The 129100-nt window shown below is 45.0% G+C and overlaps 7 protein-coding genes across 12 annotated transcripts; 2 read left to right on the top strand and 5 right to left on the bottom strand.

The window, feature by feature from the left end:
* Nucleotides 1-3153: 3153 nt before the first annotated feature.
* On the top strand, nt 3154-14222 carry LOC308377915 (polyhomeotic homolog 3). 4 transcript variants are annotated; one of them, XM_080854692.1, is made up of 16 exons: nt 3154-3184; nt 3340-3466; nt 6196-6531; nt 6773-6958; nt 7321-7407; nt 7783-7938; nt 8376-8453; nt 8647-8899; nt 9106-10019; nt 10166-10316; nt 10429-10679; nt 10822-10975; nt 11412-11526; nt 12179-12275; nt 12635-12902; nt 13142-14222. In XM_080854692.1, exons 2-16 carry the CDS (start codon nt 3350-3352, stop codon nt 13294-13296), a joined length of 3318 nt encoding a protein of 1105 aa, XP_080710818.1. In that variant the 5' UTR covers nt 3154-3184; nt 3340-3349; the 3' UTR covers nt 13297-14222. The 4 variants fall into 4 exon arrangements, with proteins under 4 accessions (XP_080710818.1, XP_080710819.1, XP_080710817.1 ...); XM_080854693.1 differs by lacking the exon at nt 3154-3184 and having other exon boundaries at nt 3214-3466; nt 8379-8453; XM_080854691.1 differs by lacking the exon at nt 3154-3184 and having other exon boundaries at nt 3214-3466.
* Nucleotides 14223-15242: 1020 nt separating this feature from the next.
* cldn11b (claudin 11b) lies at nt 15243-16774 on the top strand (the record flags this gene model as incomplete). Its single annotated transcript, XM_080854697.1, has 3 exons — nt 15243-15468; nt 15700-15864; nt 16515-16774. 3 exons carry the CDS (start codon nt 15243-15245, stop codon nt 16772-16774), a joined length of 651 nt encoding a protein of 216 aa, XP_080710823.1.
* Nucleotides 16775-18980: 2206 nt separating this feature from the next.
* Nucleotides 18981-23716, bottom strand: slc7a14b (solute carrier family 7 member 14b; the record flags this gene model as incomplete). Its single annotated transcript, XM_080855512.1, has 7 exons — nt 18981-19366; nt 19592-20457; nt 20749-20957; nt 21804-21950; nt 22139-22356; nt 22719-22955; nt 23419-23716. The coding sequence occupies 7 exons, from the start codon at nt 23714-23716 to the stop codon at nt 18981-18983; spliced, it is 2361 nt and encodes a 786-aa protein (XP_080711638.1).
* A 15730-nt stretch (nt 23717-39446) lies between these two features.
* rpl22l1 (ribosomal protein L22-like 1) lies at nt 39447-40925 on the bottom strand. The gene is made up of 4 exons (XM_080854991.1): nt 40908-40925; nt 40346-40456; nt 39883-40004; nt 39447-39720 (listed from the first exon to the last, which is right to left on the bottom strand). The coding sequence occupies exons 1-4, from the start codon at nt 40914-40916 to the stop codon at nt 39576-39578; spliced, it is 387 nt and encodes a 128-aa protein (XP_080711117.1). The 5' UTR covers nt 40917-40925; the 3' UTR covers nt 39447-39575.
* Nucleotides 40926-41968: 1043 nt separating this feature from the next.
* eif5a (eukaryotic translation initiation factor 5A) lies at nt 41969-44854 on the bottom strand. The gene is made up of 4 exons (XM_080854796.1): nt 44641-44854; nt 44416-44520; nt 44003-44134; nt 41969-43011 (listed from the first exon to the last, which is right to left on the bottom strand). The coding sequence occupies exons 1-4, from the start codon at nt 44806-44808 to the stop codon at nt 42949-42951; spliced, it is 468 nt and encodes a 155-aa protein (XP_080710922.1). The 5' UTR covers nt 44809-44854; the 3' UTR covers nt 41969-42948.
* Nucleotides 44855-50395: 5541 nt separating this feature from the next.
* Nucleotides 50396-102322, bottom strand: tnikb (TRAF2 and NCK interacting kinase b). 3 transcript variants are annotated; one of them, XM_080854769.1, is made up of 33 exons: nt 102038-102322; nt 92562-92627; nt 78491-78547; nt 78009-78134; nt 76654-76764; nt 76417-76507; nt 75356-75486; nt 75084-75138; nt 74722-74800; nt 73404-73579; nt 72860-72923; nt 72225-72423; nt 69833-69949; nt 66945-67031; nt 65983-66174; nt 65382-65675; nt 62956-63120; nt 62406-62648; nt 61000-61139; nt 60466-60593; nt 59843-59940; nt 57681-57862; nt 57303-57420; nt 56604-56771; nt 55949-56051; nt 55457-55639; nt 55140-55283; nt 54815-54949; nt 54626-54726; nt 54226-54375; nt 53171-53330; nt 50788-50927; nt 50396-50667 (listed from the first exon to the last, which is right to left on the bottom strand). In XM_080854769.1, the coding sequence occupies exons 1-33, from the start codon at nt 102092-102094 to the stop codon at nt 50584-50586; spliced, it is 4344 nt and encodes a 1447-aa protein (XP_080710895.1). In that variant the 5' UTR covers nt 102095-102322; the 3' UTR covers nt 50396-50583. The 3 variants fall into 3 exon arrangements, with proteins under 3 accessions (XP_080710895.1, XP_080710896.1, XP_080710897.1); XM_080854770.1 differs by lacking the exon at nt 65382-65675 and adding an exon at nt 59329-59352 and having other exon boundaries at nt 61000-61109; XM_080854771.1 differs by lacking the exon at nt 65382-65675 and having other exon boundaries at nt 61000-61109.
* A 7686-nt stretch (nt 102323-110008) lies between these two features.
* On the bottom strand, nt 110009-125535 carry pld1b (phospholipase D1b). The gene is made up of 25 exons (XM_080854672.1): nt 125383-125535; nt 125028-125194; nt 124589-124731; nt 124221-124332; nt 124053-124118; nt 123913-123971; nt 123639-123731; nt 123088-123240; nt 122683-122832; nt 122129-122212; nt 120977-121058; nt 120727-120837; nt 119848-120033; nt 118934-119123; nt 116412-116540; nt 116165-116283; nt 115830-115943; nt 115337-115447; nt 115088-115176; nt 114354-114467; nt 113896-113945; nt 112649-112783; nt 111626-111779; nt 110499-110616; nt 110009-110270 (listed from the first exon to the last, which is right to left on the bottom strand). Exons 1-25 carry the CDS (start codon nt 125525-125527, stop codon nt 110046-110048), a joined length of 3099 nt encoding a protein of 1032 aa, XP_080710798.1. The 5' UTR covers nt 125528-125535; the 3' UTR covers nt 110009-110045.
* Nucleotides 125536-129100: the final 3565 nt, after the last annotated feature.

Raw genomic sequence — 129100 nt, 5'->3', positions numbered from 1 at the left:
TGACATCTTGAATGTTTCCTCATCTTTCTTAGCATTACAGAGAAGCTCCTAAACTACAATACTATGTACCTTAATGGTATTTAACAGCAGTCAATCAATCACATCCAGGTATTAAAGGCTTGGCCACTGTTTTTTAAATTGTTTTATAACATACTGTAAACCAAAGTTCTGCTTTATGACTACATCTACATCTAGATGTACAGTCTTTCAATCTACACAGTATATATACATTTATCGGTGGTCAATATTTTTAAAAGTATTTTAACAGCCATTTTACAACATTTGCTTTAGATTTCCGCCTTGGTGGCAAGAACTTTACTCGATGACACTTGGGTATCATATTGTTTCACCTACAGGTGAAGGAACATAAGATATAGTTTTGTTAAAGATGAATAATCTGTTTTGTTACTGTTTTGCTCATGCTCACATGGTATAGTATTATATCCTGCTAACTTTGTTTGTACTCTACCACCTGTCTTGGCTTCCTTCTTGTTTGCATTTCTTGCTGTTGTTTGTTTCTAACTTCCTCCAGGGTTAAACAGCCACCTAAACGAATATAAGGAGGGTGGGGAGGGATACAAATAACTGTTGATAATAACATGAATGTTGTATTTTAGACACAGGAACTATCATACGGGTCAAAATGCATGAGAAAATGGGTGCTAAGGGGCTGATGGGGCTAAGTGGGGCATCATTTAAAAAAATTAGGAGGTCAAATAAGGCATTTTGTACACATGTGTTTTATCCAACACTGAAGCGCCCTCCTGTGTTCAATGTCTATACTACAACATACATTTTAAAGCGTAAAGTATTTGTAATGTAAAACTGTAAATGTATGTTAATGTATCAAATTGATGTAGTGTGTAGAATTGGTTGCTTAGTCTTTAAATATCTGCTCCATGGTTAACAACTTTTAAAAACAAAATATAATCTGACTTGATATGTGACCTACATCAGTCATCTGTCGAATTAACATGTGTCTATATGTTACACAAACATGCACAGCCATCCTTTAGTCTGCTCAGGGACTCACCCACAGAGCTGGGGGCCAAGGATATGTAGCCCATGGCCCGACTCAACCGTAGATCCTCCAGAGCAGCCAGCTCTGCTTCAGCCTCTGACAGACACAATATAAACAGGCTTTGCTGTCAAACAGTAGCTCAAAATGAACGGCTCTATTGACAGTTGACAGAATCAAGGGTTAGGGTTTCTTAAACATGTTTTCATATAGAATGTAATTACAATGTCACATTAAGTCTTTTGTGCAATATGTAAGCACATTTTTGCTAAATCTACAGATCTCCCCCCAGGTATATTGCAAGAAGAGAAGGTCCTTTGCTCCTTGTGCATTTTATAATGCTTTTTTCTTGATCAAGTTCATTTTTGTGTGTAGCTACTTACATCTATGTGACCCACAAAATGTTAATACCTGCAAAAAAAAATCTTGCAACATAGTAACAACATCCATAGGTGCCAATATTTACAACCCATGTTTTCCACTGCAACAACTGCTTTTATTTTCATCAAAAAACTATTGACCATTTGAATGGGTGAGTGACTTAATGCACCAAACAACATAGACTTACGTTTCTGGATTTCAATTCTCCTCTTTGGGTTTGGTGGGATGACTGTGAAGGCTTTGTGACTAATAATAACAGAGAACAAGCACAATCTTGTTATGGAAATGATTTTCAGCCACCAACTCTATAATAATATCTAATCAGTAGGCTAGGCTGTAGTTGCCAAACTGTAAATTGTGAGAAGATATGGCCATCCGTCTAAGAGAATGTGCCTAGTGGTTCTTGAAGGATTACAGTAAAGCAGACCTACCATATGGTTGCAGGCAGCTTTAAGATGTTATAGACAAAATTCTCATATAGTCCTACCTACCTGTGAATTTCATGTATCACTCTGTGCTCGGGTTGTGTGGTTGTCCGTTCATCTTTTTGTCCAATAGGTGTGTTTTGGGGTTTAGAGGAAATGGCACACGTTTTCCCCTTCTTTTCGCACTTAAAAACAAGGGCATTCGTCGTCGGAGGTTTGGTAGACTCGGTCTTGTGGGGGTTGAAGGAAGCATTATATCTTGTGCAACTTGATGCCCTCTTCTTCTGAATAATTTTAGTGCGTCTGGCGGGTGGGCTTTCAACAGTTTTGGACCTGACGTTAATGTCAACGATTTTCGGCTTAATCTCAACTGTTTTCGGTTTAATAACTCGGGTGTTGGGCATTGTTATAGGCTTTACAGGCTGACCGACTATAAAACGCTTTAAAACTACATGAACCCCTATCTGCAAAGTATCAAATCCTCCTAGGTCTCACCTGCATTTGCATTTTCGTTGACCTTCTGTCTTTTTTTCAAATTCTCATGAACAGTTCGAAGATTAAGTGGCCATATGGGCATTTCACATGGCCAACTAAACCGCTGTTCACTTCTGCCCTCTGGATTACAAAGGTTGTCACCATGGTAATCCAATTAATGGCATATTAAACACAGCAAAGAACACTGGGAGTTGTAGTAGCCTACTACAGACAGACAGAGGCCCTGATATTTCAACAGGAGGCAAATTCATTGTAGCACAACCTACTTGAATTAATAGTATTTAAACTATGGTCTCTGGTATAAAAGAACTGGGTACTTTGAAAGATAATGGTTCAAATAGTAAAACACATAACGACGGCTACGTCCAAGTATTTGTCTGGAAAAGGCACAAAAGTAGGCTAATGCTTGATAGAAAATGCTAGGCTCACAACTTCCACCATGGCAAAATGACTCAATTAAGCCTAATATCCAAGCAAACAGAATAAAATTGCGAAAGAACCACATATGCCATTAATTTGCCCGACATGTAACCAGAATAAACTATTACGTGCATGTTTGGCTTTAAATGGCTGCTTGACAAATTAATTTATAAGCAATGTAAATTAATTTATAAGCAATTCATTTATAAGCAAACTAAACATTAAAACGCATGCTGCGAGAGGTCTACTGTTACTGTATATTTGTTACTGTATGAGGTCCTCCTACACTCCAAGTGGTGCTGTATCGCTTTTATGATTCTGCCTGTGCACGGCTTATCACCACTCTCTACTGTTACCTTTGACGCATTAGGACATGACGGGATTGTAACGCTCGCCAGAAACGGTCACTCTGTGATGAATGATCTCTCTTATTGACTTCGGGCAGGTAGGAGCAATAAGCTTCCAGTTAAGACTAGTGGGATTTGTAAGGATCTTCTTGACACGGCGTTTATTTTTTTTTTCGTTTGATCGAAATATAGAGCATGCGTGCATATTTGTTTCAGATAAAGCATTTCTCCTCTCATGACTTTCATTTTGTAGCCTTTACCCAATGTCCGGTAAAGTTGAGGTGATTTACCATCTCGCCGATTTTGCGAGTTTGATGGCAATTGGACATGATGAAAAAAGAACCACCGTCTCGATTTCGACAGTCCTAGAATTCAAGGAAGTATGACATGCAAATTGTACACATCAGTTCTGTCATTGCGCATACACACGCCCATTTTTCAGCTTGTAAATCTCGAATTTGGGGATAATACAAGTGCAGTGACGATGGTAAAATAATAGGCCTCCATGGCGCTATTCTAATTTCAGAGAAATGCTGCATATAAAAGTGTAAGATGCAGGTGACAGGTTACTGTCATGGGTACAGTATGCTACAGTCTGTAGCCATATTTCGCCTAGTGCTTCTTTATGGTAACTTGTCAAGGCTATGTCAAATTCTATTTCGCGTTTAAATAATCCAAGCCTATTTATGATATTTTAAGATGTTACGTATCTGCATGTTTTGAATCATATTGTCCCTGTTTGGCATACCCTTTGATTAAAAATATATATAAAAATGACATACGATATTACCTACTCGTCTGAAAAGGTGCATGCAGAAAATGATCTCTGACGTTTTTAAGACTCGACATTAATTCATCGTATCGTTGTGGTGAAGCTTTAGCTTTATAGCGATTCGTTTTGCGTGTTGTGGCCTACAACTTCCTGATGGATAGTTATCTCAGGCACAGTATGAACTGGAATGTTCAGTTGACACAGTTAATGGCATAGCTACTTAACCTACTTGTTAATGCAACAGGATAAATATGACATATTTAGGATGTAGACTGTCGGCTTATCAAAGCAGAATGGGTCGTTGGGAAGCCATATTTGTCAACAGTAGGTTATTCATTTTACCAATTGTAGCCGGTTTCTTGCATTTTGTTTTTGTATTGTACCTTTTTTGCAGGCTGATTAAAGGCCATGCGTGAACACTTTTTGATAGATCCATAGTCACTCTTTAGGTGGATCGTCTAGCAATCCCATAATTTAATCACTCAGATATCCTAATAGAGTCTTTATTTGTTAGTCATTTAAATGCCATACAGTTAGTTACCTTTGCCGTGTTAAAATCTGGTCAATAAGTTGAGGGGCTCTAGCCATTGACTGGCATTAGCTATTGATGTGTTGGCTGCATTATATAGTAGATATAAAAGGCTAGTCTACACTGTGATATGCCGATAATAAGCCGGTAATGAACCACGTATAGTCTAAATGTTTCTAATTTCAGGCTACTAGATTTCAGTGTAAAAGGCCGTAAGCGTTTTCGAATGTAGCCTACATATAAATTAAGTTTGTTCTGCAAAGGTGTTATTTATTGACGAGAATCACAGAAGATGGTTTCTTCTTCTTTTTTAACGCAAAGCGCTGAGTAGCCCACAGCAAAACTACTGCTGGATTCGTTTGCAAATAAACTCTTTTGCGCTCCATGCACCTTTACCTTGTCTTTATATAACCCCACTACCTAGGCCTACTGGTGTAGCTATTCAGTCTTTTCACACAGCCTACCTTGTGCTTCAATCCTGTAACAAGGATTGCTGTACAAGGATGCTTTGGCCCGGTGTGATTTTCAGTCTTTTCACACAGCCTACTTTGTGCTTCAATCCTGTAACAAGGATTGCTGTACAAGGATACTTTGGCCCGGTGTGATTTTTGTGTCACTTCCTGGGCCGAGTTGGAGGAATTCTTGAATGCAGTTTATTGTTTATTGAACACCACAGAGATAACAGGCTCATATATCCTATTTCAGAGAGTTAAATTCAAAGTCTCCCGTCGAGCATTCTCCCAAGACGTATTATAAACATTTAGCGATTATTTGGCCTTGTTGAAAGGGAACAGATGACAGTGGCAATCCAAATGATTTCTACAAGTTTTACGCTGTACCTTACACTGGCTGTGTCATGGTGGCTCAAAGCCAGTTTCATTGACTGCAGCTGAAATGTTCTGTTGAAGGCAAAAAGAGATAATGGATTTTAGCTGTTCAATCTTACAGGAGTGAATGATACTTTAATTAGTTTGGCATTGGGGCTGATTCAGCGTGTTCTTCATTCTTTTTAGTTGTTTAAAATGATTGCTTAGGCCTACAGTACATCTTTGTGCCATAATGCAGTCTTTCAGACATTTCTTATTTAATGCGAGGCTCTCTTGAAATACTGGGTAACGATATAGATATATGGTTACAGTATGTATTATTGTATCGGGACTCCTAGTGAAACTTTGAAGTTAATAACGGATTGCGATGTAGAAGTACATATTGTTAAGCCATATGGGCTGGTCTCTCCAAACATTTTGATTATGGTCGCTTTCACTAGAGATATCTAAAGCAGCAGAATGCTCTTACCGTTTTTGCAGAGTATCACCAAATTACACCACTTACCAAGCTAGTGGGCTTTTATCAGTGCCAACTGGGCTGTCTGATGTTTTTTTTTTTAGCTAATACGATCTCTTGTTTACACAGCAACATAATGCCTCTTTAACAGACCTGCATGCAGTTGATCCATGCAGGATCCAGAGCAATTCAGTAATCATTCTGCACTAATTTGGTGGAAAGTTCATTTGAACAGCTCAGCAATTAGTATGTTTTTTGTGCTTTTATATAAGGAAGGAAACACACATTTGTAACTCATATTTGAATATTGGCACAATTAAGTTACACTTCCTTTGTATGACACCAGGATCCTCTTGTGAATTACTCTGGGAAGTGAAAAGATAAGGATAACAGGCTTAGATGCAGCATCAAAACAAATCCCTGCACATGGAGCTTCATAATTGAAAGCAGAGCATGTCAACTATTAGAACAAGGGCACTATGGTTTGTAAAACTCTTTGCTTTTGTACTCCTTTGTTTTTGCAGCCTCCTGTTACCAGACCCACAAGAGAGATGGACAGGGAGCCCAAGAGACTCTCTGAAACTGAAAACAGAGGGAGCCCAGCTGAGAGTCCAACTGTAAACCCCTCTAACCAGCCCAAAGTTAGCAACCTCCCCAAGCAGGCCAATGGCAGCAGTCTCTCCATTCAGGCCAAGACCAACAACCCTCCCAGCCTGACCAATGGGAACAACCTCCTCAGACAGCCCAGTGGTAAAATCCATCCCAGCCAGGCCAATGGCAACCAGAGCAGCACTTCAGATCACACACCCATCACCACCTTCCACACGACCCCCACTCCTACTGACCGGAAGGTTGTCCAGGTAACTGAGATCCGCCCATCTCCACTCACACATGCACTTTCCTTACAGTTCAAAGCACCTTTCACACCACTACTCGGTAGCTCTCCTAGTGGACCTCCACCTCCTATCAGTCAGTCTATCACAACCTCCATCCCCAATGTCTCACGTATTGCGTCTCACCTTCACTCTGACCCTTAGTCCCTGCTGTGGGTCGCCCCTTCTCTGTACTGTGAAATCTGCTGTGATACTTGGCCCCCGTTAGGTGATCCACCAGACCAGTCGTCAGCCAAGAGGGTCGGCTGCTCAGTTGCTGCATCAGATGTATACAGTCCAGCAGCAGCAGCAGAAACAGCAGCAGCAGCAACATGGCCTGCTTCATGCAGCCGCTCAACAACAACAACAACAGCAGCAGCAGAAACGGCAAAGCCATCTGCCAGCCGTGCAGCAGGTGCAGAATGCCAGGAAATCATTGAATCTGCCCCGTCCAATCAGTGCTGAGATGTGCAACTGTCCTGTATTCTGCATTTCCACCTTCCCATGTGTGATATCAGTGCCTGCATGTTGTAATTAACTGCTTCTTTTACTTCTGCTATTCTTTGGCTGCAAGAGTTGCAGGAAATGCTTCGCTGAGCATCACCTTGCATGCATTTGGGCTGCATGTTTTGGTGTCTTTGAGTTATTCCTTTGATCTGGCATGCTCACATCTACCTGAGTCTTGCCACAGTGTGAACCATGATCAAATATATTTTGTAGTGTGTCTACACTGAGTGTGTGCTTGCAATTTAACTTGTGAATGTCTTTCCATTTCAGGTCAGAATGTTCGGGGACAAAATGTCATCTTCGTCATCAACCAGCGAAGGAACACCGGTGCCTTCACCACAGCAGTCCTCCAAACCGGTATGGCTTTCCTCTAAAGAGTGGAACAAAGATGACACAAATGTTTGCTGGGATATCTGACACCAGTTACCTTAAACACATACACTTTCACATAGTGGTTTTGTAACTGAAAACAAGAAGTCCCTCCTCTTGATTTATAGCTTCAAATACCTTGGTCAGAAAATAGGGACATTTTACTATTGTAACCTTTAATAAATAGTTAGTAGCTTCTGCCACATGTGCTGTTGTATGCGAGTATTGTTTAGGCTATGCTCTGACAAGCATGATTAGATATTATTAGATTAGACATTAGATGTACATATTGTATGGGAATATCACAAGAACTGTCCTTACGTCTTCTCTCATTCTAACCTGCTCTATTTCTCTGATTTCTAGGTCATGTCATCCAGTTCTCCTGGGTCTACACACATGGTTCAAGCTTCCCAGAGTCCTATCCCGGTGACTGCTCACCAAAGGATATCCCAGCATGCTCTGCTACTGGGGAAGAGCCCCTGCACCAGTCAAGCCCAAATGCTCTTGAGGGCTCAAATGGTACAGGAACTCTACCAGTTCCTCTTCTGAGATATCATATTGTCATGTTCTTGCGCCATTGTGTGAGACCTTTGATACAGTCTCAGTTATGTCGATATTATTGGACAGAGCATAAAAGGCCGTTTACTTCCTTGTTTCAGTTCGTTTCCTCCCTCTCAGAGATCTTGCTTTTCTGTTTTAGTCACATGTCAACAGTGCAGTCAAAATGTTACAGAAACATTTAGAGGTGCTCCCAAGAAGCATTGTGAATAGTCATGTATCCCAGGAAGCCAGACCAAATGTTTTTCTTCACCTGATAATATCTTCCTCCTTTTGAGCAAATCAACCACATCTTCGTGGTTTGCTTGCATGCATCTTCTCTTTGCACACTTCACTCTATAACTTCACTCTGTCTTCTGTACCTGTCTGTTTCTGTGCTGCCATTCTCCTTGGGCTAGCAGCTGATCTTAACCTCTGCAGTGCGGCCTGAGCTGCCTGTCCTGTCCTCTTCCTCTTCTCGATTTTCCTCCTCACAGGTGAGCTGTTGGTGGAGTGTGTGTGATTTGACTGAGAATGTAGTTCGGCTTTGGGCAGGACTTAATAGTCAGGATGTGTTAGAGAGGAACTGTATTTAGGGATGTGCCATTCTGCACTGTACTCAAGGAGTATTCTGCTTAAAGAGCGACTCGGGTAGTGACGTCTGTCCCTTCCCCCTCTTGTTGTCTGTAGCTCCAGAGCCTGACCCTGCGTCCACCTCCGCCAGGAACCTTGACAATCCCGCCAAATCTCCCGCTGAAGGCCTCGGCCACAGTCCCGCCGTCAGCCGTGCCTCGCCTGAGGGCCCCTATCGTCCCCCTGAGGCTCAGCCAGACCCCTTCCTGTCATGGAAGAGAGGCATGTAAAGTTGGGGATAGCAGCCCTACCTCTCCCCAAGCAGGTGCAAAGACACCACCTGTGCGCCACCTCACCGTACCGCCTCCATGTACGTTACTGGACCTCTGCACACTTACGCCATTAATTATACGCTGTAAACATGGTTGATAATGTTTTATGTTAAAGACAAAGACATTTTCTCATTTGAATGTTAATAAATAAAGTGGTACCATGTATAGGTAGGATTTCGTTGTATAGTACAACATAAATATATCCATTTCGTTTTCACAATAATGCATTGCTTTCTCATTTCAGCCTTGTACAGCCCAATCCAATCCCACGCATTGGCCAAGCACAAAGCCAGCAGCCCCGGCAGCCTTAAACGCTCTCACAGTCTGATGACTTCCCAGCATCCAGCCAGTATCCAGAACCACACCCCACCAAGCAGTCCCCAGGGTCCCACACCAAAGAAGCCCTTACCAGAGTTACTGCGCTGCCCATCCACCCAGAGCCTGCTCACTCAAGCAGCGTCCTCCTTCTCCGCCTCCAGCCCTTATACCACCACAGAGAGAACCCAGACCACAAGCGCCACTCATGCCACCTCCCCGACTTTAGCCTTACCCCTGGGGAGCACAAACCCCACGTCAGAGCGCTCACTCTTAGCCTCAAAACAGCTATTGAAGATCGCTCTGTCCTCAGCCTCTGTTCAGCTGGCCAGCAGCCAGTCCAAGATGGCTGCCATCACGCCATCTCGAGATTACATCCAGTCCAAGCCACTATCCCCCATGTTTTCCCGACCGGTCAAACTAGACTGCCAAGGCCACTCACCGCAGAGAAGCTTGAGCCAACCACTCAACCAGCTTTCCCCCACGTCCACTCAGATCCCTTCAGTCTCAACAACCACACCAAAAATCCCTTCCCCACTCCCTTCACCTCAGAGACCCTGCCTGCCCTCCCCAATTCTCCCCCCTGGACTTCCCAGCCCCCTCCAGAAACCTCCCAAATCACCTGTGGCATTATGCAACCAAACACCTCCCATCGAGAGGGTGCCAAAGGAGCAAAAGAACGTGCCAGGGATGGAGGGGAAGGGAACACACACGGTAGAGGAGAGACTGACGCCTGTGGGCCAGCCTTTGAAGACAACCATACTAGACAAAGCTGCCACTTTGACAATGAACCCACAGACTCTGAGCTCTGCGCCCGCAGAAAAAGCTTTAGACTTCACTTTAGTAAGTTTAATCTTCCTGATGTTTGCTTAAATTATCATGGCTTGCTTCTATCTAGAAAATGTACTGTGTAATCAAGTTAGCTGGACATGTTCTTTTTTTATTTAATTTTTTATGTCTATTGACTGGTGTTTTGTCTGGTTTTGAAGTCTGAGGCACCTTGCTCAGGAGAATCCCAGGGCAAAGCACCTATAAAGAGTATACAGAAGACCCTTCCACCACCTACAGCATCACCTCCAGCACTTGTGCATCCTGGAGACCATTGCGAGGACCTCTCCACTCAATCAGACAATCACTCAGGTACATGCATTTCATATATTTTAGGCTTATGCACTTGCGTGTTTGCTCTTATGCACTAAAGTAAAGTCTATTTGCCTGGTCCTCAATGCAGTTCTCTCCACTGGGTTTGCAGCTGTCTCCAGTCTCTCGTCAGATTTGTCACCCATCCAGTCCTCTGTGGTCCCACCATCAGAAGACACCCTGGTACCCAGTGGCTCTCCCTCACCCTTCACACCCCTGCTTGGACAGAACCCCAGTCCTTCCCCCTTATCCAGCCCCACCACAGTACCAGAGAACCAGGAGAAACCAGGAGCCACAAAGCCGATCATTCTAACTCACCTGGTTGATGGCTTCATAATTCAAGAAGGACTCCAGCCTTTCCCGGTGTGGTTCCATTTAAAATAACGATTGATTCTCTGATTAAATACGTTTTCATAACCTTTTCTGAATGCATACAATCACTAAAGAGCCACCCCTATCCACTGGCTAGTCATATGTGACTGACCTCGGTTCTTCATCTCCTCAGGTGAATCGGTCATCCCTGATGGTCAAACAGTCGGAACAAGGGCCTGATAGTGCCACGAATGGACTGAAAGATCCAGAACCTTTCGACTGCACGGACTCAATGGAACCAGCAGAGAATTCCTCTGACACAGATGCAGATGTTTGGCCACATGACAGTGAGTAAAGTATAGGCAGATGAGTAGGCTAGTCTGGCTCGCTTGTATAAAATAAGTTTACAAGTATTAAAATCCTGACACAGAGGATTACAGTAGATGTTTATTCATCTCTGTCACAATCACACTGAAAATGAAAATATTTCTTATAAAGTATCACAGGTGTTATACAGTGTAGGTGCTAGATTCCAAACTCTAGTGTGAGCATAGCTAAAGTAAATGGTAATTGGTACCCTACCATTGTACCAGAAAAATTAAATGTAGTACACATCAGAAGAAAGGTGTGTTCTTGTGGGTTGTCCATGTCCATTTTAGGACTCCACCTTCGGATATTTTAGGGTGAGCATTTCCAGTAAAGCTGTCTTTTACGCTGTCTATCCCCCCTGCCTGCTCTTCTCCCCTCCTCCTTTTCTGTCTCTTGCCCCCCAACCCTCCATAGATGGGGTTGAAGAGGGCCAGCCGGTGATGATCCAGTGTGAGCTCTGCAAAAGAGATGGCCCCTCTCACTCGTTCGTCCGCTCCAAACGCTTCTGCTCCAGCTCCTGTGCCAGGCGGTAAGGCACACGCTAGAACCACTATGATGACAAGGACTTGTGCAATAGGCTTTGTGTGCTTTGGATTTGTACCTGTCGTGAGAGAACATAGCATTGTAAAGCCCCCCAATCTCACACCTGGGCTAATTACAGCCCTATGTTGAGTAAGGGCAGAATAGGACAGGGCTCAGTTGTGTCACAGGCATGTCTATGTAACAGCATCCATAAGTGAAAGCCACAGAGCAAGCTGCACTCAGACATGCACCCTAACGCATGCACTCATCTAGTGCACTTAAGTACATTTTAAGTGGCGTTCAAGTACATTTTGTGCACAGTAGAACATCAGAAAGAAAAGGAAATGGGTCAGCCAGCGACGTGATCTTCAAAGGGTATAGACTGTGGCACTGCTGTGGCGTGTGTGTCTAGGTGTCCTTTCCTTTTGTGCATGCATGCATGAACGCACACATTCACACAGTAACTAACAGGATGTGGTCAGAGATTCTCGACATCAGGGGCTCACCAGGTAGTGATCTCGGTGCCTCTTCATTCTTGAGCCTGTTCAAAAGGAGCACAACTGCATGTACAACCTAAAAGCCTCACAATAACTGTCAAATAGTAACAATCACACCTCTCCCCACCCTTTTCCTGTCTTTTTTGCTCTTGTTTTTCACAGGTTTAGTCAAAACAAGCGGTTCCGTCCTGTTAGGCGCAGTGGGAGTCAGGATGGTCAGCGCAGCCCGGGACTCAAAGCAGCAGAGTCCACCTATGAGGTCAGTCTTGGGTAACACTTTGGTCCTCTAATGTATTGGCATGTTATGGTTGTGATCATGAGCACGGAGCTAGAAAGGGCATCTATATATCTGAGAAAGTCTGTCTTGGATACTGACTTGTGCCCTGCATTCTCAGCTTTTCAGTTAAGTATACTCCATCAAACTGCTGTCCCCTAGTGTTTTTAGGATCATAGAGTAACCTGATCACATAGATCTAGATATGCATTATTGGTGTTTTGGTTTTAGCGTTTAGATTTGTGTTAAGTGTGTTTTAGAAAAGCTCTTAACAATCAGTTGGCAGCTCTACCATCCTCACAGCAGCCTTTTCTCCAGCGACTCCTCTGTGTCTCATTCCTTAGGGTCAGTCGGGCACTACTGAACAATGGAGAGTCCAGCCGCCCACAGGGGACGAGGAGGAGGCCGCTGCCCCCATGAAGACTCGCCTGCGCCGGCACACGGAGCTGGAGCGCGAGCGGGAGACCAAGACCAGGGACACGTCCGAGGAGGAGGCTATGAGAGACCCACTGTCTCCCGAGGACCCAGCCACCTCCCCAGACCAGTCCTCACGACCCAGGCCTGCAGAGTGGACCGTGGACCAAGTGTGGGAATTCATATCCAGTTTGCCAGGTGGGTTAGCGATCAGTGCAGCACTGAACCAGTTTGTCTCCCACCGCCCAGCTAATAAGCCAAACCAAACCAGTAAGAAACCAGTGGGAGCCTCAAATGGGTCGACACTTAAGCAGGCCTTGCAATGACCTACATGAACAAGAGATAGATAAGGATCTCGTATGAGCTACAGCACGTTGAGCCTGTTTGAGTTTGTCCACTCAGCATGTAAACATACACATTTCCTCATTTGTTCTTAGGCTGTCAGGAGATTGCGGAGTCCTTCCGAGCGCAGGAGATTGACGGGCAGGCCCTGCTCCTGCTGACAGAGGATCACCTGATGAGTGCAATGAACGTCAAGCTGGGGCCCGCGCTCAAGATCTGCGCCCGCATCAACTCACTGAAGGAGCACTGAGAGGCGGGGGGAGGAGGAGAGAAAGAGAGAGGGATGAAGCCAGGGGCAGAAAGGAGAGAAAAGATTAGGAGACAGATGTGAAATTTCATACAGCGAGAAAATCCCATATATCCCAGAGCACTTGCCAATAGAACAGAGCCATTTTGTACACTTTCAAATTGAGAGATTGAGTTGAATTCGTCAGAGACAAATTATTGTATGTGTGTTTACAAAAAAATCAACCGTTAGACGCAAAAATGAAATTACCTGTGTATTTAGCATCTGTGTGGAAGCATGATAGCAATACTTGGTCAGTATCTGTTCACATATACAAAATCTACACAGTCATAGTAGGAGGGATTTTTGTGTCTACTTTTTGTATGGGGTCTTATAAGGGTTGTTTTTTATATTTTGGACTGAGAAGAATGGACCATTCCCTGTGTTACATAGCAACAGCTGAGGTGAAAGGCAGTGGTTAGTTGAAAGCATGTCCCCTTTCGAGATCTTTTCTTATTGTACTGTATATATGTACATGTCATAACATTGCAGTGTTTTTTGTGTGTACAAAGTTCCAATTGTTTTAAGAAGGATTTGTAATATTTAATATATTTGTTTTTGAGGCTGTGGAAGGTACAACACATGCGTGTATATGGGTGTTTTACAGGGGAAAGATTAACAATACTGTGTTAAGATTAGACAAAATGAATTTTATTAATCATTTATACTGTGCAAACCAAGCCTAAGATGTTATTGGATTTTAAACACTTTTAAAGGCATATAAGCTTGAAAAGTTTTGTTTTCTGAAAACAGGGCACAGGCGATGGTGTCCCCTGAGACCTTAAAGCAGTCATTTTACCAACGCCTAACCGATGAGGCATTTTATAGTGTAGTATCATGTCAGAGGGTGTTTGTCATAGTCACATTACCTTTTCCGTGCCACTTTAAGTATTTAATTAAACAGACATTTTGTTACCTATGATCATACTGTGGGTATTTATGAGACATTTACTGTGTTCACCGTTTTTAGTTTGGTATTTATAGATTTCCCTAAATACTAACAGGGCATTCAACATGAGGTGTGTGCAGTGCGACATTATAGAAAAGGACATGTTTGGAAATGGTATTTCCAGTAGCCCTCGTTAGCATTCAATCTCTGGACTGAGTCATCAAGTTTATGGCCTGGCACCCTAATTCATACCACCCCTTATAAGATATTTTGCACAAGATTAAACGTGCATATAATACGTGTGACATCAGGAAAATCGTATTTACATGAGCCTTATTTGGTCGCATACATTATTATTATGGACGTTGCAGATTAGGTTTAGTGTGACTGACTGTGGACCACCAGATGGCAGTCGTGTACAAAACGTTTAACTTCGACGAATTCTTGTTTACTTTAGGGGAAATGTAAAATGTAATTACATACAATTAACGTATACTGTTCATGTATAAAGGGTGGGCAGTCTCCGATTGCTTTCTGTGAAATACAGTAACAGAATATTGTTTACGCGGCATTGTAATTCATTACAGTGTAGGTTACTTTTGAAAGTATATGGGGTTATAGGAAGGGGGGGCATTGACAAAATGTTTTAGATTATCTGCATTGTTCTGATAGGCTGAAACTTTGCTGGTTTGAGTCGTAAGCTTTTATGAACTACCCCTCCCCCTCCCCCTTACATGGGCTTTCATAATTCAGTCCAGAAGCTGACCATAACGCATTTGCCCTAGGCTAAAGGAGGTTCGAGGTCTATTTGAAAATATGAATACAAATTAGCCCGTGGTTGATCAGGTTGACATTTTTTAAAGAATTGGGAACTTTTTTTGATTTAGGCCTGAAGCCCTTATTCCCAGGATAAATATTTTTGTAAGAACTTAAAAAAAGAATTTCTTCAGCTTTTTTTTGAAGGATTGAGAAGCATTTTAAAGAATTCAAGGATTTATCCTTTGTGAAGCATTTCTACAGTATGTCTCAGAGCTGTCGGTTGTTCTGTGGATGTATGCTGAGTTTTATTGGTTGGATTGGACTTATAATTGCCACAGCCACTAACGATTGGGTCATAACCTGCAAGTATGGCATGCACACTTGCAAGAAGATGGATGAACTAGGTACCAAAGGGTTGTGGGCTGAATGTGTGGTTTCTACCGCCCTTTACCACTGCACAGCTTTGAACCAAATACTGGCCTTACCTGGTAAGATTACAGAACCTGATAAAACATTGCTTTCTGTAAAAGAAAATGTGAGCGAAGTATTTGAAAATGATGAACAATTCTTATAGGCTAATGATAGATTCATAAAAGATTATTTACTTAAATCTATTCGTATCTTGTCAAACTTAATAACTAATAGCATTGAATTGTAAAATGTTTTATGCCCAGTAAAATCCTTTGCTATATATTTTTAAAGTAACTTTGTTCTCTCAGGTTATATTCAGACGTCCCGAGCGCTAATGGTAGCAGCATGCATTGCGGGCTTCCCATCCTTGGCGCTGGTCATGATGGCCCTGCCGTGCGTCAAGCTGGCTAATGAGTCTGACGGTGCCAAGCATAAACGCGCAATTCTCGGAGGCATCTTAATTCTGTTAATGTGTGAGTCGCTCTCAGCCGTTGCCACACTTTTCCATTTTGAAATCCTGATGATAAAATGAAGATCAAGGTTAGATTTCAAAAAGACAGACTGGCCAAGTCATCTGTCACATAACAGACTTAGCGGTACTATTGGTCAGGATGCAGACGGCCCTTCTTTTTCCTATCAGAGGGTCTTTCAACGCTTAACCGCTGGCCTTAACTGGGGTTGTAGAAGGGGTAACACCCATCAGTTTTCCAGGACTTCCTACTTCCTGTCACAGTGAAAGAGTTCTCCCATTAATGACAACCTACAGCTGCAGAGTATTTCCTCCCAAAAAACATCTAAGGATAATAGAGTCAAGGATAATATCCTTGGGATGTTTTTGCGATGACATTTGGAAGAATTAAATGTGATTGGAATCCAACATCTCAGATCACGTTTTTTTTTAGTAGCCTATAATACGAATGTTACATCAGCATATCTGATAATCTCATTCCATCTTTTGTCAACAAAGATATAATATAGGCCTTTGAATGTACTAGGGATGCTTTTATGTGTAAAGTAATCACTGAACAATGCCCACAACACATCTATTGCCTGCTAATTCGTTCTTGTCTTGAAAACTTTGTGAGTATGATATGAGCTGATCGTTGTCTTCTGTGTCTCTCAGCCCTGTGTGGAATGGTGTCAACTGTGTGGTTCCCCATTGGGGCGCACCACGAGGAGCACCTCATGTCCTTCGGCCTCTCCCTGTACTCTGGCTGGGTGGGCTCAGCCCTCTGCTTCCTCGGCGGGGCGATGATGGCCTGCTGCTCCGGTGGAGGGGCCCAACCCCAGCAGCACCACAACCGCTTCTACTACTCCAAGCAGAGCGGCGCGGCCAACTCCATGCCACCGGCGGCCAACCACGCCAAGAATGCCCATGTGTGAGAAGGAGAAAAACAAAGAGAGAAGAAGGAGGGACGCCTCTTGGCATCGAAACAGAGCAGCATCTTACACCAGAGGAAAATCACACAACAAGCCAATTCTGACCTTCATCCAAAGAAGACGAGAGAGACGAGGGATGTTCACGAGTTTCCAGATCTCCACGGACATGACTTGTAAATATGGACTACTACATGGAGTTTATGTTTGTTAGTTTATGTTAGGTTAGTTTTTGACCTTTTATATTTCTACTCATATGAAAATACATTATTACTCTCTAGATTTGATGGTACCTGTATGATTTTGTGTTTTTTAGAGAAGCCTACATTTATGCATGAGCACCACACCCTTTCATGCTTTCAAATGGCTTGTCATACGGCTACACTGTCATGCAGGAAATGACTGGAACAAGGCAGGGACGCATCCCTGTCCCCCAGTAGAATTCAAAACTCTTCACCCAGTGTCGATCGGTGTGCAGATGAGTCGTACGTCAGAGAGACAGGAAACCACACACACACACACACACACACACACAAACGCGCACACACACACACACACACACGCACACACACACACACACACACACACACGCACACAAACACACGCAGACACACACACACACGCTGTCCAGGTGGCTCCTCCAGGGTTTTTTCCTGGGCAGCTCTGCACTCTTTCCTGCTCACAGTCCCTCAGGAAATCTGTATCTCACTTTGAAACACACACACACACACACACACACACACACACACACACACACACACACACACACACACACACACACACACACACACGAAAGCACAAACCACATGATTGCGTGAGTCACAGATATGCATTGCGCAGACAATAGTGCTTTCCTCCGCTGATTTCTCTTTGTAGTTTGGAGATCTGAGGAACCTGATACTGAACGTGCACGCTTCTCCTGACTGACGTGTCTCTCCCCCACAAGTGTCACGTAGTATGATTTTAAAAGGGATTACCGGAATTTAATGTATTGGAATTGTGTTTAATAAGCATGACTAATCTCCTGATCTAAGGGATTCATGACTACAATGCTGTCTGTAATCTCTCGTTTTGAAAACATCCAACAACCCTCAAATTACCAGTTTATGACAACATGTAATGGCTCCAAGACTAAAGTTTGTGTTTAATAAAATATACTCATTTTATTTATAATGCCATATATAGTACGAAACAGTTCACATACCTTTGAATATAATCGAGATACATTAAACAATATGCATTGTGTCAGTGATGAAATGTAAACAGTTTTGACAATGAAGAACAGAGAAGCACACAAGAACACTTATCAAACCCATCTTATCACATCATTTTGGACATTTTGAAAAGAATTCCATACTTGCCACAGAATCTACTTCTAAGGGTTTTTCTGTGAAATGACATGTAGCTGATCCAAAGATGGCTGTAGGTTTGCATTGTGGTGAGCTGTGAGGCTTCTTGTAACAGAAAACTTGACAAACAATCAATTCATCTTGAGATTGTATTTGAAAGCTATATTTCTGTATACATTTCCATACATTAGTTTACAGAAAACAAATAAAAACATTAATCTTTTTCACTGCTCTTCAGATTGATTTTGTTGCATTTTATGTATATTTTTGGCCACTATTACAAAAGTGGCTGTCCTTGGTTTCCGTAAAGGGAGGCTATGAATTTTGGTCAGAGTTGTTCAAAGTAGCTGAATGCTTCATGCTTTGCCTGAAATACTACTTCTATTAAAAATATGACCAAAACTTGCATGGCAAATGTTCTGCACATGGACTGTTGAATTTACTGTGAATAGGATTTCAATAATGTGGACATCTGCAAATAATCATAGCAGCACAAAGATACCAAATAACACATTTGACAAACATCTGGTCCTTAGAAGAGTTTACAATATTATATTTTATTTGTGAATGAAAAATGAGCCTTTAAATTACACAAAGAAAGGCACTGTTTCATAGTTCAGAGTTTTGTCCTTTCGTATGCTGTTTTAATATAATCTATAACTTGTAATTTGTAAATCTAATATCTTTAAGATTCCAGGGGAATAATAGATAATTCAGGGTGTAGTCAAATACAATAACAACACCCTTTCACTCTTTTTCAGCCATACACCACAAAACAAGCAGCATCAAAAGGAAAATAAAAAAACACATTGCAAACAGTAACTGCACACAGACAACAACAGACAACAACGGCCCCTTGTCACTCACTCAGGTAAATACTCCTCATCATCATCATCATCATCTACCAGCTCCTCAAAACCCTTCCTGGTCCGGCCTCTGCTTTTTGTCTTGCCAGTGGTCCTGTGGCCGTCTGCTCCAGGCTGTTGTTGGTACTGGTACTGATGCTGTTGCTGGTACTGATGCTCTTCCTGGTATTGGTTCTGGTCCTGATCGCCCTTATCCTCACCTCCCCAGCCCTGATACGGGCCCTCGTCTGTGTCACAGTGAGGCTGGGGCTCGTCCTCCACAGTGAAGCTGTCATCCACTCCAGCATCATAGCGCTGGTAGGTACTGGCATGGGCCTCTTCCTCCTGGGCAAACAGCTCCAGAGAGCTCTTCCACATTCCATAGCCAAAGTAGATCAGCAGACCTGTTAGGAAGCACTTAAGTTAAATATTCACCTAAAACTTCCAGAAACATTTAAATCTTGAAAATTGAAAAAAAACATTGCTGTCCTTGCAAGTCCTTGCTGGATGACTTTTGACTTTAAATGTAGTAAACTGAGGATATGTTTTGAATGCAGCAAAGCAATTTAAAGCAAATATAATTCCCGCCTGGAATATATATATTTGTAAAGCATATGAGAGCTGCATACCCAAAAAGCACCACACAGCGAACCGCACCCAGGTGATGCTGGAGAGTTTGAGCATCAGGTAGATGTTGACCAACATGGCAGCCAAAGGGACGAAGGGCACACATGGCGCCATGTACGGGAGCTTCTTGGGGCTCTCAGGCTGCCGAAGGATGATAACCACCAGGGCGACTATCTTAAAGACGATGACCACAACCAACGGCACTAGGGCCCAACGGGCACCACCAGTCTCCCGATCTAGGCCGTAAATGACAATGGACCAGAGAAGGAAAGTGAGGACGAAGAGCAGAAGGACGCAGCGGGTGACTGTGCGACCTGTGGCCGGCGTGGGCCTGTCGCTGGAGTCAGGCAGGCCCAGACGCATCCGAAGAGTATAGTAGTGGGGACCCAGCACCCTCTTCAGCAGGGTGGTGGGTGCACTATCCACCTGCTCCGCCTCTATGCTCTTCTCGCTCAGGCCGTAGCCCGAGCTGTCAGACTGGTACCCCAAGGGGTCGGAGCCATCAATCAGCCTCTCGTCATTTCCCTTGCCCGGCAGGATCTTATTTTCCGTGCTGTCGTGGTCCTGAGTGCCCTGGTATGCCTCCTGCTCGCACTCGGCCAGCACCCCCTCCTTCCTAATTTTGCCCACGCCATCGCCGTCCTCCCCTGAAAGGTAGCCCCCGTGGCCATCGAAGCCTGGCTCGGGCTGGTAGCGCAGCAGCAGCACACACACGGACACCAGGGTGTAGGCCAGCAGGGTGCCTATGGACATCATCTCTATCAGGTCCCTCAGGCTGACCAGCAGAGAGAGGAGCGCAGCCAGGGAGCCCGACACCACACACGCCACCACTGGGGTCTCTGTGTAGGGGCTCACGTGGGCCAGGAACCTGAGGGGGAAGAGCAGCAGGGAGTGGAGGGTGTGAAGTACCAGGCAGAGGACTGTTCTCAAATGGATAATGCTCATCTTTACATAAAGGGACGTGTGTGTATTAAGTTGTGAATTAATACATGATCTAGTACTCAAATTAAATATTCCATGAATACCGAATAGATAATAAAGATACAAATAGATACAAATACAAAGACACTCACACACACACACACACACACACACACGCACACACCACACACACTGCACATACATACATATCCCGCATATGTAAATAATCCATATTCACCTGAAGAGGAGGCCGTCCCCAGCCATGGCATAGATGACCCGTGGCATTGGGAACAAAGAGCCCAGAAGACTGACGGTGAGACCTGCGATGGCCCCTATGGCCACTACATACTTCCCTGCCATGAAGCCATGAATAGCAAACATCTCCATCAGAGGGGCGTCACCATCAATCAGGTTATAAGGCACCATTAGTGTCAGGATAACACTAACCTAAATAAACAACATTAAACATACCAGCGTCAGGATAACACTAAACCTAAATAAACAAAACATTAAACATACCAGCGTCAGGATAACACTAGACCTAAATAAACAACATTAAACATACCAGCGTCAGGATAACACTAAACCTAAATAAACAGAACATTAAACATACTGCATGTCACAGCATTTTTGACAGTGAGGACAACTACATGACAGAGTCTAAAAAATTGACATGTTTTATCAGACACGCTCTCACAGCCATTACTCATTTTAAAACTGTTACTTTGAGGGACCTGTCTTGCACTGGAAAATCAGATAGAAGAAAAAATGCTCCTTCAGTGGAAACATGCAGGTAGTATCAATATTTAAAGAGTCTACAGCTAGCGGAGCCTCAGGTCTCAACATTGAAACCTTAGAAACCGTAAACAACCGCCACATGAAAGGACGAGAACTATTGCTCCCGATTGGATGCCAAATAATTCACCAGCAGCTACTCACAAAACCAAGCTTTAGTTTCATAAAACATATACACATGTAGAGAATGTAAAAAACAATGTCAGACAGTGCTCTTTTACCATGTTGTATTCATAGCCAAGTAGACAGCAGAGTTCAAATCTATGTACAGAAACAGCTATGTATATGTATGTGTATGTGTATGTGTATGTGTATGTGTATGTGTATGTGTATGTGTATGTGTATGTGTATGTGTATGTGTATGTGTATGTGTATGTGTATGTGTATGTGTATGTGTATGTGTATGTGTATGTGTATAGGGATAAGGACATATTTCTGGCTGTTGCTTGTTGATGTAATCAGTAGTAGGTGACGGGGCAGGGAGTCATGGCCACTCACAGAGACGTAGGCAGTGAGGCAGGTGATGAGGGAGGCGGTAATGGCGTAGGGGATTGACGTGTTGGGACTCTTCGCCTCCTCCCCCGTGGTGGCGATGATGTCAAACCCAATAAATGCGTAGAAACAAGTGGCAGCTCCCTGCATGACCTGTTGTGACCCCGCAGTGAGTCAGCGGGGGGAAGAGAAGCGGGTAGAAGTGACATTAAACAAGCGACAAACATCTAAAGGTCTCAAGGCATTATGTAAGTGTCCTTTAGTCAGAGCCGTGATGTTCGAAATTTGACAAGCACACAGAGACATTTAAAGACATGTGGGCGTTGAGAACATTCTCTTACCCCTGACCAGCCGTAGGGTAAAAATCTGCCCCCTTCCCAATTCGCCCCACTGATGAAGAAGAGCCCCGCGATCACCATGAAGACCCACACCACCAGGTTGACCACGTTGAGCACGTTGTTCAAGGTCACAGAGTTCTTCACACCGAAAGACACAACCACCGTCACCAGCAGGGCGATGATTAGAGCCAGCAGGTCTGGATAGGACTCCTCTCCCTTACCTGTTTTTAACGAGAAAGTCATCAAGTCATTGTTTACTTTTTAGTTAGTTACATTACCATTTCATTGCGGTTGTGAATGTGTGCATATGTTTACTGGTCTGTACTAGTGAATCATCATATTGGCCTATTATTAATAATTAACAACCATTCAATGAATGTAACTGCCATACAACGATGTAAAGTTAACTGCTTTATTTAAACATGCCCCAAAATTCCATCAAAATCTTCAATGCTCAATATGAAAAATACCCCATGTAGTTCAAAAAGTGTGGCACTACTACAAACATTACAAAATCAGAAGTATAAGAGCAGCTCTTCAGCACAACATCAATACACCCTCAACAATCCATGTGAGCGCTCACCCAGGCCGTTGAGAGTGCCAAGGTGGTTGATCATGAAGCGACTGATGGTGTGATTGGCCAAGGAGTCAAACATGCTGCTGAGAGCACTAGCACCTGCTGCTGTGCCAATCAAGTATTCCAATATGAGGTTCCAGCCAATGAAGAAGGCCACAAACTCCCCCACAGTCACATAGCTGTAGGTGTAGGCAGAGCCTGTTGTCTTGGGCACGCGCACGCCAAACTCTGCATAGCACACCCCTATGTGGGAAAGCACCAGAAGAGAGAATTATAATGAGATCTTTCATTCAAATGAAATATTTCCTTTCTGAAGTACATTCAGTCCAAGTACATTTTTTTATATTAAAGACTATCTTTCAAAATAACACCTACTCTGAATCATCTTTAGTTAGATCAATGAAGAGGATCAGTGACATGAGTACAGTTGCCAGGAGACCCCCTGGGTGTCAATACAGTTGGGAACAATTTAGAGAGTTATAATATCTGTGCCTGTTTTTATAAGGTCACTAATATTTCAGATGACTTCAGAACTGACTCAGTGTGACAGTGTGATACATGAGCAACAATTACAAACTATGTTGGAATTATGAAAATATGAAAGGACAAATGTATGCAGTATGTTATGCAAATCCTTTCGTCCGTATGACTGAACATTCAGTGTTTGTGGCCATGTTTGAGAGCTGACCCTGTGGGAGGGTCTTACCGGACAGAATGGAAGCCACTGCAGCGATGATGAAAGACAAGATGACGCCAGGGCCGGCCATCTCCTTAGCAACAAGCCCCGCTACCACATACATGCCCGTGCCAACACAGCTGCCCACACCAAGCGACACCAGGTCCACTGTGGTGAGCACCCGGGCCAGCCTGGTGCCGTGCAGGTCTGCCGCACCCTCCTGCATGGACCCCACGGGCTTGGTGCGCAGCATGCGCGAGTGGAGGCCGTACCAGGAGGATTCCCACTCCACCTGCCGCGGGTCCAGCTTGGCAAACATTGCATTCATTGCATTCATCTTCCCGCTTCGGTTAGTTCAGGCTGGTGTTTGATTTGGACTTTAGTTCCTCTGGATTGGAGAAGTGGTTCAGGGAGCGATCCGGAACTCTGCCTCTGTTTCTGTTCTTCCTTTGGAAGCTGGGTTTGTTCTGTATCCAACCCCAAACCAGGCTCCCGTGGTCTCTCTCTCTCTCTCTCTCTCTCTCTCTCTCTCTCTCTCTCTCTCTCTCTCTCTCTCGATCTCTTTCTCTCTCTCTCTCTCTCTCTCTCTCTCACTCTCTCAGAGAGGGTCCATCAGTATTTCCTTCCACATGGCTCTACAGGTAAAGTGGGCGGCTCTGATATGCTGTAGAAGAAAAGACAAACAGTTGAGGAGGAAAGACAAAGCACAGATGCTCTTGCTAAATTACCCACTGCAAAAAAGCACATTCAGAATACTAAGATGATTTCTTCAATTGCCTATCAGACCTCTGGATTGCCTTATTTGCTTTGATTAGCACACAGTGGTGAAGTTAAAATATTATCCAACACGTGCACACAAGAATATGCATGATGGCATAACAATAAACAAAGGCAATTAAAAGGCTATTAATGCAGCAATTATGAATACAACGTGTTGCTATGGTGCGACGCCTCATTAGATTCACAGACGAGCAGATGGGCACTGCAAGCAGTGTGGTCCTTCATGAATGAAACGCCACACAGGAAAACCATCCACAGTGATGGAACCATGAAGACGCCAGTTTATGGATTTCAAAACAGTTCACAGGAAAGCTATTCTCTCCCGCACGTGCCCCTGCATACATATTATGCAGTTAGAAGTGACAAGCTACCTATGAGAGAAAAATTAGCTCAGTCACAACAACAGATTCTAAATGTCATCCAGAGTCTATAAACCCTCAGTGTCACAACCCTAAACCCTCAGTATGACAGCCAGCCTATCACAGCCCTAAACCCCCTAAGTATCACAGCCAGCCTATCACAACCCTTAACCCTCAGTATCACACCCAGCCTATCACAACCCTTAACCCTCAGTATCACACCCAGCCTATCACAACCCTTAACCCTCAGTATCACACCCAGCCTATCACAACCCTTAACCCTCAGTATCACAGCCAGCCTATCACAACCCTTAACCCTCAGTATCACACCCAGCCTATCACAACCCTTAACCCTCAGTGTCACAGCCAGCCTATCACAGCCCTTAACCCTCAGTATCACAGCCTTTCTGTTTCCTGCCTGTCTAGTGAGAAGAGTTTTTTTTCTTTTTTCTGCTTTCCATCTCCACCCATCACAGTCCAATCTTCCTCAATCTGCCCTTCATCAGCACAGCTCTGCACACCTCTCTCACTGTCAACCGGCTAACAGCATCAACCCATCTTTATCTTTTCCACTCCAGCACTCAAATGTGTTACTCTCTCCCACTCTCCCTCTCTTTCTCTTTCTCCCTCCCTCTCTTTCTCTCTCCAACCCTCCCTCTCTCTCGCTCTCTCCCTACCTCTCTCTCTCTCCCTCTCTCTCTCCCTCCCTCTCTCTCTCTCTCCCTCTCTCTCTCCCTCCCTACCACCCTCCCTCCCCCCTCTCTCTCACCCTCTCTCTCTCCCTCCCTTCCTCTCTCATTCTCTCTCTCTCTCCATCTCTCCCTCTCTCTCTCTCTCTCAAAACAGATCCAGTTGTTGACTGATCTCAGATGGAGGAGTGTGCTCAGGAGTGGAGCCACCATCATGGTCTGCAGTAACTCCCTCTGCTTCTGGTCTGTCTATGTTAGCAGGCTTTGACACAGGACAGGCCAGGCCCTCACTGTGGCCTCACTGGCATACTGGCATCAGTGCCCTGCACCTCACTGTGGCCTCACTGGCATACTGGCATCAGTGCCCTGCACCTCACTGTGGCCTCACTGGCATACTGGCATCAGTGCCCTGCATCTCACTGTGACCTTATTGTGGCCTCACTGGCATACTGGTTTCAGTGCCCTGCGCCTCACTGTGGCCTCACTGGCATACTGGCATCAGTGCCCTGCACCTCACTGTGACCTCACTGGCATACTGGCATCAGTGCCCTGCGCCTCACTGTGACCTTATTGTGGTCTCACTGGCATACTGGCATCAGTGCCCTGCGCCTCACTGTGGCCTCACTGGCATACTGGCATCAGTGCCCTGCACCTCACTGTGACCTCACTGGCATACTGGCATCAGTGCCCTGCATCTCACTGTGGCCTCACTGGCATACTGGTTTCAGTGCCCTGCACCTCACTGTGTCCTCACTGGTATACTGGCATCAGTGCCCTGCATCTCACTGTGGCCTCACTGGCATACTGGCATCAGTGCCCTGCGCCTCACTGTGACTTTATTGTGGTCTCACTGGCATACTGGCATCAGTGCCCTGCACCTCACTGTGGCCTCACTGGCATACTGGCATCAGTGCCCTGCACCTCACTGTGGCCTCACTGGCATACTGGCATCAGTGCCCTGCACCTCACTGTGGCCTCACTGGCATACTGGCATCAGTGCCCTGCACCTCACTGTGACCTTATTGTGGTCTCACTGGCATACTGGCATAAGTGCCCTGCACCTCACTGTGGCCTCACTGGCATACTGGTTTCAGTGCCCTGCACCTCACTGTGGCCTCACTGGCATACTGGTTTCAGTGCCCTGCACCTCACTGTGGCCTCACTGGCATACTGGCATCAGTGCCCTGCACCTCACTGTGGCCTCACTGGCATACTGGCATCAGTGCCCTGCATCTCACTGTGGCCTCACTGGCATACTGGCATCAGCGCCCTGCACCTCACTGTGGACTCACTGGCATACTGGCATCAGCGCCCTGCTGAGAGACTGCCGTGTTTTACTCAGTCACATGTGTGAGCAAAAGAGGGGGGCTGCATCCCCCACCATCGCTAACAGGAGAGGCAGAGAGAGAGGTGAAGTAGTCAGCGCTATAGTCAAGTGTCATTGCCACAGCAAGTCATTTTCTTCTTAGAGAAGTTGTAATTACAGTAATCAGCTCTCTCAGTCTCTGATTCGATGACCTGCCCATTTCTCAGCTCCTTGTGACTGAAGTTTCATGGTGCTGAGTGTCCAAAGGCTTTATTCACACGCATTCTAAAAGGCTTCTGTGTACAAAATTACATTTCAGAAAGATCTTAATTTGGACAAAGAATGGGGCCATCTTATACCCCATAGGTATCAGACACAGGCCTATTGTGTGGCAAAGACCCCCTGATTTTCATGACAATGGCGAGGATATTTAGTTGGAGGGAGGCTCTGTTCTGGGCATTGATACAGCTGATCTACTTGCTCACACGCGAGTTGTTTGTGGAGATGATTCATAAGGCCTTGGCTGATGAGGGGCTATTTGATTAGGTTTAGGTCTTTTATGCACGTACAAAGCTTTGACGTCACGGCCGGGGTCCACAGGGAGAGCGTGGGCGATGGAGGGCAGGGGAGGGGCGGCAGGAGGAGGTTTAGATCTTGCAGACAGCGGAGAGGAGGTGAGTCAACCGTCCCTCACCTCCAGCAGAGCACGCCTGCCTGCTGAAAAGCCCTCATGTCATCAGAGCTCACACACAACAAAAGGCAGCTGCTGCTGCTGAGCTTACAAGCCACCAAGGTCAGTATTACTGAACACACTGCTGTCAGCGCATAGTGTCTCTCCACTGCTTATGGCCAGTACAGAACCGAGGGGCGAAACATTAATTGGGACGGATGACATTTTCATTCAAAATGTTGCTGCATCTACAGTTTGGTAGTGGCAGTGAAGGTTATGGTCATGATCAAAATGACTGTGTTGAAGGTGAGCCTGGTAATGTTACGAGACACCTCTCGGCTCAGGTGACCCACACACAATGTGCCTTTATACGTATAGAACTGACTAACTGCCAGTACTGAAACCCAACCTTTCAAATGGAGTCAGCAAAACCACATTCTTAAGGTTTGGTACCTTTCAACACATAGTGAAAACAGAGCCATATATTTTGGACACAGTTCTGATTGCAGCCCAGATGTCTCCTGTGGTTGCGTGAAGCATTAGCTCTTAGAACTGATGGACGAACTGGAGCAATTCCAAAAGCAAAGAGCTCAGGGATCCTCGGTAATAAGCAGCACATATCCACTCCTCCCTCTCTCCTGTGAGCACCCAACGCCCCTCAGGACATCACAAGGTCATATGCTGCCTAAAGTTAGAAGGATGCGTCAGCATGAGTTCCATGCTGTAATCTAAGCGAGATCTCAGTGCTGAACGAACAGCAAGAGTAGCAAGTAACAGGTGAGAAGTCAATTATCCAAGCAGTTCACCAATACATCATATATGAAGCTGATCATTGCCATTAATCGAATCCACCGGCTCATGCACATAAATGTACACACACACACACACACATACACACACACACACACACACACATGCCAAACATCGATGTCTATGTAATAAATGTACATGCTTTACTGCACAGCCCATATCCTTGACGGATTCGAAGATGCATTACAGATTGTATAACATCTGATGGATTGCAGAGCTGTAAAGTGAACAGAAACATCCGATTTCAATTTTTCGGTGTTTGATTTATAAATGCAATGTGATGGAACAACAACAAGGGTAGCCTACAATGCACCAGTCCTTCTAAAGTATAAGCTACGTTTTGGTAGCCTTGTATATGTCTGCAAGCGAGCCACTCTCCACTTGCCACTTGTTTATTTCAGTACCGCGGTCAGCGACCGGACATCTACGTTTTTTTTTTTTTTTTTTTTTTTTACATGTAAGACAAATATCAGCAAGAGTAAAACATGGTCTAAAAGCTCAGTTTTCTAAATCATCGCGTGTTTACTGATGCATTGGAGGGACCATGTATGAAGTAATAGTTGTGGTGATGGGATTTCAAAGATAAAAAAAATTACAAACATACAACTTGTATAAAACAGAAAACGATCAAACGGACAGAATCGACTGGGTTTTGCCATAGCTATATCGGTACTGCGACATAATCAACATGTAATATTTATGAGAAAGATCCGTTTACATTCCCCGGGTGTTGAGATAAAGTATTTATTTGCAGATGAAATAAAAAACATAGCCTTTTTAACGCATTCAAAATAATTACAAAAGGAAACGCACTGGAATTGCGTGTCTCCAGGAGTTTATGAATCCTTAAATGCTAGGACACTGAAAAGTCTAACAAGTAGCCTAAACTTTTACAGTTCGGCACATAGTGCATTACTAGACTAGCGGAGTAGCCTACTGGCATATCGAACAGTCTTTTTTCACTTGCAGTTGATATGTTAAAGGTCAATGTAAATTCACTTTTGATTTCTTTTCTTCAACCTTTAATAGAAACGCCGAAAACTTACCAAGATGTTGCCATACAATCATGGTGCAATAGTTTAACGAAACTCCATTTCCAGCGGTGTCCAGGGAGCATCCGGGCAAAGCTACTGTGATGGGCTGAGGTGGAGAGATGCCGAGACTTCATGAATTATTCAGAGAACCTCCATGTGATCAGAGCAAAATCAATTATTTAGCCACACCATGTCCACATCCAGAAACTGCTTACGTCAATGACGCTTCAACAACGCACAGTGAAGCGTCTAGCTCGCTCATTGCATTTGTGGGACAATCCAGCGTAGCAATGCAAGCAGTAGATTGTGTTTGCGGGAAGACAATGTCTATGTCATGGTTTTCCGTCAAAAAAATGTGCGGCTGCTGCTGGACTTTAGCCTACGGTGGTCTATTTACTGCTTCGCTTCTGTGACCACTCCGATGCTATGGTAGGCACAGTCCAAAGGCAGACTTTCGCCCCTCCATAGCAGTCATGAAGTGAGGTATGCTGTCGCTGGCACAAACAGTCTACTGTTTGGGTGAATTTTAAAAGCTGCGCCCTTCGAATTTGGTCTAATTTACGTCATCGGCGTTTGCTGTTGTAGTTCAGCGCAGCTCATGGATGTATGGGCCATAACTGTCTTTTCCCTTCCTTGTAGGATATAGCAAGACGGCCTGAACTAGTTGCCATTCACTGAAACATTTCAACGAAATCTGCTTTAATCTCTGAATGTTGCTGGCGGTCTAATTCCTCTCTATTGCATTCATGTAGGTTTATTACTTAGGCTACTTGATAATGCAATTAAATATTGTCATTATAGAGTTTTTGCTTATAAACAGTTTCAAAGTTAACAAGAACAAGTGGATAGTGCAAATCCTTGAACAAGAAGTCAGACTAAACGTGTCACTGCAAACAACCCTAAATAAGGCAGCAATTGATTTTTATTGCAATTGATAAACTGAAATATTTCGAGTTAATTTTTAATTTACCCCCCACCACACACATCGCATCCCCGCGCTCTTGAAATTCAAGAGAATCTCAGGTTCTGCTCGGAACACAAAAGGTTGCTATGGTGATAGCGCATCTGAGTGTGCAGTGGGTGTCTGTAATGGGTTGCTCTGGTCAAGCTCTCTACGATGCATCAAAAAGAATGGATGCGTCCAGAACTAACAGATCCATCATTCACAGGTGGCAGTGATTTACTGTGAATCACAGGAATATCAGTTTTGAGAATACCCAGAGCCCAAAATTAAGCAATAAGCCCCAAGAGGCCGTGCTTTGCGCTGATTTTAGAACAGGTAAGGGAGTTGTTAGGCACGACGCGATATCTGTTACTACACATATTTGATATGGTTTCATAAATAAAGACAATTCAATTTAAGAAACAATAGTTTAATGATAAACCGTCATTCTTCCGCCACTAAAAATTATAGTTCCTAAATAAATCGTTGCCACGCAACCCTTGAAGCAACGCAACAGCCAGATGGAACACTGGGTATGAAATGCCATTCGCTGCGCAGTAATATGGAATGTAATCAGGTCAAATTGTAAGGTAATGCTGGATTCTAAACCTGATTGTTCAAATCCTTGATTGTGATTGGCTAAAAGCCGTTGTAAAATCCAGCATTACCTTACAATTTGACCTGATTACATTCCATATTACTGCGCAGCGAATGGCAAGGCATTCATATAGCGCATTTCATACCCAGTGTTCCATCTGGCTGTTGCGTTGCTTCAAGGGTTGCGTGGCAACGATTTATTTAGGAACTATAATTTTTAGTGGCGGAAGAATGACGGTTTATCATGAATCTATTGTTTCTTAAATTGAATTGTCTTTATTTATGAAACCATATCAATTATGTGTAGTAACAGGTTTAGAAAAGCAATAAGCCCCGCGAGTCCGTGCTTTGCGCTGATTTTAGAACAGGTAAGGGGGTTTAACGGCACTCCGCTTCGCGTCGTGCCTAACAACTCCCTTACCTGTTCTAAAATCAGCGCAAAGCACGGCCTCTTGGGGCTTATTGCTTAATTTTACAACGGCTTTTAGCCAATCACAATCAAGGATTTGAACAATCAGGTTTAGAAGTGTATTTTTTTCTCACAAGTGATTCACCAACTGTCCTTATGTTGATCTACATACTAACTGGATCTGGCCTTCTTGTGTGAAACAAACAGAGATTTCTGCAAAACCATTGTTTGCCTAATGATGCTGAGAACCTAAATAGATCCCCACCAGATTGTTTCTGGACATATCCCTGCTATCTAGCTCCTATCTGGGTCGTTCCTTCAGAGGATGTGAGTTACAACCATCCAATCATTCTCTAACCCCAGTCTTGTAAAGTGATATACAAGAGTTGTAATGTGATACCCACGTCTCTCGCAAGCCAGTATCGGGTAGATAGGCTATCATTTGAGGCTAGCTCCTTCTCAATTTTTCTTCATAAATATGATTCACTGTATGTAACTGTGATTCTCTTACAATTTACCTGTTGTGGAGTTCAACAAATCTTCTCTTACAATTTACCTGTTTTGGACAACAAATCAACAAATCTTCTCACTGAGGCAATTTGACAAATGAATTGAGTTTGATAAGATTTGCTAGCAAATAATGTCTTTCCAATTCTGCTCACGTTTCTGAATGAAGTAGAATGAGACAGAATGACGTAGAGATAAATATAGACAGAAATAAATAGACCATCCCAGATATGTCCATACTGAACTGAAATAAAAATAACGATCAAAAAAAAAAAAATAGACCAGAGAGTGAAAATAGCAAGGTCTGAACATCAGTTCATCTTATAGTTTTACAAAGTCCAGGCATTAACAGTTTATGCAGGAAAGCAATAATGGAATGATTTGAAATAATATGCATTTCACACATTTACACTTCAATCCATTCAATTTGTGGTTCTACCTATTCAATTCTGGTTGTTATTTATAGTTCACAGTAGGGTGTAGGGGGTTGCAAGCGTATTATTCATTTCCTGTCAAATGTTTTTTTTTCTGTGACGTCTGCTCTGCAGTCCCCCCCCCCTCCCCCCTTCACACAACCGTCTCTCATTAATTCTCTGCAGAAAAGATACCCACATCTAACGTCATCCATGACATGCAGACAAGGATCTGAAGCCATAGCAGTCTGCAGTAATCAACCTGCATGAGTAGGTGGGAATTCAAACACAGTGACTGACTGAGGACTAATATGAGGATGGTGCATCATAGGAGACATTTTCATAAACAAAGTATAACGGTATTCACTTAATAAAGCTGCTAATGAAATACATATCATCATTTTAGCTATGAAATGCCATTGCACAACTATACCAAGTACCCTACTGGCATAATAACAGAAATGATCAGTCATATTATTATTTAGGGCATTGTTCAGACTCAATCAAGATAATTGATTACATATAACAGAGACATTCACTGGCTGCCAAATAGAGAGGTGGGTGATGAATGAGTGGCTTGTGCTGTTCGAAGTAAGACTGGAAACAGTTCTCCTGAAGAAACAATTCAGACATGAAAAGCTTGTTTAACAAATAACTCCATATTCTTTTCAGGATGATTGGGGTTTCATAACACCCTCAGAATCACTCCTTGCAACACAAAGACTTTGGTTTGATTTAACATCCAGGCAACTAGTCTGACTTAGGATATGTTTTCATGAATTTCAACAGTAGCACCTACCACTTTGGACAGCCACCCTGACAGATATCTTTCAGGATAGTGTGTGTGTCATTATTATTATTTTGTTCAGGTATACATAATCCCATTTTTCCGCTCCTCTCTGCATACCTATAAGATTTTACTTTAGGCCTTAACATACACATGTGCATACTCAAATCCCCCTGTAGTTTCCTTCTTTACCTTAGGCCTTAACATGCACATGTGCATACTCAAATCCCCCTGTAGTTTCCTTCTTTACATTAGGCCTTAACATACACATGTGCATACTCAAATCCCCCTGTGTTTTCCTTCTTTACATTAGGCCTTAACATACACATGTGCATACTCAAATCCCCCTGTGTTTTCCTTCTTTACATTAGGCCTTAACATACACATGTGCATACTCAAATAGCCCTGTGTTTTCCTTAACATACACATGTGTGTACTGTGTACTTAAATCCACCCTCTTTGCAAAAACATCTGAAGTGCTGTGATGCCAAAGCACTGGCCTTTTAAGAGTTGGGGTTCGAGCCCAACTGACGTCTGTGGAAAAAATGTGAAGGGATGAGTTACTGTGTGCCTCCCAGACGTCTCTAAACCAGCAGAAGAGGTTCTGACAGCTGGCACAGAGCTTGTGGGCTCTTTGAAGTGAACATTTTATGAGGTCTGTCTCTGATAGTATAAGTGGGCAACTGATGAGACAATCTCAGACTGGGCTGGACACTCTCTAGAAGAGGGTTAAAACTGAAGAGATGTTTATCAGTATAAAATAATATGCCAGTCTACAAGATTCTGTGGATCAACTCCACAGATGTTATCAATAATTTAAGACAGAGTGGAAGGTGCTTTTCAGTTTCATGTTTTCAGGTTAATGACCATTCCCACATACGTTCAACACATATAGAACATTTAGAACATGAGTTTGAGGAGTTCCCACAACAAATACAGAACATGAGTTTGAGTTGGTCTAGGGATCTGTGATTGGCAGTAGTGAAATCTGTCTTCCCAAATGCACAGGGGTGCTCCCACAATGGCATGCACTCACTCAGTCACTCAGTCACACACTCACACAACACACACACACACACACACACACACACACACACACACACACACACACACACACACACACACACTCAAACACACACACACACACACACACACACACGTACCCGTATATGAAGTATGTATTGCGGAATTCGGTAGCTACCCTTATGAATACAAACATTTATATAATTCTTTCAGTATGAATATATCCAAGTCTAGATACTCTAGACTGCTTATTGACAATGCTTATTGCACTAAGTCACTGAAGAGAGTGCAAAATGTTGCATTCAGAAGTTACGTAACGCGAATTAGACTACAGTGTCCACAATTCAATAATGACTGTCAGAGAGGTATGTGTTTGAAGATTAAGTTTGTGTGTTCCTTGACTCAGTGCCCAAAAATACATTAAGGGACTACATGCTTCCCATTCAGTTTGAGAAAAACAGGAATTTTGGAATTTTGACAGGGAAACACAACCCCTTTTGGACCACTTTCTTGTATCACTGCTTATTTTGGAGAGGAGCATGACTCCCCATGGTTGCTAAGTTTCAGCTCCAAACATGAAAAAGGCACCCACAAAGGCAACCACCAGGTACCTTTCCTTCCTTAGGGCAAAATAAATAAAAGTCTCTTCTCCTTACATGTGAAATTGCTATTGTGAGTGGCAGTTTCTTCATGTGTGTTGAAGCCTTATAAAACCATATATTACCATGTAGAACACCTGTACATAAAAGGCTTTAGCTCAACTTTACACATTAAAAAACAGTTGTGAGACACAATTCTAGATTGTTTTAATGAGGTTCTATCTCGTCTGATGTGCCCTTATAGGTACATGTTTTAAAAAATGAAATGCCCAGACCTGTACAAGATAATTACAATAACGTCCAACAATCTGATTATTTCCAGCAAATTGATAATGACCTCTGATGACACCTGGTGGATGGAGAAGAATCTTCAGTAAAGTAGTTTTACAAGTCGACGTATGCTGACGGGGAATGCAAAAATGACACGTGTAAAAGTTAATATAAACCATCACAAACCCAATAACGCCTAAACCTTGACAAAGCGAATGTTAATGAACCAGCTTCTTAGAATTCTCACACATTAAGAGAGGTGGCATCCTACCGGTGTAAGTGATTTATCATTCATGTTGCAACAAAGGTTTACAGATTGTGTGTTAATTGACAGGAGGATTAGGTATGATTCTAGGAGTGACTGCAGGACTGTTAGTCGATATTTATTGTCGTTTCTTTTCTAGTGTTTGTGTCATTAAGGTAAATCTGCCAAGCGTCTTCTTAAATGCCCATCGGGATTTTCTCACACATTTAAGTGCCTGAAGAAAACTTTTAAATATAGAGCTGATCTTGAAAAGAGGAAGTGATTTCGTCAATAACCTAAGAAGAATGTGAAATAACTATATTATGCTTATGTTTAAGAACAACCAAGTGTTGACACAATACACAGGTCAGTACATTGTCGTTTTTCATTTATTTGTCGAAATTTTACAATTACATTTCTAAATTGTCATTTTATTATAAATATGCACACATTAAATACTTTTAAGGATACAGTGAAAATAAAATAACAATCCAACAGGAAAGATCGATTCATCCTTATCCAAGCACCACTGCAAGGGTGTTGAGAACCAAACCTATTGCTGGCCATTTGGTGTAATACTCTCAATCTGGCCAATTCCACTGATAGATCAGACAGTGGACCTTCTCCTGATGCACCCAGGAGAGAAAATGGCCGTTTGGGGTGATGGCTGCTCCCTCTGTTTGGCCACATCATGTGCCTCCCTTGATATCTTGCTGCCTGAGACACTGGCACATTCCTCATCAGAAGTGAAAGACAGCACTGCTGTGTCAGTATCCCCTCTGCCCTTAGTGACACCTTGACTCCTACTGACACACATGGTTCTCTTCAGACTCTTGAGGGCTCTAGGGGAAGTCACTGAGGTATAGTCCTGCGTAGTCTCCGTGTCTCCTCTCTTTTTACGCTTATTATCTGAAAGCTTTCCTTTGCCCATGGAGCATGTGCGGCGAAGGCTGGACGCTGGCTTGCACCTTGCTGGCCTTGGCAAGGACGGCTGATTTCTAAAATGCTGGTAGCTTTGTGCAAGCCTTGAGATAAAAGCCTCCAGCCGGTGCTTTTCACAGGAAACATGAGGAAGAATTTGACAAGTGTGCCCTATGGGTGGCACAGACATGCTGTTTGGTAAATAGGAGAACTCTGAGTTGACACCTACAATGTCAGTTTGTGAAGAGAGATAGACAGAGACTGGCCGCAACCCAGGCTTTACAGTACTATGTGGCCAGCTCCTGTTGTGGTGGATGGGACTCCGAGGAGCGTAGAGTGGACTCTGCAGGGCAACAGCGTGCAGTGGGCTGGGATAGCGGTAAACCTCAGGCCCCTGGTGTGAGCGCAAGTCAGAGCGGTACCTGGGCTCCAAAACAACTTGGGGTTGCAGTATTTCCGACACATCTGGCCAATGCGAGTCAGGGTATAGACTGGCCACAGAGAAGAAGCCGTCTTGTGGTATGACCTGACCCAAGTTGGCAGGGCTGTCATCTCTGGCCTCACTTTGCCCTTCAGACCTCTTCATCATAATTGGCGGACAGCTCCTCGGAGTTCCACTAGCCTCGGTGGCATTCTGAGTGGACAGAGAGACGAACGAGTTTGAGAGAAAGCTGATATCTGCTTCATCAGCGCACATCTCGCTCATGTCATCGTCACAGAACCCAGAGCTGGCCCTGGAGCTGGAGCTGTCATCCCAAACAACCTGTGACCTCGGCACCAGGCCTTCATCGCAATGGCCGGTGCTGTCTAGAAGAAGGTCCTCGGAGGAGTGCCTTGACCAACTCTGAACTATTCTGCTTCTCTCCAAGTCATCCTCCGAAACACTGCGAGTCAACCTCAGTCTAGATGAGTTCCCTTCCAACCAGTACTGGTAATTTCCTAGTTGAGTGTCCCGTTTGGCCCTGCTGCTGCTTCCCAGTGCCATCTCCACCATCTGCTTGTGCCTGGCTCTGAGGACCTCCAGTTCCAGGAGTCCAGCCAGGGTGGCCTGAAAGCGCTCTTTGACCCGCTCACTCAAGGTCCTGGGCCTGGTCCCCACCATGTCCTCTGCTTCTTTTCCAGCCGTTGCAAACATCTCTGTAGCCCCACGTTTGACTGCTTAGTAACCAGTGCCAGAGAGAGAACTGTATTTATACTCCAGTGACCCTCCTCTTGACCAACCATGACACCACACATTTGCATAGTCATAGGAGCAAACTTTTTGATAACCCTTTTGTCTTTGTCTACTGAGCTGTAGTTTCTACTGCTGATCAGATTGAACCTAACCTTTATCCTCAATCAGGTGATGGACATGATCAAAGGGGAAAAGAACAAAGGACAACCTAAATTGACATCGTTCAAGAGAGCAATGTTCGCCACCTCATGACCTGAGTCATCATCACTAATGACACCTCTGTCCTTAAGAAACATACACAGACTGCAGTTGAAATAAAGTAAATTACACCAAAACATACAAACATACATATCTTCTGAAGGAGCCTACAGCCAACTGGTGCACACTATATTTTGTGATAATTTTGCTATTGGTTTGAGGGAATTTTAGTTCACTATTATACTACATCACAGAAAAAAAGCTGTGACTTACTTCTGAAGCAGGATGTCTTCCGTTAGGATCCTGATACTTCACCAACATCTATGGGTTCAAATAATAATTGTAACAATAAAAGTAAGTGGGAGGTAATTACAACATCAAGACACCTTCATCAAAAGCTGGATGCATTGTAGTGTGGCTGCATTGCACTGTGCTCTCAGATTGGAAAAGCAATCAAACATTTTCCTTGCATATCTTTTTCTTGTGGAATACTAAAATAAGATACACACTTTCCTGTTTCAGCCTAGCTATTGCAGTTGGCAGGAGTTGATCCAATGTATTGAACCAATTTATACTTGTATGACTCCTGTGTTTTTGTCATGCCTTATCATTATGACAAGATAGTGTTATGTGGTTATACCGCTCTACCATGCTCAGGGGATTAGGAGGTTCACTCTACTGAGTACATTTTCTGTGGATGTATTAATTAATAGTTTAACTTTTTGTGACCGATATAGAGGAAAATAATGCTTAACATTCTCATGAAAGTGTGACAATCAAGGGGGTGTAATCTGGTTGTTTCTTAGAGGTCAGGGGCTTATCGGTGCCCACTCAGGGGGGCACTCCAGGACAATGATTGATATTGAACAGCATCATGGTTAGCTGTACATGGTTTACTGACTGTATACTTAGACCTACAAGATATTATGGCTGTGTACTGACACAGCCATCTTCACAACCTAACGATTCGATTCAATCCGATTTGGAATGAGATGTGAAATACTGTATAGCAGCTTTCTTTTCAAAGGTCAATTATGTTTCTATCAGTAGGCTACATTGTGTTTCAATAACTGTTTTAAGAAAAGAGAATATACGGGACAAAACATGATTTTTGCCAAAAGATCTGAGTAGGCTAAGTTAGAATCCTTAAAAAATACTGAAAGACTGGACTGTGGGGAAAACGGGACGAAAGCGCTCCCTACTCTAGCCGAACACGAATTTATAAATGCAGTCATTAGAAAAAAATTGTGAAAACCACAAAAAAAAAAAGCTTTTATACCAAATTCCTCTTATTATATACGAGACACGCATGGGGGTATATTCGTCATAACTACGGTGTGCATGCATGTATTTAATTCATATTTTAAATGTTGTTTATTCTTAAATACAAAATACTAGTTAGCCTACTTTCTGCACTTGTTGTATGTACAGAAGTGTTGAGTTCCCCTTATGTGGAATACAAACATAATTAAAAGGAGGCTCAAACACTAAATGATATGTAGTAGTTTAAAAAAAAAAAACTGTCACAGAGACAATAACTTGCATCTTCAGAAAGGTTTATATATGTAAACATGTGACCAGTCCATTTTGACTGTATAACAATGGGCATAAGGGTTTACGGTGAAAAAAGAATGTAACAACAGGTTTATGAGGTCTAATGGCTTTATTAGGTCTGGTGATATTTGATTTTTCTTTCCTGACAGGCTATTTAACTATGAACTTTGACAACTAGAAAAAAAAAAAAACAAGTTCGCCCAAAAATCTTAGATCGAGCTACATTTTCGCTCACTGTAACAGGTACACGCCAGCTCACAAAATAAATCTAAAGGTAGTTATGAGTGACAACCAGCTCTTCCTGTCAGTGTCAAGTCACAGTTCAGAAGGTTTTGATGAGTGCTCTATACATTTGCCTGTCAAACCTGACCAGCACATGTTGGAAATGTTTGGTCAGTTCCAATTTATTACAATTGTGATCTTTGTTTACACTCCATAGGCTATGCATGTTCAATTTAGGCGAAAAACGCAAAAAAGTACTATCATTAAACCACGTTCATGTGATTTTTGTTGAAAGAAAAAGCAGTTCCATTATTCACAAGTTTGTGTTGCGATGGTGTATTGGGTGTGCCGAATGCATTCAATACCTTCCATCGTTGAAGATGTACTATCTATTAGTTGGCACATTGGTATAAACGGCTATATGAGCTATGGCATCAAGGATGTCTCACATATGAACTGAATATTGCCTTCTAAAACCGTCTACCAGTCCACACTGGAGATTTTTCTTTATTCCTGCACACCAAAAGTAAACAAATACCATACCAACAATCAAGTACCAAGAGGGAGATCAGAGACATGTCCCGAGCCCATCTTTATTTACAATCAAACTTCAGGCTACATGGTCAACACAGGTCTCATGTGCAATCACTGCCTCCAAACTCCTGGCTGGTCAAAGCTTCAGTCTTCCGTCTCAGACTCGTCGTCATCCTGACTGATCTGGAAGTAGCGCAGTTCATAGGTCTCCTTGTCCGAAGCCACCACTCTCAGCCAATCACGCAGGTTGTTCTTCTTCAAGTACTTCTTGGTGAGATACTTCAGATACCTGAAAAGATGTAGACATATCTGTCACTTTTAACGGCAGGACGCATTCAAATTTGTAGTTTATTTGTGTTTATGTAGCTGGTCAATTAATGTGGACATATTATAAATACATGTGTTTGAACATATGAAACATCACAGCCCTTTGATCTATATAGAATCTCACCTCTTGGAGAACTGCTTTTCCGATGCAACACTGATCTTATTCTTCAGGCGTGCAATTTGGACAACATTTCCAAGATTGCCAGTTTTGCCATTGACTTTCACCCGCTCTTTCAGGAAGATCTCCTGTTAGTTACAAGACACAATGACCACACTAGGGAAGATAGCCCTAGGCTTTCAACTAGGGAAGGGAACCCTAGTCAGGAGACCAAGTTAGTCATGCATCAACATATCTTCAATCTAATTCAATTGTATTCATTTATATGAATACCCAAGGGGCGATGGGTGCAGGGAGAGGTTTCAAAAAAGGAGAAAAAGAAACCTACACAACCAACTACAATGTAAAGAGCCAATGATATGTCTTAAACAAATAATGTTTGGACTTTCCCATACAGTCAAAGTGTAGGCTAACCACTAAATGTACGATGACCATTTATAATATTCAACATTGAAATATAAAAACTCACAAAATTGGCTGAATCAAGGATCCCATCCTCCACTGGATGTGTGAGGTCAAGGGTGTACTTCCAAGAAGCTCCCTTCTTGCTTTTCTTGGTAGTCTTGATACTCTTCATTTTCTGATTAATTATAAGCATCATATCAGTCATCACAAGTAATTCACTGAGCTTATCATTACACTCGAAAGCAATCTTACAAGAATTTGATCATTCATTAATGTTTCAATCATTAATTCACAAAACGCTACGTTACGAACAATACATGCATCATTGTTGTATGTCCAAAAATATAAATTGTACTATTTACAGCTATAATTAAGTTGTATGGCAGGAATGAGTATCGCTAGCCTAGGAAGCTGGTTAGCAAGTTACACGTGTATCGTACTCTATGTCAGACGTGGACCGTCATGGTTACTCAGTGATATTCGCGTTAATTGATGGTTGTTTTCGGTACAATGTATATAGAAAGACATACACGACTACCGTATATATTGTTCATCTGTACTTAACAATGAGTATCACGTTTAAATGACGTTATTATCTATCCAAAAGTGGCACCAAAGAGCCTTACCGGCGCCATCTCGAAGAGGAAAGAGGAAAAGGAAATTGCGTCAGCAGGGGAGGTGCTTCAGTAGCGCTCCAAACAGGCTGTATCAGCTGGCGTAAACACTAGTTAAATTATTTAGTTATACAAATGTATGGAATGTATTATTATTATTTTTAAATATGGTGGGGATAAGAATCTATCGTTTTTCATTCTACAGGCCCAATGGACACAAAACCTGCCGTAAAGGTGTGTAGTTCCTATTGTTAAAAAAAACCTGATTTTGGAATTTTCCACCTTTTTTCAATTCGTCAACCTGAACAGATAGTCCGTAATATCAGGGAGATTTCAACATGCGTTCAGGACAGCAAAGAATGTACATGCATATACAAAGGTTTAAAGAATGCATATTGTAATTAAGCAGGCACTCCTGCTGTGTAGAAAGGGACTAGAGACCCATGACTCATTTTCACACCACTGTGTCGGCAAGTCTGAGTCAGGCAATGCAGGGTGGGGCACAAGTTGGCATTCAGGCTTCATCAGAGCTCTGAGCTGACACCACTGGATTGCGCCACAGCTGCTGAGCCCTGGTTTCTTCCCACTGAGCACTCCTCTCCACACACAGTATGGGAACTGGCAACTAATGGGTCACTGGGTGTTATGAGAATGACAGTTTTGATTACTGGGAAGATCAAGTGGAGTCATTTGTATATATACCAAATCAGATAGACCATTGAAATGCTGCATTTTTACTGTTCTAGTGCATTTTATGTACATTGCTTTTTTTGTCTAAGGTGTGTTCTATGCACCTCTATCCTTTTCGGGTATACTGCCATTTAACACACACTTACTATTTTATTAAACATGATCTTAACGATATTGTGATCATTGTGAATACTACCGCTAACGTTTGTCAACAGTCAATCCAAACAATCTGGTTGTCAAATCAGTCTGTCAATGTCATCCTAAGTAGTCAAGTCAATTTAGCAAGTCGTGACAAGAGCTTTTAAACATGCAAATGCATTGACCTTTCACAAAACACAAGGCTATCAACTAATTCTATACTACACAAATACAAGAGAATTGAATTATTTCTAGTTTCTTTATTTTTTTGCCATCTCCAGTCAGGTAACAAAGGCCTCGAGTGAACAAAATAAATTTGCAACTTAAACCACACCACCCCTCAGATCCGAGTCCCCTGAAAGAACCTTGCTGAAGTTGTTTGCGCAACATTCAGAGAAGCCTAACTATTATTGGAGACACATACAGGCTTCAACACTTTATTGTAGGTTGCCAATGACAGCCAAAACAAGTTGGCTGCTATTGTGGTACAGAGGTATTTGCGCATGGCCATCACATCCCTTCAACTTCTATACAACACAGACTGGCATTTAGAAGAGAAATCACTGAAGTTTCCTTTATTCTTTGTGTTTATTCTTTAGTAATCTGAAATGGTTCTGATGGTATTTCAAAGCCTATTCTTAAGTGCTAACTACCAACACCCCCACATGTCACTTTTGGAAAAGGCATTGATCTAGGGCAAATTACCTCAGTGCCTGTACGGCAAAGTCCATGTTAAGAAACAGTATGGCACCCAGAGAAGGACTATGAAATTTGGGCTGTCTCCTTTACTCCTTTCCAACTCCAAACTCATTTCCCCCAAAAGGCATATATTCTGCTTTCTCTTCATTCTAAGTAATATAAAAAAATAATCATACAAAAAACTGGATCCCATTATTTTCTGAACATTCAGGAATGTAAGTGGCAAGAACAACATCTCAAAGGCAAAACAAAGAGGAATGACCAAAGAAAATGTGAAAAATAAAACCAGAATAAAAAGAATAAAAATGAAACCTCAGTGATTCGGCAGAATGCCAACCAATCCAACAAGAGTTGTTAAAAAGTCCAGCACAGTATTGGAAGGAGAAGAAAAAAAGGAATAATCACAACAAAATGATTTGAGGTTGTTGGTGAAGGCCATAGCTTTGGTGACAATTAGAATAAAACCAATTCCGAGAGATTTGTTATAGTGGAGCATGTTGCAGCCTGAGCAGCGCAGTCCCTCTTCCTATTTGCTGATGGACTTGATGGCCACGGCAGCCTCCTCCCCCATGGCTGCCAGCACACTGACCTGTGGAGGAGAAGAACATGCATCAATTACTGGGTGGAATTCATTACACAAACAAAACTTCATCTGAATAAGAGCTTACTACTTTCACACTTGAGACAGAATATAATATTTACAGTCAATCCCCCCCCCCCCCCCCCCAACACACACACACACACACTTCTACGATTGCACTGGCTGTGACTTATGTTCTTAATCTGAGCGTCTATTATATGGAGCAAAACAACCTTAAATGTGGGTTTCTTGTCAGCACAAGTAAACACAGAAAGAGGGACCAATCCCTTGGCATGACCACTGTATAATCTAGCCAATCATCCTGTACAGCCTAAAATTCAAACGTATGGGCTGGTTGACTATGAAGGCCCACCTTCTATTAAGAAGTATAGAAAAGGGAAACACGACTCAGTTTATAGGCTAGATCAGAGCTGTACCTGGTGTTTTAAAGACCAAAATAAAGTAACTCATGTAGTGGCTTTCACAAAGTCTGCCTAGAGTTTATGCTATTGAAATTTTACTCTTCAGTTACGGGCACAATACAATTAGCACCACAACCTTGGACTACAATGAACCCCTGTCAACTGATGAAGAAAGAAAAGGACAGGCTGATGGGTCAGACTAAGATAAGTCTTTGCTCCCCTTTAGACATCGTAAAATTAGGAAATGCCAAAAAGGGGGAATTCAAAAACTATCCATATTCACAACACATGTTTACAGTGGCAAAGGAAGGAATTCCTAGTTTACCACCTGCACCAAAACAATTCAGCAGTAAAACCCAATTTGCTTTATAAAAATAGAGGTATTTAAAAACGTATCTGCATTATGACATGCAGGGACATACTTCAGCTCAACCTTATTTCTCATTTATGCAGACCCATTAGGACAGTTCAAATACGTTGACAAACCATGGTTAATATCAAGTCATTCGAAAGGGCAATTATCCATGTGACAAATTAGATAATGAACATGTAAAAGTAACCAAGGATGCAAAACTTACCAGAATGTCTTCACCAGCCTCGTATCTGGATTCAATTTCCTTGCCAATGTCACTATCAGGCAAGCGAAGGTCCTCACGCACCTCACCGTTATCCATCAGCAGAGACAGAAAACCATCTGTGATGTTGAGCAGCTGCAGGAGAGAAAGCGACTTATTGACTATTAAGAGATCGCATGGGCTTCTGAGATCTCAAAATTCCTTGGGCTTTGAAAGTTGTAGAGCAGGCTCACTGGCATTCTGAGTTAACAAAACCTTTTACTGTCTATGGGTTTAGTTTAAGATTCTACAGCAACTTCTTTTGATGGAAGCTGAAATTAAATGCATTTCCTACTTAACAGACAAAAGCAGAATACACCATCTTACACAACAGACCAGGAGTACATAAAACTTCAAAAAATGGCTACAGGACAAACCTGGTAGTCATTTCTCTTGATGTTGGGCACGTCCATGTTGTGAGTGGAAGGGCAAATATCTTCATATTTCTTGCCGTTGAAAATATCAATACCAACCATGTGAACCTGTTAAGACAGAAGACAAACCATCCATTTAAGAAGTTCTAATATGCAGTTAAAAAATTGATCAACAAAAGTTTCAACCTTCTCAAACTCATATCATCTCAGATATGAAGGGCATTTTACCTTTGCGTGACCATGCTTGCCAGTTTTGGAGGTGGACATCTCAACAATCTTGCATGGGCGTGCTTTTAGCACCACAAAGCCGTTTTTGCGCAGAGCACTGCACTGCTGGGGATAGGTGGAAGAGGCCCCGGCATCTCCAGTGGTGAAATCAAGATCAGGGTCTGACATTATGGAGTCGTTTAGAGGAACTGAAAGAGAAATGGGGAAACAAAATTATGGGAATGTTGTGAGGGAAAAGTGGGAGGAATGACCAGCACTTTCAACCGTTTGTAATAATTAATATTGCATTGGGCGAGCAGAAATGTAGTGCGAGTTGTATGGATATAAGGACATAGACCCAAAACGTTATCAGTCACCGATCAAATGCGAATACGCGTCTTGGTTAAGGGAATGTTATCAGTCATGTTAAGTTACCGATATGCCTCAAAGACAAAACGAAGTTCAGTGTGTGTCTCTTCGCCTAAGAAACAGTTAAACCCAAACTTGATCTAAAGTGCAAAGAAATGCCAATATATTTTAAAATCGCTGTATGCCTTGTCCACGTGTCCCTGTTTTGCCCAAGCTTTTGGGTTGGGAAGCGGAAACTCATTCCAGTCGCTAACCTGCGCACAAGCCTCAAATAGTCAGGAACCACACGCTTCACAACATATGTCAACACAAGCAATATCATCAACGCAGAAATCGAAGTCGGAGACGGACGATATGTTATCAGTGCTAGTGAAAACATAGTCACATTGTCCACTTCGCAAAAAGCTTTGCTATAGCACAACCCAACAGATTACATTAGGCAGGGACGCAAGGCCGAAGCCAAGAGTGGCTGTGGAAACGTTAGTCACTGATGAACTGACTTTACGGTTGGTCAATAAAAACAAACTCGTAAGCACAACTAGTCATATTAGGAGTAAGGATTGATGTACTGTATTAAGTAAATGTTTGTTAACAGAAAGTCCGACCATTTAAGAATCGTAATTGCTTGTAGCTAACCTACAGCTAAATGGCTTGCATTACACGGGGAAGCTGCTAGGTGGCTATCAATTCAAACAAGCTAGAGTTCGGATCTTTGCAAACACTGAAAGTCTAGCTTTATTTGGCTTTTCCACTTTCGTGGTTCAGTTAGTGTGACACAACATCGAACTACTTAACTTGCATCAAGTTTAAGTAATGTTTCGAAAAAATAATTTGACAGTTTGCCATTTGAGACAGACATGACAATTAAATGACTGTAGCTAGCACGGTAGGTAACTCAACCATCGTGACATGGTCTGCTAAGTGAAGCTAGCTAATATTAGCCAACTAGGCTAGCGTTAGTTATGGTGCTCGAACATGCGCTTCGCAAGGCTCCATGTAAACTACTTCATTTAACGTAGAACGAAATTAAGAATTCCTTATTTGTAGCGTGAAAATCACAAGCCTCAAGACCCATAAAGAGCGACAAAATGGCACAAGGGTTGGGTATAAAAAGTTACGTTACATCAACTAATAAAAGCAATAATTTGGTAACTAACATTAGGTACAACTCTAATTTACAAGCCAGCTAGCATGACAAGTCAGTACGGCTAGCGCGCGGAAGGCCTCGAGCCTGCTTTTCATCAATCGCAGAGGTAGCTCGCAACAGATATTAAAAATGGACCCACACCCAACCGCCTTCTGACCCGACAATGGTCAAATAAACATTTCAAAGTAAACTTCCACACATCTCATCTCTGGGAGAACGAAGTGGCACTATAGGTCATAGTTTACTCACAGTAAACGCACAAAGATTAGAAAGTATTTTTCAGATGAGAGAAGCATGCGCCATGCAACACTTACCCGCACAAGAGAAAAGGAGCGTAAATGCGCAAGCGCGACCAATTTTACTGCATCATCCGTGCGGTGGGAGGGCCAACTCCCTTTCAGTTTCCGCACTCAACTGAGGAGCTCCGATGTGCTTCAAAGTAAGCGTCGACATTAAACAAAGTATGAAACTCGTTGCTTCTTCGTGACTTCTGTATCAATAATACTTGCAACAATGAAATTCAAGTACTCCCCCCCAAAAATCAAATATGCCTAATGCCGACTACAGGACTGACCGGGAAATGTTCCGGTCAGCCTGTTTTTTCTAGACAAATCAAAAGTCACGGGCCTAGGTCTTGTGTCTATGGCCAAAGCCTCAGCAGCAGCCCAATATATTTTATTTAGAATGTAACAGCTACTTAAACAAATCTTTTGTGACATATTTGTAGGCCTACAGTTTTAAAAGTTGATCTAAATAAATCTTAATTCTGTCTCTCCATGCAATCCAAGAAGAAGGCAGATGGTCTTCTTTCAATCAACCTTTCAATTTCACAGTTTTAAATATTGATCTAAATAAATCTTAATTCTGTCTCTCCATGCAATCCAGGAAAAAGGTAGATAGGCTTTTTAAATTAGCCTTTCAATTTCAGTTTTAAATGTTGATCTAAATGAATCTAAATTCTGTCTCTCCATGCAATCCAGGAAGAAGGCAGATGGTCTTTTTTAAATCAACCTTTCAATTTCATAGTTTGAGCTACAGCAGATCCATATAAACCGCACAGAAGCAAAGCACAAACACGTAGCAAAATGGGTTAATTCAAATGTATTAATTTATTCAAAAACTTTTCTATGTCTTCTCAATTTCTTTTGAAAATAAAGTGTGAGAGGGAAAATATGAAGACAAGTGTTGAGATAATGGTGGAGCCACTACCAAAAAGCCGCTGCTTTGACTTCACCCAGGCTTTCCAGGTTAGACAATGATCCCTTAGATCAGATAAAGGGGAAATAATTGGAAGTGAAAACTTGCGTAAAACAGTTGTGCACTTTATTGCTAAATGATGTTTGATGCAGAGTTCACGCCAACCAGATTATGTCACTATCTGTTCTCCATTTATTATGAATGTCTTCCTCCCTCAAATATAAATATTAATCTTGTGCAAAATAAACCAAAGACCAAGGTAATATCACCACAAAAAGAAAAGGATGGTCAAATAAGTTCATTTTCCTATAACTCAGAAAAGCAGACATAAAAAGAGAATATGAAGAAAGCATTTTTACAGTACTGGTTGAAAACTTTGAAACTGGATAAATTGTCCTTACGTAAAGCACTGATATTTATTATCTCTGACATTCTAATAGAGATTTCATAGCACTTTCAGACACAATAACTATTCTCATAAAATTATAGAAAAGAACCTGTCTATAAAAGAAGTAACACTGTAGTTGTAGGGAAACAAATATTCCAGATAAGATGATGGATACTGAACAATAACTAAAATGGGAAAGCAAAACTTGACCAATATTCTACACAGTGGATCATATTCATGGAAATTTCTTACAACCAGTTTGAATGAATACAGACCAAAAAAAGGGGGAAAACTCAGTGTGTGAATTTTCCAATCACAAGTATATAGAGATTTGTACAGTGAGAGAGTGCGCTCAGTCAGCATGAGAGGTCTACACCCTGTTCACTGCGCTGACATTAAAACAAATAAGTAATATTGAAATGGAGAAGGTATGATTAAAAACATTTAATTTCCTTTCTAAAACAGCAAATGTGACTCAGTGAAAGAGTCTGTTTAATGCAGCTTTGGAGAAATGTCACAGGGTAAGAACAGCTCCTGCGGCAGGACTAAAATACTGACATAAGTTTTAAGTCTATGTCAAGTCTCTGGTGAAACACAATGCAAGTTTCTCAATGCTGACATAAGGCAGTACTCTAGTGCATGACAATATTTTTCCCATTCACATCATCCATCTTGTATGAACAGGTATAACTTCCTAAAAGCATATTTTAGTATGGTGCTATGTAAATAAACCACATAAATCAATTTAATAAGACCAAGTCTTCACGACTGTACACAATTATGTGCATTTTACAGTTAAAATCTGCCACTGATAAAAGATAGTCTAATTATTCAAATCATGAATATTTGGACTCTGACAATCTAGTCAGCCTAAACATACTGAACTTATTACAATCATTTACATTTGACATAGTTTGATTGATATTAGTCCAGATTTAATCAAAGTGAGAGCACACAAACTTATTATAAAACTCCATAGAAATGAGTGTACAAATACAGAATCCAAATTGCAGGCAGCGCATGAAAGAAAATGACAAATATCCTCATATCATAGATTTAGTAGACTTTTGTTAGGTCCCTGCGTTGGCAGGGAAACAGTGAACTCCTACCCATGCTTAAATTCGTCTGTGGACACACACACACACAGTTTGGTACCTACAGAAAAATAAATGCATTTTTACATAGGAAATGATTGAAATGATCAAAACATCGAATCCCTATAATATTCTGAGATGAAGAGGTGATAATTAACTGATAAATAATTTCTTTCTTTATTTTGTCTAACTCTCATTCTCAACGGCTACAGATCAGAATAACCTGTACCTTGTCAGGAAACATGACTGAAATTTCTTAGTAGAAAGTATTTTTTGCTCTTCATGAATGGAGCGTCATTTTTGGCACAGAGTTTTCCCTGGTCCACATGTTGTTCTCCCTTAGATACTTACTTTTTAAATCAAGCAATTCCTCTGGTCATAAATGGCCGCTTCTAACTAATTATTGTTAACTATACAAATCCAACTTTAGCCAAGGATTTTTTTTTTTCTGGAACAACTTTTGCATGATCTTTTGAATAGAAAGACAAAGCATGTTGTGACTTTACAAAGCTGTGGAGGAGCAGTCTTATGTAGCATTAAAGATAGGAAAAAAGAAATAAACAAACGAGGTAGGTTAGGAGGAAGCTCTACAAATGAACACTCCATTCTATGACTTTTTTTTTTTTCAAACCCACAGCTATTCTCAATACCAGTTCCCTTGGCACAGTCATTTGAGTATAAGCATTTCTCCCATTCAGTCACAGTTGCAGGGAAGATTCATTTTGGTAACAGTGTTCAACGCACAAATGATCACTGATCATGGCAGGATGTATGGGAGGGGACTGCGAAAGGGGGAGAGGATGAGTGCACCTACCAGAGAACTGATAATATTACCCACAATTCCAATCCATTACTCACTTTCTTGCTATTACTATGCATGGCTGTATGACATGATATATCCATTTCTTGACAGATCATTGTAGGATTATTGTACACCAGTAGGAAAAAATTTGTTTTGTTGAACAAAAGAAAGGGCAGAATCGGTGAATTACCATTTTCAACTATGATGAAAAATATATCTCAAATCGCCTGATTTCGGTATGTTTTTCTCTGCAAGAATCTTTGTTTTCCAGTGATGTGGCATCGCTTTTCTGATAAAAAAGCATCCATTCAAACACTCAAACATGCACATTCACAGACACACTCGAGAACAGCTACTGTGAAGGACTCCAGGAAAGCCTTACAACAAAATGGTGGTGGTGATGTGTTTCACATCAGACAAGGTTCAGACAGTTTGAAGTTTAATACACATACCACCCCTGTACACATATCCTTTCTATCATTCAGGTGTAAATGTACAACTCTACTGTAAAATACCACAGCTTTAAAAGTGTCTTATCTTATTTGCACTTAACAATTTCTTTAATGAAGACACTTTATTTGAAGCATAGGACATCATTCTCTTGCAAGTCCAAAGGAGCTGAAATAAATATTTGTTTTGAAAACACAACAGACGACCTCAGAGAGGACGAATTTGCTTTTTGGAGTTCCAGAGAAGGGTCTTTTCTTCTGTGACAGGTGGCATCTAAACATCTTGAATCTCCTTCAAACAGTTTTCCTGACCCATAATATGCCCTCCTGATGTGCTTTCTGTAAAGGTTATTTCACTCATTGTGGATTGCAGTGTCGTTTCGTGTTGTTCTTTATTGTTAGTTTTAAACCAATATTTCCTTTTCTTTTCTCATCTTTCCATTTTTCCTTCACGTTTTCCCAAACTGCCTCATGGCAACTGAACTGTTGATGGTGATGGGGTGATGGCTGACGACAATTTACCAGTTCATCATGGAGTTTCTGTTTAGGGTCATAAAGAAAACTTGGCTGCTGCCTCCTGAACGAACGGAAGCAAAGAAAACCTGAAGGAGAGAGGAAGAAAGAAGAAAGTGTTAGTGTGTAGTGTAACTGAACTAAGACATTGGAGCTGATTTCAGTTCATAGATCCGTAAATCCTCAAAAATGTAAAAGGGTGGACTTGCCTTGTCATTCCTCTCTGAAAGGAATTTCAGTCGCTGAGCTCGCTTGTGCATGAAAACTCCGTCGAGGTGTCCCGTCTCCACGGAGCGGATCTCAATGGCTTTCTCTCCCCAGCCCATGATCTGGTTGGAGTGGATGTAGGCTGTGGTGGACAACAGGAGGAGAGGGGAGAGGGTAGAGGGGAGAGGGGAGAGGGAGGACAAAAGAGAGGACATGACAGAAGAGTGCTGACTGTCACGAGAATAAGCGCCTGTCGCACGTCTGTCAACAACCCCCAGTTGGTTCGACGACTTCTGACTTGCCAACAGCGACCCCTGACCCCGGTGGCCCGCGTGCCCAATGCCAACGGACAGTTGCCCAAACCAAACCCACTCTATCAGGAGGCAATTATTGCAGCAGTTTCTGAGCCACGCACACAGTATGGGATTCACTCTTGGCTGATCCCTGTTTTCTTTATAAATGCTTTAGAGAAGGTGAATAGAATTGAAAGGGTCTAGGTGTCGTTTGATGTTACCTATGTAGCTATGGTAACGGGAACCTGTTTAGAGACATGAACACCAAATGGGTCCTCCTTGAAGAGAGATGCCCAGGTAGGAAGGCCTTGGGACCTTTGTGGAATGCCAGTTTTCAGAGCTACGAGGACAGTAACACTTAGCCTAGAGTTTTGCTACTGAGTACTACAGTACCATCTGGAGTCATTTGTTGATGACAGGTCTTTTTAATTGAATGTTTTGTATTACTTTTAGAGCTGAGAGTTGTCAACATATTCTGGCCAGCTGTAGAGTCTTAAATATGAATGGAATGAATTCTGATTTCTTTTTGTGGGGCAGGGGCATTGGAGGGCATGGCAGTTGTGTTCGAGGCAAAAAAATTGCCTACATTGCAAAGCCTCAAGATATTTGAAAAACAAAAAACATAAAACATATCCACATTTCTCAAAGGACAAAGATGGAAACAAATAAATATTAAATTTAGAACAGGCACTAGTGTTATGCAGAAAAGGTTAAGTTCAAATAAAAATAATGACTGTTCATGATTACATGTACAATTAGTGACTATAAGGGAAAAAATGTCAAAGGCTTAAGCGTCTACTTAGAACCTTAGAAGCAGAGAACTGCCATGAAGCTCCTGGTTTCAGAGACTCCTAAGTAGACTTTTAAGGGTTTTAGTCATGAACCTCTTTTTCCTAGAAGAATTCCATCAAATGAATTGGCATTTAAAGATGCAGTGTGTAGTTTTTGTGGTGAAATAATATTAGACTAACCGTAATGATGTGACTGCAAGGCATAATGAAAATAAATTGTTTCTAAACACTCCTGCACATTATCCTACAAAGCTTGTTTCTTCAGCCATTTTTGTTAACATTTGTTTACATTTTTGTGGTCTCTAAAAATGTAAATAAATGCATAACTCACCTAAATCAAAGAAACAAGGGGGATCCAACGCATAAAAACAACAAGAAATCCTGCCTTTTCATTATACCTTGAGATTGACATCATGTATTTATTACAGTATTTAACCACAAAATCTACACTCTGCATTCATTTGTTGATAATACCTGACCCTGACCCTGACAGGGGCCAGTCAGATTTTTGGAAAACTATCAATTTCAACCAGTGGATCAGTATCACATCTTTCTTCTCTGGTAGTTTTCTTATTGAAACCAAGGCTCATTTGGGGTTTGATGTCACTGAGACAGACAGAAATGATCACACAGACACCGGAGAAGACGTCATCACCTCAAAGAAACCCTGCAAATGAGCTTGGCTGTGCTACCCAAGGGTCACTTCCAAAATGCCTTGAGCTTAGCTTAGTTAATATGTGACATAAACAGTTTGCCTGTCAAATGATACCAATAAAGAACACAAATAACATAAAATGAGTGACACAGAGACAAGAACACTTTTGTGTGCGGAGTGTGTGTGAGGGTGTGGACACACTCTGCTCGAGGGGGAGTGAGGGAACACAAGCAGGAGGGCAGGGGAAGAGAAAAACTGAAGAGGAGGAGGAAGAGGAAGTGGTGCTAAGGGGCTGGGGAAGGGTTGAACAGGGCTAAGGTGAGGAGAACATGCATCTGTGTGTGTGTGTGTGAGTGTGTGTGTGTGTGTGTGTGTGTGTGTGTGTGTGTGTGTGCTTGTGTAGGGGACCGGGGTGAGTACAGTTGTTCAGCATGGCGCAGATTTCTTATATTGTTTAAGGGGATAAGGCTTTTTCTCTGCTTTGGATAGAGTGGGGGGTGGGGGGAGGGAGGTGAAGGGGTGGGGGTGCTGGGGTTAGGGTTGGGGGTGGGCGCACCTAACAACTCTGAGCATCAGGGTAGACTGAAAGGAGAGGGGGAACGTTTTCTTTTTTTGTGTCCACTGAAAGAAACAACCAAAAACCTACCAACAGAGGTGGGCATCTCTCCCCACTGTAGCACCACGTCTTTAGTGATTCTGCCGTAAGTGTTCACATAGACACCCTCATCTTCATAACACAGAAGCATCTCCATCCCGTCGGTCTTGGGGAGCACCACAATGGCGTGGGGGGTGACACTGCTCTGAATCTGGGGGAGGGAACATGGGGGGGAGGGAGGGGGGAGGTGGCAGATGAGCCTCGGGTTGTCAAGATCGAGCCGCAGTGCACAACACAATCCACCACCAGGTGCCACTGTTCCCTTGCAAGTGCAGTCATCTCTCTGTTTTTTTTGCTTTTGTCCCCCCCCACCTTGACCCCCCCCCCCCCCCACCCTTTGGGTTACTATCTCTTTCTTTTGTTTATTTCTTTCTTTTGCTCTCTTTTCAGTGATGACCAGCGCTTCTCCCTATGAGAAACTGCTGCAACAATATCATCTCCCACTTGTCCTCCGGCTAACGGCACTATGGCAAACCCACTCTGGGAAACCAGAGGAGGCATTGAGTGCCTGAGGGATTTCACCGCTCTGGCTGCTGTGGTTTAGAATGACATCTCATGCGCTTAGCTTTAGCGGTTTGTCAAAGGTCGTAGAGCGGGGAGATGAGTGTTGTTCAAATGTTAACAAAATTAATTTCTTAACTGTATACACACAGATACACTTAACATATAGACGTATGAACACATATCAATGACACTATGCATTCCATTGGTTATACACTGTAATACTCACTTATGCCAGTGTCAGAAATGACAATTATATGTATTTCCTACTGATGTGGCAAAATGTTTTGTCTTGGGACAGCTTGGGACAGCTCCTAAAGCAGTGCCACATTTCAAGACATCTCAAGGTTGTAATGATTACAACACATCTATTAACCACTTCTAAGGGGATTAATTCAAGCATCAATCTGTTTAGAGATGATGAAGAAATACATAAAAAAAGAAGCATGACAACCCCCCCTTTTTTGGTGAGGTCAGGATGGTAACCCTGGAGATGGGGGTGGGGGGGTGGGGGGCTAAGGGGTGACCCACTCCCCACCACTTACATGGGACGGGATGTAGATGTCATACGGGTTCCCGGAGTCCACGTCAATCACATGGAACCCCACGCTGGAACCATAGATGACCTTTAACCTCTGACCTTCCTCCACGGTCAGGTCCACCAACAGAGGCTTGTGCTGCAGATCTGTGAAAGACTTCAGGATGGAGACAGACAAACATTATATCTGACAGCCTAGAGTCCTTTGTCCTCTCTAAAGGTACATAATAAGTGCTTCATCACTAAATATCTGGAAATAGCTAGATGTTTCAGGCTAAGCACGGTCATTTTTTTCTGTACGTTTTAATTTCTTGAATTGAGTCCGTTGAACTGACACACATCCTACAAATGGGTCACAGTTTCCAGGACAACAGCTATCCTACATATCTAGAAGTTTTGTGTCTCACCTTGAAAGCCATGAACTTGTGGTATGGCTTTGGAGCCCAGGCGTATATCTCCACTGCGTTCTTCAAGGCGATCACCAGGAACTTGATCCTTTCATATTTCACTGATAAAGAAATGCAATTGAATAAATAGAGTATTGGGAAAGTAGTCATTCATTCTGGATGGGCCAGTAAACTTAAAAGCTGACTTGCCAACTTTGTAGTGGACACAACCCTCCAGCTCTCCAACAGTGATCCATCCCTGTTTCTTCTCCACCTCTGGGTCATTGTGAAGTATCCTATTCCTCAGCCATGACAGGTAGTATACCCTCAGCTTGTTCTTCTTGCCTATGCAGAGAGATACATAACACAATACACATAAAAACACAGTAACACAGTACTGTGTGAGCTTTCTACAAGAGGCTGGTTAAAACCAAACCTGTCAGAAAGAAAAGAGATTAGGCCTCTGAAAAAGGTTCAGACATTCTGTCAGCGGTCTTTCAGATGTGTACCTCAGTGGATGTCTCCTCCCACTCACCTGATATGGTGACCAGGACATTAAGGCCCTCCAGAACATCCATTTGTTGGAAGCGTCGGCGGTTGATAAGGTTGTACACCTTTCCCTGACCACTGCGGTCCAGAAGCATCAGGCCATTCTCTGTGCCCACCAGCAGGTTCACCCCTGATCAAAACACACACCTACTTCAGTCCTGAGTCACTTGCAATTGCACTGAAACACTGAAAATATTTTGATTAGCATATGTTTTGATTTGGGCCTTAAATATCAAAACAAAAAGAAGATCCAGTGACTTTCAGGCTACAGTTGGCTCCTATGAGAGGCCCCTGGTGTCTTACCCCACAGTGCCGCACACAGAATCTCGGAGTTAAAGCGCTTCTTGTATTTGCGGATCTCGGGAGTGTCGCTGTGGGGCCGAATGTTGGTGGGGTTGACATTGACCACTGAGATCTTGCGGGCCTCGTTGAGCCGAGCCAGCTCTTGCTCCTCCTGCTGCCGCATCAGCTCGTCCTCAAACAGGGCTGAGGACAGAACCCAGACAAGAAGACCGTCAAATATGGTGCCAATACAGACTAGACTAGTCAATCAGAATTACAGGGAGGTCTTGCACAGTTTTATAATTTTTTTTAGAAATGCCCCAACAATATGATTCTCCTCTACTCAGAATCTCTGTCATGAACATTGTCAGATATAATGTCTGAATACGAAATTTGAGCTAACTTATCTCCTCCTAAGTCTTTCACATTGCAATTGAGAATAACATGGGTGGCATCACACAGGCTTGTAAAGAGCTGCCCTAGAAATTCTGTACTGTAAAAAGGACCCTTCACCTGTGGCTGAGTTCTCGTCATTGTCATCAGTGGGGGACGTCCCGTACACCCGTGGGTCAACAAACGGAGTGAAGGAGGCCTTTGAGCCACTGCCCATCCCATACTGGCAATGTGACAAAGAAGAGTCAGATAGCTGAGCACAGTGACAAAGTTACAATGCCCTCTCAGATTAATCCAAGAAAGATTTTTCCTTAACCATGATTGCTATGTGTTACATTATCTAAAAAAAGGATTGCCTGGCAGGAGTATTTATGAGAGTTCAAGGTTAGGGGGTGCTGTTAACAAGAAAGTAGAGGAATCAACCAAGGTGTTACTTCATGCGTAGTGGAGAGGAAGAAAAACTAATACAAAAATGAGTGGAAGACATAAAGAGGCAAGTATGATAGACATCCCTAACGAAAACCAAGACATTTAAAAGTAACAACACGGGTGGAGAGGGAGAAAGAGAAGGAAAGTGAGAAGGGGAAAGAGAGGGAGAGAGGAGTCTGACACCAGGGGTGCAGGGTAAGAGTGGGAAGCCGCTGAACCATTGAGAGGACGTGACTGGAATGGTAGTGACTGGAGAGGTTTAGGGTTAGTGGTCGTGTTGGGTTAGAGCAAGGTCGAGGGTCAAAGTGGACAGAGGTGGCTCCCACAGGCTGACCCCATCACCTACTTCGGCCACCGAGTCCAGGTCTTGCGCAAGCAGACTGGGGCGCCGGCCCGACCCCTCACCTGGAGTGGCCAAGGGGGAGTGACTTTGCTGCACTAGATCAGGCAGATTGGCGTTACCAGGGAAACCGTTGCTCTCGGCGTGACCCGAGCGCTTTCTGTCCCCAAACGTCTGTAGAGAGGAACAGAGAGAGAAGGGGCTACTCTACTGCTGCCATGAGGGGGTTGGTCCTGTGTGGCACAGCAAACCCCCTCAACAAAGCCCCTCACCCCACACCACACCACACCACACCACACCACCCCGCCCGCCCACCACCCAGCCATGCACTGCTGCTCAATGGCCCGTGCGCCACCATGGGGGAAAGCAGGGAATTGCAGCCATGGGTGCGTCCGCGCTCGCTGGTTTAAACAACCAAGTGAGATCAACCAACCAGAGGTGGGCGCAGGTGATACCCCAAAGCCAAACAAAGTGTGTGTGTGTGTGTGTGAGAGAAGAGAGAGAGGGCATAAGAATAATGCCGTAAAACCAACACAAATAAAACAGACAAACTTAAGGACAGACAGAATGAAATTAAAAACCAAGATGGCACACAGGGTGATGACACACACAGGTGAGGCCGATGTAAGCCTGTGGAAGGAAAGCCTGCGGAGGGAAGCCTGGGTGGCAGGGTCCAGAGCCAGCAGGGGGACGTGCTGCTCTTACCTCTCTCATCATCAGCGTGCTGTCCTTGGAGTTGTTGCCGTAAGTATCGTTGCCATGGGAATCCTCCTGTTTGCCCGGGCCACCGAAGGGTTCATTACCAGCCGGGCCGACTGAAGGCCTATTCAAAGGAGCCACACTTAACCATGCACACAGCAACCACAGCAACCCAAACAGTTTAACAAGAAAAAATGCCTGTATAGTAATCCAGTCTTGAAAATCCTCTGTCTCACATATGTGATACAAACTGTTAATTGCATGTTGGGTGACTTTGGTATTCTCTGGGATTGCTGACAAGGAGAATACACTCTCTCTCACAAGTACGTGTGTGTGTGTGTGCAAACATGTGCCGCCGCTGAGAGACATTCAACAGAAACTCACATGATGCGCGGGACATCGCTGACATGCACAGTGCCATCGTGGGCTCCACCCTCGCCATCCTCGTCCTCGTCGCTCTCCGACTCCTCACTGGAGGACGAGTAGTCCGTCACCTTGACGGGCGGGCGGTGGGTGTCCTCATTGGACCGCAGCTCACGCAGCTCTTTGGCCAGAGCAGTCAGATCCTGTGACAGAGGGAGAGAGAGAGAGAGAGAGGAGGGGATAGAGAGAGCGGATGGGAGAGAAAGAGAAAATGGAGAAAGGCATGGAAGAGAGGAAAGGGGGAGTTTAGAAACCATCACGTCAAAACAATGAGATAGAAACCAAGGGGCTGCAACCTGGTAGAAGGAGCTAGTTATGTGGAGTTGCTGTTCAACCCAAATTAAAAAAAAAAAACAATTCAGAGAAATAATATGAAACATCCTCAGGCAAAAGTGATCAAATCACAACATAAACACAGCTGAAACAATCGCGTGCCACCAGGTTTACAAGGTAGAGCACAGCAAATTCCATAGCAAATCAAACAGACCTCGGAGAAAGAGCAACCTAAAGGGGCAGGAAACATAACTGATATTCCACACCAGGGGAGGTAGACAGAAGGAGAGCGGCCATCATTCCTGGGAATGATGCAGTTAAGAACAGAGCGTGCATTTCCAAAAAAAAGAAAAGAACCAAGAGAGCAAGATCGCACTCAGAACAGAAGAATGTGTTAGCTAAAAGACCTCCCTCGGGGCTGGGCTGTGGTAAACATGCGGGAGATATTAGTAGAGAAACAGCAGCTCCACTGGCTGATGCCCCGGCTTACCAGTTCCTCCTGCGTTCAGGGAAGCCGGACAGAGAGAGACGCCAGTAAGCAAATGTGCAAACAGACACCCTTACAGACACCCAGGCTAGGCCTCTTACATGCCCCCAGCTACCCACCCACTTAGCAAGCTAAGAGCACTCAAGGTAAGCACACAGAGAGAAGGGTGCTCTTATTTCAATCTGGGACAGAAATGAGGGGTGAAATGGAACAGGGTGAACTTGCATGTGTGCATTTTTTTGATCAGTGAAAATTAAAAGCAGTGAATTGCCAAGATGTTTAATTCAGGAGCTGTGCACATAAATCTTACACAACCCCCCCACCCCTCCCCTCCTCTGCTTTTCTTTTTCCAAATGAATACATTGTCACCATGGTAACAGAGCAGGACCCCAACCAACCCCATCCAAATTGAGGCACTGCGGAAGGTTAATGACAGGTGCCCGTTTCAAATGAGCATGCTGGGAAAGGCTCCAGACTAATTCAGGTGACTGACACCATGGCACTCGAACAACAGCCTGCTGGCCGGGGTTTCCACACCGATTTGCAAGAGCACAGAGCTGGGTCTGGAGGGGCTGAGAAGACTGAGTGGGTGAGTGAGTGAGAGAGTGGGTGAGAGAATGAAAGACATGATTGCATGTGGTCTGTCCAGGGGAGAGACGGAATGCATTTGACAGTAAAAAGAATGAACAAGTGATTTCATGTGGATAGAAACCTGAACAAGATTGAAAGAGAGAGTTCTTGAGACAAAGAAAAAGCGAGAGAGAAAGAGAGAGAGAGAGAGAGAGAGAGAGAGAGAGAGAGAGAGAGCGAGAGAGAGACAGAGAGAGGGATGAAGAGAGTGTCACTGACCTCATCTACAGCTCTCTTATAGCTCTGGTGGAGGAGAGAGAGCCGAGAGTGGAAGGGATGTAAGAAGAGAGGGAAGAGAAGGAAAAGGAAGAGGAGGATAGGGAGAAGTAAGAGAGAAGAGTGGATTACGGCAAATGTAAGGTGATATATGGTTAATTCAGCGCCAAGGGACAGAGTACAATCTTCACCATACAAAGGAAAAGACACTCATAGCAGAATCCATTCATGACCCATTTATTTTCTCGGATCTGTATTAGGTGGGCCTGAGTTGGTTTGGAGAGCTGTTCGAGAGGCTGCTCTAGTGGTATTACAGAAAGAACAAGAGCCAAAATGGAGGCTTCAGATAGGAGGGCATGTCATCTGTGAAGGGAGTCTGAATTATACGAAATTATATGAAAGTGGTAAGCTCTGTGGCTGGGTCAAAAGCCGGATCAGTGAATACGGCTGTTCAGGATAAGAACTGGGGAAAAAGGCTGCACAGAGCTGCACAGAGACCAGATCAACCTGCACTCACCGCGGGCCGGCTGGGTCGGGTCACCTCCCTGCCCTCCTCCTGTGTTTTGGGCTTGCTCTCCTGGGAGACGGCTGGAGATCCCTCAGGCTTAGAGGACCCTGGGTGATAAGGGCAACCACAGAGAAAGGCTCAGACTACACAAAGCCCCCGTAGACGATCAACAAACCACCAAATCAAAACAACTGGAACCAAAACACAGTAGGGAGAGTCGAAAACATGAACTCTGAGTGCCCAACAATGCAGCTGATGCACGTCTACTCACAGCTGACAGAGTTTAATAGAGACAACATGAAAATGACAGAGATAGAGAGAGAAAGAGAGAGGAGAGAAAGAGAGAGAAAGAGGGAAAGACAAAGAAAGAGGGAAAGAGAGAGAAAGAGGGAAAGAGAGAGAGAGAAAGAGAGAAAGAGAGAGAGAAAGAAATAGGGAAAGCACATTTACATGTTTAGTGTACATTACTTTGGCAGTAATTGTGAGAATGGTCAATCTAATAAAGCATATTTGCATTGAGAGAGAGGTGTGGGTAGTGGTGGGTGTAATAAGGTAGTAGCCCAGTGGTGGGCACAGGGGGTGAGAGGGGTGTGTGTGTGGGAGGTTTGTGTCAGTCTCGGCGGGACACCCACCTCCCACTCGCTTCCTCTCGCCGGAGCCGCCCTGGGAGCTGGGGGTGCTGGAGCTGGACGAACTCCCGCTGCTGGTCCTCTGGAGGGCCGACTCGGTGGAAACATCCGTCCTCCGCAGGTCTGGGTTACTGTGGCAACACACGGAGACACAATCACTAAGGGTGCGGGGGGTTGGGGGTGTAAATACAGTAAACAATGACTCACCTGCATAAGGATGTCAGTACCTCACACACACGACTTGAGAACGACTACCATGATACTAAATATATATAATTAAATTGAATGAATATTAATAATCTAATTGCAAAAGGCTTTTAAGTGCTCATGTTCCACTGATGTAAATGATTCAAATGAAATACATAGACAGCCCTTTGTCTGGATATTTGTCAGACTTTTCCCTGTATATCTAGAAATGGGCGTACACACACGTGCACACACATACACACACGTGCACACACACACACACAAACACACACACACACACACACACGCACACGCACACTCATGCTTAAATTGTGACAGAACAGGACATACCTGGCCCGGATGAGATGGGACCCAGTCCGTGGGCCCAGGCAACCTGGTCCATTCCCAGGGGAGTTCTTCCTGACCAGCGCTGGGGATATCGAGGTGGTCCTTTGTGGCACCTTCCAATGAGGAGGACCAGCTTGATCATACTCCAATCAAAAATGCAAATAACAAATACAACAATTTGCCATTCCCCAAAATAAAACATAGGTACTGTTACATGCTAAAATCTCTCCCTTGCAATGGCTTTACTTAAAGGCACCCAGTGCAACTTTCGAGGCTTAAAAATAAACATTCAATTTCTAGTCTTTTTTACATGTAGTAAGTTTCAATAACTCCATACCATTACATACAGACATTCAAGCAGCAAAGATGAGACGTCGTTGTGTGGTGAGAACTGATAGAAAATCGATAACAACAACAATCACCGCCATTTTCTTTATTTTTTGTAACCTACAATAAATAAAGCTGGCTTCCAGTCAATGGAAAAATGGCTTCTCCCCACCGGCAATTGTTGTTGTTTACGTTCTCACCACACAACGACATCTCATCTTTGCTCCTTGAATGTCGATATGTAATGGTATGGAGTTATTGAAACTTACTACGTGTAAAAAAGACTAGAAATTGAATGTTTATTTTTCATTGAATGTTTACATAAAGTTGCACTGGGTGCCTTTAATGGTTGTACTGATACATGAATGTTGTCCAAGTCAATCTCAATGGAGGAGAACTATAGTAAGTTATATAGTTGTAACTTGCAAAGTAATACACATACCATTGGGCCCTAATTTGATAGATGCAAACCGTGGGTTCTTACATGCAACAAAGAAGGGCATCACGTAAAGCTATTTTGATAACTAGGGCACATTCATTTAGTAATTTCAACATGCCCACAGACCTCAGCACCTTCAATCATTTGTGTATCCAATGAAAAAGGTTGCAAGGAAATTGTTTTGAGGAAGGTGTTCTCTACACAGTTGGACAGCATAACATTGACCACTCAGTTACTTAATTGACCCATCAGTGATTTGATCAGTGGCTCAAAAGACACAAATTCAACTGCACCTCCCCAAATTAATATGCTGCTTCACCTGACCCACAGAGGATTCCCACAACTAACCCTAACCCTATAAAATTAGAGCCCATTGTGTCAATCTAACTTAGTGCCAAAGGTAAACACAAAAAACACAACAGTAAAATATGTACTTCCTTCATTAATAAACCAGACTGAAGACTATACGCTCCCATTCTCAAAAAGTGAAAATACCAACTAAGCCAATCAAAACAACCATGATCTCAATGACTGATTGACCACGTGGGTGTAATAGAGCTGTCCAATACATAAGTCTATTACATTATAGTCCAGTCCAGTAGCATGGCCCTCTATGAAACCTTTGTGTCCACACCGTTCTCACCTTAGGGGGGAGGTCCTCGTCCTGCCTCAGCCAGGAGCGGTCAAACTTGTCGTCGCGGCTGGCGATGCGCGGCGGGGGTGGCGGTGTCTCGGAGGTGGGGTCCGAGTTCTGGCGAGGCATGGGTGGGCGGTGGGGGGAGAGGCTCTCCTGGAAGGCTGAGACGCCCGGGGTAGACTGGTCATGCAGAGACTGGGAGCCCGACATGGAGGAGCCATGCGACTTCACCGAGACAAGGTGGGCCATCTGGGGCAGGTGATGAGAAGAATCAGACTGAAAAATGGATAATGTATAAACTGATTATGCTAACTGCTTGTACAAGAAGATGTCACAAATGTGACAAATGAAGATGTCACAGATGATGGAGCTATGTATTCAAATAGCTTTTTACTGAAAAATGTCATTTCCAGTGAATGAAAATGACTGAAAATGCCATTTTCAATTATAGAGCTTGGCTTCATTACTGCCTTCAGCGTTTGCCTGACTCTATCCTTTCTCACTGATATGAGCCCCCATCTGCACCCACCCCCAGACACACGTGGCAGGGCCTCACCTGCGGTTCGATGGAGCGGTGCATGGGAGGCGTGCGTGCCTGCTGGATGCCCCCGCTGCTGAAGGACTCGGAGCGAGGGGGCAGGGACGGGTCGGAGATGCGGTTGGCCACCTTGTGTTGCAGGGCTGGTGAGCTCTGGCGGTTCAGCTTGGACCGCTCTTCCACCTGCAGCAAGACAGACTGAGTGACGACAGGAAGAGTCTACGTCTACACTCACCATTGCTCTATGGACACCTAGGATTTAAGCAGGGCATAGTCATTTCTGTTTAACATTCAGGACTAAAAAAATCACATATGGTGGGTATAAAGTTTAAAGCCCAAGAAGTCTGTGCAAACTGACAGTAAGCAATCTGTGGCCAAAAAGGGGGAATTTATTTTTCTTTGCCCTTGAAACCGACCAAGTCTACCTTATTTTGTATAATAATAGATGAGATGGACATTTAAATCCTGAATTGACATTATGTATTCAGGAGAGGCAAACTATTTGAATAAATAGCACATTAAAATGAGGAGAGGAGCAGATAAGGACTTGCCTAAGAGGTGAAGGGGAAATAGGATTCTTTGTGATTGACTGGCAGTTGCACCTTATCTGTTAGTATGTGTAATGAATTCAGTTCTTTAACTTATAAAAAAAGCTCACATTCCCTGCAAAAACTGATATCCATGCCTTGTTTCCAGGGACATCTTAATTCATATTCCTAACTTCTGACTCAAGTCAATTTGATCAAAATGTGTCTGTCCCACATTAAATGATCCAGGATGTCCTCATTCTGGGATATTTTCAGATCAGAGGAGGATTAGTGTCTAATCTAAAAAAAATAATTAAACTAGCTGTAACCAGTCCTACACATCTTAACACTTATCCACAGCACATGTCAGTTGAAACAGACTTAAGGCAACCACTAAGTTTAAACACTAGATGATTTTGTCTCTTAGTTTCTGCACTTTGTATTGCATTTTACAAATGATAAGACTCATATGAATCGCACAATGGATCAGTGTAGGCAATAGAGTGTATACAGTATGTGGACATAATGATTAGAGACATTTTTGTTTTAGTACATGGGTTTCTTGAGACTTCACTCAACAAGAGATTTAAACAGGAACCCTTCCCAAGCATACCAACCCCATGCAGACGAAACCACTGGTTTTGGGTGATATAAAACCAGTTAACCCAGACCTCAAGACAGCTTTCAGGACATTAGATATTCCAGTAAGAAGAACACCACTAGACACCACATTAGAAGATACATATGGAGTGTAACAGGTTAGTTATGACTGTATTCTATTACACTGAAATGGGAGTGAATCTGGGTGCCATGTATATTTACAACCTAGTTTCTCTAATTTAATCTACACCTTCAACGTTTACATTACATTACATTTAGTCATTTAGCAGACGCTTTTATCCTAATAGATGTACAAAGTAGAGAACAATTAAGCTACGAACAATAGAGACCTAGTGTTACAATAAATTCAACCCCATGTTTGAGAGCCAAACAAGACCAGCTAAAATCTGTATTTTTGCTATGACCCATGAGAGCTCTATGAAACTTATAGTGCACACCCAAATTCACTCTCCTCATTTCTACAAAAACCAGCACCCATTCCATCCCAGGCCTGCCTGTAGAACAAAAGAGAGAAAGGGAGTTAATGTCCCCGCGGATGAGAAGAAGTGTCAGTGCTGGAGTCAAGGTGAGAAGGTGAGTTATTCTCCTCAGTGAAAAGTCACCACCTATCCCGTTGTATTGACCAAAGGGGTTAGTAATGACTAAAGCATTGGATTTTTTTTTTTTAAATAGACATCATTTGTTAAATTGGACGCAGAGTGGTCGTGTAACTCGTGTTATCATTTGAATCCCGCAAATGAAAGGGGTAAGAGGAGACGTTAATCTCTACAGCCTCAAGAGAACTTCCCAAAAGAAAACGAGGGTTGAAAAAAAGGGGAGAAAAATAGAGAATGAAAGCTCCTTAGATTGGAGAAACAATATAACACGGTTGATTTGGAACTCCCTTCACATTCTAATGTACTGACATGTTAAACATAATCCACCGTTACAACAACTGCTAAATTCTAAAAATTAAATTGGGCAGGTACACTGTCAACGGAGCTAATTAAATTATGTGCTTTGGTTAAAATAAAGATTAATGATTATCGCCAGCAACCATGGACAAAAACAGGCCATGTAAGGTTTGCTCTTAAGCACAATATTTTTTCTGGCAAAACTTAGAAAACTTGCTGGCAACCATATTATAGAAGCAACAATATACTCCATGTTACAGATACACCTCAGTCCCTTGTGTATTATTGCTCTGTTATACAGCCTACTCAAATTAAGCCCCTCAATGGCGTCTGTGGGAGTTCCAACCACCAACCAGCCATCATGGGACTTTTCGCCCACAGGGCTGGGGTTTCCTGCACTAACCCGTCTGTGTGAGCGGTCAGGGCTACGACCGCGGGACTCTGCCTTGCGTGCCGCAAACTGCTTCAGCAGATCTTCCAGGTTGGGCTCGCAGGACACACGGATGGAGGGGATGTTGGCATTGCGAGAGCGGGAGGGGGAGGCTGCAGGGTAGGAGGGAGGGCGGGCAGGGGAGCGACGGTGGCGGGGGTTGGGGCTGGGGGTGAGGCTCTTGCGGCCCTGGTTATCCCTGGGGGTGTTGAAGGAGTGGTACCTCTTTGGGGGTCTGGGGGAGTTACTCTGGGCTCGTTTCATCACCTGAGGAGAGGGTATCAGGTTAATAAAATGGTCAAAATCACATACAATGAAGACAGACCCCAAGAGCATGCTCCAGTGGGTTCTGCCTACAATAAAAAGCAACTGGAAAACATAAGTAACATGATGTGATAAGATAGACTAGCTTCTTTGCTGCTTCTCCTTAGATGCTGTGGATCCAATAAGACAGTTAATGTTAATAAATATACAGAGCCACTTCAGACAAAGACACAACTTTCCCAAAACCACCAGCTGGGTTCCATGTGAACTTCTGGTTGTTCTGCTAGCGCCAACCAGGGCTGATGCGTACCTCTTTGGCCCAGGCTGGCTTGTCAGCGGGGTTGACCGAGTCCTTGTAGTGGTAGAGCTGCTTCTTGTCCGCGGGCCGGGCGTCCTGCTGCTGCTGCTGCTGGAGGGACACCAGGTAGGCCCTCTCCTGCTGGAGCTGCCGCTGGAGACGCTCCGCCTGCCTCTGCTCCTCCAGCTGCTTCCGCTTGTACTCCTGCAGCCATGACAGAGGGAGAGAGAGAGAGAGAGAGAAGAGAGAGAGGGAGAGAGAAAGAAAGAGAAGAGAGACAGGGAGAGAGAAAGGGAGAGATGACTCTCACAGAAAAAAGTTGAGGTGGAGGGAGCCAGTGCCAAAAAAGACTACAACCAGGTGAGGTACACAAACACAATGGACTGCACAAGCACTCATGCAAAGCAGACTTGCACACTCCCAGGTCACCAGGAAGGACTTAACACTGTAGTAAAGCCTCAATCAGTGACCCATTTTAATGTTGTCCTCTTTGTTTAAAGACGTTGTTGGACAAAGGATAAACAGACATAACAGACTGGGAGTGGGAGTGGGCAACCCTAACATTGACATTCAGAGCTAGGAGACACAGTTGAGAGGCCTCAACAAAATGAGGCCACTCTCCGCTTTGAACTTTCTCTGGTGTGCTTGAACATGGACCAGGGAGTCTCTGTAGTCTTTTTCCCACTTCTCATTGGCCATTTAAATCCACCACAAGACAAGCCAATAACCAGCATCTGCTGTGAGCACCCGCACAATGCCAATGGAGGGGGCACATACTATATAAAGAACTATATAAAAAGCTATATAAAGATATATGGTTTTACATTTCAAAGGGGCGAGAGCATCTACACATGCAAAACTGGACACAGCTATACCAAAGGGCATGGTCACGTGACAGGTAGCGATGATGAGATGTGAAGGTTCAGGGACGAGGGGTCAGAGGTGAGAAACCTCCTGATTGGTGGATTTGTTACCAGGAGAAGGGCCTGCTCCTGCAGGAGCTGCTGCTGCAGGATCTCCAGCTGCCGCTGCTCCTCCTCCAGCTGCCTGCGGATGTACTCCTGCCCCACCAGCAGCCAGAGAAGGGAGGGGAGAAAACAGACAGAAAGAAGCAGAGAGTAAGGCCAAAAAGGAGAGCAAGAAAAGCCCAGTGCTGCCATCAGCCAAACCTGCAGATTAGAGGAAAAACAGTTAATGAAAGAAAAGAGAGAAAGAGGGGAAAGGGGTATGATGAGATGACGGAAGAGGGGAAGGGAGGATGGAGAGGAACTATGAGGAAAAAAAAGAATGAAACAGAGTGCCTGAGGAGGAAAGCCCAAAACGTAAAGACCGAGAGAGAGATGACGGGGAGGAGAGGAATGAGCAGAGAGAGATTAGGAAACCAAAGAAAGCAGGTTAAAGAAAAACAGAGGAGACAAGGGGGGGCGGAGAGGCTTAAAAATAGAGGGTTTTAGTGAGAGAACAAAAGAGAGAGAGAGCGAGGAGAGAGAGGAAGTGAGTGAGAGAGAGAGATAGAGAGATAGGGGTAGCTGTGATCTGCACTGACAGGGCCAACCCAGCTGGAAAGAGAGGTTATATCCAGTGACATCAGAAGTGAGGGAAACATGCATCAGAAAGCTGGAGCCTTGCGAAGGACGAGCGTCTGGAAAAGTGAGTGGGAGTGAGAGGCCGCGTGCAGAGTCATCGTGCCCGAGACCCAGCAGGCACCTCTAGGGACGAGAGCACTGCCTTGCGAAGTTGAAAAGCTCGGAGGTACTGACATGAGACGTCAGGACTGAGTGGTAGGCATTAGTCCAACACGATATGGCCGTCTTCAAGTAGGCCTCCTTGCATTCTACTGGCTCAAGATGACATGCAAAGTCTGCTCTTCTACTAACTCTTCTGGAAGCTTCTCTGAGCATCAAGCTTGAGTGTGGCCTGGGAGTTGCTGGATGGCACTATGGTGACGAGAGTTCCCCCACCACAACCTCCCCCCTACCTGTGTGTGAAGGGCAGGGGGGTGCGTGTGCAGGCTGCCATGACTCTTCCCTTCACACTGAACATAACACCATCCATGACACCATCAAGACTACATGACGTGTGTTCGGTAAGTTGAGCAGAGACATCGACCCTGACCCTCCATCGCCGCTTCTCCTGCGCCCTCCTTCTCCAGCGGAGGGAGAGGATGTGCACACATGCCAGCGACCATTCAGGTTTCATTCAGGTAATTGCAATGAAAGAATAGTCTACAGACTACACGTGGGAGTAGAGGAGGAGGAGGGGGGGAACCCTTCAAATATGCAGTCTTTCCAGAACATGGTCTCAAGAATATGAGTCATGGAGAGCGAGAGAGAGAGAGAAAGAGAGAGAGCGGGAGAAGGAGAGAGACAGACAGACAGAGAGAGAGAGAGAGAGAGAGAGAGAGAGAGAGAGAGAGAGAGACAGACAGACAGAAGGAGAGGTTTATATAACTGGGGCATTAGCAGATCTGATTTCTGAATCCAACTAGTCAGCAGCAGTAGTCTCCCCCACAGACAGACCCTGTGTGACTTCACACTGGCATTAGCAGGTAGGGCTGTGAATGAACACCTCATGTCTGGATCATAATTTATTCATGTGTTTGTGAGCTTCGACATCACCTCATGGCACATGAACTCACTATCTTGATGTCACTATCCCAACTCACCACTGCTTGGGCTGGATTATTGGTAAATGTTGCCATAACGACAGAGATGTTTCTGTGTTTGAGTTCATCGGCTAAACGTTTTTTTCCCCCTCAGTCAGTAGGTAAGGTGAAAACCAAATTCCCCCAACAAATGTATTCATATTTTTTTAAAGCAAAATCCTGGATCATCAATCACTGTTTTGAATACTGGGTGGGATGAGTTCCATCTGTGAGTAATGATTGGTTGATGACAGGTTGCATGTCTGTCGAAGAGTCTAGGTATGTTGCTGAACATTGTTTCTGTATACCTTACACCAGCAGTAATGGTGTGAAAGGGTGTGTTTTAATATTTAAGAAGCGTGCTGGTATGCAGGGATGTATGATTCAGTGGGTGATTATGCATCCATATGTGTTTGTGAATATGGTGTCAGCAGTAAGAGTGTGGGTATTAGCATGTGCGTGCATGTGCATACATGTGCGTGTGTATGTTTGTGTGTGTGTGCGTGTGTGCAGACAGGCATGTGTGGGTGTGTGTAAGCATATGTGTCTGTGCTAGCTCAGCATGCCTGTCACTTCTGGATTGTAGCGTGTGTGTGTCCCTGCTGCCTCTCCGCGTGCATAATGTTCATTCCCTTTAGTCTGTGTGTGTGTGTGTGTGTGTTGTACTTGTTCAGCTTCTTTGCGCTTCCTCCTCACTGATCGTCTTTGCTTTTGTGCTCGGTGAAAATGACTCAGTAAGGGAGGTGACAGAAGTGGTTAACACAATGCCAGGGGAAGAAACAAGGGGTATATAACCATACTAAATGCCTATATCCTGTCACACACATGGGATAAATATATATATATATATTTTTATCTGGGAAATTCTTGATATACCCCTTGAGATGTCACATCTCGTTTTCGAGGGGGTCCACTATGTGATGCATGTCTTTATGATGGTGGGGGAAACCGGAGTACCCGGAGTCAGTCACGGGGAGAACATGCAAACTCAACACAGAAAGGACCTGTGTATAGTATATATTTAGTATATATAACCATACTAAATGACTTTATCCGGTCAAACAAATGGGATATATAACCATACTAAATTACTATATTCTGTCACATGCAGTGCAGGACTTATCTTCGTTTATTCAGAAATATGTATTAATGTAATTGTGTCTGTATGTGTGTGTTTAAGTGTATTTTGTCTGTGAGTGTGTGCCTGTGCATTAGTACCTGTTCCCTCTCGGCATGCCGGCGCTCCTCCTCTCTCCTAAGCTGCTCCATCTCCTCATAGCGCCTCCTCTGCTCCCGCTCCTGCTGTTTCCTCAGATCACGCTCCCGCCGCTGTTGCTGAGGACCCAGAAACAAGCACACAACTCACTAACTCCCAACGGACGTCTCCAGAAACAAGCACACAACTCACTAACTCCTCGCGGACGTCTCTAGAAACAAGCACACAACTCACTAACTCCTCGCGGACGTCTCTAGAAACAAGCAAACAACTCACTAACTCCCCACAGACGTCTCCAGAAACAAGCACACAACTCACTAACTCCTCGCGGACGTCTCTAGAAACAAGCACACAACTCACTAACTCCTCACGGATGTCTCTAGAAACAAGCACACAACTCACTAACTCCCCACAACTCACTAACTCCCCACGGACGTCTCTAGAAACAAGCACACAACTGACTAAAGACCGAAATATACTTCAACAACTCCGTTACTCCGTAGTAACATAGCTAGATACGTCTGAGGGGATTTGCAAGGTGTTTGAGCTAGCTATCTACTGTAAGCATGCTCCTACCCTCAAGGTAACCAGTCCTGGGGTCTCCGTGGCCATTTCGACGGACAGTTACAAAATTTGGGAGGTGCACGTCAGGCCACAGAGAGGTGCTCGAAGAGAGATCTCTGTGTCTCCGTAAACACGGACCATAAATCCGCCTTGACTCCCCACAAACGTCTCTTGTTCTGCTTCACCCCGTGTCACACTAAAGCCAAAGAAACAAGGCGTGCCAGAGTATTAGACTTTCATGATCGCCATATTTTTTTAATCTCTGATCTGCTAAGTGCATTGGCACCATGAGTTCTCCAATGGAATCCCAAATGACTCTCTTAACAAAGAAAAAAAACAAGTCAAACACTATGGTCCCTGACTTAATACGTAGCTTGGACTAGACAACTATTTGGTAACTGATCCAAAAGGCTTTTGTGCACTGCATATACTTTTTGACAGGTCTTTCAAAGCATGTGAAGAGGAGGGGACTAAATAATGTAAATATTGATTTAAACTTCATTATTGCACATTACATCGAGACTCATCATACCACAGTGAATTTGACAATGGTACACTGATGAAAACCCATTGCTCTGAACAAATTCCATCAGTTGTATCATTGTATGCTCGCTGCAGGCTAAATGTCAGTATTGGAACTAGAACTTGGAACTAAAATGTGAGTCGAGCCAATCAATAAATGCACTGAGGCTTGAATGGCTGGACATAAAAGGAAATGAAAATACTTTGATAGGTGTCATGGGTACATTTAGTTAATTAAACAATACATTCTAGGTCAATTATATATATGGTATACCACAGCATTCAGGCATTTAAGGCCATGATATATTTGTGATAAACCACAGTATATTGTGTGTTGTGGTATCGTTCAAAATCAAATTCTAAATCAAATGCTCTCTGTGTGGATGTGACTATCTCCACCACCAGGTGGTGCTGTGAGGGCGTGAGCTCTGTGGGCCTGTGGAGCATCCTCTCCCCTGTTGAGAGGGCTGACAGGAGCCCTGCTGAGAGGTGGAGCAATGAGAGGCAAGTGTGGGGACGAAAGGAGGAGGGAGGTGGGGCATGGATGGATGGATGGATGGATGCCTTTAGTGAAGAGTCGGAGCCCAGAGGAAAAGCTTAATTCCTACCCGCAGGGTTGTCGTTCTTCCCCTCTAACCCCCCCTCCATTTGCGCCCCTCTGTGCATTCTTCTTACAGCCAAGCTGACCTGTTGTCATTCATCTTGTTGTCCATCTTCTAATCTGTGTTTCCATCCTTCCACTCTCCCCTGACCATTCCTCCTCTCTACCCGCATCCCCGTCCATATTTCTCTCCACTCCACTTCATCCTACGGCACTTCTGGCTGAGATAGTTTACAGTTTAAGTATTTAGCAGCTGCTGGACCAGTGCTCTCACAAGGTACCAGCAAGTCCTCCACCACTGCAGGGGGAGCCGATAAGAGAGGACACAGTGTAGGAAATAGCCTCCTGTGCGGCTCAAGCATGCTGGCATTGTGAGATGCTGTTTGAAGGAAGTAGGGCATCAGGTCTGACTATCCCAATCACACCCCTATAACCATCTCTCCATCTCTTCATCGCTCCATCTCTACACCTCCATCGCTCCATCTCTTCCTCTCTTCCTCTCTCCTCCTTTGGAACACAGCACTGATGAAGAGGCGGCCCAGAGCAAAGCTGAGCAGGGCCACGCCCCCGTCTCCAGACATGCCATCTATTTGCTCACCTCTCTGTCTCCCCCTCTCCTCTCCTCCTCCTTCCCTCCTGTCCATCTCCACCTCCTCGCTCCCTCTCCTCTCCCCCCTCATCCCTGCTCCTCCACCCGGGCTGCTCACCTCCTCCAGTCTCCGCCGCTGCTCCTTCTGCTCCTCGATGCGCTTCTGCCGCTCGGCCAGTAGCTGGCGCTTGTGCTCCTCATTCTGCTGCTGCTCCAACTGCTGCCGCCGCAGAGCCTCAGAACGCTCCTTATTGGCAAGCTGCAGGCGCAGGAAGTCCCGCCTCAGTGTGGACTCGCCGGGGATGTTGATGATGGAGCTGGGAGGGGGGCAGAGGAGGTGTCAATCACCAGGAGGTGATACATCACTGCACACAACTACTCCAGACCAAAAGGGAATCTTAAAACACTATAGTGTCAGTTGTCGCGTAGGATGTGCCAGCGCAATACAGTACAGTATTAATATATATGTTTAATCAGTCATTCATTCATTGTTTCATGCTTTTTACAATATTTTGCAAGTTTCCGAGTGTTTAATTAAGGGTTTCAAGTGTTCCAAGCACAGATGTTGCCCTGTCGAATGTGACAGTTACTTGTTTTTAATCAAGATTCTTGATTACACTTTGGAAAACGAATTGAACAGAAATTAAAAGATCCCTGAGGTGTGGTGTTAAAACACAAATCACACAAACAATTTTCAGACGCAATCATTATCTAATAATATCAGTGTGGGGGATTCAGATGTGTGTGACATACCTGGGCTCCCCCATCTCCCGTTCCTCCTCGTCCTCACTGCCGCTGTACTCATACTCCGTCTCATCTGCCACACACACCAAAACACAGATTTCAACCACACACACCAAAGCACAGATCTCAACCACACACACCTCCACATGCTATTCTCAGGGTATTGTGGACTGTGATGATTAGCCCTCTGAGAGAGCCGTTTGTGACTGCGTTAAAAGCTGTCATTGGACACACATTGAACCCTCTCTCCGTTTTCCATTCATCTCTTCCAGAACAGAGGAGCCATTTTGTGAGTCACATTCCTTCCTCTCTGTTTCACTTCACACTCTCACAATCTCTTCCCAATTACAGTCATTCTCCTGGCAAATGAGTACACAGAGGTGGAGAGCTAAATTGGATGAGGGAGTAGTCAAGTTCCCTGCCCATTTTGCCTCTAATTTCCATAACAGGAATCTCCAATTGAAGTGTCTTAATGCACCCAATACCAGGGGACTAAGCTGTAGTGATCGTTTCACCAGCATGTGTGAATCTACCGTGTCATTGGCTCACTTACCCCTCTCACCCCTCTTCTTCTTGGTGCGGTCGATGTGGTCCTTCAGCTGGATGCGGACCTGCCTCTCGTTGGGCAGGTCGCGGATGTAGGGGTGCTTGAGCAGCTGCTCCGTGCTGGGCCTCTGGTTGTGGTTCTTCACCAGACAGCTGTCCACAAACGACTGGAACTTCTTCGACCTGAGGAGGAGAAGGGAGGACAGAAAAGGAGAGGAGAGGGGAGAGATTGAGAGCATGGGAGAGGCAAGATGAGGAAACAGAAAATGCCAAGAGGTGGTGAACATTTTTGTGCCTCTCAGTCATCAGCCATCATGTGTTGTTGTTGTCTTTTGGTCAGCATCTCTGATTATATAAAAGGGGGATTCAGGACAGATGCCCATGGCAACTATTAATAAACTGTCTCGCAGTAGGAGGGCCGCTGGTCTGGGAAGATGATTAAGACTCAGATACTGTTCCAGGATCAGTGCAAACCTGATTTGGTTTTCACTTCACTAAGCAGTCCCTGCTGGATTCTGTGATTGCAATTTGCAGGTTGCAAATTTCTCTTATTACTGCAGTATTGTTGCACTCCAGTCATGACTTTATGCATTATTTGCAGTTGAATTGATTCAACTCAAAATCACTGCAACGTTTGATCATTCCCACAGCAAATTCAGTTAATTTTGGACGCAACAGTCACAAGAAACACGTGCAAGATCCTGGAAGGACTGACTGAGATGCTAGAGGCAATCCACACCCCTCTCCCAGCCCTCTCAGGGATTATGAATGGGCATGGCAGTCATGGCAGGGCAGTCAGGAATGCTTCACGTCCCATTGTTGCCGTCTGTAGCAACAGACATTCTTTGGCCGAGCTGGGAACATGCCCTCTCTAGACTGGCACCTCACCAGCACCCCGCAGTGACACCTGTTCTACCGCATCCTGCTTTTAGAATGGGACAAAAATACCAAAAACACCAAAGGAATACATACATTTTATACATTTTTAAATGTCCCCACAAGACATGGTTCCTTAGTGTAATTTCCCGCAGATGAGGATTACAGTGTGGGCTGCTATCTTGCAGAAGTAAATGAGTCCAACCCGATCGGGGGAGGGGGTGGTAATCCCGTCTGTCACCCAACTGCATTGTTCTGCCGATGACTCAGGGGGTTGTCATCAGCTGGTAGTGGCAGTAAGGCCTGTTCACACCTGCTCGTGCCAGAGATATGGCCACCTCCAGAAACACTTCACTAGTGTTTGATAAGGAGCTGCAGGATGTGGGGTGCGGTATGGGATGTGGGGTGCGGTATGGGATGTGGGGGCTGTGGGGTGTGGGTTTACTCACCACTTCTTAGACTTGAGCCGGGGTGCCGGGTTTCTGGGGATGAGGAAGAGGGCCCTCATTGGGTGCATGTCGCACAGCGCTGGAGAGAAAGAGAGATGGAGGAGAAGAGGAATGGGGAGAGAGGGAGAGAGAGAAGTGGGTAGAAAAAGAAGAAAATGAATGTTTCTGCAGATTCGCTGATTGTGTTATCAAGAAACCCTGTCTGTGTTTTGGCGTTGACGCCTTACTGTTGGTAGCTCCTCAGATGTGTTCTAAGGAGTGTGTTCCTTAGGGTGGAATGAGAGAGCCCTATTGTCTGTGCTGTGTTTTAATCTCTCTTGTGGTCTGTGGTGTTCACATGTGTGGACTTGTGCGATGCTTACGTGGAGCTCCCTCTGCCATCTCCATGGCTGTGATTCCCAAAGACCACAGATCACTCTGTTACAGCATGACAAGAGAGAGAGAGAGAGAGAGAGAGAGAGGAAAAAAAAAGAAGGAAAATAAGACAAAGTGAGACTTGAAGCTGAATTGCGCAATTTCTTCAGAGTGATAAAGAAACACCACAAGCGTGACTCACTGCCTGTCCCGCAGTATCAGTTTCTAAATATAACGGATGACGGAGAGGGAAAGAGGGGGACAGAGGCAGTGGAAGTACCTTGAAGTCATAGGTGGCGTCTGGGTTCTCATCACAGGCAATGACCTCTGGGGCCATCCAGTACGGCGTGCCAATGAACGTGTTCCTCCGGCCCACGGTCCGGTCCAGCTGCGCACTCACACCAAAGTCCACTACGGGGGATACACAGACACACACACATGCCCCCCCCCCCCCAGCCCAACACACACACACACACACCATTCACCACAAAACACAAACACAAAGAGAAAACACATGAGCAAAAATGTATACAAGGAAAAATATGTACTAGTATATCGAAACACTCACTCACACACACAACCAGGTGAACACATACATGTTTACAATCACACAAACAGGTGCACAGACAAACACACACACACACAGCTCATCAGTCTGGGGGACATGGCCCTAATGCGTCAGTGTGTAGTAACTAGTGGAGAGGTCTCTGGTGGAGCACACGCAGCCATCTGCCTCAACACCGCTGCCTTCCTGTCACCGTGGGCGACGTTGGCATGGTAACAAAGTGAGCCCCGCCACCAAGCACCTCTGAATCAAACAGCTCTGGGGTTAACTCTGGCAGTGCCAATGTCCCACGGGCATCAACGGCAGCAGTGGCAAAAACAAGAGAGTCTCCACCCAACCAAGAGCCCCATAGCACTTTCTGTACCAGTTAAAGAGCACACATACACACACTCTGACAAACAAATAGACACAGATGAACACCTTTACAGACACACACACAAAGGGCTGCAACTATCGAATATTTTTAGAATCGAGGATTCTATCGAGTATTCCATCGATTATTCAAGTTATCGTTTCAGCCCTACACACAGACACACACACACACACACACACACACACACACACACACACACACACACACACACACACACACACACACAGACACACACACACGCACACACACGAACACACACGCACACACACAAACACACACACACGCAAAAGGCCAAAAACCCAAGGATACCTGGGTGTGCTCCATAAACATGGAGGTGTCTGTGTCATAACTCCACACTCATGGAGGTGTCTGTGTGAGAGGGGCCTGTGGGGATGCTCCTTACCCAGCTTGACCTCAGCGTTTTCAGTCAGCAGGACGTTCTGGCCCTTGATGTCCCGATGGATGACCTTGTGTTGGTGCAGGTGGGTCAAACCCTGGAGAGCAGACGGACACATGTTGAACAGAGGGGAGAAGAAGGGCTCAGTTAGAGATGAACGAGATGAAGGGAGGATGAGGGAGAAAGGAAAAGAGAGAAGAAGAAGGGGAAAGAAAACGAGAGCAGAGTAAGTGCGTGACCCACCCTGAGGATCTCCCTGCAGATGTAGGCCGTCCACTCCTCCTTAAGAGAGTTCCCTTTCGTGTTCTTAATCAGGTCAGTCACCGAGCCTGCACCGCAGAACTCCATCACCAACTGCAGAGGGTCACACACACGCAGAGAGAGAGAGAGAGAGAGAGAAGATCATCATTTTCAAACACTGACATTAACATGGACACAGACAAAAAACTTAAAATAAAATGAACACATAAAATCACACACACACACACACACACACGCACACACGCACACATTAGACACACACAAGCATTAATCAGCAGAGAGGGCTATCAGTCTAACAGTGGAGCGTGTAAGCAGATTTGCGCTGGTGATTACTGGAGGTTTTTCATTTGGCACCCTAAAGCCTCCGGCTAGGGGCACGCCATCGCCTGCCTGCGAGGAGCTTGAGGTCTGTTTACATCGCCACAGACGCAGGCAGCCCTCAACACACCCCGACCCCGATCACAACAAAGGTGGATTAGCCACTAAGCTTAGTTTAGCTAGAGCGCACAGACACAGAGCCGCACAGTGACTCAGAGCTGCAGTGACTGTGTCACATCAGGGGAACATTACAGTGTGCACTGGTATATACAATACAACACTTTACGCCTTAATGTAGCGGATTATTGAAAATTAGGAGAACAGGAGGTTGAAAGATACTGAGGATTGCTGCCTCTTAAGAGTGCTTCACAGACTAACATCCTCAGTCCTTTAAATGTGGTGATACTGAGGTATGAATTTCATTTGAAGTGAAAAGGGAACTGTTAGCACCTGCCCTGAGCATACCCCATAGCCTACTGAGGCCTGCACTCACGAGCCTTGCAGTCTGTCTGACCACAGAGAGCGCAGCCGCTCACGACTGCTGAGTGTGCACATCTCTCTTCCCTTCTGGGGGATTCCGTCCACAAGGGCCGCCTATGTGTGTGTGTGTGTGTGTGTGTGTGTGTGTGTGTGGGTACGTGTATGTGTTTAGGTGTGTGTGTGTGTGTGTGTGTGTGTGTGTCTGTGTATGAGTGTGTGGGCAGACCACAGTCTGCAGACAGTGATGTATAGCATCAGAAATCTGTGGGTCGCTCAGCTGAGAACCTGCAAACAAGCACAGGCTTGGCTGGCGGTGTGCAACAATGTGAAGGCCAACACAAATCACTTACATATATTTATAACACCTGAACGTCAAAATGTGACCACTGTTCAGAGGAAGTGGCAAAGAGAGAGAGAAAGGGAAACAGACAGAGTGAGAGTGAGAAAGAAACAAGGAGAGAGAGAGAGAGAGAGAGAGAGAGAGAGAGAGTGTATGTATGTGTGAGTGGGGACTGCATGTTAGAGAGATGGTCTGATACCCAGAGTTGGTCGTCCATTCCAGGCGGGTTCTTCTTGACGAAGGCACCGTAGTAGGTGGCAATGTTGCGGTGGTGGGAGTACTTCTTCAGCATGTTGATCTCCGCTTTGATTTCCTCTTCCTCATCCTTTTGGAGAGAAAAAAAGAGGGTTTCACAAAGTAATAGAGAGAAAGAGAAGGAAAGATGTAAGTGGGAGGGTGTGTGAGAGAGTAAAAAAAGAGAGAAAGAGAGGAGCTGTCAACTGGTGCATGTGTGAAAAAGACGGGGAAGGACAAAAAAGACAAGAGGTGATAAAAGCGAGACTGGAAGAGAAAATCATCCACAGAAAAAAAAGTGATGAAGGGATTGAAGTTAAAAAACAGAAATGAGATAAATTGAGGAATGAAAGAATGATAGCAATAGTGAGTGTGTGAAGGTGAAAAAAAAAAGAGAGAAAAAAGGACAGAGAGGAAGAGCTGAAGAGAGAGGCGCTGCTGACTTACTCCAGTGACATCCATGACCTTGATTGCAGCAAGCTGCCCCGTCTTGACATGGCAGCCCTGGAAACAGAACGAGACCTGTCAATCAATCGCCCTTCCGGCGCACGGATATTAAAAGACATGAGGGACAGGTTTAGAAGCGAGAGTGCTATGTGTGTGTGTGCATTTGTGTATGTGACAAGAACACACACATCCTACGGAGGACCATGCCAGCGTTTTGGAAGTCACATCATTGTGTAATATCTAAATAAATAAAAAATAATAAAAGAAACTGCACTGCACCCTTCCAAGAATGACTGAAACAGACCCAAAAGTCAGTGTGAGTGGTCTTGGATTGTGACAGCGGCATTTTTTTTTCTTTTCCTGGTGACACCAGATGACTGTTCTATTTGGATTGGACGGACAGCCAAAAAAAAAGCTATTATGCAACACCACTATACTGGGCGGTGGGATTCTGGGATAGCACATTGGAATGTGGAAATGAAAGAAGCAGCATATTGTTCTTGATAGCTGAAGGTATTTTCCCCCTGTTTCCTCCACACCACGCCGTGCCAGCACCATACGTTCAATAACAGTCTCTGAGAGTCATAAACACTGAACTGCACACTGCTACATTGTGTGTGTGTGTTTGTGTGTGTGTGTGTGTGTGTGTGTGTGTGTGTGTGTGTGTGTGTGTGTATCACCTGAGCGACTGGTATCCAGGACAAATAAAGCCCACCCTCCACTGTAATGGCACATGCGCACCACACAGGAATGCTCCACTCTGCTGACTCTCTCAGTGGAGTCCATGCATCGCTCCCAGAGCCTGTCCCTGCTCCTACTCTGAATGCATTATGCACAAACACCAGCGCTTACATCCCCAACAGGGAGAGAGAGAGAGAGAGAGAGAGAGGCAGGGAGCTGCCCACTAGCCGAGTGAATGAGACAGAAAGAGAGGGCGAGCGAGAATGAGAGAGAGAGAAGTAGTGAGAGAGTAGGACAGAGCTAGAGAGAAAGAGAGAGGGGGGGAGGAAGGAAGTGTGAATGGAAGGGAGAGATAGGAGAAGCTAAAGGGAGCCTGAAACACCGCAGCCCCAGCGACAGACCTCCCCCCTCTCCTCTCCCGCTCCGGCCCCCCCTCTCCCGCCCGTCCTCATTAACTGCTTTTCCATCGACGGAAAGTATTAATGAGCTCAGGCCAGAGCGTGGAGGTCAGGGCAGCCGGAGCGTGGCGCCGGCCCAGCATCACGCCTCCAAAGCAGGGGGAGGTGCTGGAGCGGCAGCCAATATGCCCCCAACATGACCCCGACCCCGCGGCCTTGGGCCAGGACACACGGGCCACCTTCACACACACGCACACGCACACGCACACGCACACGCACACGCACACACGCACACACACGAACACACACACACACGAACACACACACACACACGGGGGACAGGACAAGCGGGCCCCCTTCACCCAGCACGTCCTCATCTGTGGTCCACGCCACACCATACTGCACACATGATCTCCACTCATTACAGGTCAGCTCTGGAAACACTCGGGCACGTTAACATCAAACAGGGTGACTTTTTCTATTGGCACAGATCCACACGTCACACAGAGGCAGGTTTACTGTAATACAGTAGGAATAGTGACCAACAACCGCAAATGCAAATAAAGCACACTTGGTCTGCGTTTTTTCCTCAGTGAGCATATATGTGTATGTGTGTGTGTGTGTGTGTTAGTGTGTGTGTGTCACTATGCACGTATAATTGAATGTCCTAATATGCCCTAAAGAAACCTTCTATAGAACCGTTATTACAGCCATCTAGTCTTATTCATTAAATCTGGGTCTAAAACTTCACTAGGACACTAGGAGAGCAAGAAGCTGTGAAGTGTGTGTGAAAATGTGTGTGTGTAAGAACCTGTGAAGTGTGTGTAAAAATGTGTGTGTGTGTGTGTGTGTGTGTATGCGTATATAAAGGCGAGAAGAGACATGAAGGTGCAGATACACGCATTCGGGTTGCTAGACACCTTTCAAAAAAGATCTCATTAAATTATTTGCAGACTGAATGCGTTTGTCGGAGGATTCTTGCATAACTCGCTGCTTTGCATATTCTCCCAGTGTGCCGGTGCTGCTATAAAAAGCACATCATCCCAAAGCTCGTCAAACAAATCTGTCAGGCCGGCTCCATAACACTGACCCCAAACACTTCTCTCCAAACTCACTCAGAGGAAATGGATCCCCTCACACTTCCACGCTGGCAGACGATGTTAACATTTACACACATCACCTGGACTAGAATACAAGACCATTTTTAGTCAAACCAGCAGCTGTCTAGTACGGAAGTGGTCACACAGATGAGCGTGTGTGTGTGTGTGTGTGTGTGTGTGTGTGTGTGTGTGTGTGTGTGGGGGGGGGGGTTATGCAGTAGGTGAAGTGTTCAGCTCAGGCAACAAATGAAACCAAGCCCCCCCCCCCCCTCCCCAGCAGACACAGACACCTCACCATGCAGCCTGGTACAGATGGACACATGATGGACTGCGGATGTGAACAGACTGATCTCTCCTCTCATCACCTCACCTAGCCTCCTGCTGGCCCCAACTACATGTCATTACATAATCATAATAATTACTCATGGTCATAAAACGCTGAAATTAGGGAGGGATTATTCCTCTCAAACTAAATAACTGAGATGAACCTTAAATATGTGAAAGCCCTTTTGCAGATTTGTTTATGTGTGCATATTTTCGTGTGTGTCTTGTCCCTGTATACTGACTGTTTATCTATTAGTGTGTACTTGTCTGCATGCATATGTGGCCGGCTATTTCAATATGTGAATTTGTCTCCATTGGTCTCATTGTGTGTGTGTGTGAGTGGGTATTGTCTGCCGTGCTTTTTCTGTACCGCAGTTGGTAAAGGTAATGCTGCTGTTCAGCATGTTGTGTGCGGCGGCCATTGCTGTGCTGTTTCATCATAGTGCCTGTGTGGGAGAGAGAGAGTGTGCCACCCTTTCTTCGCCCCTCTTTAGCACATACACTCCAACACAAGCAGGCTGTCTGGCAGTGGTCACGGAGTCACGGGCATATGTGTGTGTATGTGTGTGCATGTGTCTGTGAGTTTGTTTATGCTTTCAGAACCATGATCACAAGACTGTGGAATATTACTGAAAAATAGGAAGTCACAATTCATCTACCACCGTCTGCATGGGAGTTAAGTCAGGGTGCAAAGGCAACACACACACACATGCCCACGCACACAGCCACATATACACACTACTTCCCCTCTGTAGCCTAGCAACAAGGTTGGCAGGTTTGCGAGGCGGGCGGGCGGACAGGCGGATAGAGGAGGAAGCGGAGGAGGAAGAGAAGTTGGAGGAGGAGGAGGAGGGTTCATGAATTTCACACTACTGGCCAGACAGACTGCTGGGGCTGGTGAGGCATGCGACCTGCCACGACCCACACGGCACTGTCGTCGATAACCCCCCCCCCGCACACACACACACACACACACACACTGCCCAGAGATAAAACACGTGCAGAAACAAGCCAGGGCAAGGGGTGACTTACAGTGTGAAAATCTACATCCACACTGCTGCACAAATACATTCACAGATGCACTGTGTTGAAAAGAGCTTAAGAATGCATGCATGCACACACGCATGCACACATGCAAGCACACATGTAAGCATGCATATGTAGAAGTGTACAACCATGCGTGACCTTTTGTGTGTAAGGAGCTCAAGAAGCTGCGCTACTGACAGCAGAAGTTAACTCAGAGTTTAAAATGGAGTGAGCTGTGAGGCTGGGTGTCAACCCCCTCCAACCCAGCGAGGGGCAGCGGTGGCAGCAGGGAGCGCTGGTGATGAAGGAGATGGAGGAGACACAAGGGTGGAGTAAAACAAGCGGTGGGCAAACCCTGGCTCAGAATCCACTAGATGATTAATGGGAAGCATGGTCGGACACCATTGACAAACGGCATTTATCTTGCCAAGCCAGGCTAGCGGCAGGAAATCTTTAGCAGCGTTTGAAAAGCTATCAAGCTGCTGCTGCAACTGTCTGAAAAGGCTGCCCTGCCTGTTAGCTTTTTTTCCTTTTTTTGCCTCTCTCTGTCAGGTTCATTCATACAAGCCTTTATCTGTTTTGGTTGTCAGTCTGTTACAGGTCTGTCTGTCTGTCTGTCTGTCTGTCTGTCTGTCTGTCTGTCTGTCTATCTGTGTGTGTGTGTGTGTGTGTCTGTCTGTCTGTCTGTCTGTCTGTCTACTTTTGCTTATCCATCGGTCTTATTTTCCAGTCTTTCTCTGTCAATCTTTCCCCAGTTCATCCTGCTCTCTTAAATGGCACTACATGTGAGCCTGGAGACATGTGGCCGCGATGCTGCACACTCTGACCCAGAATTCATCTCTCCGTGCGCACACTAGGGCACTGTCTTTTAATGGAGCTCCCAGCCTCCCCAAGATGCCATGCCAGAATGAGTAGGGCCCACCTGGGAATCGCCCAGCACACATATCCAAACCCCTGGCCACTCACCGAATGACCCATTAGGGCCTGGCTTTAAAAACAACACACAGGCTGCATAGAGCACTCTTCCAGTGGAGGCCTGAGACATGGCAGTCCCTCACGAGGCAGACCTGCCCATTCCAAACCATCCAGTGTTCATGAGACTGACTGTCCTCTAATGATGGGAGAAAAGGCACCAGAATTGACGCAACTTTATGTGAATACAGTGCATAGGGATCTAGCTCTTCTGCTATAGCGACCTGGCCATCTGGGAGAGAAGAGAAAGAAAGATGGCAGGGTGTGAATGGGTGGCGTGTAAGTATGAGTGTATGTGTGTGTGTTTGTGTGTGTGTGTGTGTGTGTGCGCGTGTGTGTGTGTGTGTGTGTGTGTGTGTGTGTGTGTGCATGTGCATGTGTGTATCTATGTGTGTGCATGTGTAAGTGTGCATGTGTGTGTATATATATGTGTGTCAGTCCATGTGTGTGCGAATGAGTTGAGTGTGCTGTGATGGCCCAGCCGGTGAGCAGTGCCCCACATGGCTGAGTACAGCCAAACGAAGGCAATTAAGAGGCATGGTGTTGGATGGGCGGTACTACTCCAGAGGATTCTCATAAGGAACTCCTCCCCCCCCAGGTGTCTCTGGTTGTCCCTCACAGGTGCACTGAATCAATTAGGCAATCAGGAGCCTTTTTAACCTCAAGCAGAGGAGCTGGACGGGAGACTGTCTTGAGCTACTGAGGAGTGAGAACCAGACGCCTTCCAAGACAGTCTCAGGGTAAGAGGCCTGTGGCCTGCCTTTCAGTTGAATCAAGAGGACTAATCGTGTCTATTTCTCCCTTGCCTCAGGAAGAGCCCGACGGAGCCCCTGACGCCAACGGCCAGCCCGGTGGAGATCTTTGAGTTACCTTTTTGCGCCCCCTCCCTTTCCCCTCTTCAGTTTGTAAAATAAACTCCTTAGTTCTGTTCACCGCAACACCTGTGTCTGACTGCTCTTTTCCAGTTTTGTATACCCACTGTTTGCCCTTGCAAGGCCAGGCTCCCACATATGGTGGAGAATGCGGGCACTCTGAGTCTTCGCTATCAGTGGGTATACCGAGTTGGAAAAGAGCACGCCGTATCGGAGGAGAAGGACGATCATGGAAGAGATCTTGAAAGCCATTCTGACCTCACAGGCCCATCTGCAGACGGCTGTAGGAGAGCTGTGCAGAGTAACAGGAAGACCACAAGAGAGAAAGCCAAAAGAGGTGCTGACTAAGCTGACGCCCGACGATGACGTTGAGACCTATATTACGCTGTTTGAAAGGGCGGCAACAAGAGAGAGATGGCCAAGAGCAGAATGGGCGAACATCCTCATGCCTTTCTTGACAGGCGAAGCTCAGAAAGCCTGTCGAGATCTTTCAGCTGCAGATGCCGTAAGTTACGATAAGGTAAAGACTGCCATCCTAGCTCAATATGGACTTAGCCTCCCTGCCAAGGCACAGCGAGTGCATGACTGGAGCTACGACCCCGCCCTCCCCGTCCGGGCACAGGTGATGGGACTAGTCCGTCACACCAGGAGCTGGCTGGAAGAAGCAGAAGGGCCGCCCATAGTTGACAGAGTGGTGATTGACCGGTGCATACGGGGTTTGCCAAACGACGCCAAGAGGTATGTCGCCCAGCAGGGGCCTCCCGATGTTGACCAATTAGTAGCCTTATTAGAAAATCACCGGGTGATGGCTAGTCTGATGCGGTCAGAAAATAACAGGCCAAACACTTCTAAAGCCAAGGCAGAGAGAGAGATGGTAGGCCAAGTTGTCAGTTCCCCACCAGCCCGAACGCCCTCCAGCTGGACCAGACCGGCTGTAAGACGAACCCAGTGGCCTCCTCCAATCCCACGATGTTTTTCTTGTGGCAGAGAGGGACACCTAGCCAGAGAGTGTCCAGATCGGGATGAGCCGATGCCGACAGCCGGGTCTACCGATAACAAGGGCCTCTACTGCCACCACCTCACTACCTGTTGGGCCCATGAGGGAGCGCCAGCCCCAAAGTTTCCGGTGAAGATTGCTGGGAGAGACACAGAGGCACTCTTAGACTCCGGAAGTATGGTCTCTCTCGTTCGACCGCAATTCGCCAGTGCACCCTGGGGTGAAGAAATGTCTGTGTCCTGCATCCATGGGGATTCCCGGAAGTACCCAACCTCCAAAATCCAAGTGATCACTCCTCGAGGACGATTCACTCTGCAGGTTGGGGTTGTCGAACAACTGCCGGTTCCTGTGCTTTTCGGCCGGGACAGCCCCCTGTTCTCCCGCTACTGGCCAACGGAGGCAAGGGACTCAAAACGGCGAACCAGAAAACGACCTGTTAAGAGGGAAAAGTCTTCCGCAACTCGGCCCGCTCTGGCTGCAGTATCCACTGAAGGCAGCCCTGCAGAAACCAGTGATGACAACGTGGGCGAGGCTGCCCACACCCAGACCACAGCAACAGCCTCTGAACAGACAGCTGAGGTGGAGCCCCTGGAAGACATACACTCAGACGAGGTGTTTTCTCAATTTCCGGAATTTGAAATGGAGGAAGGTTTCAGGCCAGGACAATTCGGCTCGGCCCAGCTGCGGGATCCCAACCTGACCCAAGCCTGGAGAGATGTCCAAGTGATGGAGGGTCAAAAACAGGATGGGGTGAGTCAAGTGTCTTTCCCACATTTTATGATCAAGGATAAGCTGTTGTATCGGGTAACTAAAAAGAACTCTGAGATCCTTGAACAGTTGCTTGTCCCCAAAGAGTATGCCTCAAAAGTGTTGTACCTAGCCCACTCCCACTTATTAGGGGCACATTTAGGAAGGGAGAAGACGTATGAACGTGTTCTCAGCCGTTTCTACTGGCCGGGAGTCAAGAGGGCCGTGGAGGAGTACTGCCGACATTGTGCCGAGTGTCAAATCAACTCCCCAAAGGTAGTTTACCGAAATCCTCTGATACCCCTTCCCATTATTGAAACGCCCTTTAGCAGGATCGGCATGGACATAGTTGGACCCTTACCAAAGTCTAGCCGTGGCCACCGCTATATTTTGGTTATACTTGATTATGCAACCCGGTACCCAGAGGCAATTCCTTTACGATCTGCTACTGGGAAGGCGGTCGCCAGGGAGATGTTTCTGCTTTTCAGTAGAGTGGGCCTGCCAGATGGAATCCTGACTGACCAAGGGTCCTGCTTTATGTCCAAAGTGATGAAATGTCTGTGCCAGAGTCTAAAGGTGAGACAAATCAGAACCTCTGTCTATCACCCTCAGACAGATGGACTTGTAGAGAGGTTCAACAAAACCTTAAAACACATGCTGCGCAAGGTGATCGATGTTGATGGTAAGAATTGGGACCAACTGCTGCCTTATGTGCTGTTTTCTATTCGTGAAGTTCCCCAGGGTTCCACTGGATTTTCTCCCTTCGAGCTTCTGTACGGTCGGAGACCCCGGGGCTTGCTGGATGTGGCCAAGGAAGCCTGGGAGAAGCAGCCGTCCACCCAGCGCACCATCGTGGAGCATGTGGAACAAATGCACCACCGAATGACCCAAGTCTGGCCCCTAGTTCGGGAGCACATGCAGCAGGCCCAAGCGCAACAGGCACAGGTATACAACCGGGGAGCCCAGGTGAGAGAGTTCAAACCGGGAGACAAGGTGATGGTTTTAATTCCAACGAACGATTGCAAGTTTTTAGCCAAGTGGCAAGGGCCTTATGAAATACTTGAAAGGGTGGGGCCCGTGAATTACCGTGTACGGCAGACAGGCCGTAGGAAAGCCCAACAACTTTACCATGTGAATTTGCTGAAGCCATGGCATGAGCCTCTCCCTGTCCCCTCTGATGTCCTGGTAGCTTACCTGCCTCCCCAGGTCCTTCCGCCCGTGAAAATGGGTGACCAGCTGTCATCCAGGCAAGGCCAAGATCTCCGAGAACTTCTCGATAGAAACAGAGATGTCTTCTCTGAGGTCCCAGGACGAACAACAGCCATCGCCCATGACATCAGAACCGAGCCGGGAAAGACCGTAAGACTACGACCATACCGAATCCCAGAGGCCAGACGTGAGGCCATCAGAAACGAGGTGAGGAAAATGCTTGACCTTGGGGTGGTGGAGGAGTCACACAGTGCCTGGTCCAGTCCTATAGTCCTTGTTGGGAAGCCGGATGGCAGCATCAGGTTCTGCAATGACTATAGAAAGTTAAATGAGATTTCTCTGTTTGACACCTACCCTATGCCCCGGGTAGATGAGCTTGTCGAGAGGTTAGGACCTGCCCGGTTCATCTCCACGCTTGATTTAACCAAAGGATATTGGCAAGTGCCACTCACCCCACAGGCAAGGGAGAAGACGGCCTTCTCAACGCCAGATGGCGCCTTCCACTATCGAGTGCTCCCATTTGGTCTGCATGGAGCCCCAGCAACGTTCCAGAGGCTTATGGATAAGGTGCTCCGTCCACACCAGGACTATGCTGCAGCCTACCTGGACGACATCGTTATCCATAGCACGTCATGGGAGAACCATCTGCAGCACCTAGAAGCTGTTCTCCAGGCATTACGAGAGGCGGGACTGACAGCCAATCCTGCAAAGTGCTCCCTCGCCTTGGAGGAGGCAAATTACCTTGGGTACACTGTCGGACGAGGAAACGTGAAACCCCAAGTAAAGAAGGTGGATGCCATTACAACCTGGCCCCAACCCCAGACCAAACGGCAGGTGAGAACCTTTCTAGGGTTAGTGGGGTATTATAGGCAATTCATTCCTAACTTTGCCTCTTTAGCAGCCCCCTTACATGAGCTGACAGGCAGAAGTGCGTCCAACCGGGTGAAGTGGACGGAACAGACACAGCGCGCCTTCAACACCTTGAAGAAAGCCCTCTGCAGCGAAACCGTGCTACACACCCCCGACTTTGGCAAGAGGTTTGTACTTCAGACGGACGCATCAGAGGTAGGCCTTGGGGCAGTCCTGTCCCAAGTACATGATGGAAGTGAATACCCCATAACCTTTGTTAGCCGCAAACTACTTCCCCATGAGAGAAATTACGCAACCATAGAAAAGGAGTGCCTAGCAGTTAAATGGGCAATAGGAAAACTACGATATCATTTACTGGGTCGAGAGTTTACATTGGTCACTGACCACGCCCCATTGAAGTGGATGGCCTTCAACAAAGATAGGAATGCCAGAATAACCCGTTGGTTTCTTCACCTGCAGGACTTTAAGTTTACAGTGGAGCACAGAGCCGGAAGGCTGCATGGGAACGCTGATGCCATGTCGAGAAGGGACGACTGCCTGTGGTCTGCCGCTCCCCAATGTGGTTCGGAGCTGAGGGGGGGGGTATGTGATGGCCCAGCCGGTGAGCAGTGCCCCACATGGCTGAGTACAGCCAAACGAAGGCAATTAAGAGGCATGGTGTTGGATGGGCGGTACTACTCCAGAGGATTCTCATAAGGAACTCCTCCCCCCCCAGGTGTCTCTGGTTGTCCCTCACAGGTGCACTGAATCAATTAGGCAATCAGGAGCCTTTTTAACCTCAAGCAGAGGAGCTGGACGGGAGACTGTCTTGAGCTACTGAGGAGTGAGAACCAGACGCCTTCCAAGACAGTCTCAGGGTAAGAGGCCTGTGGCCTGCCTTTCAGTTGAATCAAGAGGACTAATCGTGTCTATTTCTCCCTTGCCTCAGGAAGAGCCCGACGGAGCCCCTGACGCCAACGGCCAGCCCGGTGGAGATCTTTGAGTTACCTTTTTGCGCCCCCTCCCTTTCCCCTCTTCAGTTTGTAAAATAAACTCCTTAGTTCTGTTCACCGCAACACCTGTGTCTGACTGCTCTTTTCCAGTTTTGTATACCCACTGTTTGCCCTTGCAAGGCCAGGCTCCCACAGTGCATGTAGGTGCGTGTGTGTGTTTAGTATGGGGGAGATTGCAGCTCTACAACTCCAGTATGAAAAAGGCCTGCTCAGATTAACCCAGTTCCACCGCTGCCTCTGACTCGGGCAGACGCTTGGAGCGGCAAGCAGTAAGCAGCGCGCAGATAGAGAGAGAGCAGAGATCGGCCAAAGTGGACAGGCTCTCGCGTTACGCAAGACCAGATAGAAGCCCACTGAAGCTGGGTCAGCCGCACCAATCCATTCTGTTTAACGAGCCAGTTTCAGCAGGGAAAAAAGATGGGCTTTATTATTAACCAGAGAAGCACATCGCCAGCCACTCCTCTCAACGAACCCTTCCCCCACACCACACACAGCAAAGAGGAGTGGAGCCGAGCGCAACACAGCACAGCACAGCAACACCAAATAGAGCAGGACAACGCAGAGCCACAGGGCTTCATCAATGGGAACGCACAGGGTAGCAAATGAGCCGCTTTTTTTTCTTCTTTGAGCGTACAAATATCACAGATACTGAGAGAGAGAGAGAAAGAGAGAGAGAGAGAGAGAGAGAGAGAGAGAGAGAGAGAGAGAGAGAGAGAGAGAGAGAGAGAGAGAGAGAGAGAGAGAGAGAGAGAGAGAAGCTCTTCGTTGTCAGCGAAGCGGATTTACATTCTTGGGTTGTAAAAGCTTGATTCAAGAAAGAAAATAACATTTCAAAAAAAGAGAAAGCAGGAGGATAATTTCCGCATATCTAGTCACGTTGTTTTGAATCAGGGGGCTGACTCTTCAGAGACTTCTGCGCTCTTACTTTGACAGTTCTCTGGCTGCCTATTGACTCGTCCACACACGGCTTCCCAATGTGCATTAAAGGGAATAAGAAGAGAGGGAACTGACATTTCTTTTTACCAAGACACTAATTAAAAAACCTTTTATTCATCCTCACATTGCCAAGGCATTCACAACTGTGCTTGGCTCATACACGGTATTCATTCACATAAACCACATTCATCTCTCCACAATTCGCCTTAAACTGACGGCTTATACAGTGTTTAATTGCTTTCACGGAACTATTTGATCGATGATCGGATCACGTATAAAAACAAGATGACACATTATCCTTCAGAAAGATCACTGCCGTTGGATAAGTATAGGAAATGAATAGGGAATTAGAAAGACCTTCGGAGCTCGATTCACAGTATTAACATGTGGGGTGAAGAAATGAGAATTTGCCCACACACAAGTGATCAAGAAGATTCTATGGCTTTTCCCCCTTATCCTCAAGGCCGCACAGCGTACTTGCGCTAACGACACCACAGCCAGCAGAGCCGCACCATGGCCTGATGGGAATATGACGGCACCAACACAAAGTCAGGAACAGGGACTTCTGACCTGCAGATAAAACCAGATTTGCTCCTGTATATTAAAGCAGAGATTTGTTTTGGCCGCTCAGGGAAGCACTGCAACTGGGTTCAGAGGGTATTATACTGGCATTCATATTTATAAACTCCTGCCTAGATATGTTACCTTTTCTTTCTATTTTCCTTTCTTTCTTTCTTCTTTCGTCTCTCTCAGTTTCCCTCAGGCCATTTCCCGCCTGTAGTGCCCACTGCGATCACATTAAGGATGTCATTTCTGGCGTAAATCTCCCTCCCTTATTAGAAACGTTTCACATGCTTCAGACATCCTCTGACCTTTAGAAAAACACGCACTGCCTCTTCACTGAAGAAGCTGAACATTTCCACCACTTCCGCAACTACAGCTTTATGCACATGACTTTCTGCAAGTGGGTATGATTTTAGGCCTTTGATTTTACCCTCTGACAACTGACACTCTAACAGGACTGCTGTTTGCCATTGGGCTTGTTATGGGAAAAAAGCCAACTGCCTTATGCCCCTAGAAGGGAAGGGGCTTAATTGTTTGTTTTTTCTTGCTAAAAACCCAACATGACTCACACCTCCTCATCCAACTGCCAGAGGGGGTCGACCAGAGAGACTCAAACCACTGAGCAGGAATGTGAGAGGACAGGAATGAGGACCAGCAGCAGGACCTTTGGAATCTCTACTGGCTGTTTGTGGAGGTTTGAAGAGGTTAGGAAGTGAGAGGTGGCCACACAGAAGTGTTCCCTCAACTGTATACTCCTGATTTGAGGGATCCTATGCAGTTTCTTAGCATCGTCAGCAATGTCAACGGTTGGAGGGAGAAAGAGAAAGAGAGAGAGGGGGGGGGGGGGGGGGGTTGGGGGTTCTCTTGGGCATTTCTGCCACAGAATTGGGTCAATGTCATCTGAAATAAGTCCTCAGAACCAGATAGCACATTGCCCAGGAGCAGCTGATATGACATCCTTTTCCCATGTCATTTTTCTCTGTTCAGAATGTGAGGTAGAATGATATGTTTTTTCATTCATCTATAGGCATAAATAAACCGGTACAAATAATAGCAGATGACCCAAAATTAGTGAAAAATACCTGATGGACACTTTAATGAGGTCTCACCATAATGCATGTGTGAATCAGGCACACACACACACACACACACACACACACACACACACACACACGCGCACACACACACACACACACACACACACACACACACACACACACACACACACACACACACACACACACACACACACACACACACACACACACACACACACACACACGCGCGCACAGACACACACACACACACACACACACACACACACACACACACACACGCGCACAGACACAGACACACACACACACACGCACACACACAAATGTGACCACCCTGGGGAGGATAGTTGAAAATGAGCCTTTTAGCGAAATCAAGCACACTTACAATAGCCATAAGTGCTGTCCACTTCCCCTATCTACAACCACAGCCCCTCCACCATAGAAACACACACACACACACGCGCACGTGCACACACACACACACACACACACACACACACACACACACACACACACACACACACACACACAAAGAGGTCTTTCAAATGACTTGCAGATCCTGTCAGTAACAGTCTGACACAGCTTTCAAACACACTCATAGGCCATTTTACTGTGATTCCCCTAGCCCAGATCAATGATCCTGACTGTCGGTCATTCATCAGTACGTCGTGCTGTGTGAGAACAAGGCCAGTTAGGGGCTGTTGGTGAGAGGAGACATGACAGATGGGAGCTCTACATCACCGGGGCTTCGGCAGGAGCGGTAAACCCTGCCACAGCAGTCACTGCAGCTTCCTCTGAAAGCGCTCACAAGAGCTTGATCTGAGCTGGATCTCCACACATTAGATGAATGGGTGTAGCTGTAGCTAGTGTTCTTTAATTCTAAAATTGAACACATTACACACGCTGTAGCCTTTAAATAGTATCCTACCATAGAGACTGTTTAAATGGTAGCCTATCCAGGAGGACGGTTGGTGCTATGGGCTCCTGTTGAAAGATCATCCTTAAAAGCGCCTAGGAGCATAAAAACACATAGGTCCTGACATGTTGCTGAATTCCTGAGCCTCGAAGCCAGAGTTGTTCTAAACTGCAAGCAGGTACATGCATATCTGACAAAGAGGGGCCTGAGTGTTGTGAGTGGTGGCCAATGATACCCATGAGAAGAAAACAAAAACAAAATCTGCCAATGAAAACTGTGCCAACAGGTATGGAAGGTGTGAAGAACCTATAATTAACTTTTTCCCACCAACTTTGCAGCGGGGTGTACCCCTAGATATAGAAACAAGGATATTGAATTACAGGCCATTTTGGAAGCTGTGGCCAGATCTTACCTTGTACACTTGACCATAAGTTCCATTCCCAACAAGTTCCACCAGCTCGAATATGCCTGCAGGGTCCTGTAAAGACAAAAACAACAGTTTAAAGAGCCTGAAAGCTGCAATGAGTCTCTCAATCACATACCATTAAAGGCTTGTTATCTCTTAATTTGGTTGCAAGAGTGCAAATGTATCTAGAACCTTCTTGAGACACGTCTTGTATGGCACTACATGGCTTGGAAAAACTCTTTCAGATATTGATATCAGCTATCTTAACAGCTGTTCTCTGCAAGGTCATGCTTGTGGAATCTTGTTTGTGACTCTAAAAGAGCAGGCTCTCTTCCCTGACAAAGTGATTTACTCTCAAATTTGTCAGCCACATCAACATGTCACACAAGATTCATCACATCCAATAATGCTCCCACACCTAATGTTATTATATTTTAAAGAGTATTAGATTACCCAACTCTGACCGAACAAATGTTGCAAATCAGAGCAGTTGTTAGAGGAAACCTAATTCTCCAGGAGCATATAATAAATGTCAAGTGTTTAATCAATACTAAAAGAAATACACCTCTGTGTTCTTAAACATATTCACCAGAATGTGTCTATGTCTTTGTTTTTATCAGAATGTAGTCATTGATTCTTTTCAGTCTGAGATTTTCTTGAAAATGCTTTTTCTACCTGATGAATCAGAACACCTTTGCTGTATATCCCTCAACAGTTCCTCATTCCTCATTCCAACTTCCTCATTCACCCATGTGATTCATACGCTCTGAGAGGTCAACTAGACACTAGACTACTGTATAGACAAATTGTATGACTTATTGTACATGAAGAGGATTTCAGTAAAGATTTCTGTAGGTGGGAAAAACCCTGTTTTTAATCACCTAGAGAGGTTTGTGTTAAGCAACTACTGTTGATAACATGGACAGCGTATGTGCTGTCAATAGTGAAGCAACCAGATGGAAGTTAGTAGTAAAATAGTGGCCATTTAACCAAATACGGCCGGTTCTAATTGGTTACTACTTGCTGGGCAGACTCTGGGTACAATTTTGCCAATATGGCTGACCAGTTTTGCTTTAATTTCTCCATATTGCAAGTGCATAGCGCCATCATGACACCATGCTGTCCATCTTTTTACATTCATTGGTGCTAGGATTGTGTCACTTTCAGAACACTCTATATGTCATCATTGCTGAGTTGGTTGTAGGGATACTGTGCCAAACGAACAGAAATACAACCCTGCGGAAAGAAAGAAATGAACCAGAACTATGTGTAAAGCTTCTCTAACAATGAGCAGGACAGGAAAGGTTGCCATGGCAATCCAACAATAGCTGCCATTCAACTCACAGGAGGTGGAGAAGAGCGCTTCAACTTTGTGATCCGCTTCTATTCTCTCAACTAAGCCATATCGGGGGGTAAGGTCGAGGAAGGACGCAGCTGAAAGAGGAAGCAGGTGAAGAGGATAGAGGGTAAGGGAGAAGAAGGGATTGAAAACTCAGGGAAGGAAGAGAGCTGGGACTAACAGGCCCTATCCTGCAGTCGATTTAAGAAAGCAGTGCAACTTAAAAAGTGCTTAGGGTTGGCAATTAGGAATTATCCAGTGGGTCTTTTAATAACACACCTCTCTGTCAGTCTGTTCTCCACATATCCACGCCAACATTCAAGAGCACCAGAGCCTCAATAAGTGTGGCGTGGACGTCAAACGCGGCTGTTTATTTTCAAGTAAACATGAGTTTTCGCTACCAAGGGATTAAAAGCATCTTGATGAGCATCAAGCATTGACACGCTCAGCAGGGGGCGGATGCAGAAGGCCGAGCTTAGTGGCAATCTTTCGAGCCGAACATGACTTCTAACAACCCAGTCACTAAGTACGTGTAGTTAAACTAGGTCAGGCTCACAGCCGGTCTCTCGTTTTTTGATTCAGACAGCAGACTCTCTCTCCAACATGACGTCACGTGCACCGCCACGGACTCACATCAGCACAGACCCCTGGGGGTTGATGGGTAAAGGGAGCCGCCACCCATCTGTCCTGTTTTGGACAGTTCACAGAGAGGAGACCATGACACAATTCAAATGACAAACCCCCCCCTCTAAAATAGTGATAAATGTATCTGGGGAAAAAACAGCCTTGTCACACCTGGAGAGAGCACGGCTATGGCTAAATTTGTTATTAATGAATTTTAATAATGAGGACAGCATACAGATCACATAGTATAGCATTGTAGTTTAGCATTAGAAATGAGAAAGCCTGCCAAATTTGTGTCAGCGATACATTTCAGTTCAGGTGAATTCAGTTACTATGATGTCAAAGAAAACTAACTAGCACAAACATCCTGAATCTTACTAGTATTATGCCTACTAATAATGTGAAAATAAGAATTCTATCAGGTATTAAAAAAATGCTTTAATCCTTCACAGAACACATATAGGTTCTGCTGTTTTATCCCACTGTCCAAAGACTTACCTTAATAACATAACAGCAACCTGACCTGTAGTCAGTAGTTCAGGGTATAAAAAAAACACTTGCTACGTCACCCTACAGTGCACATAACCAGCACTTTATAATTCATGATCTGGGATGAGAGGAGGTGTATGGAGCGGTGCCATGCTGGAGCTTCTATATTGAGGGGGATTACTGGGATATGATTTGCTCCCCAAAGCTATTTCACTCTGATATGCCATCAGGCCAGATGGGCTGTGCCAGCCAACCCCCATCAGGACCTCTGGTCTCAAGCCAGCAGAGGACATCTACACACCTGAAGAGAGATTTCAAAAGACTAATTTCAACTCCTACTTCTACAACGCACACCATGGATGACTCCTATCCACCATGTGGATGACATTCTCTATCCCATATATGCTTTGTGAATGTCTGTCCTATATGTTGCAAACTTGGATTGCAACATTTTTGGATAAACAAACACCAAAAAAAAAAAAAACAAGAAGAAAAGGGGAAAAAGCAGAAAACGAGCGGCTTCCATCAGAGGCTGTGAAGCCAGAGAGCAGAGAGCCAGAGAGCCAGAGAGAGCCAGAGAGAGCCAGAGAGAGCCAGAGAGCCAGAGAGAGCAAGAGAGCCATGCCTCCAACTGCCTTGTCTCTAACAGGAGCCTGATTTCCCATGGTGGCCCTGGGAGCGTGTTCAGTGGCTTTAAATTACACGCCATTACGGCTGTTCCTTCCTCCATTACAGGGAAATAACACCATAACTCACCACCGCTCCGAGGAGCACAACACAGGGGCAGAGAGAACAGAGGCGGTCCTCACCACTCTCCAGAGGGCAACACCTCAGGCGGGCATGACAACAGCCAGACACCCTGGAATAGGGCACTGCCAGCTAACACTGGCTCAAAGAGAGAGGAGAGCTTTGATGGATGAGGCGATCACTGTGGCACTTTCGCTAGGCTAGCTGAAACTTTCAATTGGAAAATGTGAATGACGTGACTGGGCCAACTGTCTCAAACTTGATTTATCATGTACAAGGGGGAGACAAATGGGATCTTTTTTGTTGTGTTTTGTTTTGGTTGTGTCACCCATCTTAACATCTGCTAGTCATGTTTGTGTCTGTCCATTTGTTTGTTTTGGGGGTTATGATTAGGGTTAGGGTTAGCTAGGATTGCTGATTCTGTGTTACATCACTCAATTCCCCAATTTTGGTTATCTGAAAGAGTTCTTTGACTCTGTTGCACTGAAGGGACCAAAAGCCAGGAGATTTCAGCGGCTAATTAAAATGAGAACTGTAAATCTATTGTGAAGCGCTTGGTATTTGTTGAAATGGGTGCGGTTGAGTGGAATCCTTTCAGGTCACAAAGACCTAACAACCAGTGATGACTAGACAGCAAAGTAGCTGTAGCTATAAATGAAACCAGGCTTCTGAAACACTGAGATGAAACATCTCCATCTGTCAGTCCCTCCAGGATCTTGCAAGGGGTTGTTGTAATTGCTATGACCAAAAGTGATGGAATTTGCTGCAGGAATTGTCAAAAATTGTGGTTTAAATTGAATTGAATTGAATTGAATTTGTGATCATTTGTGAAAATGCAAGATGGTTAAATCCTGGAGGGCCTGATCTGTTAAGTGACTGAGAGGCCCATGAGTGCACATCTGGTCTAATCACAGACCATATAAGCCCCCCTCACCTCAAAAACAACGAAACAAAATGAAGGCACACATCTCTGCATGAGATCCAGGACAAAAAGACAAACACAGACCACTTATAGCTGCGGCATGCTGATTCCTGAATAGACCTGTGGGGATCCGCTCTACACTGGACAACTACATTTAAAGGTGCAGTCTGCAATTCTTTTCAGGAAATTCCACAAATTGCTCCTCACAATTCTCTAACGGCCCATTCAGTGTGTACGCCCTGAATAACTCTGGTATTCATACACTATCTTAGATCTGTAATTAGGAAATAAAGTGGCTCAGACTGAACTATGACCCATTCCTGTCAATCAACACGTTGCTTTAGAAGCAAGGGAGGAGAGGGTGTAATTTGATTGGCTGTCAAAAGGGGTTCATCTGAGGAGAAAATGGTTCTTCGCCACTAAAATTATTTACGTGCACTAATTTGTCAGATGCGCTCATCCAAAGAAATTTACAGTTCACAGTGGGATACTTTTTGGTTTGTGTGTTAAATAAAATATGCATGCCCCCTTCTGAAATGAACTCCTGACCTTGGTATCGTTAGCGTGTTGCTCTGCCAGTTGAGCAACACAAACACTGGAAAACGCCTGTAAAAGCTTATGTTGAAAGAACGCACAAACCCTCCATTAGGCAAATGTGAACAGAGCCATTTCAGGTGACTCTAAAGATTGTAGGGAAAACAGGCTGTGATTCTTTAACTGAAAATGGATTCTTGACCTGGGAAAGTTGTGCAATCTGTTTGAGGGTCTCCAGAATACAAAATCTTTCCCTAAGAAACAACAATCTCCCATGAAAGCATATCGTGCTAGTTATGGTACACCAGAGGGGTTTTTAACAGGGGATATGTCACACACAGTATATTCCACAGTATAGCATCTTTACATTATGCTTTTTATTCTATACTTTTCGTGATTCACATTAATGTAATTACTAGTTACTAGTAATGTGTGTGTGTGTGTGTAGTGTGTGCGTGTGTGCTTGTGTATGTGCGCGTGCGTGTGTGCGTGCGTGTGCGTGCGTGCGTGCATGCAATTACTGATTTGTTTAACCATGACAGTATATAGGAGGAAGTTTGCCTTGTCCCAAAACTGAAGTGCTGCTGACAAAGGGGCACTGCCCTCCCTCACCATGGTAGCACCACATGAGATGATAGTAAAGGGCATCTGAATGGAGTAGTTATTCATGAGCTGACCTGATGAAGATTGGTCCTAGCAGGATCGAAATATCTGTCCCTCAGTATGTGTGTCAACTCCAATTTCTAGTCTTTGGGCCTACAGTCTCATTCCTGGTTTGTAATAGCTGTGTTGTTAGCGCTCAGAGTTCATGACCCTCACATCTGCCTGCCTGTGTCTTCTGTAAAAACATTTTTTTTTTAAATAAACAGACAAATATACTTGTTCCAAATTCAAGGTCATCCGAAAAAACCTCTAATCCCTTGGCATTAAACCGTTGGTGCTTCCGCTTTGCAAAACAATACCCCATTTGGCAGTGTCTCCTGAAAGCAGAAGAAACACAGCAGACAGTAAAAATAACCTCAGATGTGAGGATCTGTTCCACATGAACATCTGTCTGCTTCAAAACAATAAGTCACGTGGGCCCATGATAAGCTACACTTGTTAAAAAAAAGCTGGAATGTTGGGAACTTGCCCTCTCATGTAAGGGATAACGGCCGACGAGCTGTACAGTTCTACAAAGATAATGGACGCTGCGGGGCAAAGAACTCCACGACGCGAAGTCCATTATCTTTGTAGAACCGTAGGCTACAGCTCGGAGGCTGTTATCCCGCTTATCTCCCGTTTACAACATCCAAAAATGTTTTTATTATTATTATTATTTAGAATTTCCTTTCTCTTTAGGAAACTTAATATGCATAATAACCTGATGAATTCTTGATTTGAAGCCTAGTGCTCCCGTTAGAGAAAGTAGTGCGTTTTTTGAAGAAAAAAAAACGTTACGTTGGTTGTCAATGGTAACCATTCAAGAGCATTGATATGGAACGGCAACTTAACTTTTCTACTAACTACGTCCAAGGTGTCCATCTATACGAACTTATTGTACACCCCATTAGCCAATCAGAAAACAGTATTTCGTTCCAGAGGGAGATAATCTTTATTAATACACATCATTAGATGTGACCTCAACGATCCACTGCAATGTGTGCAGAAAGAATGGAGGGAGGAATATCCCTCTACTCGTTCACCATCTGCCAACAGCGACTATCTTCCCCTTTAGATGAGCCTGACATTTGGAAGTAAGGCAGGTAATCTGTTACTGTGCCCAGCCATTCACAAAGAATTACATCTAATCAGTCAGCAAACAGGCCACAGTCAAAATCCTGACCGCCCTCACAAGGAGCGCTATTCTCTTCTTCTTCCTCTGACACTGGCATGGCGACAAGAGAGCGGAGAAGATTAATATTTGCACGGTGGCACTAATCGTGATGATGACGATGATGATGATGTGGAGTGGGCTAAACACGCTGCAGCTCGGCCTCAAGCTCTGACAGCCACCCACGTACCTCCTTGGTACAGGAGGACCCTCACACAAACACACACACACACACACACACACACACAACACCCACGTTCCTCCTTGGTACAGGAGAGCCGAGGATGAAGGGTTTCCAGTGTGTGGCACGAAGGAGTCCATGCTGCTTAACGTTTGAGTAACACAGCCCTGGGGCCTTCAGCTTCCAGAGACATCAACCGGAAAAAAAAAAGTGCTGGGCTGGGGTGGAGGAGTTGGGGGTGGGGGGGCTTTACAGACGAATACGGCCATGTAGCTCGTCACTCCCTCCCTCTCTCTCTCTCTTTCTCTCTCTCCGTTATTCTCTCTGCTGACAGCTCTCAGAGAGGTCCGCTCTCGGCGCCATTAATTATTCACAAAGCAAAATGCATGCCTGGCTCTTGTGTTCCTCCCATGTTTTCAAAACAAGCTGAGCATAGTCACAGTTCTGCGCCACCGACAGCCTCACAGAGCTCGGTGCTTATCTTCAAAGATTAATGCTCCATACGTGTATGCAGGAAAGCGTGTTCTTTGTTTTGGCCACACCAGTGAACACTCACTGGCCAGACAAATGAAGACTCACCACTGACAAAAATTCCAGGACAACTTTGACTACACTGGTCAGTGATGCAGCTGCAAGATAATATTGGTGTCAAGCCATTCGCATATGGGATGGTACTGTGCGTCTGTCTTTCTTGAGCTGCACTGATCTCTCTGCTCTGAAAATCATTTCCCCCCCCCTAAGTGGCATCTGTCCATCAGTCTGCTTTATGCAGCGCTAAGAAAGTGTGCAACATTAAAATGCTTCCCCAGCTAAGGAAGACCTTGTTCTCTGCCTCTACATGACCTATTTTCCACTGGCACCACTGATCCGGTGGGAGCGCGGCTTGCGCTCGTGGGCAGAGGCAAGAATGGCCAGGGCCACCGTTTCAAATCAAACAGTGATGTAATGGCATGCTCGCCACTTTAGACGTAGCGAGAGAGAGAGAGAGAGAGAGAGAGAGAGAGAGAGAGAGAGGAGCCTGTGAGGTCAAAAAAGAACAGAAAGATGTGATGAGCATGCCAAACACCCACACAGAGATGAGTGTTGCTGTGTGCTAAATGGAACTAAGCTCATTTAGGTCAGAGGGACAGCAGCCAGGTGGCTCTCATGTTCCAACACCATCACTGGCATCATCTGGCTTCTCAGAGAAAGCCATTAGTGGGTGCCACTGTCACCTAAAAGCCCGTAAAAACCTGACACTGGATGATACAACATGATAGACCGGTATCTCCAATGTGATATTGGGTATGTCTGTGATTTATGGGTGATCCCTCAGACGGTATCACTCAACTACACAACATTTTCCCTTGAGAAGAAGACATTGTCTGAGTAAAATCATGTCCCAATCAACCCCATTATACATCTGAAACCATACATTGTCTCTTTTTAAACTGACGGGGAAACAACAAAATTATATTCCAAAAAGGGTTTGGCCATTCCAACTGTCCATTTGAGATCATTCATAAGGCAGTTGCAAAGCGGGGGTATTCATAAGCACCTCTACTCTTGAGACTCGTTTTAAAAATATCACTACAGTTCACTAGGGCAAAACCCACACAAACAGTTGAAGAGCCAGATGCACTCGCTACAACGCCCATCATGTCCAGACTTGACTCGAGCGTTGCAGGTAAGATCGCGTTGCGTAACTAACGTGCCTGATGACTACGGCGACGCACGATCTTTCATCTCGCTGAATTCAGACACCGAGCTGGACTGTCTGAAAAGCTTAGTCCACCGCGCACGAGGCCCGCGGTCGGAGAGTGTCCACTCAGCCAGTGAATGTATGTCACAGGGAAATGATTTCTAAAAGGGGTGAACAAAAGAGAGACGATGAAGCCGCAACTGCAATACTGCCACAGCAGGAGTCTCTCAAGCCTACTGTACCATCTTTCCCCTGTGTGTGTGTGTGTGTGTGTGTGTGTGTGTGTGTGTGTGGTGTGGTGTGGTGTGGTGTGTGTTTTGCTTACCATTCGGGGCGGCGGAGGAAACGGTGAATAACAACGCAAATTCATGATACAAACACATTGGCCTACACACACATCCCATGGTGTTATGTTCCAGAATTACGCGTACAGAATATTCAGAAATTCAGACACAACTAAGAGGAAATTATTCAGAGCATCTCCGCGTAGAAGATGGAGAGCCGGCATAGGTTACTACCATTTTTTCAAAATGTCCTACAATGTGAACGGAAAATGTTGCAGCCATTACATATGACATATGATTCACATTTGCCCTACATTTTTAAGTAATCTCAATGTAAACGACAGATCCCGCCGTTATTTGTCAAGACATTACGACAACTCTTTTCATCGCGTGGGTGTTCTTCGTTCCAATTAGGCAACATTAGGCTACCATGTTATAAACATGACTATACTATTACAACATACTATTGCAAATGGTTTTGTCGAATACTCTGCAAAACAATACCATAAGATAATGGTATATACTAGCGTGCCGTTTCATATTGAGCTCAACATCGTGAAGGACTGTCAGGGAATTAAATCAGATGTGAATTCATGTGTAACTGCATCTTCAAAGAGATCAGATATACCCCCTTGTTCACAGTTGCATCATATCACATATTAATTTATCTTTGAAACGATCGTCCTCTATTAACGCCTGTTGGTTTTTGCTGTAATAGACACTAGCGACTCGTGAGCTAGTCTGTGACATCTACAGGAGCGATCAGGTGCATGGCGCCGAGTATCAACCCCCATTTTGCCTACCATCAATGACAGAGATGCAAGACATATTCACACACAGTATAGCTGATTTTTTTTTTGCTACTCACCCGCAGAGCCGAAAGGTCTATTTCGTCCAAACTTCTAGCGGGAGAATCGCTCGCCATGATTATCTTGCTTTTTAAATTTCAAATTGATGACACCAAAGAAATCATGTAGACTGAGTACAACATCCGCCTCGGCCACGGTGTTGAATCCTTGGCAGTAAGCTTACACCCTCCGGATGGAATCTAAAGGATACCTTATAAACAGTTGCAATTCCCCCGTGATCCCGGAAAAAAAACCGAGAATGAAACCGAAGGATCAGTGTCTCAGGTGCTACATTAACGCATGTATGGAGGACATGCTTTGCACCGTTTACATCGCCTAGATGAACTATAACAAAATCGGGCAAAGCACAGGCGCGCACATACACGCATATCCTGGCCCGGCGGAAAAGTGTCAATCAAGAACCTTGTCGGGAGTGGTCAGGACAAGAGACGGGCGGAGCTTCGGGAGACTCAGGATGCCTACAGTGTCATTACACGCCCCCCCACGTAAAGATATGTACAACATCAGTAACCTACAATTCTGTGTGAATGTTATCGTGTTTGTCTGTGGGTAAGACATTTGATTTTTATTGTGCAAACTAGGCTGGTAAACAGCTGGATTCCGTGACGGTTCACATTTGCGTAGCCTAGGTGTGTCGGCCATGCCTCGACATTGCAGGTTATCGCCTGCAGTGTTGAAACATGCAAAAGCACCAGAAGCACATGGAGCATGAAATGAACTCCCTTAACCTTGAGATGAACTGGCTCGTTCGAGTCACCCCCTGTAAAGACCACTTTGACTTAATCAACAGGCATTCACTTTAAAACAAGTAAATTAGAAGAATAACAACATCAAACCATAATATAGTTTGTGGATAATATCTTATACCCTGTATTAACGTGTGTATTTTAATATGGCCTATTGCCAATGGAGTTATATACAGGCTTCTCTTGAAGTCTTTGCCATTTATTGAGGGAAGCATAAGGAAATCACTGAATATAGAAACACTAGATGGGTCTAATCTCTATATCACACATTTGGTAAAGTGGACAGACACCCTAAACAGACAGGGAACTACACAGGCAATTACCCAAAACACACAGAACCAGGAATAACAGAAATACACCCAAACACAAGCAGGGAAACACCAGTACTTTCTAAAATAGAACATAAGACACAGGATCTAACATTAACATTCTCACTTACATACAGCATCATACGGTGAAACCACATCATACACATACAAGGAAGCACTCAAGCCCCCTGACACGCTACGCAGTGCCCCCAGGCTGGTCACTTGTCCCCAACGACCCAAGCATTTAACACCAAGTCTCCTGGGGAGCTTTGGTTGTTTATGGTGACTGGGGCCGGTAGGGTAGTGGTCGGTCCTGGTGGAGAACCACTGTTTGATTCCGCTCAACCAGCTGCACCCTATACACAACGTCCAAGAACGTTTCTTGTCTCCGGGTGCAAAGCCCTCTCCTCGACAGAGGGCATCAAACATAGGCACCCCACCTGGTACTGTTGTAGCGGGACGTGGGAGCATCGGGTCGGCCAAACACGGCCCAGGAACACGGTCTCTCGCTGGAACAGTTGACACTTCTTTGGGTGCAAACGCAGACTGGATGTGATGTGTGTCTTCTGGTCACGGGCTTGTCTTCACCAGCAGTGCGGAGAGCCATGGCTTCAGTGCCCAGAGTTACCTTAGCTCCGGACACATCCACCTCAGCTCCCCACTTGGACAGCAGGTCGAGTCCAATGATGCATGGATCCTGGATGTTGGCCAGCTGAAACGAACGGTTGACTGCTCGACCAGTGACGGTCACCCGTATGGACTTTTTCCCTCTCATCTGTGCCCGCTCCCCAGGGACAGTGGCGAAGCAGAGCTTGGTGGACACCTAGCCCTGCAGGTCCGTCCATCCAGGGCAGGGCAATGTGCCAGGACCCAGTTGTTCAGGGAGGAGGGATGAGATGATGTCTGAGGGTGACAGTCCTTCTGCTGTGTCTGCCCGCTCCAGTTTTTTTTTCACCTGCTGGCTAAACCGGCACTGTAGCCCCCTCTTGATGACTGGCATGCTCTCTCCATGACTGGCCCGCTCCAACGGCCGAATGTCCACTACCACTTGAAGCGCCTTGCCCTCCTGTTTCTTTAGATTACCAGTCGTTGAAGCTTGCTGCCAGCGGCACTTGTACCAGGTAGATCTCCAGTGACCCCTCTCCACTTTAGCAAGGTAGCTTCATGTTCCACTAGCATAGAGCCTCAGAGAGCTGGCAGGTGGATGGAGCAGCGGTTGGTCCTGGAGCTGCTGGTGGATAGAGCAGGGGTTGGTCCTGGAGCTGCTGGTGGATGGAGCAGGGGTTGGTCCTGGAGCTGCTGGTGGATGGAGCAGGGGTTGGTCCTGGAGCTGCTGGTGGATGGAGCAGGGGTTGGTCCTGGAGCTGCTGGTGGATGGAGCAGGGGTTGGTCCTGATGCTGGTGGACGGGGCAGGGGTTGGTCCTGGAGCCGCTGGTGGATAGAGCAGGGGTTGGTCCTGGAGCTGCTGGTGGATAGAGCAGGGGTTGGTCCTGGAGCTGCTGGTGGATAGAGCAGGGGTTGGTCCTGGAGCTGCTGGTGGATAGAGCAGGGGTTGGTCCTGGAGCTGCTGGTGGATAGAGCAGGGGTTGGTCCTGGAGCTGCTCTGAGGTGGAGCTGCTGGTGGATAGAGCAGGGGTTGGTCCTGGAGCTGCTGGTGGATAGAGCAGGGGTTGGTCCTGGAGCTGCTGGTGGATAGAGCAGGGGTTGGTCCTGGAGCTGCTCTGAGGTGGAGCTGCTGGTGGATAGAGCAGGGGTTGGTCCTGGAGCTGCTGGTGGATAGAGCAGGGGTTGGTCCTGGAGCTGCGCAACTACCTCTTTTGGCTAGGATGGGCGTGTTGGCACATGCGGTCCTGGTGCGCTGGCAGCGAGGTCCCTGGGTACTCTGGGCAACTCACTCCCCTCTTATCGGCCAAGGCAATCAGTGCCAGTGCCATCCACCATTCCTTCCTATCGGGTTCGGGGTGGGGACACAGCCTGGTCTAGCCTTGTTAAGGCTCTCATATAATGTCCTTTAGCCATACCGCAGCACGCGGTCATCTCCATCCCACTTCTGGCACCAGTGTAGCAAATGGAGTACACACACACACACTACAATTACACACACTGTAACACACAGAGTAAAAGTGATATCAGAAATACACGCTAACGTTGACACAAGCAGGGAAACACATTAGGGAGAACATTCTAATATGGAACATTAGACACAGAATTTAGTTTTAACATTCTCATTTACGCACATGACTAGCATTATCACAAACATACAACCCCCCTTGCACGCTACATTTTTAACATCATAGAGCTATTTCTCTCTCTCTCCGTGAATGTGGGTGTGTTTTGAAAAACCAAAAGCATAATAAGTAAAACATACACCTAACCATTTGCTCTGTGCAGGAATATTTTAACTAACACTAAAGTGGTTGACAAGTCTCTATACTCAAGTACACCATTTATCTCAAGATACCATCACTTCAAACCACTAAGAAACACAGACAGTTCTCCACATGATCTAATCTAATGTGTATGTCAGAAAAGGTGGACAGACAGACAGAGCTGCATAGAGCCCAGCGGAGAAGAGAAAACACACTGGTACAGTGTAAGGCTCTCAGAAAACAGGAAGGCGTACAGCAGACAGGAGGAGCCGTGAACTTCACAACAGCGCACACTTCCTCACACCTTCCGTTTATGTAAGCAGCTGGTTGTCATAAAGCACCCCCCCCCCCTTCCTGTGTGCATCTGCTCCGCTTGAAAACATCCTCTCTCTCTCTCTCTCTCTCTCTCTCTCTCTCCCTCTCCACTCTCTCCCCCCCCCTTCTTATTTCTCTTCATATTTTCTATTGTCTTTGGTGCTGGGTAGCATACAGGGAAACCCTCAGCTAGCTTTTATAGCTATACAGTGTTAGACTCCATTTGAAATCCAATAAAATGTGTCCTTGGACAAGGCCAAGCAGTGAGCTTTTAATAAACCTGCAGTCCACTGTCTGTTTATGGCATTGTAAGTTATTTGCTGGTGAGATATAACCCCTAAAATGAAAACATTGAAATTAAATTAAAAAAAATCTACTTTCTATCAAAAGGATGTCCGCCTGTAGGGCATCTGTAAAGATTTCCTAAATTGATTACGTGGACCATGACACAACTGGCTGCCATCTAGTGGCACGTCTTCTGAAGCTGATGGGTTTGCAAAAGTGGGGCATCGAGTGAGAGGGAGGCAGATAGAAGATCAAAAGATGAAGCCATCGCTTGTAGCGCCACACGGGCGTGATGTCCCTACAAACATGGAGCCAAAGCCTATGACAGCCAGGTAGAGAGTGAGAGAGAGAGAGCGAGAGAGAGAGAGAGAGAGAGAGAGAGAGAGAGAGAGAGCTGTTGTGTGGTGATAATCAGAGTGAAGGGCATTATTGACAGAGGGGTCTGCCATAGGACGTCTTCAGTGACGCTTGTCTCCCAGTGACATCTGATTTTCAGGCGTGAAATATCACGTCCATCAGCAGAGGTTTTAAATTGATGAAAATAGCATGGGATATAATTAGTCAGTGTGTCAGGCTGGATGAATCCAAATCCTGGGGTCTCAATGGACTCAGTGTGCATCAGCCCAGCTGTAGTACTTCTTCACTGACAGTTGGCTCTTGCCATGAAATAGAATGGTAATGCAAGTTCAGCCTTTGAATCCCCCAGCTATGGAATCTCATTAGTGGAATCAAAGGTGGAGGAGAGATTCAGTGTCAGGGAAGCAGTGGAGGTCACTGGGATCTGACAAAACACATTAGTGCAAATACAGTTTCGTATTAGAATGTAGGGCCACTCGAAGCATTCTTCTGAATATAAGGGGACCACCCCCCCCCCAACACACACACACACACACACACACACACACACACACACACACACACACACAATTTCTTGCACCTCTGAGTAGAAGCACCAGAAAAGAGCAGGGCCTCATCCATATCTTCACACCTTCCTGCCAGGGGGAACCTTGCTCCCCAGACAGAATGTTCCCACTGAAGCCAGGGGAAGTGTTTGTTGAGCGCGCTTAAGAAGATAGAGGGCAACTTAGGTGCTGCCCTGCACCATTCATATCCACCCCAGACATACCAGAATCTATGCGCCACATTTCTCACATATTTTCATGCTCGCAGATCTAAGGACTGGCACTCAGATGAAGTTTTTAAAAAAGAACACATTGTTTTGAACCTTGGGAGCTGATAAATAAGGTCACAGGCCAACTGCTGGAGAAGAGGCAAAAATCAATCAGCCCTCAGATTTATGAGCTGTTGCAGCACTGGCATCTTGTCTTCTGACTCTAACAAAGGCAGCCACAAAGGCTGTATTGTGAGAGGACAATGCCAACCTGTTTTAGCCCAGTCTTTCACTCTGCAAGATATATCGGGTTTCCAGTGTCTTCTGGGACAGCACGTTACATAATTTGTCACCCATATTCAGGCATGATTCACATGTTCACTGGATTAATTAGGCCAGGGACTCAGGAGGAGAAAGGAAGGCACTTCATTAAGCCTCACAAACAAGGAGGCCCGAGAGGAAGAGGAACTGAAGGAAGCAGACAGACACACTGAGGTGTTTTTTGGTGAATGGCCTGCTGTGTTTTTATTGGTTTTATTTTAGGAACCTTTGATACTCTTGCTTTAGGTGGCTTCTGTGCATCTCTTGAATAGATGTTTTACTAGTGGCCAAGTTACTATCTGTAGACCCCCCCCCCCCCTCACGCCACAGAACACGGCAAGATTCACTGCCTGTTTCACGGCGTGGGATCCAGAGGGCTGGAGCATGTCATGCTGAGTTCATGACTTATGCACTGAGGCGGTCACTGCAGCCAAATGCCCCTTGACTCAACCGAACACACTCAAACACACACAAAATGTCAGACCCTGAAGGGTGTCTTTGTGGCTAAGCCCTTTTCTAGTCTTGCCCTCCACCTTTTGTCGAGGTATTTAGAAATGTCCTTGGGGATCTCTTCGATCCAGCCATGCTCAGACCTCTATCCACCTTTCTCACTCTCTTTCTGTAGTTTTGTGACGAACGCACGCTCGCACGCACACACTCACACACACATGTGGTGAGATGGGTCATTTCACAGGTGGCAGCTCTTTCTGTGGTGATGAAGAACACATCTGAACTAAGGTGAAGAGGAAATCCAATCAGCCCCAACATCAGTCAATTTATCAGCTGTCAGATGGAAGCTTATTTAACATTTAACCAAATTCAATAACTCTAGTATGAATAACTCTCTCTTTCTCTCTCTAAATGACACAAACACACATCACACACACACACACACACACACACACACACACACACACACACCTCTGACATTGGTCCAGCAACAAGGAGTAGATTCAACAGATTAAGTTACAGCTGAATAAAAGAAACTAACAAATTGTAAACGAAAATCGTATGCATTTAATAATTTGCATAACCTTTGCATCAATGCACAAGGACGATGCGTATCAAGGAAGATCTTCATTGGGGTTTTACAACAACATGTTAGACATTCTGTGCAAAAAAAAAACAATCTAAGGCAATGAAAATGAAATGAATATCAGATATACTTCAGAGAAAGGCAAGACACAAAGTACTGAGACAGTGCAGAAAGAGAGTGTTATGGTCCCACAACATCCATAGATATACAACAGTCATAAGAAAAATACTTTCATTTCAGTTCTGAAGAGATAGCTTAAAACTGTTTGCGTGGCAATGTCATCACAAGGCCTCTCTGACACAAAGTAATATTTCTTCTCTTTGTGATGCATGACTGAAGCACACTGTATTACTGTATTATTATCAGTAATTAACATTAACAAAAAAGTAGGGAGTTACAGACGATTGCCATGCTGTTATCCAGGGCAAGCTCATGTACAGACAGCAGAGATCCACCAACCCACTTTTTTACTAGAGAAAAATTGAGAGAATTGGCAAATGAACTTTGACACCATACCATGCTGATTTACCAAAGACTGCATGCCACATTTCCAATACACCATGGAAAAAAGTGCCCTTTTCTGAACACACTTCTACAAACTTCTTTTGTACAAACTCATTCTTCAAATGACTGTTGATGAATGTCACAAACAGCATCCTTGTGCCACGGCTTTAGAAGTGTCAAGGTACAGGCAAACGGAATACACTGTGGAAAGCTCACAGTATTAGGATCAAAACTGGTCAACAAGAATACCTACAGACCTGATTAGTAGTAGGATATTAACCTTAAATAAAAATGTTTCAAGGCAAATACATAAAAACAACAAACAAATGGAACTCAGGAATGTTAAAGAAGATATACTGCATAAGTTAGGGTCATAATAATTGGCACTTGTGTTATTGCACCTCTTTACTTCTAATCATGCACTTTAACTAAATGCTTACAAGGCATTCTTATTAATGCCTCTGTGTTATCGTGTCGTATATCAGCACTGTATCATCTTGTCTTTTAAGACATTCAAAACTCCCACAGGGGTAAGAAACCCTCTCCTTTGTCAATACCCTTCCACTCCAAGAATGCACTGTGTAAAAACAAACGTAGACTGCAGTGTAAATGTTGCTGTAATTGCATAGTGTTCAAATGTAATATGTGAATAAAAAAAATATAATATAACAAAGATAATAGGAGAGACTGACATAGATGTTGAGAAAGGAATAACTGTCTTGCATTGTGTTAACTGTTGCTTAGGAGTGGCAGCTCATTCCCTTTAGTTTTCTAACTAAGGTCATATCAAGGCAACTGCTCCTTCATCAGCACAGTCCTTAACAGAAGGACGGCATTGCTGGTGGACCTCACGCAACGCATTCAACCTTCAAACCCAAAGTTTTGATTCAATGGCAAAAAAAGTCATTACATGGTTTGATGACATTCTCCACATCCCCCCCCCCCCCCCCCTAATTTCACTCCCTGAGCTCCAGGGCTCAGCTGCGGTGCTAGAGCCCAGCTGCGGTGCTCTCAGGTCCAGACCTCCATGGGCACCATGGCCTCTTTGGAACCCATAGGGGGCAGCAGGTTCTGCTCGCTGAGGAACTGAAGAGGGAACTGGACCAGGAAGCCGCGGATCTTTTTCAGCTCCTCCTGGGCCCGCGCCGGATCCTCCTTGTCCAGGCCGGGCTCAGCCAGGTAGGTCTCCAGCTCCGCGATGCTGCGCACGTCGCTGGATGGGAGGCAGCGGAACACCTGAAGGAGGAGGAGGAGGAGGAGTCAGAGAGACGTTGCATTCATACACTGAACAATGATCAAAACTAATTTTCATATCAATGTGCTGGAGCTCAGCATTAAAAAGATAAAACATGTAAATATACAGTGTTTCAATATTCATTGTGACATTAATGAAGTTTATGCTAATTGTTCAGCTAATTGTTACAAAACACAACAATATTAGGTGAACTAATAAGTGGCACTTGCCCTTTGGTAGATGGTGGCGTTGCGTGCTGCGGTGGACATCCACACCTCCTTGTAGAACTGCTCACTGATGGGGTCGGTCACATTGATACTGCTGTCTGTGTTCGCCCCTAGGATCATCCTACAGACAAGAACAGATACATTTGGACTGTGAGATACTAAAAGGTAGCCTGGTGACACCAGCCTACGTATTTCCGTCAGAATTGATTTCAAGCTCATACTCAGTCTGGCCCAACCCCGTTGACAATCGTCTCCAGGCCTCAAAATCCAACCGCACCAATCAGCGAACAGTTCAGAGCTGTGACGCAAAACTCGCCTTGGAGGAAGAGACACGAAAAGCTATCGGAAAAGTTGTCTCAACTCTCGAGAACATCAGAAAATTAAAAGGAGAACAAGAGTATTGTCTTGTAAGTTTTATGATTGGAAAGGACGTCGTAGCGCTTCTCCCAAATGGCTTTGGGAAGAGTTTAATCTACCGAATGCTTACCAAACGTTGCTAATTGGTTAAGGGAACTCCAATGATTTTAAACCTCAAGCTAAGCACCCGCCCATCTCGGAAACAACAATGCACGAGGTTTGGCCAGACTGACTGACGGAAAGAAATGCAGTCACAGGCTGGTAATGGCCAGGCTAACTAAAAGGTACATTAAACATCACAGTTTATGTAAGTTATAATTCTGCATACATTAGAGAGAAATCTGTATGCTTTTTTTGTGTACCAGTAGAGGTAAGTTTGTCGTTCAGGATGCATGCTTGTGTAATTGATTGAATCTCCCTCTATGGTTATGAAACCTAAAGCATGTGTGTGTAAATGAATGAATCTCCCTCTATGGTTATGTGTAAATGAATGAATCTACCTCTATGGTTATGTGTAAATGAATGAATCTCCCTCTATGGTTATGTGTAAATGAATGAATCTCCCTCTATGGTTATGTGTAAATGAATGAATCTCCCTCTATGGTTATGTGTAAATGAATGAATCTCCCTCTATGGTTATGTGTAAATGAATGAATCTCCCTCTATGGTTATGTGTAAATGAATGAATCTCCCTCTATGGTTATGTGTAAATGAATGAATCTCCCTCTATGGTTATGTGTAAATGAATGCATCTCCCTCTATGGTTACGGCACCTGAAGCACTCCAGTCTGAGGCTCAGTCCAAAGGGCCCAGCCTGGTACTCCTCTCCATCCATCACTGACGTCACTGTTTCTGTGTCCTCATAGATGACCGCCACCTCGCTGTCCCTCTTTCCCAGCATGCTCCGGTCATTGATGTTGGCCGAGCCTGATTAGACAGGAGGAAAGGAACAATAAAGAACAGACCCTTGTAAAAAAAAAAAAAAAAAACCTGACATGGCTCTCTGAGCCACTGCCTAGGGTGAGAGCTGTCTGTATGGCTGTTGTAGAATACTACACTCTAACAGATGCAATATTTTCAGCAGGACAGCAGAGGGCGTCATAGGGTTGTTTTAAGTCTATGTGCTATGTTTCATTGCAGAGTTCTGTGGTCATGAGGCGTCTTTCACATGGCAGAATTATGGGCTTTGTCTGTTAACTGTGCTACAGATCAAATTTAGGTTTCCAAAATCTAACAAGACCAGTCATGGTGAACTAGTTACACCATATAACTAAACAGTCCTCGTCGACAGTTTTAGATGCTCAGTCTGCTATGCTCTATTCTATTCTATTCTATTTTTGTTGAACAGAAAAATACTTTTTGCTCATTGCCTAGTAACACTGGACAACTGTGTTAACACAAAAGTTATGTTTGTTTATCACACTATTTGCCTACACAAGGCACACCACATACCCTATCATTAGGGGCCAACGTGCTCTGTGACATATTCTTTGTCTCATAAAGTCTTCAGAGAGTCATGTGATGAGCCAGGAAATCCATGACTTACAGGTAAGAGGTCAAACACTTTATCATGAACAGAACCTATACTGGATCAGGTTAGGGGTGTAGCCCAGTAGAGAGAGATGCGTATGGAAAAGACAACCCAGGTTACATCGACCTACATCTGAGGTTTGTCAGCTAAACCACTAAATGGTTGGTAAAGCTGTGCCAAAGTCTGTGATATGTATGAACAAATATGACTGAAACCAAAGCCTGTGTGTGGGGCAGAATGACTAAGCACTCCTGTAATCTCTCACCAATGATGACAGTGTTATCATCAGCGATCAGCATTTTACTGTGAACATAGATGAGTTCAGTCATCAGTCGGCCCTCCAGTTCTGCGTGGGTCCTCAGTCCCCCGAATGAGATGTGGTTCATCCACTGATCCCCCACTGCAGAGATGAAAGACAGACACAGAAAAAGAATTAAAAAAAAGAGAAACGAAACCGTCTATTTCTGTTTCAGTTTACACATAGAATCAACAGCAAATAGCAACCACAAACAAACTTGTTTATGCATCCATGGAAACCAGTGGCCTTCTTCACGTGCTAACAAACAAACTTGAGCCTTCCTGGGAGTATTGAGTGTACCTCTCCGTATACTGTATACTATCCTTCTATTTGCTCCCTGAATGTAATGAATCGGCGAGCTGTCCCTAGTGGACGAGTGCGAGGGGATGCATCAGAGGTCACTGTATCCACCCAATGAGGTGAGTATGTGGGCCGCTCTGCACTGCTCTGCTCTGCTCCAGACCCAGTGACTCTGCAAGGCAACACCTTGGGGCTGCTGGATAATTCACATGGCCACAGAAACTTCACTCTGAAGCGCTGCCTCGGGTTCACAAAGGTCTGTTTCAAGTCCCTCAGCAACATGTGAACTAGCGTCTTTCTAATCAACAAGTGTGTGTGTGTACGTGCGCGCATGTGTACGTGTGTGTACGTGTGAGAAAGATAACAGTCAATGACCTGCTGTATGGGCCATTTTAAGAATGAAGGGATAACTAAAAGACATTGCATTTTGAGGCAACCCAGGCCTTTCTCAGTGGTGTAAATGTGGAAACGGGCATCTAACCGGCTTTGCATGTATTCACAAGTAGCCTGTAACAGCCTGTGTATTGATACTGATAATGCCGTCTACCGTTTTTTTCTCTTACTGGTAACCCCATGAGGGTTTTTACGACCAGCGGTGAAAGGTTACCAAACCAGTGTGTCCTGTTTCAGCGCTCCTACTCCGCTAGTTACGTGGGCAGAGAGTGTTTCCTGTGAGGTTGAAACTGAACTCAAATCAGAGGCCTCAGTGTGTTGACTTGAGGTAGAGGCTCTATCCCTCGTGTCATTAACGTCAACAGCTGGCCTTAGATCAGGGCGGACGTTTCGTGAGTCCTTAATGCTTGAGGGTGAGCCACAGGAACCACAAATAAGCACAGGGAGAGTTTCGAGCGTACGCGTAAACAAAACCGCCCAGGCCATGAAAGGGTTTGGCCAAACACGTGCGGCTCACTCACTCTCTTGTCTCAGCTGGGAGATGATTGAGCAGTCGCCTCGGTTCATCGTTCTGAAAGAGACAAACAAAAACAAGGGATGACAAACTTGAATTCTTTGTGTGTGTTTGACATTAAACTGAAAGATGGATTTGTCACACACAGACACACACAGACACACACGTGTCCAGGTTAAACAATGTATGAATGAATCTAACTGGACAGGATAAATACAGATCTGAAACCACACAATTAAAATAGAGTCAGAATACTGACCTTTAATAACCCTGCCTATTTTGGGATGATTACGGCTTCTATCCCCCTATCTCATACATCTGTATCTCAGCTCTATAATGCAATTTCCTCTGTTTCAGTGGTCGAAGCTTCCTGAAGGGGGTTTGGCTTGAAATGAATAATCTCTGATTTCACCGCGAGTTACTTCCCCGCCATTCAGCCTTCAGCAACCAAGGTGTCAAGCTCACCTGTAATTGAAGTGCATGACAGCCTGGATGGCATTGCCACCGCCTGTGTTGATGTCTCCCTCAAATCCAGGCAGAAGAGGGGTCACCACATAGACACGGTACTTCTTATTCTCCCTGTTTGCCACAAACAGAGAGCGAGAGAGAAAGAGAGAGAAAGAAAGGAAGGAAGAATCCAAGATAGATGAAAAAGCCAGAGAAGAGAAATGGCCATGATAGAAAGATGGAGAGCAAGAAAGAAACGAGAAAGAAAAATGTTGAGAGGGCAATAATGGGGATATAAAAACATCTCTGTGTTTTCATTACACTGGGGCTGGAGCAGATTAGTTTTCTCCACCAAATAAAATAAAACAACCACACATCAACCTTAAAAAGCAAGGAATTCTAAAGAAAACAGCCCATGCCATCTGGAGCTCCTCCACATATGGTGGTGGTTAACCGGCCAACATGTGCTGCATGGTGTGTGTTTGTGTGTTGGGGTGAAGTGTGTGTGTGTGTACAAATATAGGTTGTCTATTGAATTATAAGCAGTATACTTAGCATGTCCCAATGAAGAGTTCCTGACTTCTATTAAAGCCTGCCAGTGAAATTCAATTACAGTGCAGAACGATGGAACTAATAACCATGTTATTTACCCTCCGTGTCAACAGTAGGGTGGCAGCACACCAGGGGCCTTCATTAGAATAAGGAAGGCATCTCATGAGGTATATATGCAGAGAGAGAAGATAGGGGCTCACTTGTAAGCTTTGATGATTCTCTCAGCGATGGCATCTCCAATCTTGTTGTACACGTGCCTGCCGTCTGCACAGCTTATAAAGAACTGATTCTAACACAGCAAAACAAAGTAAATGTTTAGTATGTTTACCATACCCACAGTGTTACGCTTGTCTCGCTAGCATGTATGGCACCGCTTCCAAGTCGTAGTGCAGAAAGCACAGAAGGAAGTGTAACACTGATTAGTGATGGGCTTTAAGTATGGTGGGTACCTCGATGTAGATATAGTGCTTGCTGTTCTGGATGGCGTGGACATAGGCATTGTGGATGGACTCCTCATGGTACTTAATACCAGCAGACCAATCACTAGCCGATCGCAAAACCTGAAACAAGAGAGTTAAAGGATTTAAGACTTTGGACAGGTAGTGTTAGCGGTCACCAAATACATTGCAGGGGTGCCTCCTTGCCTTCTTCAATTCAGTCTCAGCTCCACATCGTCAGCCAACAATGGGTAGTCTGACATTTCTTATACACTTTGTAAGCGACAACGGTTGTTGAATACTCTATCAAATTTGAATTACATGTAGCACACGCGATTAGGTTTTCAAGATTGTGCCAACAACCGAAGTTGTTTATGGCGCCAGTTAACACTTTAGCGTTGTGTGTGCGTGGTTGTGTGTTAGCCATGTCATAATCCCTGAATTGAATACGTTTTATTTGTTGATGAGCCATAAATGAAAATTAGCGTTTCTGGAAGTGCCTTACCTGTACTTTCACCTTGGTGCAGTTGGGAACGTGGTATCTGATCTCACCAGCAGTGGTGTGAGATTTAGGTAGCAGATATGGGTAAGACTGAGATCTGTACTTAGGCTTCATAATCTGGAGAACACAATACAGACAGCTTGTTGCCAAACAACTCCCAAAATGGTACTCTCCTTTTAAAGACCAAAATTGTAAGAGTGCCATGAAATACAACCTCTCAAGGACTATTGGAGTAATAGCTATTTATATAACTCAGAATAGGAACATTAGAGTTGCTGCAGGGTCTAGTTAGAGAAATATGCAGTGGAAACATTTATTTTCGCCTCAGCGTCCCTCACCTTAGTGAAGTTCCAGCGCTGGATGAAGTGTCTGGCAACATCCCTGGCTGCTCTCCCATGAACCACTGAGGAAATGTCATGCCAAGGCATTCTGGGAGTTGAGTGCCTGTCAATGAAGTCTGTAGGCAAAAGCACTTACATTATATTTCCAGCAGAGCACTTATTCCCATTTTTTGTTCAATCCACTAATGATGATTTTTAACAAAGAAACTAACGTAAACCATTGCACATATTGGACGCTGCTCACCATCAAATGGCTTGTCGAGTTGGATCCAGTCCTTGTGGACAAAGTTACAGTAGTCCTTTCCATGCCAGAAGCGGGTATTACCAAGAAGCCCCACAACATCAGCCTGTGTGTTCTGGGAAGACTCTGCCGCTGTGGAAAGAACAGGCACACAGGACACGGTCACGGCCTGAACAATGGACCCAGACCCCCCCAGGCAGCCCAACTGGCAAACACTGAGGCCAGAAATCAAAACATGATTAAGACCAGCTTTTCAGGGGAAAAGCTCCATGGCACAGTTTGGGATAGCACAGATTAAAGTCACTGAACATGACCTTCAGAAGGTGGAGGGAGGGAGAGTATCATTCGCCATTAACTCCTTTAAAAATAGCACTGAGGACATTTTTGTTCTTTTCGAAAAGATTGATTTAGCTAAAATCATCCATTTCAAACTAAAATTAGAAAACGATTTGGCCAATCTCAGATCCAATTACTAGTTTCCATCGTTATATCTCTAGTAGTGACCTGCTTCATATCCCTGGTCGTCTCCATCCCACCCCTTCAGGCCAGCCATGGGGATCTAGCATGCAAAGCAACGCTGCCGACCTCAGTGGCCAGGGGGCAACCACAGGGGGCAATCTCCGGGTGCAATCACAGGGTGCAGTTTGGGAGTGCAAGGGAAAAGTACAACAAGCATGTGCTCCCTGTTGTGTCTAGTGCCCCTTGAGGACTCTAGCTGGAAGTAGTGGACTATTCCTGGAGCCAAACCTGGGGTGAGCGCAGTATTTCAGGGCTGCCTTTGACAATAACAACAGTAATAATATTGTTGTCATTCCTGTTAAAACTCTTAATTTGTCAAGTGGATGAGAAACACAGAACACACACACACACACACACACACACACACACACACACACACACAGTGGTGCTCCAAAAATAGGCCTCCCTTTGACAATGTGTTAAAACAGTGGTTCTCTACTAAGCTCTTGGTGTGCTCCTGTCCAGGCAAAAATTAATCCAATGTATTCGCATTAGTTTAATATAAACATAATAAATAGTCATTAAAGTTGAATTTGCATTTATAAAACTTGGAAAAAAGTGTAGATGCACACAGTCACACACACACAGTCACACACACACACACACACACACACACACACACACGCACAAACACGCACACACACACTATAAAACTTGAAAAAAAGAGTAGATGCAAAGTTACACACACAGCCACACACACACAGTCACACACACACACACACACACACACAGTCACACACACACACATCTTAACTGAACCCGAGCAAGGCTGAGAACCACATGCTGCCCCTGAAATGCTGCCCCTCCTCTTCATTCATTCATACCCAGAACAAGAGTGAGCAAAGCACAGCAAAGAAGGCCACGCAAAGGGAAACCACCATTATTCAAAGACACTTTTGTTTGTGCAGAGACACAAATACGCCATACAAGTGTTTTTGACCTAATGGAGCATGCTCAGAAGCTTGGGCAGACAGTGCCCTCCCCTCAGCCAATCCTGAGCCCCACTCACCCGACTGTGACAGACCAGGGTGTGTGGTCACCTTTAACTCCACCCATCTACCTGGGATCAAATTGTGTTGGCTGGATATGCTGTTAGACCAACCTATGAGAGACGTCAGCTGTTTACACCCCACAGCTAGCACCCATGGAACTCATCTTCAAGAACTATAATGTTGGCTTCTTATGATGACTGGCTTTACTGACACACAAGGTCAGGAAATGGGGGTTTAATCTACAAACAGCAAGGACAAGCTTGTGCCGAGATAACGATGGATATGATGACAGAGGATCGTATGTATTGGGTGGGTTGCACTATCGACCAATGACCACTCTATATCAATAATTCACTACTTCTGTGGAAGCACAGGAATCAATAGATCCTTAAAAGAGAGTTAACATCTTGGTTGAGACGTTAAAAGAGGACTCTGGTCCTAAGACCTCAATCGATATTATACATAATAAGCTACTCAGGTTGTGTCACCGCAGTTATCAACATCTCTCCAGCCCAAACTTATTAAAAACAACCCATCTCATGACCTCTCACAGGGTCACATAGGTATTACAAAAGTCTGCCAAAGATGCATGTGACCTACGGTTTAGCATTCTGACCTCGGAGCGGGTTAGTCCTGCATGGTGTTGTTAGTGACAGAAAGGCATTGTTGTTAACAAACAGATTAAGCAATGAAAAAAAGCACAAGGAAGGACATTCTGTAAGGCATGTGGTTTAGTTGTGTTAGTCCGAAGCTGCTCCCTTTACACTCACAGTAAGCCCCACTACCCTTCCTTCCACTCCAAAACTTTCCACTGGGTGCATTTGACCAGCAGATCAATCAATGTTCTATAGAATATAGTATATAGAATGACATTTACCCCAACACCCACATCCAGGGTGTCTAATGGGTCATCTTTCACACTGACCGGCCCTTTGACATGTCAGTACACATAAACAGATGATCTGAGATGCTCCACTGGTCTGTAGGTGAGAGGGGACGTGTGTTTGGACTCACTTTCCTCTGAGCTTTCCACGCTGCTGACGCTGTCTGCGTGGGACATGCCACGCTTATGCAGGTGGCGTCTGATGCTGAAGCGGGTTCTCTTCCCCCGGCCCTGGCCCTTCAGCTTGGGCTGGTCCAAAGAGTCGGCCGCCTGGACACCCTTACCGTTGGAGGCCATGGAGGGAGAGGCCTCTGTTCCCACCTGTTCAACAGACAAGAGGACAGTACATATGTGAGAAAAAAATTGGGACAACAACTATTGGGAGACGTTTGTTTTTCTTAAAGCAGCAAAAAGGAGTTCTGTTCCAAAACTAGCAAGCTAACTTCCTAAAAGGCATGAAAACACCTTGCAAACACCACCAACAGCCCAGCTGACATTGATAGAAGCTTGCCAACACACTAACTGGTGTCTTTTGGCAGTATAGCTGGCAATGTCATGCGTGTGAAAGCATTTCTTCCATTTGCGCAGGGTATTCCAACCAGGAACACAGAACAACATAAGGCATATCCTGGATGGCTAGTGAGAAAGACACTAGCCATCCAGAGACATTGTTAGGTCCTTCACATGACCATATATGCTACCAAAATTAATTTAAGGATGGTACCAAAACTAGTTCCCTATAAAACCATACCTCAAAAAGTGTCAAATTGTTGCATAGTGTTACTTTAATATGATATTCTAAACCTGCAGCCACAGCACTGAAATGGGAGCCAAATGGTCAGAATACAAAGACCTTTTTGGCTGTGGGACAACCTGAGGAAACAATGATACTTTAGCTTTCATATTCTGTGCCCTTCCAGTACCTGTGTATCTAGACAAGAGTGAGGCCTTGCGACAGGCAGCAACGTTGGGATGTGTTCAGAGGTGACAAACACACAAAAAAGGAATGCAACGGAGGAAGGAATGTGTGGTCTCTTCTGCCCACCTCTGTGGTCTGCAGAGCTCGGGTGACGCTCCCGACGTCAGTCAGGCGGTGCTCACGGTCGTCCCAGCGCCCGTACGCCAGGTCAATGCCTCCCACGAAAGCCACGGACTGGTCAATGACCACAATCTTCTCATGGTGAGCCCACAGGTAAACAGAGGAGGACACGTGGTCCGGGTGCCTCATCACCTACACGCATTGACATGTTGACAGGTCACAGATCAGAGATGTGACATAGAACAGTAGTTGCAGTAGTAGTCTGTTGTGACACAGGCAGATATGAAAATGCTAAAAGTGTCAAACAAACAATTTTACAAATAGACCTAACTATGTCTCTCTCTTTCTCCCTCACCCTTTTTCATTTCAATCTGTTGTCTTTCTCTTCACATACATGTCATTTGTGTGTACGCATGTGAAGGAGCATGTGTGTGAACCTTCATACTCTCTTCCAGTGACAGATGGCTATAAGACTATGTCTATACGTTTGACAGATGGCTGCTGATTGCCGATTTTGAGGGCGTAGAAAATCTGACGAGGAATGACACAGACAGGAATGAATGTGTCAAATCTTGAGCTCTGTCTCTCTGAGTGTCACCGCTGTTCCAAAGCCTCATTCCAAGCATTCCAGTGCAGTGTATGGGTTTCAGTCGGACCTGTACCTTAATATTAGGTTGCAGTCTATTGGTTAAGTCTGGACCTGTACTTTAATATTAGGGTTTAGTCTATGGGTTTCAGTCGGCCCGGAACCTTAATATTAGGGTGAAGTCTTCGTGTGGTTTCAGTCGGACCTGTACCTTAATATTAGGGTGAAGTCTATGGGTTTTAGTCGGACCTGTACCTTAATATTAGGGTGACATCTATGGGTTTCAGTCAGCCCTGTACCTTAATATTAGGATGGAGGTGCAGGAGTGTCCTTTTGCTGTATTCACTGTTGATCCCCAAGGCCATCTCCACCTCTTTGTACAGCATCACAAAGATCTTCACGCCTTGTTGCTGCACAACCATAAGACAACTATCAGTGACTCCTACACACCATTCAGATATGTAACAGCAGTGGAGACAAACACACACACACACACACACCGTATCAGGGGTATAAATGCAACAAATAACTGACAAGAGATTAACTCACCGCTCTGCGTTTCAAAATGCAATCCAGACGCCAGAAGTTGCCCTCGACGACAGGCCTCTTCAGGAAGATCTCAGGGCTGAGCCTGCATGGGGACGAACACGTGTCAACAATAAATCTGTTCAGTCATTGGCAGAAGGATATTTATAATTTATACTTTCCTGTTGCCTTGCCCAGTTTGACAGTTGCTGGGTGGGGGTGATATGAACCGCACAAAGTGCACCAATCGCACCCACACAGAGACAAGAAAAACAAATATACTATATGTTCATGTATGCATGCAACTATGTGTAACAGCAGCACACACATACACACACACACACACACACACACACACACACACACACACACACACACGGCAGTTCCCTATTTTCTCAAGTCTGTATTCATACCTCTAACCTGTTTTAGCCTAATTACATGAATGGCTAATGTGTGCCTGTCTAGGGGATATTGCAAAGTATAAAATATTACTGAAACACACATAGCACAGAAAAGAGGGCACAGCCAACAGAAAGGATTGACAGTCTGACTGTCCTAGTGCCAGTCATCGTGGGGCATTGAGGCATCACACTAACATTATCACACTAATACCATGACGCACAAAAACAAATTAGCAATGGAGTACTTTTTCTGTCCTCTGTTTCCATTTCCTTTCTAGAAGTTTCCATCTTTCAGCCCAGATTCGCTTGCTTCAGATAATGTGGACCACATGAAGCCAACCAAATCATTTTCCCCCTTTTGTGTTTCCCTTCCTGGTTTGCATGTCTTTCACGCTTAACTGAACCACTCTTTTCCTGCCCAGTCTCTCTCTCTCTCTCTCTCTCTCTCTCTCTCTCTCTCCCACTCTCTCTGTCCTGGAGAGCATGCTGAGAATGCTTGCTTAAGGTTGGACTTGGTTACTGATTGTTTTCCATCAAAACAAAGGGGGGAAACAAAGCCCAGATTTGTGCTGAGAGATTTAATCATTGCTGGTGCCCCTTTTCAGCTGCTGCTTTTGACTGAGTGTCAAATTACTGCGCAGTCGATTCAGCAAGGTCTTGAAAAGGTTTGCAGAGTCACTCAGCATCCTAGTGGCAATTGTAATGGCAAGTGCCACGAGGACACAGACAACATTTCTTCAGACCTTTCTAGAACAGAGTTGCTCTGCATACTAACCACCAGTCAGTGATGAAGATCTCTTCTCTCGCTTCCTCCAGCGCATTGGCCACATCCTCCATGTAGGTCTTTCCATTGACATACCTGTAAAAAAGCAGAAAGGAAACATTTTACACCTCAATTTGTACACGATATATTTCAGTTTTTTGTTATTATGAAATGTGGACTGCCATTGTCATGCCAGCATTCCCAGAGGAGAAACATTCACAGATAAGCCCGTAAAAATGCAGCAGGCCCTTCAGAACCCATCTGAAGAGCACAGAGACAGTCTCCCTCACGAAGACACTATCACATTCCTCCACAGGGTCATGGGGAAGATCAAAGCTAGCGTTTCACTTTTCCCCCAGCGTGTGTTCTCTCTCAGGTTACTCCACCGAAACTAGGCTCCCGCCGGGGACACCCGAGGACGCCGATGATGCCCAGCCCTTGGCACCTACGCTACGGGTGGCTGGTGGAGCCTGGTGAGGGTGAACTGGAGAGATCTGGAGGGGGGTAAAGGCAGGTAGGGAGGAAGGGAGGGAGGGATGGAGGGACGAGAGGCAGTGGGCACTCACCACTTGGCCATGATGTCCTCCTGCTCCGTGGCGAAGGAGCCAAACCGGTGGCCGACAAGGAAGGCGCTGCCGTACTTACGCACAAAGTCATCGATGGCTTGCCCCCACCAGCGGGCCTGGCGGTAGCTGTTGCACTTCAGCACCAACGACCTGCAGGGGGCAGTGTCAACAGAGAGAGGGTTGGGGGTGAGCACTTCTGTTCAAGGTTTACCTTTTTGCTAGCGGAACCGATTTAATCATTAGTTATTTGAGTTTCGATCATCAAACACGACTAGGAGTGTGGTCGTTACACCTTACACCACACCTTTAGAGGGCATGATGGGAGGCGAGCCTGTTGCTCAATGATTCTGATGGTATGTAGACAAACAGGCAAAGCACACAGAAGCAGAAGAGCTTGCAGCTGACCTGTTCAGACTGTCGATGCGCAACCCGTGCTTAGTCTCTGTGTCTTTGGAGTCCATTTTGATGGAGAACTCTCTGTCGATCAGCATGACAAAGGAGATGACCCCGGAGTCTGGCTTCATGTACAGCAGAAATGAGTCTTTCACAACCAGCCACCTGCAGGAGAGCCCAACCAAACATCAGCCCGCAGAGAGGAAAAACATTCTCATGCTGCACAGAAACAGCTGCCAGCACACTGCAGGAAATACTAGCATTAGCAGCACGCGCTAGCAGCACAACAACCGGTCGGCTGGGCTGCAAAGGCAGCTGTTGAGAGTTAAAGTGCTTTTCCCCACAGCTAAAGTCGCCTGGGAGAAGGCCCAAGATTACTGGAGGGTTTAAACATTTGTACACAAACGTTTACGATGTACACAACATGTCAAGTGGACACATCATCAAGCTGTAAAGGTACACATTCATGATGATTGTAAAGACATGCAGCATACAGCTCTGGACTTAAAGTAGCCGTTTCTGGACGGAAGGCAAATGCAAACACAGGCGTTGCTATTTCTTACCGCTTGGACCAGCGGTAGCAGATTTTACTGTGACCACAACAGTTGAGCCCTGGGATCCGTTGACCACCAGACCGCTTGTTAACAAAGCCCTCCCTGAAGAAACAAGATGGCAGAGTTCAGCTGCGTGTGGGAGATCTGTGAATGACCTTAAGGCAGAAATCTTCACTTTATATTTTTCATGAAGCTGCCTTAAGAAAAGAATCAAACAGAGTAACAAACTTGATTTGTTTTTCTCAAAAATAAAATATATTTATCCATTAAAGAGATTTCTTACAAGCCTTTTGGTCCCAAATCATGAATGAAGGACAACTGACTCACATCAATGAACTCCGTCTACAAGGAGAAATAAAAATAAATTACAGATAATCTTGATGATGCTGATAACTGATTATAAAACACATTCAAACATCTTACTGTAGCGTGGTAGCTCCTGTACATTGGCATTTTCAGCAGCTTATTCAAGTAATCTTCTAGTTGTTTCTGAAAGAGGGCAACAAAAAAATACCCAGTTTTGATTTGCTTTAACTTGATTACTTTCAAGATGATTGACATGGGCAAAAGCCAATGAGGAGAGAGACTGACCCTTCTACTCGACACCTGCTCCTCCCTGGCCAGGTCCTCCCCGCCCCCTCGAGGCAAACTGGGCATCTCGCCTGCCAAGGTCCTGCTAATAGTATGCCGGCGTTCTGTGTGACTGTGGCAGATGATTCAAAATACTTATGCTGGTTGAGTTTGTCAACAGGAAATTGCCACTAAAGAAGGGCTACAATAACTAAAAATATATATATATATCTGACAGAGATCAGTAGTTATTAGCGAGTGAAAAGAAGAGGAAGTTAAGAGTTAGCCAAGGACAGAAGTACAGAAGGACTACAGACACTAGGGATAGAGTGATGAACACAGATGAGCCCAGACCTCCACTGTTCATGAAAGATGGAGGGGCAGCTCACCTGCGAGTGGGCAGTGGGATCCTCAGGAAGGTCTTGTAGGTGCGCAGCTCCCGGTGAAGCTCCATGAAGTGCTTCTCCTTCCTCTTCACCAGCCAGGTGAAGTTCCCGTGTTTCATCTCGATCTTGAACACAGCAGGGAGCACCTGGAGGTGGAATGAAACATTATGGGGTTTGTATCTAGAAACATACCCACCATTTATTCTATTTTAGTTCATAGCAGTATTATCAATAAAACGTGAAAGCATTCAGCTTTCCACTGAGAACACATACATACCCCAATGGGCTACTCTCCCAGACATGAATTAAGGCTGGCTTTGGCCTAAACACAACCCATTCAGACCACAATGTGGCACAGACCTAAGTCTAATCCCCCACCCCCACATCAACACGTCTTGATTACACTGATGATGTGGAGCAAAGGGCAACATTGAACTCTGACCTTTGACACACTCCTCTGGGTGGTGATATTAAAGCGGTCCTGGGCAAGCCTGGGGCGCTCCACCTCCAGGATTTTGGCGGTGATGGCGAGGGTCGCCAGGAACACCCGCGCCTCCGGCTCCTTGAAGCCCGTAGTCTTGTGGACGTTAGAGAAGGGGATGCGGATCTCTGCCGACACAACCACAACGCAAAGGGTTAAACAGCCGGTTATTAATTAATTCAGCTGGAATCATTTACTCCACCGATGTCAATCACCCAGTTAAGTCATGAAAGTCATTTACCAGAGAGCAATCTTCCTTTGGCTTGTCATTTCTGGACCATAACCTTTCAAAAGTGCTCCTCGCATCTTTACCCACCTGGATTGTTGGCATTTTTCCCGTCAAACTCTTCCTCCGCATATCCGATGTCAAGCTCTCGCGTGTCCAGCTTCTCCATGATGTCGGTCATGTCCGAAGCCACCAGATGCAGTGTGCTGTTCGTGGCCTGGGGCTGTCGCAGCATGGCTAACACTCAGCCTGCTGGCCAGGGCTCTCCTGGAGACACACGCAGACAGGGCAGGGAGTGCTATGGGACAGTCGGTGCTGGGCGCAGCACATATACTATACGTTACAGTTGACATAAATATCAAACAGAAACTCTTGGAAATGTACACTTTCACAGTGAACCTCCGGAGTTTGGAACTGTCCCAAAAGATAGACTTGTGTGCGGAATTAGGGTGTTTGTAGGCAGCCAGCAAATCAATCTTTGGGTAGTTCACAGATATACAGTGGTTTGGAGTCTAACTGCTGTGCAGTTGAATTCAGATTAAAAAAAAGATACATCTTCATATAGCATTTTCTCAGCAAATGATAGCAATGGGGGGAGGGGGGATAATAATCAGTGATTTTTTATCCTGAACCCTTACTTAACCCAAACTTTGGCTGGCTTTGTCCCAGAAACATTTAGGTCAATGGGTTATGAAGCACCATCGACAGCCCAATGACTCAGCAACAACAGGCTGCACAGAGGAGTAGTGGAGTTCAGAGTAACTACATGTTCTATGAGGAGATCAGAGTGACTACATGTTCTGGGAAGAGTTCAGAGGAGTAGTGGAGTTCAGAGTAACTACATGTTCTATGAGGAGTTCAGGGTGACTACATGTTCTGGGAAGAGTTCAGAGGAGTAGAGGAGTTCAGGGTGACTACATGTTCTATGAGGAGAACAGAGTGACTACATGTTCTGGGAAGAGTTCAGAGGAGTAGAGGAGTTCAGAGTAACTACATGTTCTATGAGGAGATCAGAGTGACTACATGTTCTGGGAAGAGTTCAGAGGAGTAGAGGAGTTCAGAGTAACTACATGTTCTATGAGGAGATCAGAGTGACTACATGTTCTGGGAAGAGTTCAGAGGAGTAGAGGAGTTCAGAGTAACTACATGTTCTATGAGGAGATCAGGGTGACTACATGTTCTGGGAGGAGACTAAGCTGTGAGTAACACATCAGAACTCTCCTCTTTCGTCTCCATCACCCTGCTTCTGCAATCTCAGATGTTATTGCACAATCACACTTTTTTTTAAAAAAATAACAAGAGACTAAATGATGGCTTCATGCTGCTCAGCACTCATCCTGTGGGCCTTGGTTTGTGCTCAGAATGATCCTAGATCAGAGAAACATATTTGCAATTATCAACTCTTTGCTAGGTGAATGAAATTCAGGAATGGCTTAATCAATAAACAGCCCAATCTACCATCTGCCATCACCTTCAGGGCCCAAACAGGTCTGTGTCTAAGGACACATTTATCCAGTGGCGAGCAGCATGAGGCATGTGGTTTATGAAGCCACGCCAAGCACAGGCCTCGGCCACACAGCAGAGGGCTTGGTATGATCATGACTCTGTAATTGGTAGCTTGGGGGCAGATGGCAGTTTTACTGAGTAAAACAGTGATGCAGACCAACACACAAACACACCGCTAAACATTTAAGTATGTGCAGTTGGGATGCACGCACGCACGCACGCACGCACACACACACACACCTTGTGCTGAACACTGGCTACATTTTGAGACAAATCATTTCCCTGTTCCTCTTGGCAATAAGAGAAGAGATTCATGAATGTTAAATCGCAGAGTAGTGCACCAGCTTGCATCGTAGCATCAGTCAGTCCTTACACACAATGAATATCAGAATGATAAGCAGTACACTGCAGTGAAGAAAGAGAGGTATGGTAGTCAAAGCGCATACTCAACCATAGTGATGGCACCCAGGCACATTAGCCCTCCCCTTTGGAAAGAGCACCCATGCACTTCACATACAGGGAAGCCAATTCCAAAGCACTTTTAGAAATTATTCCATTCAACTAGACTGACATAAGGCCACCTGAACGTAACAGGATACAGAAACGCCGGAGACAGATACGCATCAGACAGAAACGCGGCAGTCAGAAACGCGGCAGTCAGAAACGCCGCAGTCAGAAACGCCGCAGTCAGAGGCGAAGAGACAGAAGGAGGTGAGACAGCTTGCTGTAAGGCTGAACTTGAATTCCAGTCATACACCATGAGTTTACATTGCATACAACTTGCTCATTTTGCTTTCTTTTTGAAAGTCTTTGGTTTGCTGGTATACTGTTTTTTTTCGCATACACTTCTGAGCACTGTAAACAAACCTCCACTATTTTTCACTAAAGATATCTTAGAGCAGCACATACACAATGAACATAATAACAACATAAACCGAATTCTTTATTCATCGAAGGGCTCCAATCTCTCACAGGAAACATCAAAGGAGAAAGAAGGCAAGTGAAAGGTGCGTTTCGTGCGAAAGGGGCAGAAAGGTAGACACCAGACATGTACAGACAGGAATGGCCAAACCTTGGATTGCTGGCTGTCGGTAGACAGCCTCAAGTTCCTCAATATACTGTTGTGACAGCTTTGAGACAGATGTGGGGTTGCATTGAGTGTGAGTGTATTGTTTAATTTATTGAGTTAACGGAAGCAAGGCAACGAGGTTGCTACAACTCAACTCAAATCAACCACAACACTTCCGAGGGATGTTGGTTTTCGAAGCCAGTCACTCAAAGGAGCTTAAAAGTAGGGTGACCAGACGTCCTCTTTTACCCGGACATGTCCTCTTTTTGAGACCTAACAAATGCGTCCGGCAGAGATTCGAAAATTGTCTGGGATTTTGCCTAGTTATTAGGTCCTTACAAGTTTTGGAAAAGGTATGTCCCTTACGTTCCACCTTCTTGCGCGAGCTCTGAATGTAGAGAGAACTGTCATTGGTCGACTGCCTTCCCAGTGTTGCCAGATGTATGATAATTATTCTAAAAATAAAATCATTTTGAGCCTTTGGTACAATACTTCACCATTCCCAATCTGGCAACACTGAGTACCTTGCCGCCTCCAGAAGTTGCATTGTTTACAATAGTAGGCTACATGACATCTGCATGTGGAAAAGATGTGAAAACTTTGTCAGGGGGGAGGGGGCGGGGTCATCTGCATGTGAAAAATATGTAAAAATTCAGGCAAGAGGAAGAGGGCAGGGTCCTGCGACGAAGTGTCCTCTTTTTTACAAACTCAAATCTGGTCACCCTATTTAAAGGAATTGTCAGAAGCTGCTGAAAAAGCGGGCCAGTGGTTGTGGCAGAGGTGCTAGTAGACTTCTTGGGGTCCTGAATCAACCTGAACTGAAAACAAGATTTGTGAAATCTTGTCAAGGTCTATCTTGAAGTGCATCTGTTGTTGTCTGGTAGTGGCATGTATTCTAACCCATCATGAGTATAGAGGGATGGCACTGGGATGCTAAACACCACTGTTGAACTTTCTGCCGGTGTTGTGGGCATAATTCAGCAAAATTTCATTCACCTGATGGAGGGAGGTGCCTGCTTGAAACCCCAGTGAAATGCTCAAAAGGCAGTATTGGTGTTGTTGTTTTTGTTTTTGTATCGTGCTGTTTAGGTAATATTGTTGGGCAGCCATGTTGTTGTGTTTAGCACTTGTGGGCTACAGACAGTGCATGTGTACTGTGAAGGAGGGCCTTGACGGATCCAGGGTAACGGGCGCTGGGGGAAGTCTTAAACCAATAGTTCGAGGAATTATGAA

Source organism: Sprattus sprattus, assembly GCF_963457725.1.
Source record: "Sprattus sprattus genome assembly, chromosome: 17".
Lineage (NCBI taxonomy): Eukaryota > Metazoa > Chordata > Actinopteri > Clupeiformes > Clupeidae > Sprattus > Sprattus sprattus.
This window is presented reverse-complemented; position numbering and strand designations above follow the sequence as displayed.

Bases quoted from the DNA above. Each gene is read 5' to 3' on its own strand.
- tnikb (XM_080854769.1), bottom strand. From the start codon at position 102,094: ATGGCGAGCGATTCTCCCGCTAGAAGTTTGGACGAAATAGACCTTTCG. The intron at 76,508-76,653 runs GTGGGTCACGCA...TCTGCTCTCCAG, and splicing joins TCTGCAGGGAGATCCTCAGG to GGTTTGACCCACCTGCACCA. The intron at 75,139-75,355 runs GTACTTCCACTG...ATGCTGTAACAG, and splicing joins ACGCCACCTATGACTTCAAG to AGTGATCTGTGGTCTTTGGG.
- rpl22l1 (XM_080854991.1), bottom strand. The intron at 40,005-40,345 runs GTGAGTTTTTAT...TGTAACTAACAG, and splicing joins TCCTTGATTCAGCCAATTTT to GAGATCTTCCTGAAAGAGCG. The intron at 39,721-39,882 runs GTGAGATTCTAT...ACATCTTTTCAG, and splicing joins GAAAAGCAGTTCTCCAAGAG to GTATCTGAAGTATCTCACCA.
- LOC308377915 (XM_080854692.1), top strand. From the start codon at position 3,350: ATGTCCGGTAAAGTTGAGGTGATTTACCATCTCGCCGATTTTGCGAGT. The intron at 6,532-6,772 runs GTAACTGAGATC...GGCCCCCGTTAG, and splicing joins CTGACCGGAAGGTTGTCCAG to GTGATCCACCAGACCAGTCG. The intron at 7,408-7,782 runs GTATGGCTTTCC...TCTGATTTCTAG, and splicing joins CACAGCAGTCCTCCAAACCG to GTCATGTCATCCAGTTCTCC.
- pld1b (XM_080854672.1), bottom strand. From the start codon at position 125,527: ATGCTGCGACAGCCCCAGGCCACGAACAGCACACTGCATCTGGTGGCT. The intron at 125,195-125,382 runs GTGGGTAAAGAT...TTGTGTCGGCAG, and splicing joins GAAAAATGCCAACAATCCAG to AGATCCGCATCCCCTTCTCT. The intron at 120,838-120,976 runs GTGAGTTAATCT...ATGGTTGTGCAG, and splicing joins GCATTTTGAAACGCAGAGCG to CAACAAGGCGTGAAGATCTT.
- eif5a (XM_080854796.1), bottom strand. From the start codon at position 44,808: ATGTCAGACCCTGATCTTGATTTCACCACTGGAGATGCCGGGGCCTCT. The intron at 44,521-44,640 runs GTAAAATGCCCT...CTGTCTTAACAG, and splicing joins GCAAGCATGGTCACGCAAAG to GTTCACATGGTTGGTATTGA. The intron at 43,012-44,002 runs GTAAGTTTTGCA...TCTCCTCCACAG, and splicing joins AGGCTGGTGAAGACATTCTG to GTCAGTGTGCTGGCAGCCAT.